The sequence below is a fragment of the Balaenoptera musculus genome, chromosome 11 (assembly GCF_009873245.2).
Source record: "Balaenoptera musculus isolate JJ_BM4_2016_0621 chromosome 11, mBalMus1.pri.v3, whole genome shotgun sequence".
Taxonomy (NCBI): Eukaryota; Metazoa; Chordata; class Mammalia; order Artiodactyla; family Balaenopteridae; genus Balaenoptera; species Balaenoptera musculus.
The window spans coordinates 40,510,708-40,649,194 of NC_045795.1; the positions used below are offsets into that span (position 1 = coordinate 40,510,708).

A 138,487-nucleotide genomic window follows, 5' to 3' on the forward strand; every position below is an offset into this window, starting at 1 on the left:
ATGGGCTGCTAGCACCTCTGAGAGTCTGAGATAAGACAAATGAGAGACAGGGGTGGATGGCTGGTGTACAGCCTTTGCAGGCCTCCCCGGGGGCCCTCTGGGGCCGCAGGCCGGTGTTGCCCATCAGCTGTGGATCACTGCCTATCTTGTCCGAGCACCCACTGGAACTAACATCTGGCCCTTCACAACTGAACTCAAGCCAGCAAAGGGGCGGCAGGATCTCGGGTGGGGTGGCCTCCTGCCCGCAGCATTTCACGCTGGTTCGACACAACCCTGGAGCTGAGACAGGCTGCCAGGGCAGCCCCAGGCAGAGCAGGGAAGTGAAAGAGGCCGGTGGGTTTCCAGGACCACATCCCGGTGCCCTCCCCGTTCCCTGTCTGCACGAGCCATCCCCCATTTCGGGGGGGGGCGGGCGCGGGTGGGTTAGGACCACACCACTCTGGGGAGTCTTGGGCACTGTCGACTCTCCAGACCCCTCCTCTGCCCTGCTTCCCTCTCAGGTTGGGCCCATCCTGGTACCACCTGCCTTGGGGCCCTGCTAACTTGATAGATTAATTTGAGTCATCACTTCATGCATCAGTCTTTGCCTTGGGGCTTCATTCAGGAGATGATGTTTGCAAACAAGTCGGAGGGGGCGGGTCAGGGAACCACAGGACATCTCTCAGGTGAGACCACACAGCCTGGCTGAGGGGGAGGGGGAGGCAGAGCCCATGGGCTGGCGTGACACCCAAACAGGAGGTTTCGATGAGGCAGAAACGCTGATTCCCTCACCTGCCCGAACACGATCCACGTGGTGCCAGCATCCAGGCACCACCCAAGGAAACGTATGTCTGAGGAGACACTAGAAAGGGCCCAGAACTGGGACCCTCAAGCCCTCAGATGCCAAGGGCAGGGAGCTGAAGTCAGGTTTGGGATGGGAAAGGGTCCCTCGAAGGACCTCAGGCTGTGCGGGCATCTTGTTTCACCAGAAAAGAAAAGTAATATCGGCCAACCCTTAGTGTTCACTCAGTGCCAGGCACACTGGAAGCAGTTTCCATGACTGACTCGTTTAATCCTGACAACAGTCCTCTGAGGAAGGTACTTCTATCATCCCCATTTCACAGGTGAGCAAACTGAGGCACAGAGAGGTTACCCAACTTGCCTCAGGCCACACAGCTAGTGAGGCAGAGCCAGAATTCAAGTTTAGCTCCCAAGTGTGGGCTCTCAGCCCCCCAGGCCGGCTCCACCAGTGACTATCACTGAAGAGACAACTCCTCAGATGCCAGTGCTCAGGGGTCACCCAGCCCAACGTGGGAGGGGATGTGACTTGCCCAGGGTCACTCAGCTAGTGACCTCAGGTCAGGGGAACTTGAACACCCACAAAGCTGCCACAGGGGTCTCCTTTTTCTTTCTGGTGGGAAAGAAAGGGCTGTTCCTGATGTGGTCGCCGCATGCCCCGGAGCCCACCCTCTTCCTTCTCACTCCCTGCACGGTGATGGCAGCGGACTGCTGGGCAGGCACGTCGTTCCCAAAGGCAGCCTCCCTGTGCCAGGAGCTCAGCCTGGACCCTTTGCTGGGTTCCTTGGGCATGACAGCGTCTTGAGACTGTGTCCCTCTGCCTCCCAGTCTGCCCATCGGCTTTGGGTGAGTGAGGACATACTCCTAGGTCAAGTTGGTAGTGGATGAGCCAGATTCATATTACAGACAGCAGCAAATAAATGTTCTCATGAGCTTAAAAATAAATACATGACAGAATATTCACGGAAGCTGCTCGGCCAAATCGAAATTGCTGAGATGCTCTGGGCACGTCAGCCAAGGCAGTGAGAACTCATGTCTGCCCAGCTGACATGGTCACAATGGAGGTGCTTGGGGGGCTGGTGAGCAGGCAAACAGGGCCGGGGTCCCCCACTCTCCTGGCCAGGCAGGGGCAGCAGAGTGTTGGGAGCCCGTGGGCGGCCAAGTCCCCATGGACACCCAAGGCAAGCTGGAGGCCAGGCTGGAGCCAACAAGGCTCTTGACTAAAAGAACAATCCAAGCCCCAAGGAGTCTGGATTCAACTGACTTGCTGCTCTTGTCAAGGGCAGGCAACCTGAGATTGTTTGCAAGGCCGCTATGTGCTATGGTCCCAGATTTCAGAGGGAAGGGCTGGGCTGAGCCAAGAATGTGTGAGAGAGGGAGGAAGACAGACCTACGGAGACACAGAGCCAGGGAGAGGCACGCAGGGAGACAGAGCGGGAAGGCAGAGACATGGAGTCTGGCTGGGTAGCTCTGACAATATGAGAAATAGAAAAGACTTTTGGATGTTATTGGTTTGGAGTTATTTGCACCTCTGCTTGCGTCCATCTATTTAGACACTCAGCACGGATGAGATGAGACAAGAGCTGGAACCTGGAGAAGCAGGTGAAGGTCACATTTCTTGTCCCTCCAGGGAGGCCTCCTGGGCCCAGGGCTCCCCAGGACCGTGGTTTCTGGCAGGCCTGTCACCTTCGCCTCACAAGTGGGAAAGGCCAGGCAGTTGCCGGATGGTAACTTGAACTTAACGAGATCCAAAAGGGCCTTGCCTTTGGCCAGCACCCCTTCCTGCCTCCCCAGGAGCCAGGAGGCTCCAAGCCCCCCAAGGACAAGCACAGAGGCCAGCCAGCTCCCCCTCTTCTCACACCTGGAGGGTAGGCTCTGGGGCCTGTGGGTGGTTCCCAGGTCAGTCCTCCTCCCTGGAACAAGCACAGCGACCCTCCCACCAAGAAGTCAAGGCTGGAAATGTAACACCGTATCCTTGGGCTTCTTGGCGCTTCCGGCCCTCGGCACTGACGGCCCTCTCACGAGGTGGTGGCATCGTAGCCTCTCCGTTCGTTCCTGTGGAACAGAATGACCAGAACAAATGTGACTGGGGACACAGCAGGAGTGTGCCTCATCCACACACGGGTAAACATAGTGTGATGACACAGGAGCCTCCCGATTAAGTCCCAGGCTCAGTGTGACAGCCTGTTCTGTCTCCCATATTCACGGCTGGCGTGGCCTTCATCCCTTACCAACTGTGTGACCTTGGATGAGTTATCAATCTCTCTGAGCCTCAGTGACCACAGTCAAGTGCCTTGCAGGCTTAGTGATCAACAAAATGCACATAATGCTGGCACACAGTAGATGTGAAAGACCAGGGAGTGGTTATTACTACCGTACTTGTGTCCCTGACCTGCCATCAGCCCCCTGCTCTCATGAGCAGGACAGCCCTGGTGGGCTCGGTCTAGGGATGCAGGCTACTGTCCAGGTGAACTACAGAATGCCAGGTTCAAGTGCGCTGTTATGGTTACTATCATGATTACTTCACGGGACGCTGGGGCCTGGGATGAGCTAAGGAAAAGCAGAGTTTTTTTAAGGAACTGGAGGGAACCGAAGGTCACGCTCAGGCTGCAGAATTAGGGCACTGGGAACCTGAAATGACAGGCCTGGCCCAGGGAGACCACTGAGCTAGGCACAGATGGGCCTGGAGCATGACGCGCTGAATTATAGAGCAGCCCTGAAAATGAGTGTCTGCTCTGAGCAGCCCAGGAGGGCCGGGCAGGGCCGCACGAGGGGAAATCAGCTGCCTTGGCTGCTGGTTCAGCAGAAATGACCACTTAAACTCTGAGAAGGTGACCAAGTGGCCAGGGGAGGAAAGCAACACCTGGGAGGATGTGACCACAGACAACCCTCCCATCTGTCAGGGTCCCAGCGGAAAATGAGCAGTACATGCCAAGGGAGTTAAATAAAGAGAATTTTTCAAGGGACTATTCACAGAATTGACACAGGATTAAGGAAACAACTGCGGAGACTTCCCTGGCGGTCCAGGAATTAGGATTCCATGCTTCCACTGCAGGGGGCACAGGTTCGGTCCCTGGTTGGGGAACTAAGATCCCACATGCCATGCAGCGCTGAAAAAAAAAAAAAAAAGGAAATAACTGGGGATGGTTAGGTAACCAGGGGGCAGCAAGACTGGAAGTCTGTAACCACCCGCAGGCCTGAAGGGCCGAGGTGAGGGCACGGCGGAGCTGAGCAAGAGGGAGGCTGCAGAGAAACACAGCCACGGCAGAGCCACGCCGCAGCAGGGAGGGAACAAGTGGGATAAAGCCCCAACCTTTCTCCTCCCCTCCCCCCATCTCCAGCCAGCGTCCCTCATTGGCCCAACTGTCAGGCAAAGGAGCCACTGGTGCATGCCAGAGTCAGCCCCCAGGCACAGGATGGATGGAGAATGGGTTGGTAGGAGAAGGAGCAAAGAGAGGGTCCTCACGGCATCAGCTGCAGGAAGAACAGGGAACAAAGGACTCTGTAGAGATCCGGTTCTCTCAAAAACATTTGTGTGGCCGTCTCCTGGGCCACGACCATGAGTATCTTCCACCTTCACCAGAACTCTGGCGAGGCTGGGCACCCACAGAGGGAGGGCTGGACCCTGCCACCAGAGCGAGAAGTCCAAAGAACACCACAGAGCCATTAACGTACAGGCCAGAGCCAATGACCTGACCTGGTCGATGTTCTAAAGGAGAAGCTCAGCTAGCACATGGGCTCAGTGGGTGTCCTCACATCCTTCGCTATCACAGCCAGCGACTGGAGTAGGATGTCATGCCTGGATTACAAACACCGGTGGTTAGGAGGTACCATTGGAGAAATCTCACACGCCTTCTCTTTTCTATCAAAGAACCACATTCTGTCCATAATCTTCACGTAATGTGCGTCTAACCAAAGGCAATGGCGAACGTCAGTGTGAAAGCCAGGGATGGGGGGAGGATGAATGAAGGGGCAACCCGAGCACCAGGAGGCTGTTAGAGGAAGGCTTCCTGGAAGAAGCTGCTCAGATACAGGTTAACAGAGGGGAGAGCCAGGGTGTCGAAGGAGGCAGAGGATAAGGGGCAGTAATGAGAGGAGCCCCCGACTTCCCTCACTGCCACTCAGAGGCAGGGGCCCTCTTTGCAGAGGACCAGCTCAGATGCCCCCAGGTTGGGCCCGGGTGGGGTGCTGCGGGGTGCCTGGGTGGTGTGCTCGCGCACAGAGGAGTGGGGATGTGAGGACGAAATGTACGCAGCTGCTTTGTTTCAAGCATGAAGGGGCAGGGAGAGGTGACGAAGCAGAAGCTGTGCCAACATTCGTACGAGGCCATTTTCTGCAGGCTCCGCAGCTCTGGGCTCATTCTGGAACAGGATCGGGTTCAGGCCAGTCCCCGTAGCTCTTCCTTGAGAGACGAGTTGGGGAAGGGGGGCGGTTGACCACTGCCATTAAACTATAGTTCAAAAGGACATCACACTGCCTCCACTCCGTAAATGTCATCTGCTTTCTCCACCCCTCCCCTTCTGCAGGCACCATCACCGTGCACCTCCAGAAAGACAGCCGAGGCCATCTCAGCCTGGTTGCCAACCCACTGAAGGAGAGCCGGGGGCCCTTCAAGGTCTCCACGCAGTCGGCGGCCGTGGCCATATGGCAGACCCTCCAGCAGACCACCAGCGGCGGCGGTGCCCTCCCCCTCCCCCAGTGGCAGCACACCCAGCGGGCACACTCACTCAAGGAGAGGTGAGGGCCACTTGGCAGGATGACAGAACCCGGGCAGCACGTCCCTAGCAGGGACCAGCACCGCTCCCACCCGTGCCCAGGCCGATGGCTCCCCATTAGGGCCAGAACCAAGAAAAGGAGAAATTCAGATGAAGGCTCTGTCTAGAATAAGCCACGTGACCAAAAAAAAAAAAAAAAAGGAATGCATTTTCTTTGGTGCCACTTCTAGAGGGAGGATTTCAATGCATTTCATCTCGGAAGTGGATGCACACGCCGAGTCCTATACAGAGCAGACATTCGGTGTATATTTGTTTCATTAAATACCTGTTTCACTGAGACCATGAGGTGTCTCTGGAGGGGGAAAAGGTGCAGAGCAGAAACCCCAGAATAGTCGACATAAAGGAAAAGTGTGGCTAATGCCTCTCTTAAATCATCTTCCTTAGCGGTCGAGACGGGACGAGGAGAGAGGTCAATTGCAGGGCTCCGTGGGACCCTGGAGACTCAGGCGGCTCAGGACGCCCAAGGTCCTTGGAGAGTTCTCAGATTAGCTGACCTTTCTCAGATGAAAAGGATCCCTGGGGATTTTTTAAACACTTATGGGAAACAAAAGGGAGCTAATACAATGAAAGTACCTCCCTTCCCCAAGGATCTTATTAAGCCTCCTGGCTTGGCGTCAGGAAGCGGTGCATATTATCTCCATGTTACAGACGGGGAAGCCAAGATGCAGAGGGCAGGAGAGGGTGGACCAAGGACCTATGATTCTTCCCCCCATGGCATCTGAAGCCACAGTAACAGCCTAACCCCCAGCCTTCTGATTCCAGGCAGGGTCGCCACCTCTATACTGTGTTGCCTCCATAGGGAGGTAATGACCCAGGTCATTTACAAGTGAATTTAAACCGCCTCAGCCCCCTGAGGAGGTGACATGCTCCGGCGAGTTATTCCGGCGGACTTTAGAGAGACCCCTGCGAGGCCTGCAGCGTGGCCTGATCTGGTGCCCCAGGGCCTGAGCAGGGCCGGCAGGGCACTCTGAGGTCCTGCAGGCATCCTGAGAGTAGCCAGGGAGAGTCCACATCAGGGTCCAGCCAGGAGAGCCCAGTCAGTCACAGGGGCCCTGACTGTCGTGTGCTCCCCTCGCCCGCAGCCCAGCCACAGCGCTCCTGAGGTCCGAGCTCCACCTCAAGGCCCACGTCCCCTCCCTGGTGGAGGATGTGAAAGGGAACCAGACAGAGAGGAGAAGCTTTAACCCGTGGGGCCTGCACTGCCACCAGGCCCACCTGAGCCGCCTGTGCACTGAGTACCCTGAGAACAAGAGGCACCGTATCCTTGCCCATGACCCGCCCGCCTGCCCAGCCGCCACTGTGCACGGTGCTGTCAGGGGCTCGGGGTGGTGAAGGGGGTGATAGACAGAGACGTTTGGGGGCAGGGCCAAGGGAGGTGTGGGTAGGGAGAGAGAGCCTGATGTGAGGGAGAGTGGGAGGCACAAGCCCTCCAACCTGGGACCTAGGAGAAAGCAGATCTCTCCAAAAGAAAAACCAGAGGCTGGGGAAGGAGGACTGGGGGAAAAGCTGAACAGAGTGCCCCTGTTTGGGCCACTGGCTGTGTCTCTGCCACCTGGGCAGTGGGGATGGGCAGGGCTGGGGTCTCTGTGGGCAGATAGGAAAGATGACTGCCACGCTGGGTGGGGGTAGGGGTGCGGGTTCAAAGGGTGGGAGGGTCCCTGCACCCAACCTCCCTTTTACACCTCCCACAAACTCAGAGAGCAAATTCAGGCTTGAAATGCCCCTCTTTTGTCACCTCTGGCTCCTTCCTGCAAACGCAAACCGGTGGCTGGTTTCTCTGTATTTACTAAGCCACATCTGCAACCCTCATCCGTAAGAAGCTTTTGCAGGATAATTACTCCGCTGAAATTAATATTCCTGCAACTCATCTCCGAAGCTAACATCAACCCACTTCTCCCAAAAGGTATTGGCCCATTCAGTGACTCGAGGTTTTAGCATTATGATTTTTCTGCCATAAAATGTAAATTGGGCATGGCCTGCCAGGGATTTCACTCCTGCATTTAAATTACAACCTCAGAGCAAAAAGGAAAAGAAAAAGAAGCTCACATCCTCATCAACTCCCCCTAAATGAATGGACTTATGAAAGCAGCCTGCAAAGTTAATACCTTGAAATCTTCATAGCAACTGACAGGCTGGTCTGTAATGAAAGAAATGGGAGTGAAGGGATGGGGCTCAGAGGAGGGAATCTCCAGCCAGCTTCAGAGGCCTGCTAACCGCCTCCTGTGGGGCAGTGGCCTTTATGTCCTCAGAAGCCTTCCTTAAAGTAGCATGACCAGGGTTCCTGCTGCTGGAAAACGTCGTGTCACAGTACAAGCATCCCTGCATCTTAGACCTGAAGATGGGGACCCGGCAGCACGGGGACGATGCGTCGGAGGAGAAGAAGGCCCGCCACATGAGGAAGTGTGCACGGAGCACCTCGGCCTGCCTGGGCGCGCGCATCTGCGGCATGCAGGTAGGTGGGGGACATCTGCGGGGCTGGGCATTCTGGCATGTCCGCTAGGGAAAAGGACGTCTCCCATCCAGATGCTGCTGCCCCCCGCAGGACCCTTCACTTTGTGGGAGCAACAGAGACGGCGGCCAAGCACCTCTTTCACCAAGAAAACGCATATCCTGGTCTAGGACACACTGGGTTTTTTCAAGAGCGCCTTTCAGGATAGTGATATCAAAACCCCACCATTTTGGGGGAATGTAAATTGGTGCAGCCACTCTGGAAAACAGTATGGAGGTTCCTCAAAAAACTGAAAATAGAATTGCCATATGAAAAAAAAAAAAGAATTGCTATATGATCCAGCAATCCCACTCCTGGGCATATATCCGGACAAAACTGTAATTCAAAAAGATACATGCACCCCTATGTGCATAGCAGCACTATTTACAATAGCCAAGACATGGAAAGAACCTAAATGTCCATCGACAGATGAGTGGATAAAGAAGATGTGGTATATATATATATACAGTGGAATACTACGCAGCCATAATGAGTGAAATAATGCCATTTGCAGCAACACAGATGGACCTAGAGATTATCATACTAAGTGAAGTAAGTCAGACAGAGAAAGACAAATACCATATGATATCACTTATATGTGGAATCTAAAATATGACACAAATGAACTTCTATGAAACAGAAACAGACTCACATAGAGAACACACTGTGGTTGCCAAGGGGGAGGGGGTGGGGGGAGGGATATATTGGGAGTTTGGGATGAGCAGATGCAAACTATTATACATAGGATGGATAAACAACAAGGTCCTACTGTATAGCACAGGGAACTATAGTCAATAACCTGTGATAAACGATAATGGAAAAGAATATATATAACTGAATCCCTTTGCTGTACAGAAGAAATTAACACAACATTGTAAATCAACTGTATATCAATAAAATTTAAGAAACCACCATTTTTAAACTCATCTCAGGGTCTCTGGCAGTTGGAACTTTCCACGTGACCACGTTGGTCCTGCCCATGTTGAGAGCAGACCTTTGATGACAGTGTGTGAGCAGGTCTGGGAGAAAACTGAGAGAAAGCTTCTCTGTGTGCTCCGTTGGTTTCTCGTTCTCTTGAACCATGAAGCTGAACCCTCTCCTTCTCAGATGCTGGCAGGCAATCTGCTCTTTGAATCCTTATTAGCCATTCCCTGTTCTTTCTCTGCCTTTTCTGCTTCTGCTTGCTACCTCTTCTCGTTAACAAAGTGGGAAGGTCGTAACCTGCAAAGCCCAGTAAAGGAATGGTTAATTTTTTATTGCCCCGACTCCACACTTCATTTTTGCTGTTCTGATGTGGTTTATAGCCAGGGCTGCAGGAGAACAGGAGGAAATAAACTTTCTCCAGTGGTTCACTCTTAGAGTCTATCTACTCAAAGCAAAACCAGACACGGATCTGACGGTAATCGTTATCGCTTTCCTTAATTGAAACTGCCACCCCTTGAAGCTGGAAGTTGAGTCTATAAATGTGTGGCACAGATGTCCCTAGGAAGGCTTGGAATGCAGTCCTCAAGAGAATGGAGTGTGACAATTTGTGGAGTACATGGAATCTCTCTCTGGACCTCAAACCTTATGAAATTGATCTGATTTATTTAGAAAGAGATGCCTGTCCTGGGCTTAGGACGGCTAATTGTAGCAGCTGATCTCCAGCCCTCCAAAGGCAACACCAAGTCTATGGTATCTTTCTGATTTTTTTTTTCAATTCCTGTTTTCTGTAAACATATCATGTAATCTGAAGGCAGGGAAGACCTGAGAAACTGTCTTGGTCAGGTACGGGCAGCCCTTCCCAGGTGTGCCAGGCAGAGGTGTGCCAACTCACCCTCTGGCCATGCCAGCCACTGACCTCCGTTCAGCCTCTGCCTGCCTCTGCCATCTAAATGAAATGGGAGCGGCTGCCACTGTCTCCCCCATCAGCATCTCTCCTCCATCTGCTCCCTTCCGGTGGCCAAGACATGACAGGGGAGGGGAGAAGAGCTGATGCTAAGGAGAGGAGGCGCCAGCCCCACAGAGCTGCTGTGAACCTTCCCTGCTCCATCCAGGCTCCCCTCAACCTCACTGGCTGCTTGAAAACTCCATCCACACCTGATCTAGCCTGTCTTTTCATCTCCAAACAATTCACCCCACTCTACCCCCAGAGCCATTACGGGTTTCTTAGAATCTGCAGAGAAAGGACTTCATAAACTTTGTTGGGGGAAATTTTAATCTACTTGGCTTTCCAAAGCCATTGGCTGTGATTTCAGATTCCCACTAAAGCTTTCTCGCTTGGGTTTGCTAATATTTAAAGAGGGCCAGAAGCCAGGGTTTAAATCATGGTTTGGAGGTTGACATTGGAAATTCACAAGAAAGGAGATCCAAACCTTTTCCTGGTGGGCGGAGGGTCACCTTCATAGGATGAAGGATCTTTAGACCTTAGATTCCTATTAAACGCTTGCACAGAAAGCATTTTAAAATGTAAAAGTTACACTGGTGCTTGATGAAAGATCATCTTGCCAGTCATTGCAGCCATTCTTGCCCTGCATCTCTAGAAATCTGTTTATATATTAGGTAGCTTGTGATGCTGCCACTGTAGCAGATGTGATTCTTGTTGTTTGCAATTCTTCACATTTTCTATCTTCTTTTTAATGCAAGGTTTATCAAACTGATAAGAAGCACTTTCTCTTCAAAGACAAGTACTATGGAAGAAAACTCTCAGTGGAGGGCTTCAGACAAGCGCTTTATCAGTTCCTGCACGATGGGACCCGGTTCCGGACGGAGCTGCTAGAGCCCATCCAGCGCCAGCTCCGGGCCCTCCTCTCAGTCATTAGGAGCCAGAGTTCATACCGGTTCTACTCCAGCTCTCTCCTCATCATATATGATGGGCAGGAGACTCTGCAGACGCCCCACGGCAGCAATGTCGTCAAAGTTGACATCCGGATGATCGACTTTGCTCACACAACCTACAAAGGCTCCTGGAATGAACACACCACCTACGATGGACCAGATCCAGGCTATATCTTTGGTCTGGAAAACCTCATCCAGATCTTTCAGGATATTCAAGAAGGAGAATGAGACTTGTTGGGCCCATCCAGATTTTTCTGGAGGATAGCTCTCCAAAGGGGCCTGTTGGTAGCTAGGGTAGTCTACACGTCCCTGAGATGTGTCTGTAATAATTATATCTACATTCAAAAGCCATCTCTATACATGGCAGGCTATACTAACAGCTGCTAAGGAAACCAGCTCTGGAGGTGATTCACATACCCTGGCATCTTGCACTCATGCCAGTCATCGTAAGCTGCACAGCAGGATGAAATGGTGCCTTTCTGGAGTAAAGGGTGGGGTGCAGAGGAGTTAGAGGCCAGCATTACAGTGAGATTCTGGAGTATTTGCATTTAAAGATGCTTTCTTGTTGTCATGCTGCAGTCTCACAAGCTGTAAGGCAAAAAAACAAAACAAAACAAAAAAACCTTACTTGAGGAAGTCTGGAAGAATGAATTCCCTGGTTATCGTTTTTCTGCTCACATGGGCTGCGGCTCCCAGGGCAGACAGAGCTAACGAATGTCTCTTACCTTCCTCAGAGGCACTGTTGGTGGGGCTGGGTGAACTGGGACAGATCTGCCCATCTCACCAGCTTTGTCCCCAGGTTCTGAATGGACAAGGACAATCCCAGACACAGTACTGGCAAACCAAGACCCCAGCTTCCCCATTTTGGCCCGTGGAGAGGCGGGTCCTATGGGAAGTGATGACTTTGTCAGATTCTGACCATGAAATGCAGCTTCCGGTGGGGGTGAACTGCGCATAAGGAAGATGTGAACTTCTACTCTCCGCTTTCTATTTATTTATTTAGGGGGTGGGGTGGAGGAGTCAGAAGAGAGGAGCCTGGGGGACCCAGGAAACCAGGCAATGTTTACGAGATGGGTGGACAAGTGTAAATACGGAACTGAGAGCAAACGGTTCTAATTAATTCCTTCTTCTGCAGTGTGGAAACCTATTATAATGCCCTCGAGTCAAGCACTGAGATACATTACCCAATTAGGGAAATAAATTTGTTAATAAAATTGCTGAGGTTACCAGTGATTATTTGGTGTGCATTATTACCCTTTCTGTTTGTTGATTCTGATCATCATACTGTATGGTAATTCCAATTTATGGGTGATTAAAGTATACACAGCAAGAACACTTCACTGATCTCCTGCAATCCTTCAGGGAACCTGGGTGAGAAATGGTGGCTAATAAAATATCTACGTGTATCACAAGGCAAGCACCAGACCTGAGAAGTAAGTGGTCCTTTCACGTGAACCTTATACAGTGCAAAATGAAACCATTTTTATATTCTCATAGCTAATTACCATTAACTTTCAAAAATCTGCACCAAAAAAAAAAAAATCCACACCAATAGAAGGAAAGAGTGCCTGACAATAAAAACACTTGGTTTAATTTTAGTTTACATTATATGGATTTCCAAGCAAGGTAACTTGCCTACTCATGTTTGGCCGAGGTAAAGATGTGACTGATTTGCATGCCCTGTGTCCATGGTGGAGAATTGAGTCAAAGCACACTGAGTGGCAAAAGGAAGTCAGCCGAAAACAAAATATTTGCTAATGACGAAAGGGAGCCCGATATACTGCTTTTTCTGGGCCACTTCCTTGCTTGAGAACCTGGTACCACATCAACCAAGTCCAAAGCTCCCTGGCTGAGCTTCTGATTTCTGTCCCCATTCTCTGCCTTTTGTACTGTGGGAGCTGCCTGAGGCTGAGGGGAATGTCAGCTGGAATCTAAGTCTTTTAGGACTGGCCACCCATGTGGCTAACCATGTTGCAACTGCTCTCCATGACTGGCTCCTTCTTCCTGCCGATGTGATGACCCGCTACCCCTTTACCCCACGGTGCCCTTCACGGGCGGCCTTCTTCCTCCTCTGCAAATCTTCTGAGGCTCAGCCCAAATGATTCTCTCCTCCTCCGGAAGATGTCACCAACAATAGTGCAGTTTGTTGCAAGGGACAAAGTTGGCTACCGTTTTAGACTGTTCTTCCTAGACTCCTGAACTCAGAGGGGCAACTGTGGTCTGGAAGCTTGTGCGAGGCTTTGCAGATTCAGCAACTTGGCTGAATGGGTCCACCCAAGTATTGCAGATCTGGGTAGAGGGAGAAGAACAGAAAGATTCAGAGAGAAGAGAAGGTGATGGGTGTGTATGTGTCTGTTCTCCAATCTGAGTTTACTGAGAAATGGCAAAAGGGTGAGGGAGCCCCAGGTATCCAGCAATCGGCAAGCCCATCCCTGTCCTGCTCAGCTGTTCTCTGCTGATCTCTTTGCTAAGTGCTATGGATGATCCAGCTCCTGGGAGCTTAGATTCTAGTTGAGGAGGCAAGAAAAACACAAATGAACTGACCACAAACCACACAGTACATACCCAGTGATACAGCGGATTAATCCACATGGTACAGATGATCAATCCTGTAATAAAGTTGAACAGGTTTGCGGAGAGCTGAGTCATCACGGAAACTTGGAGGAGGTGAGACTTCATCTGGGCCATGAAAGGTGACAAGAGTGGGAAGGGGCTGGGGCATTGGTGAGGGGTGGGGAGTGGAAGGAGGGAAAAATCCAGCAGGCTCGTGAGTCTGTTGACAGACCAGCCCAGTCAGAGTGGGGGTTTTGTGGCTGGGAGTAGAAGTGAGCAGAAAGATGGAGTGAGCCCAGATGGTGGAGACCCTTGGAAATCTGGCCAAGTATCTCATTCATTTGTTCACGATTTCATTCATCTGTCCTTCCTTCCCTCCATTCATCCACCCAACAGATATTTTCCGAGTGCCTGGTACATGCCTCACAGTGCCAGGGCCTTATAGGAAACCAGGAAGTGTGAGGATTGTGATGTTATCCTTAAGAACCTTATGACTTAATGAGAGAGTAAAGACCCTTATGTGAAAATATCACAGGTGCTTCAACAGGGGATGGGGGCCGTTTGCTTAACAGTGCAGAGGGCTACGCAGGAGAGCAGAGGCAGTGAGGACTCCCTGCCACATGGGGTGATCACAGAGGTGAAGCTGAGCCTTGAAAGGGAGACAGGTCTGAAAGGTGATCAAGAAGGGCGGGTGTTCCAGGAAAAGGATCAACAACCACAGGAACGGGGAATCAAGCATTCTGCTCAGGGCACAGTGAGTGGCCTGTGTTGACCACAGAAGGATGATGTACGGGGCACCGAGGGAGATTAAGATGGAAATGGAGAAACCCCAGAATGTGAGAGTTAGAAAGGGCCTCTGAACCTTCTGCCTCTACTGCTAGCTCTCACACAGGTAGTAGTCAGAGGAGGATAACTATTTGCAGACAATCTCCAAATATCAGTGGCTTCACATTTCAGTCCACTTGGGTTGGCAGAGAGCCTCTGCTCCACACAGTCATCCAGGGATCCAGGATCCTTCCATCCTGTGACACCACCATCTTCAACCACAGTCCTGAAATTTAGACAGCATGGAGAAGGCAGCCCTCACATCCCATCCTGTGGCCCTACCCAGATGGAGTGGGGGGGCTGAGATTACTTTAATTGTGTGCACAGGATGAGGAAATGGGTTTGATGAGAACCTAGTCTGTCTCTACTGTAACCTCTTTCTCCATGAACCTCACGTCAAATTGATACCTGACTTATGGGGGGAGAAACAGAGACATAAAGAGCAAGTGGGGGAGCCTGCGCACAGCAACGAAGAGCAGCCCCTGCTTGCTGCCACTAGAGAAAGCCCGCACGCAGCAAAGAAGACCCAATGCAGCCATAAATAAATAAATAAATTTATAAAAAAATACGTGGGGAATGGAAATAAAGACAAAAATAAACAAATGGGACCTAATTAAATTTAAAGGCTTTTTCACAGCAAAGGAAACCGTAAACAAAATGAAAAGACAACCTATGGACTGGAAGAAAATATTTGCAAACAACGTGATTGACGATGGACTAATTTCCAAAATATACAAACAGCTCATACAGCTTAATATCAAAAAACAAACAACCCAATCAAAAAATGGGCAGAAGACTTATATAGACATTTCTCCAAAGAAAACATACAGATGGCCAACAAGCACATGAAAAGATGCTCAATATCACTAATTATTAGAGAAATGCAAATCAAAACAACAATGAAGTATCACCTCACACAGGTCAGAATGGCCATCATTAAAAACTCTGCAAATATAGAACAAAAAATCTTAAAATTTGTATGGAGGCACAAAAAACCCTGAATAGCCAAAGCAATCTGGAGAAAGAAAAATGGAGCTGGAGGTATCAGGCACCCTGACTTCAGACTATACTACAAAGCTACAGTCATCAAAACAGTATGGTACTGACACAAAAACAGAAATATAGATCAATGGAACAGGAGAGAAAGCCCAGAAATAAACCCATGCACCTATGGTCACCTAATCTACGACAAAGGAGGCAAGACTATACAATGGAGGAAAGACAGTCTCTCCAATAAATGGTGCTGGGAAAACTGGACAGCTACATGTAAAAAAATGAAATAAGATCATTCTTTAACACCATACACAAAAAAAACCTCAAAATGGATTAAAGACCTAAATGTGAGACTGGACGCTATAAAACTCCTAGAGGAAAACATAGGCAGAACACTCTCTGACATAAATCGCAGCAATATCTTTTTCGATTTGTCTCCCAGAGTAATGGAAATAAAAACAAAAATAAACAAATGGGACCTAATTAAACTCAAAAGTTTTTGCACAGCAAAGGAAACCATAAACAAAACAAAAAGACAACCCACAGAATGGAAGAAAATATTTGTAAATGATGCGACTGACAAGGGATTAATCTCCCAAATTTACAAACAGCTCATGTGGCTCAATATAAAAAAAAAAACGAAACAGCTCAGTAAAAAAACGGGCAGAAGACATAAATAGACATTTCTCCAAAGAATACATCCAGATGGACAAGAGGCACATGAAAAGATGCTCAACATTGCTAATTATTAGAGAAATGCAATTCAAAACTACAATAAGATATCACTTCACACCAGTCAAAATGGCTATTATCAAAAAATCTACAAATAATAAATGCCAAAGAGGGTGTGGAGAAAAGGGAACCCTCCTACAGTGTTGCTGGGAATGTAAATTGGTAAGCCGCTATGGAGAACAGTACGGAGGTTCCTTAAAAAACTAAAAATAGAATTACCATATGACCCAGCAATCCCACTACTGGGCATACACCCAGAGAAAACCATAATTCAAAAAGACACATGCACCCCAATGTTCATTGCAGCACTATTTACAATAGCCAGGTCATGGAAGCAACCTAAATGCCCATTGACAGATGAATGGATAAGGAAGATGTGGCACATATATACAATGGAATATTACTCAGCCGTAAAAAGAAACGAAATTGAATTATTTGTAGTGAGGTGGATGGACCTAGAGACTGTCATACAGAGTGAAGTAAGTCAGAAAGAGAAAAACAAATACCATATGCTAACACATATATATGGAATCTAAGAAAAAAAAATGGTTCTGAAGAACCTAGGGGCAGGACAGGAATAAAGACGCAGACGTAGAGAATGGACTTGAGGACACAGGGAGGGGGAAGGGTAAGCTGGGACGAAGTGAGAGAGTGGCATGGACATATATACACTACCAAATGTAAAATAGACAGCTAGTGGGAAGCAGTCGCATAGCACAGGGAGATCAGCTCGGTGCTTTGTGACCACCTAGAGGGGTGGGATAGGGAGGGTGGGAGGCAGGGAGACGCAAGGGGGAAGAGATATGGGGATACATGTATATGTATAGCTGATTCACATTGTTATAAAGCAGAAACTAACACACCATTGTAAAGCAATTATACTCCAATAAAGATGTTAAAAAATAAAAAGATAACCAACAAGGACCTACTGTATAGCACAGGGAACACTGCTCAATATCCTGTAATAACCTAAATGGGAAAAGAATTTGAAAAAGAATTGATACATGTACATGTATAACTGAATCACTCTGCTGTACACCTGAAACTAACACAACATTGTTAATCAACTATGCTCCAATACAAAATAAAATAAAAAGATAAAAAAAAAAAAAAAAAAAAAAAAGAGCAAGTGGGGGGCATGTGGGGTTAGCAGGAGACTGGCAGCGCCAGAACTGCGGGTTCTGACCCAGATCCTCCCCCAGGCCGTGTCCTCACACAATGAGTGTGCCCAGAGTGCTGGCAGATTGGCTTAGCCTCTCCCCAAACTCAGTTTCCTCATCTGTCCCACGGGACCTCTGACTCGGTCCTCAAGACAGATGATGGGGAGGAGCAGCTGCTCCTGACCCCCCCCCCCCACCGGCTGGGGTGCAGGGACAAGGGCAGCCTGGGAGACAGTCAGCCAGCCCCACCTCTGTCCCTCTGGAGTCCCCTGTGTGATTGAAGAGGAAGCTCAAAAGCAGCGTGTTATTACAGCTTTTCCATAATGCAATGTCATCAGGAAGGCCTGGGCCTCTGGGCAGCACCCTGGCAGCCCCATCACTCTTCCCAGCTGCACGGAGCATTTTAGACCATGCTGGAAAGGGAAGGAAGCAGTCTAATAAAACACATGGCAAGGCAAGACCACTCTCAGCAGCTCTTCAGAATGATCTAAACTTTGGACTTTTGATTTAAATCTGCATCCCCTGTGGCCAAAACATAAAACAGAAGATGAGGGAAAGAACAAAAATGAAAATGTGAGTGCCAAGAATCAGAGGGGAGGGAGGGAGGGAGGAAAGCAGCTCTGGGATGACACCAAGTCAGGCGCCGGCCAGACAGGCTGACTTGCACCCAGGTTGGCTCCTTTCCATTAGGCATTGCTCAGAACCCCTCCCTTTTGTCACTAAGCTGCCCTGAGATGGGACAGGAAGTTTGAGAGCTCATCCTAGAACAAAATCCAGAAATCTACCGCCCCCGATTTGCCCTTCACCTTTCTCCCTCACACCTCTAAAGAGGGGGTGGGAATGTTCATTGCAGCTCTATTTACAATGGCTAAGACATGGAAGCAACCTAAGTGTCCATCGACAGATGAATAGATAAAGAAGATGTGGCACATATATACAATGCAATATTACTCAGCCATAAAAAGAAACGAAATTGAGTTATTTGTAGTGAGGTGGATGGACCTAGAGTCTGTCATACAGAGTGAAGTAAGTCAGAAAGAGAAAAACAAATACCGTATGCTAACGCATATATATGGAATCTAAAAAAAAAATGGTTCTGAAGAACCTAGTGGCAGGACAGGAATAAAGACGCAGACATAGGGACTTCCCTGGTGGCGCAGTGGTTAAGAATCCGCCTGCTAATGCGGGGGACACGGGTTCGAGCCCTGGTCCGGGAAGATCCCACATGCCGCGGAGCAACTAAGCCCGTGTGCCACAACTACTGAGCCTGTGCTCTAGAGCCCGCGAGCCACAACTACTGAAGCCTGCATGCCTAGAGCCCGTGCTCCGCAACAAGAGAAGCCACTGCAATGAGAAGCCCTCGCACCACAACGAAGAGTATACCCCGCTCTCTGCAACTAGAGAAAGCCTGTGAGCAGCAACAAAGAACCAACACGGCCATAATTTAATTAATTAATTAATCAATTTTTTTAAAAAGACGCAGACATAGAGAATGGACTTGAGGACACGGGGAGGGGGAAGGGTAAGCTGGGACGAAGTGAAAGAGTGGCATGGACTTATATACACTACCAAATGTAAAATAGATAGCTAGTGGGAAGCAGCCGCATAGCACAGGGAGATCAGCTTAGTGCTTTGTGACCACCTAGAGGGGTGGGATAGGGAGGGTGGGAGGGAGACGCAAGAGGAAGGAGATGTGGGGATGTATGTATATGTATCACTGATTCACTTTGTTATAAAGCAGAAACTAACACACCATTGTAAAGCAGTTATACTCCAATAAAGATTAAAAAAAAAAAAAAAGAAGGGGTGGGGACAGGTAGGCTGGGAGACCTCCGTTTATTCTAACGTCCTTTCTCTTCAGATTCCTTTGGTGAGAGATGACTGTTTGCCAGGGCCTGTTGTCAGATAGTGACTAGTGCTTGGAGGGAAAGGGGGACCAAAACTGATAGGGCTGCTACTTTGAACGGGGACCAGGGAAAGCCTCTCTGAGGTGGCATTGAGTAGAGAGCAGAGTGAAGGCGGGGAGGCAGGTCCCTGGGGCAGATGACAAGATATCTCAACAGAGCTGAGAGGCCTGGATGTATTAGGCTGAAATTTAAGACCCCAGCATCTCCCAGCACACCTCCAACACGTACGTATTTTGAAAAAAAGCTCACCTCCAGAAAAAGGCAGCAATCTGCTTCCAGCGTGACCCTTCCAGGGGCATTAAATGACTAGGTCCTCCAGTGCAAGTCCGGACCCACTTTTAATGGTAACATATCTGGGTACTGCAGCCAATCATTTCCTCCAGTTGAAGAAGCTGAAAGAAGAAAAATCAGGCAATCGTGCCCCACAATACAGCTAAGTATTTAATTTGTTTTTAATGTTTACATTATTAACAGCAGCATTACAAAATGATATTTTTACTTTCAAGCGATTTAAATGTGCGATTCGGTGTTTCAATGACTGGGATCATTATAACTTGAAAAACTGAAGCAGCGCTCCCTCCCTCCCCTCTCCTCCCCCGATGGTGCCTGGTTTCTATAAAGAGCTAGTAGGGCTCCATAAAGCCCAAATACCCATCCTAAATGGATCGGGAGGTACAGCCCCGCTGGGGTTTTTCAAGGAGCCAGGGGAGGCTGCATTCAGTGTGGAATGAGCGACAGTCAGCAGGTGGGTGTTAACATGGTCATCAACTCCCTGCGGGGCTGGCACTGCCAAGCCACATTCCAGGCAACGCCTATTAATGTGCACAGAATGGTGCCCGGTGACTGACAAGCCAGTGAGCCCAGACTCTGGCTCCAATCACCCACAGGCATGGGGGGGCGTGAGTGACAAGGTAAAACAAGGCCAGAGAGGCCCCCAGTGCCCCCTGGGAAAATACAGAAACATACCATGCATGCAGTTCACAACGATAATGCTGCACAGAGGCCTGAAGAGGCATCTGATGGAGGGGTAAGTGCACAGGCTCTGGAGTCAGTCAGCTGGGATCCAGGTCCAGGCTCTGCCACTTACCCACCCGGTGACCTCGGCAAGCCCTTGTCCTTTCTGTGCCTCAGTTTCCAACTCTGTAAAATGGGGATAAAAGTGGTACTTTTCTCTGAGATCCATTGTGAGGACCAAATGAGTCAATAGGGAGGCCTTTAGAACAGTGCCAGGCACACAGCAAACACTCAGTACGTGTCAATTTATCATTATAATTCCCATTTTAAGATGATGAGGTGAGGCTCAGAGTGATTAAATAGCCCACCCAAGTTTGGCTGCTCCAAAGGCCTTTGCCTTTGCTGCCCCTCTACCTGGAAGTCGCTTTTGCCCCTCGTGTGACTCAGGTCTCTCTCAAACACAAGCCCCTCCAGGCCACCCAGACCCCACCCCCACCCCAGTCACTGTGGATGTAGCACCCTGACTTGACCCCTCCCTGGCACTTATCACATCTGAAATTACCTTGTTCATTTACTAAAGGACTGAATACGTATAAAGCATTATATTATTGTTATTGTTATGGTATGTTTGCTTGGTTGTTGTCTGTTTCCTCCCACTTAAATGTAAAACCCATGGGATCAGGGCCCTCATCTGTTTTGTCCACCACATGGAAGGAGCTCAGGGCTGGCTTCGTGGGTTTGTGATCTGAAGGCACCACCCTCCCACCCCACCCCCGGGTTAATACTCTGCTGTTACTGTCTTGAAATTTTTCATAATTTTTTAATAAGGAGCTTCACATTTTCATTTTTCATTGGGCCCCCACAAATTGTATAGATAGTCCTAGATGAATGAATGAATGAATGAGCGAGTCCACATTCCAACCCAGGTCTATCAGCCTCCACAGCCTCACTACTGAACCATCAAGTCATACAAGCCTGCAGTGGGGTGAAGAGAGGTGGGTACTGAACCAGGGCAACCACAGGCTGATCCAGAAGGTGCTGTGCTGGGGAAATGAGAGCCTTAGACAGAGGCACTGTTTCGGGTTTCCCCTGCTCCACTTGTTCTTCTCAACCTCTCCTTGTGCTTGTGCTTGTGCCTCAAGTTAGGTGAAAGCCATGTTACTCTTTCTCTTGTTGAAGACAGAGGGACCTCTGTCCCTGCCTCCCAAGACACCTGTTGGCCAGCCAGGTGCTCTTCAAAGCCACAGCTGTGATGGGGCCTCAGGCAGAATGACAAGGCCTCGGGGCACCCAGCACAGCCCTAGGTGCCTGGAGCTTGATACTGATAGTAAATAGATATAACCCTCCTCTTTGGGCCTCGGGACAGCCATCAAACATATGTGGTTATAAATATGTTACCTAGTCCAAGCTCACTGCACGACAGGACAATAAATCGAGAGACGAGTTGTTGGGGCATGGAACAGTGACTTTATTCGGAAAGCCCTCAGACTGAGAAGATCGTGAAGTGGTGTCGCAAAGAACCACCTTCCCAGAGTTTGAATTCAGGCTGCTTTTACACTAAAATGGGTGTGGTTGGTTGCTGCAAACTTCTTGGTGCCGGAATCCTTTGTTCTTGCAGCTGTCCATATAGGTCCAGTCGTAATGTTCCTGTAAACCTCCAACAAGACAAATGGTATTCTCTGTTCTGCAACTTTTTATCTCTGTATGAATGGAAAGTGTTATACCTTTAAAGGTCAGAGCCTTGAGAATGGGCTATCCTGTATATCTCAGGCTATAGGCAACACTCTTGTAGCAAAAGCAATAGATACACAGGTTAAAGTAAAAGAAACAGATCCAATATGGACTCAGATTTGTTCTTCCCTATTACAAATACAGCTGTGGTGAGAGTGGAGCAGGTAGGTACTGTTGGGCTGGCAATGCGTTGGGGGTGCCCTTGAGCGCCTCATTTTCCACTCCCCCTGAACTCACCTCAAGTGGGCATCACACACCTTGGGTCCCCAAAGGTTCTCATTCATAGGTCTTTACCCTTAAGGACTTCAGACAGTTCAGAGCTGTTCCCTGTTAAAACCACCCACTGATTTTTCCTCCTCCCTCTTCAGCTCTCCCATTCTGCCCCAGGCCTGGCTCTTGCTATGGAAGGAATGTCCCTCCATTCCCACTTATCCAAACTCTAACCATCCTCAAGGCCCAGCCCAAAGGCTATCTCCTTTGGAAGCAATCCCTGATCTTCCTCCTCTTAATCTCCTGAACAGCTAGAAGTACTAGTTCTTTCTCCAAACTCCTAGTATTCCCTAACACTTCAATTAAAGCCCTTGTCACTTTTAACTTTGTGTTTTGGTTATGTGTTCACTTCCTGACTCAGGGCAGGAGTCTCCTGGACTTATGAATTAGGCAAGGTGAGAAGGAAGAGGTTTGCGGTAAGCCAAGTGTGTGCACAGGATGGTCCTGGCTAAATTCAGGCAGTAAAGATGCAAAAGGGGGCTGAGGCTTTCTTAAGGAAAATCTGGAAGGTGGGGGTATCTTTTGAAAAGAAAAATCAGAACATCCCACACGATATGCAGCTGGAGATGTAGAAGAGAAGGCTTGGTAAGACAAGTTTTTCCAGACTGAATCAACCCAGATGACGTTGCTCAAGCAGGGAAAAGTAGCTGGCTTGGGGAGGGGGCGCTCAAAAGGATACTGATAGAAGCTGAGGAAAGGACAGAGCTGAGGAGCACTAAAGAAGGAATTGTGGCAGATCACCAAATGGTAGCGACAGGTACAGGACTGTGAGAAAGGGGAGGGGGGCTGCGAACCACGTGTGCATGCTACGTGATTAAGTTCAAACACATCTTCATCGAATAACCACTTGTATTTACATGCAAATGTATTCGCTTATGCAATTAGCAGAGGTCTCAGAGGAGAGTTTTTTAGTCTGGAGCTTATGCAGTCACTGAAAAAGAGAAGGAAGCTATCCCCGGTGTACTCCACGCCTGACTTGCTCCTGGGAACCGGGTTGGTTCCAGGAAGACGAAGACTGAATTAGCTGGCCCGGCAAAGACAGGGGAGCAGCGGCCCCTCCCGGAAAGCGGCAAAGTGCCGGCCAAGTGGCGCAGGCTCACTCCTCCCTCCCACCCCACCTCTTCGGGAAGCCGTTGATGCTTAGTGCGCAAGCTCCATCTGTTACCGCCGACTCCTCCCTCAGGGGCGGAGACAAGCAGGGCCTAAGATGGCGGCTAGCCGCTACAGGCGTTTTCTTAAACTCTGTGAGGAATGGCCAGTGGACGAGACCAAAAGAGGCCGGGACTTGGGCGCTTATCTGCGGCAGCGGGTAGCGCAGGCCTTTCGGGAGGGAGAGAACACCCAGGTGACCAGACTGTGGGGTCCGCCTGCGGCGGGGAGGCGGTTGGGGCGAGGGGAGGAAAGAAGGAGGCAGGGCGGGGCCCACGAGCGGCCTGGCGGCGGGGCCCCGCGCATGCGCGCGCCTTTCCTCCCTGGCCGCGCGTACCTGGGGACCCTCTTAACGCCCAGGGAAACTGCGGAGAGCGGTGATCCTATCTTCTACTCAGTACTTTCACCTGGCTGCACGTTGGAGGTTCCCGAGGAGCTTTTTAAAAATCTAGATACCTGGGACCATTCGACCTTGTTGAATCAGAATCTCGGGGGGGTGAGGCCTTGGCCTCAGTGTTTTTAAAACTCTCGATGATTCAGGGTGCAGCCAGGGTTGAGTCCCACACCAGTCCTAGGTGGTGACAGTCATAGGCTTATTGCTCCCCTGACACGATGCCATTACCTCGAAGTGTTGTGCAGTGTTTGAGCTGATGCCCAAGGACCTATGCAGGGTCCCCACTAAGCCTTGGTGTGCTTCCTGGGCCCTTGTAAGCCCGTGCGGCAGGTTTGAGTCCTCACCCCGTGCCCATGTGTGTGAGTAGTAGACCTGTGTTCTTGCTCTCCTCCAGGTTGGTGCTGCATTTCTGGGATTTGTTCATTCATACAGCACATACTTATGGAAAACCCACCATGTGCCAGGAACTGTTCCAGGTGCTGGGGAGACAGTAGTTAATTAGATGAGGTCCTGCCCACATGAAATTTAAGTTTACGTCCTAGTTCAGGACACAGTAAGCAAGTAGACACACATAGGGCAGTCCAGAGAAGTACTATGATGGATATGAAATAGAGTACCATGGTAAAAGGGTAATATTAGTTATGATAGATAAAGCCTTACTGAGGAGGTGACACATAGATGAGACCTAAGGGAAGACGATGAGCCAACAATGAACACTTGGTGTTCTTTCAGGCAGTGCATTGGTCCTGAGGCAGGAAGCAGAAAGAAAGCGCAAGTGGCTGAAGGGTAGTGAGTGAAATGCCGTTTTCTAAGAGTTGAGTCAGGGGAGGACAGGAGTCAGGCACGGTAGGGTTTTCTAGGCAGACTCTGTTTAGGGGTTGGATTTTATCATAAGACCAGTGAGAAGCCTCTGGGGAGGTTTAGTCAGGGGGCTGATGTGACCTAGTTTACTCTTTTTTTTAAAGATCACTCTGGTTGTACCAGTGAATGGATTATAGGGAGGCAAGAATAGAAACAGTCACTCTGGTAGCCCAGGCAGGAAAAGGTGGTGGCTTGGATGAAGATGGCAGCACAGGAGATCGAAGTGGCCAGATTGGGGTTGCAATGTGAAGGTTGCATCAACAGGACTTGCTGACGTATTGGATATAGGGTAAAGGGAAAGAGGAACCAAGGATAACACCTAGATTGTTTTGGCCTGAGCAACTCGGTGCAAGGTGGTGCCGTTTACTGAGATGGGGAAGACGAGATGAGGAACAGGTGAGGCGTGGGAAGAACATCTTTAGTTTGGTGTTCAGACATGTTAAACTTGAGATGCAAAGTGGATTTACTTCCAAGTGGAAATGTCAAAGTAGACAGTGGGATATTTGAGCCTGGGGCTCAGGCAAGAGGTCAGACACATGAGATGTGACACATACACACACAGCCTGAAGAAATGACTTTTGCGAAATTTGGCCACAACCTGTCAAAGCAGGAACATGGCTTTTTGGCAACTTAGCCCAACCCAGACCCAAGCCAGCGCACCTAATGGAGCAAGAACATCATGCCCAGTGGCATCATCGAAACCAAGTGCTGACTGGGTGGTGGGCATGGACGGAGTGTCTGGCTCAGGGCTTTGTTGGGGGGTTTGGGGTGTCACACAACACTGAGGGCCCTCACACTTCTTACAGTGGTCTTCACTGGCCCGTAGTATAAAGATCTTGAAGGCAAGAGTCATAGTCCCAACTCTGCAAATCCCATAGCCCATAGACTTTCTAGGGCTATGCTCCCTTCATATTTTCAGTGTGAGCTTCCTGAGAATAGAGACGGTGCTATTTTTATCTTTCTCCCCACAGTGTCTAGCATAGTTCCTGGCACATAAAAGACACTCAGTAAATGTCTGAATGAATGGGTAAATAAATGATTGGTTATGGCTCATGAGACAAAAATCATTTGAATATAGTTGCAGATGTAGCAGAACTAGATGGAGAGAAGTATTGAAGAGTGAGAAGGGAATATTTCTGTGCCCTGAGTGGTGAGAATTAATTTGTGAGCTTACTCTGTGTGGGGAAGTGCAGGAACTACAGAAGAGAGACATAACCTGGTCCTTATCACCAAGGAGCTTACAGTTGGACAGACACGTGACTTGCTTTAATGAAATTCGGATGGTGAAACCAGCCAGCAGAGAAGCTGACAGAGGCTAGATCCTTGGGGAGGTGACAGTATGACATTCACCTACTTGACTGTTAGTGCAAGAGGAGCCAGAAAAGGAGGGTAGAGCTTTCTCTTTTGGAGTTGTCATCCTTTGTCGTCACCTAGGGAGATAGTTCTGATGAGTAGAAGGCGCACACGAATTTGAGTCATGGCTGCAGATGCAAGTCATGGCTCGGTTGATGGTTCCAGAGCAGCTGATGAATGCATCCCTGGTAGAGTGAACCAGTGCATCATGATGGCAGCAGGCACATGACTCAGGACCACTGTTGTGGTACCTCATCCTGATGTCACCCAAGAATGCACCTGGGCTTATTAGTAAATCTTGGTGGTAATTTTTAGAAGGAGCAGTCCCTTGCTGGAATTGAGAACAGCGCTGTGAGTCACTCCCACTCACACCCCCGGATCATTTATAAAGAACTTGAGAAAGAAAGGTGGTTCATAAAGCTGGCAGCCAGGGGCAGGCACTCGACCCGGTTAACTGATTGGTGTGGAACTCCCCCTCGGATATGCCATGTGCTAGAAGGACAGGACTAGAGGGGGAGGCAGCTCTCCGCCGCGTGTTTGTTCCTGTAGAGGAGAGGAGCAGGCAGTCCTGCTCCCAGCCTTGTGGCTTCCTGCATCTGAACAATAACGCTGAACGCATGCATGGCACACTTGCATGTGTGGTCTCATTTAGTCTATTCCTTAGTGCAGCTGAGTTGAGGTCACCATCACTGTTCCCATTTTACAGGTGAAGAAACAAAATCTGAAAAGAAAAACAACTTATTCCGGGTTCCCCAGGAGTTAAATGGCAAGCCAAGTGAGCATTGTCTTCTTTGTGCCTGAACTATCCTCAGCTCCCATTCCTCCCAAGTTATTTCTTCTTGTTAGAAAGGCCTCTTGTTCCGTGAACTTCAAGCCCTCCCTTCCCCTCACTTCCTGCTCAAGACCTCTTTGGACCATGGACAGTTTTGGCAAAGAGTTAAACATCCCTCTGTTTACCCACCTGCTTTTCTTTGGCCCAGCCCCTACCTCCCCAGTGTGGATGGGGAGAAAGATGGTCCTCAGGTGGGACACCAGCACAGAAAAGCCAGAACCACTAGAAAGCAAATTAATCATTCAGACTTGAAACCAGGGTACAAAAATAACTGCCTCCATTTATTCCACCACAGATTGCCCTTTGGGGAGTCTCACAGTCCACTCCACCCTAAACCCACCAAGAGGGAGGTGGGAAGCAGAAACACACTTAACACCTCTTACACCCTCTATCCTATTGTGCAGTTTTTTAAAGCTAATGTTTATGGATTTTGCCCCCTTTCAATTCAGTTTCCCTAAGAGAACGCGTGTTCCCTGCAGCCCCAAGAGCTTAATAAAAGAATCACAAAATGGGAGAAGGTGGCAAAACAACAGTAATTGTTGACTTAAGTACAGGGGAAGGTGCAAACTCTTCTAATGAGTTCATTAGATGCACAGGCAGCTTCCTAAAAGGTCCCTGGCAGCACCCACTTATCCAGCACGGGGCACAGCTCTGAGGAGCCACCCAGGAAGGGGCTCGCCCACCAGGGAGTTCTTGTATTAAATACCCAGGTTGAAATAATATCGGCCCCATTTGAAAGGAGTTGAACTTTGTCTTGGATTGGCAGTAATGTAGGTGATACATCCAACTCCTCAGAGGGGAATTCAAAGGTTTTTTGTGATTCTGTTTTCTCAGTCATCCCGTCAGGGCCTGGTCTGTGGCTTAGTGTGGCGGGGTGTAGCCCTGTGTGTGTTGGCAGTGGTGATGCCATCCAGCATTACCCACCCCCGTGTGTGGGTCCTCTGAAGTCCAGTTTTTGAGGAAGGGCCTGAGAACAGATTATGCGATTTTTAGTTGTAATATTGAGCCCACTGCAAAACAGCCGTTGTAAGGAGAATCACGTCAGAGAGGGAATGCAGGCATCTCCATCTCTTTTTCTCCCCCAGTTCCGGATGGAGCTGGAGGGAGTTAAGGTAGTGTTTAGACCAAGGCATGGCAGTTTTCTAGGCATGTTTAGAGATGTAGGTGCTCCTCCTGGAGGGCTAGATTATCCAACACTTTCAGTGGGTCAGCACTTAGAGATCTTTGGGTCTGCCTGTTGCCTCCTGGACTAATGCAGCTTTGTGAGGCCTTCACTGTTGTCTAATCCAGCCTATGTCCCGCCCCCTCACCACACCCCAGCGTGTGCCCCGGCCCCAATGAGGGCTTCTTCTCATTGCCTCCCAAATTGGTCATAATGTAAATGGTTCTTTTTTTTTTTTTTAAATATATTTGATTTACAGTGTTGTGTTAGTTTCAGGTGTACAACAAAGTGATTCAGTTATATTGGCCAAAAAGTTCATTCAGGTTTTTCCGTAAGATGTTACCTGTTACCCCCTATATACTATATATAAACTATATATGTATATACTATACATATGTTCTTTTTCAGATTCTTTTCCATTATAAGTTATTACAAAATACTGAATATAGTTCCCTGTGCTATATAGTAGGTCCTTGTTGTTTATCTATTTTATGTATAGTAGTGTGTATCTGTTAATCCCAAATTCCTAATTTATCCCTCCCCTGCCTCCCCTTTGGTAACCATAAGATTGTTTTCTATGTAGGTGAGTCTGTTTCTGTTTTGTAAATAAGTTCATTTGTATCATTTTTTAGATTCCACAAATAAGTGATATGATATTTGTCTTTCTCTGACTTATTCACTTAGTATGATAATCTCCAAGTCTGTCCATGTTGCTGCAAATGGCATTACATCATTCTTTTTTATGGCTGAGTAATATTCCATTGTATCTGTGTACCACATCTTCTTTATCCATTCATCTGTCGACAGGCATTTGGGTTGCTTCCATGTCTTGGCTATTGTAAATAGTGCTGCTATGAACATTGGGGTGCATGTATCTTTTCTAATTAGAGTTCTAGTCTTTTCCAGATATGTGCCCCAGAGTGGGATTGCTTGATCATATGGCAACTCTATTTTTAGTGTTTTAAGGAACCTCCCTGCTGTTCTCCATAGTGGCTGTACCAATTTACATTCCCACCAGCAGTGTAGGAAGGTTCCCTTTTCTCCACACCCTCTCCAGCATTTGTTATTTGTAGACTTTTTGATGATGGCCATTCTGACTGGTGTGAGGTGACACCTCATTGTAGTTTCGATTTGCATTTCTCTAATAATTAGCGATGTTGAGCATCTTTTCATGTGCCTATTGGCCATCTGTATTTCTTCTTTGGAGAAATGTCTGTTTAGGTCTTCTGCCCATTTTTCGATTGGGTTGTTGGTTTTTTTTGTTGTTGAGGTATATGAGCTGTTTGTATATTTTGGAAATTAAACCCTTGTCAGTTGCATTGTTTGCGAATATTTTCTCCCAGTCCTTAGGTTGTCTTTTTGTTTTGTTTATGGTTTCCTTTGCTGTGCAAAAGCTTCTAAGTTTGATTAGGTCCCATTTGTTTATTTTTTCTTTCATTTCTTTTGCCTTGGGAGACTGACCTAAGAAAACATTTGTATGATTTATGTCAGAATGTTTTGCCTGTGTTCTCTCTTCTAGGAGTTTATAGTGTCATGTCTTATACTTAAGTCTTTAAGCCATTTTGAGTTTATTTTTGTGTATGATGTGGGGAGTGTTCTAACTTCATTGATTTACATGAGGCTGTCCAGCTTTCCCAACACCACTTGCTGAAGAGAATGTCTTTTCTCCATTGTATATTCTTCCACCTTTGTCGAAGAGTAATTGACTGTAGGTGTGTGGGTTTATTTCTGGGCTCTCTATTCTGTTTCATTTCATGTCTGTTTTTGTGCCAGTACCATGCTATTTTGTTTACTGTAGCTTTGTAGTATTGTCTGAAGTCAGGGAGGGGTATGCCTCCAGCTTTGTTCTTTTTCCCTTTGGAATTCTGGGTCTTTTATGGTTCCATATAAATTTTAGGATTATTTATTCTAGTTCTGTGAAAAGTGTCATGGTTAATTTGATAGGGATCACGTTAAATCTGTAGATTGCTTTGGATAATATGGCCAATTTAACAATTTTAATTCTTCCAATGCAAGAGCATGGGATATCTTTCCATTTCTTTGAATCATCTTCAGTTTCCTATATCAGTGTTTTATAGTTCTCAGCATATAAGTCTTTTACCTCCTTGGTCAAGTTTATTCCTAGGTGGTTTTATTTTATATATATATTTTTTGGTGTGATTTTGAAAGGGATTTTTTTAACTTTCTCTTTCTGATATAGAGAAATGCAACTGATTTCTTTATGTTAATCTTGTATCCTGCTACCTTGCTGAATTCATTTATCTTCTCTTAAAGTTTTTGTGTTGAGTGTTTAGGGTTTTCTGTATAGAGTATCATGTCATCTGCATATAATGACAATTTTTACCTCTTCCTTTCTAATTTGGATACCTTTTATTTCTTTTTCTTGTCTGATTGCTGTGACTAGGACTTGCAATATTATGCTGAATAGAAGTGGTAAGAGTAGGCATCCTTGTTTCATTCCAGATTTTAGTGGGAAGGCTTTCAGCTTTTCACTGTTGAGTATTACATTGGCTGTGGTTTTGTCATAAAGAGCTTTGATTATGTTGAGATATGTTTCCTCTGTACCCACTTTGGTGAGAGTTTTTATCATGAATGGATGTTGAATTTTATCAAATGCTTTTTCTGCATCTGTTGAGATGATCATGTGGTTTTTGTCTTTTCCTTTGTTTATGTGGTGTGTCATACTGATTGATTTGCATATGTTGAGCCATCCTTGTTAACTTGGGATGAATCCAACCTGATCATGGTGTATGATCCTTTTTATATGTTGTTGGATTTGGTTTGCTAGTATTTTATTGAGAATTTTTACATCTATATCAATCAAAGATATTGGCCTGTGATTTTCTTTTTTGGTGGTGTCTTTGTCTGGTTTTGGTATCAGGGTGATGGTGGCTTCATAGAATGACTTTGGGAGTGTTCCCTCCTCTTCAGTCTTTTGAAGAAGAGTTTGAGAAGGATCAGTTTAAGTTCTTTGTATGTTTGGTAGAATTCCCTAGTGAAGCCATCTGGTCCTGGACTTTTGTTTGCAGGGAGTTTTTTTTTTTATTACAGATTCTGTTTCACTTCTAGTGATCAGTCTGTTCAAATTATCTATTTCTTCTTGGCAATTCCCTGGCGGTCCAGTGGTTAGGACTCGGCACTTTCACTGCCATGGCCCGGGTTCAATCCCTGATCAGGGAACTAAGATCCCGTGAGCCATGCAGCGTGGCCAAAAAACCCCCAAATTATCTATTTCTTCTTGATTCAATTTTGGTGGGCTGTATGTTTCTAGAAACTTGTCCATTTCTTCTGGATTGTCCAGTTTGTTGGCTTATAATTGTTCATAGTATTCTCTTATGGCTTCTTGTATTTCTGTGGTATCAGTTGTTATTTCTCCTCTTTCATTTCTTATTTTATTTGGGTTCCCTCTTTTTTCTTCTTGGTGAGCCTAGCCAGAGGTTTGTTGATTTTGTTTATTCTTTCAAAGAGCCAGCTCTTGGTTTTATTGATTTTTTTTCTATTTTTTTTTTAATCTCTATCTTATTTATTTCCTCTCTAATCTTTACTATTTCCTTCCTTCTGCTGACTTTAGGTTTTGTTTGTTCTTCTTTTTCTAATTCTTTTAAGTGGTAGGTTGGGTTGTTTATTTGAGATTTTTCTTGTTTTTTTGAGGAAGGCCTGTATTATTATGAACTTCCCTCTAAGAAATGCTTTTTGCTGCATCCCATAGATTTTATATGGTTGTATTTTCATTGTCATTTGTCTCAAGGTATTTTTTAATTTCCTCTTTGAATTTGTCATTGACCAATTGGTATTTTAATGACGTGTTGTTTAGTCTCTGTGTAATCGGTTTTTTTTCTCGTTTCTCTTTCTGTGGTTTACTTCTAGTTTCACGCCATTATGGTCAGAAAATATGCTTGAAATAATTTCTATCCTCTTAAATTTATCAAGGCTTGTTTTGTGTCCTAATATGTCGTCTACCCTAGAAAATGTGCTATGTGCACTTGAAAAGAATGTATATTCTGGTTTCTTTGGATGTAGTGTCCTGAAAATATCAAATTAAGTCTAACTGTTCTCTTGTGTCATTTAGGATCTCTGTTGCTATTGATTTTCTGTTTGGAAGATCTGCCCATTGATGTCAGTGGGGTGTTAAAATCTCCTACTTTTATTTTATTCCCATCAATTTCTCCCTTTATGTCTGTTAGTATTTGTCTTATGTATTTAGGTGCTCCTATAACATATATTGGGTTCATATATGTTAATGAGTGTAATATCCTCTTCTTGCATCAATCATTTTGTCATTATGTAGCATCCCTCTTTATTTATGGCCTTTGTTTTGGGTTTTGGTTTTTTTTAAAATAAATTTATTTATTTATTTATTTTTGGCTGCGTTGGGTCTTCATTGCTGCACGTGGGCTTTCTCTAGTTGCAGCGAGCGGGAGCTACTCTTCATTGTGGTGTGCGGGCTTCTCATTTCGGTGGCTTTTCTTGTTGCGTAGCACGGTTCTGGGCACGCTGGCTTCAGTAGTTGTAGCACACGGGCTCAGTAGTTGTGCTTCTTGGGCTCTAGAGTGCAGGCTCAGTAGTTGCAGCTCATGGGCTTAGTTGCTCTGTAGCATGTGGGATCTTCCTGGACCAGGGTTCAAACCCGTGTCCCCTGCATTGGCAGGCAGATTCTTAACCACTGTGCCACCAGGGAAGTCCCTATGGCCTTTGTTTTAAAGTCTATTTTGTCTGATATGATATTGTGACCCCCCCCCACTTCTTGTGATTTGTGTTTGCATGAAATATCTTTTTCCATCCCCTCATTTTCAATCTGTGGGTGTCCTTCGCCCAAAAGTGGGTCTTTTGTAGGCAGCGTGTTGTAGGCTCTTGTTTTATTATCCAATCTGCCATTCTGTGTCTTTTGGTCAGAGCATTTAGTCCATTGACATTTAAGGTAATTATTGACAGGTATGTATTTATTGCCATTTTAAATCTGGTTTTCCAGTTGATTTTGTATCTCTTCTTTGTTCCTTTCTTTTTGTTTTTCCTTTTGTGGTTTGATGGTTTTCATTTGTATTACACTTGAGTTCTCTTCTTTTTGTTTTTTTGTGAATCTGTTGTATGTTTTTGATTTGTGGTTACCCTGGTTTTCAAGTATGTTAACGCATTACTGTATCTGCTTGCTTTAAACTGGTAGTCATATAAGCTTAAACACATTCCAAAAAATCTACATTTTCTTACTCCCCTCTCCCAAGTAAGAACAATATGATTCTGATGTCCTATTTTACATTTTCATGTTTATCCTTTTGCCATTCATTGTAGTTATAATTGCTTCCACAAATTTTTTTTGATTTTTCTTTTTTAAATGTATGTTCTGGTTTATTTAAGTGATCTACAATCCTTTCATATATTTGCTTTTCCTATTGTGATTTTCCCTTTCCTATAGATTCTTGCTTCTTTTCTATTTAGAGAAGACCTTTCAATATTCTTTTTAGGTTAGATCTAGTATTGCTGTATTCTTTTAGTTTTTGCTTGTGTGAGAAATTCATTATCTCTCCTTCTATTATAAATGATAATCTTGCTGGGTAGAGTATCCTAGGTTGCAGTTTTCTCCCTTTCAGGACTTTGAATATATCTTGCTACTCCCTTCTGGCCTGCAAAGTTTCTATAGAGAAATCAGCTGATAGCCTTATGGGGGTTCCCTTGTAACTTACACTTTGTTTTTCTCTTGCTGCCTTTAAAATCCTCTCTGTATCTTTAACTTTTGCCATTTTAATTATGATATGTCTTGGTGTAGGTCTGTTTGGGTTCATCTTGTTTGGGACCCTCTGTGCTTCCTGTACCTCGATATCTGTTTCCTTCTTTAGGTTTGGGAAATTTTCAGCCATAATTTCTTTAAATACATTTTCGATCCCCTTTTCTCTTTCTTCTTCTGGGATCCCTGTTATGCCTAGATTGGCACGCTTTGTGTCCCATAGGTCTTTTATGTTGCTTTCATTTTTTTTTTTCATTTGTCTTTTTGTCTGCCATTCTGATTGGGTGCTTTCCATTATTTTGTCTTCCAGATCACTTATTCATTCTGCATTATTTAGTTTTCTATATATTGCCTTTAGCTCAGTTTTCATCTTGGCAATTAAGTTGTCTGATTTTGATTGCCTCCTCTTTATAGTTCCTAGTTACAGTGATCTGCATTTCTGTCGATAGCTTTTCTTAGCTCCTTCAGCATTTTTGTTACCTTCTTTTTGAACTCAGGGTCTGGGAGACTGGAGGGGTCTGTTTCATTGTTTGTTCTTATAGGGGATTTCTCTTGTTCTTATAATTGGGAGTGGTTCCTCTGCTTTTTCATTTTACTTATATTACTCTGACTCTATGAATTTAGGGGAAACAGTTATCTACTGTGGTCATGAAGGGCTGTTTTTATGTGGAAACACCCCTGTGTAGCCTGTGTGAGTCTAATATTGTTGGTGCAAAGGCTGTTTTTGGTATGGATGCCTGCCATGTCTTTCCTCAGGGTGTGCTGGCCCTTCTCCCCTTGATAGGGGGTGTGATTGGTGTTGTGGTGACCAGAGCCTGCACTGGATGTTGGGCAGGGCCTCCTCTTTGCTCTGTGGTTGTCACAGCCCTATCAGGGGCAGGGTCTGCTCCCCAGTTGTTGAAGTAGAAGCCCCCAGATCCGATCCTAAACTGTGGTGTGAGGTAGGTGGGACTGGAGCGCTCCCACTGGGAAAGGAGCTGCTGTGTATTCCTCCCCAGGAGTTGTCTACCTGGACGTGCGCTCTGTAACATCTCCTGTCACCTGGTGTGCATGCTCAAAAAGTACACTGTTGTTGACACTGCCCTCGGCCCCACCTCTGCTGTGGGAATACCAGTAATCAGCTCAGATATCAGCCCTGCTTCTGCGTGTGCATGCCCACAAAGTTTGTTGTTGCTGGCACTAGACCTGCCTCAGCTAGGGGAGTGCCAGTAATCAGCTCAGATGTCCTGTAGAAGCTGCCGCTGGCATAAATTTGCTGAAGTCACGCACCCGCCAGGAATCGGTTCAGATTTCAGCCCTACCTCTGCGTGTTGGCAACCCACTGGCGCTTGCGTGCTCCCAGAGCTCATAATGGTGGAGCCGTGCCCGCCGTGAGCACCCAGAAAATGAGGCCGCTGTGGTGGGGTCACGCCCCCCGCTTCACACGCACGTTGACAGTAGACCCGGGCTCCATCCTGCACACAGCACCCCCAGCCTCGCCCCGGACCACACTCCAGGCCCTTCAGGCTGTCTCTGCGCAGCCAGAGTGAGTCCTCAAGCCCGAGTTCCAGCCCCCAGCCGCTCCGCACACCAGCAGGCATGTGTCTTGGGCTGGGAAGTGCAGCAAGGTAGCGTGGACTGTCTGTGCTGGTCTCCCTCTGTCCTGCCTGCCACAGGCCGGCTGCTGTGCTCTCCTCTGAGGCTCCCTATCTGTCCCAGTGGACCTCCCAGTCGGTGAAGGGGGTTCCCAGGGTAAAGGAACCTTTCCCCTTTGAAAGCTCCCTCCCGGGGCACAGGTCCCGTCCTGATTCCTGCTTTTTTTTTTTTCCTTCATCCTATCCAGTTATGTGGTGATCTTTCTTGCAGCTTTGGTTGTATGAGATCTTCTGCCAGTGTTCAGTGGGTATTCTGTGAGAATTTTTCAACATGTAGATGTGTCTTTCATGTATTTGTGGGAGGACGTGAGCTCCACATCCTTCTATTCTGCCACCTTGATCTCTGCTCCCAGGTTCTTAACCTTTGAGAACCTAGTGCACTGTGGACCAAAGCCCAGACACAGAGCTTGTCAAGAATCTGGTGGCTTCCCAGGCCTTGAAGCACTCCTTGGCGCGGCTTAAGACCCTGCCTGCCTGGACCATCCTTGTCCCCCTGCCTTTTCATGCCTCTTCCTCCCAGTCCCTCCTCTGATCCCCATTCTGCCCAGCTCTGAAGTCTACACTCCTCAAAGTGAGGGACTCTGACTCCCCATCACTCTGTGAACTGTCACTGCAGTGAAACGCAAACCTTCCCTGTAAGGGAACCACACCTGCCATGTGAGCCAGGCCTGGTAGCTAGCTCCTGCTTCTGATCTCCTGTAACTCTTGGCACTCAGTTACACTCTGTCCTGGTCATTTTTTATTTTTAATGTGTGTGTCTCTTGTCTCAGCTTGATTGCCAACTTCTCTGGAGCCGAGGCTGGATCTTTATGTCCCCTCACAGCTGCCTAGCAGAGCTCTCTACATAGTAGATGCTCAAGAAATAGATTTTCAGTTGAATTCAAGGGAATAGACTCCCATAATGGAGTGAACTCATTTCGGAAGTTCATTACCAAGTCATGAAAACCTTTTCTCATAGATCCTCCTGGACTGAATCCAGCTCTACCTTAATTAGCAAAGCAATTTGCAACACTTTCCCAAAAGTGCTTATGCATCCCTTTGTGTGACTGGAATAGGGGCCGCTGTACCAATTGCTGTCACCACCCAATATTCAATTTTGAAAATCAAAATCAGTGCCTGCGGCAGTGATGTAGATTTGTATGTATAAAAATTTAATATGGTAAAGAGAAATTTACTGACAACTGAGCGGGGGAAATGCAAAAGGAGCAAAAATAGAGCCATAAAGGACACTTTGTCACTTGAACATCTATTTTATTCACATTTAGGGAGCAGAGCTGAATTTTTCATAATATCCCACTGCTGCCTTTTTCAAACCCAGCTTTGCTATTAGTCCTAAAATGTCCGTAATCTCATTAGGTGTGAATGCAAAATCAGGTAGTTTAAAGCTTGTATATAAGAATATTTCTAAAAGTGCACAGTACACTTCATCGGGAAAACTGTGTATTTCAAAATTCAGTGATGCTTGCACTGGAGTCTGTGAATAAAGTGTAGGATGTAGGTATGTGGTGAGGCTTCCAGAATTAGACAAGTATTTCTATTGATGTACTTTTAAGTAGTAAATAAGACTATTTTGTAATTGCTGAGCTTGGATTGGGTGTGACTAGGAACCCAGAATTGGCCTTGGCTCCATCTCTGCTTAGGCAGTAATAACTTGGCTTGAAGTTGCCGTACCTCAAACTCTCATCACCTCCACTGAGCTACTTTTACAGCCTCGTACAGACACCTTCTGACCTCAGATGAGAAATTGGGTGACAAGGTCATTTTTTGGTGATTGGTTATTTATAGGTGCTTCTCAGATTATTCTTTGAGGCTCCAGGCTTTATGGAAAGTATCTGGGAGACTGTCTCTTTAATACTGAAGGACTTCTGCGAGGTTCAGGGAACACAGAGGGTCACTTTGATTTTTGAGCAATGCTCTGTGACCCCATCCTCTCTCTCTCTGTCCCTCCCCTCTGCCCTACTTCTCTGTCAGAGGTGGGAAAAGCTGGGCAGGAAGGAAACACCCTGCTCGCCCCACTGAGGGTACAGACGGAGGTGGCTGAACAGCCCTCCGGCCAACTCTCACTGTTAGATTTGGAGGAAAGGCAGTAGGGGACTCCTTTTGGCAGCATCTCTGAGGGTGAGGATCTGGTGGGAGCGCAGGTCTGGTGAGGACGCGATGTGTTGGTGGTCTGCCAGCAGTGAGGGAGCCCGGGAGAGAGGCGCTGGGTAGAGTCAGTGCTGTGAATGCCTTTCTTAATTAAGAGCTGGGTTGGGAGGGTGGTCGGTGGTGGTGGGAGGGGAAGGTTGGGTTGCACGGCCATCAGGTGGAGGACAGGTGCTGCAGACAGCCACTCGCTCAGCGGAGACCAAGGGTCAGTGCGTGATCCCCGCCAAGCTGATCATGAAACGCTTGGGGCCCACTGAGAGCCATCAATCTCAGGGCCGGAGGTCCAGTCAGGGACAGAGTGAAGCTTCGGTGATTTTCCATCCCTTCATCACTTCCACCTCTAGCCATACCCTGCAGTCACACCAGCAGCACCGATCCGCTGATGTGTCCTAATTGCTGTACCCTGGGCGTGTGCATGAGCTGGTCCTGTGCCTGGAGAGCCCCCACGTCCTACTGGTAACTTCCGCCCCCCCTCGCCGTGACCCTCGGCAGGGCTTCCTTGGCTCCGCTGATGGTGTCAGGGGCCCTCCACGCACCCCTCATTCCGCTGTCACCGGGATCGTCCTGAAGTCTTCTTTCGCCTTGTAGTTAGTGCAGTAAAGGCCTGTGTTTACTATAACTGTTTACTACTAATAGTAACCAAGACTAATCCCTCACATTCGTCAGTGTTCCTGGCCCTGAATTCAGAGCAGTCCAGGCGTTACCTTACTTATCCTCACATCGCCCTCAGAAATAGGGACAATTATTATCTTTTCTTTTAAAAGAAAAGTTAAGTTGGCCAGTATGTTTCAAAAATGTCAATGCTGGGAAGACAAAGAAAGGCCAAGGAGGTGTCCCGGTGGCAAGGAGAAAGAAACGTGACAGGTAGTGCAGGAGGCGATCCTGGGCCTAAAGGACTGTTTTTTTCTGTAAAGAGTTTTACTGAGACAATTGACAGAGTTGGAATATGGACGATGGAACAGATAGAAGTGTTGTATCAATGTTAAATGTCCTGAATTTGGTCATGGAACTGTGGTTATATGAGAGAATGTCATTGTTCTTAGGAAACATACTGAAATATTATGTATATATAGATATAGAGAATGATAAAGGAAAAGTGGGAAATTTTTTTTTTAAGTGTCGGGGGCAGAGGGAGATGGAGTGATTTGCCCGATACCCCTTAGCTGGTAAGGGATGAGATCCAAATGCAGGCAGTTGGACTCCACAGCTCCCCACAGCTATGCACACCTGCTCTGACATGGGCCGGGCACACTCTAGGTTCTCCTAAATTTATAAGCAAACACATCTGTACAGGTATGAAGAGGGCAAGCAAATGATGAAATGCACAATTATCTTTTGATAATCTACATAATATTCTTTAAAAGTTTGGCTGGTGTTACCCTCTTCTTCCTTTTGCATCTTGTGCATTCTGTTCGTCTGTTGTCTGGTTAGCTCTTAGTTTTGCGTGCCCTGCTGAAGACAGAACATTCAAAACGCTTTCCCCCAAAGTGTATGCTGCAGAATTCTGTTCCAGCTGGACTTTCCCTGGAAGTGCCACCCGATGGGGAGTCAGACTCATGTGTTAATATCCGTTCTTCTTTTTCAGCCTTTAGCCCCAGTGCACTCAAATAATGCCTTTGATCATTAGTCAACAAACACTGGCTGCCTCCTCAGCCCATCACCTTTTCTCTTCTGATGTGGCTACCTGGGCGTTCTCATGATGGGTGGCCTGAACCTGGGGATGGATTGAGTAGAACTCAATGACAGGATTGTCTTTTTTGTTTGCTGTAAAGTGGGGACCTTATTTGACATGCACACGGAGGCAGAAGTGGAGCTGCCTATTAAAATGCTTAACTACTGATTTATTTATGCTCTGCCTTCTTCGAGAAAGGATTTAAGTTGGAAAAATCCATCATTTGAATTCTGGGAAAAAACATTGAAGAGAAAGTTTCATTCTGGGGAGCTTTCAGAATTCTTGGCAGAATAATGTAAGGAACTGTAGCTAAATAATGGCAAAGGCAGAAGGAAGGGAAAACTTTTTAAGAGGTATGAGAGGGAAAAACCCACCTCTCATCTGCATGTTGCCCGCGTTCCCTGGAATTTCCAGCAGGGCCATCCGGAGTATTGCTTTCTTTCCCCCTTTCTATTTGCAAGGCTTCCTAACAGGACCTAACTGGATTCTCCCTCGTGGTTCTCCTCAGTTCACCTGTTTCATCCTAAAATACTTTCTTCATGTTTCTTTCCTTGTAAAATTCAACAGCTCCCCACTTACCACAGATGAAAGCTCAGATTTTTTTTTTTTTTTTGCCTTTCATAAAAGAATCTTTATTTAATACATTTCATATTGAAGGTTTAACTCAAAAAGCTCTTTCTTTTTCTCCCACCCAGGCTCTTTTACCTGCATGTTCAGGCCCTCAGCCAGATGGTCTGGTGTGAGGCATAGGTATAGCATCCCTGCCTCCTCTGCCCATGCGACCACCCCCACCAGGAAGGCCCTCTCCACTCTCCCCAGTTCCTGTGCATCCTTCAGAAACCAGCTTAGTCTCACTTCCATGATCCGCTGACCTCCTCTGACTTCTTGTGGCCCACACTGCCCCTAGCACTCCTGGAGTGTTGTGTTTTTACCGCAGTGCCTCCCACCGCGGTGGCTTGCTGGTTCACAAGTCACAGGTGTTCAGCAAATGTTTGTTTGCCAGTTGAGTTTTCCTGCAGGTTGGGGAGCTGCTGAGGTGGAGACATTATTCCAAAAAGGTGATTTCTGACAGTGGGACCTGTGGTCAGAGAAGCCAGCTCTGAGCTGCAGGCCTGCTTCCTGTCCTTCCTGGAGGCATACAGTGCAAGACCTGTTTTGGGGGCAGGGCTCATTTGCTCACTTTCTTGGAGGTTTTGTTTTTCAGGTTTCAGAGCCTGAGGCCTGTGATCAGATGTGCGAGAGCTTAGCACGGCTCCATGCAAACTACTACAAACTCAAGGTGAGTGGGCCACAGTCTTTTGTGTCGTCCCCAGCCCTCTGACTGGAGATGACCAATAAGAGTGAGTGAAATCTGATTATACGATGTTCTGTAAAGAACTGTGGTTTTGCTACTTTCAAATGTAACCAGTAATTTCAACCAAGCCAACTAAGGCACCTAGTAGAGGCTTTTAGGTCACCTAAATGAAAGCCGTTTTTAATTTTGAAGAAAAACCATGTGTTTTATATGCCAGTGGGTGCTTCCGGGTGTGTCTGACAACTCTTGGATCTCACACATATTTTCCCACCCCCTCTGACGGAACTGGTCTTCCCCACACTCTGGTGATAAAGATGGGGTGACTGGGAAAGTCCTGTCAGACAAAGCTGGACCTCTCCTCGGCCCTGACATGATTGCTGTCAAATTCCGTTTAGTGTTATTTCCCCAGGCTTGAAAAATGTGCTCAGTAACCACAGATTTACATGGCCAAATGCCTAGTCTGTATGAAGAGGGGATTTCTTCTAAATCCTCGCTGCTCAAGGTGTGGTCCGTGAGCAGCAGCATGGGCACCACCCAGGGCTGGTTAGAAATGCAGAATCATAGGCCCCACCCAGGCTCCCGAGGCCCAGCCTGCATTTTCCAGAGGGTTCAGGTGCATGTTCAAGTCAGAGCCGCCTCTCCAGACCGGACTGGTTTGGCCTCCAGGTGGCGTTGCGCTTCTCCTTCTGGCCTCCAGACACCCATGGCCTGTGAACTGCAGTTAGAGCGTGGCTTCTCTCCAGGATCATCCAGTCCAGGGTTGTGCTGCAGAACTAATCTTCTCTCCCCTCCCTCTCTCTTCCCCTCTGCCCCGTGTGACCAGTACCCTCGCCCCAGAGACACAAACTTCAGTGGTCTGTCCCTGGAAGAATACAAACTGATCCTGTCCACAGGTATGGAAAGCACAGCTGCTCCCCTTTCTGGTTGGTTTGCAAATGAGTCTTTGTGTTTGAGCGGCCAAGGGGAATTGTCTAATAAGACAGTTTTGCTTGATGGAAAGTCTTGTGGAATAGCCCACAGGAAATTCTGAAGCTACAGGGCTCATGCTTTTTTGGCTACAGAACATGGAGAAGGTCAAAGGCATTATTTAAAAAAAGCAAATCCATCTTTAGAGCTTTTAAATTCAAGGCTGGGCAGCAGGGAACAGGGGAATATGTATTTGCCAAATGGAAGTAGTTGAAATCAGGATGGAAGGAAAATAATTTTATCTTTATGGTCCTAAGGGGGCTTTATAAACACAAGGGTTTTAATTAAAACAAAAAGCCATTCAATAGACTTGTATGGGGATATCCGTCTAAGAGTTATCTGACCCAGGGGATGTGGTCTGTGGGTTAGATATGGGTTTAACTAGGTGTGTTTTGGAGTCCTTGATAGACCCTGATTAACAAGAAAGGAAAAACCCTGCCTAGCCCAGCCCCTCCTTACTTCCCCATCTCCATTGTCACTGAAGGGGGACGGGGGGGTGGTGGCAGGGGGAGCCTGGGTTGAAACAGGCAGGTTCTGGAAAATTAACTATTTTTATTGCCAAGGATACCACATATAAAAATAGGCTAACCTTTTCTGGGAGGGCATGGCCCTGAAACATTGCCTCCTGGTACTCTAGAAATTTCTCTTTCCTATTCCTCTGGCAGCCTTCAGCAACTAAGGTTTGAGGATTTAGGCTTCCAGAAAACTCTTAACCTTCTGAACAGATTAAAACCTGGTGGTGTCATCTGCTATTGTGTGTTGACTCTGATACTATTTTTATATTTACTCTCTGGAAAACCGGGGTAGAGATATTTTGGCCAGGCAGAATCACTTTATTGGCAATTTTTTTTTTTTTTTTTTTTTTAATAAATTTATTTATTTATTTTTGGGTGTGTTGGGTCTTCGTTTCTGTGCGAGGGCCTTCTCCAGTTGTGGCAAGCGGGGGCCACTCTTCATCGCGGTGCGCGGGCCTCTCACTATCACGGCCTCTCCCGTTGTGGAGCACAGGCTCCAGACGCGCAGGCTCAGCAGCTGTGGCTCACGGGCCTAGCTGCTCCGCGGCATGCGGGATCCTCCCAGACCAGGGCTCGAACCCGTGTCCCCTGCATTGGCAGGCAGACTCTCAACCACTGCGCCACCAGGGAAGCCCGGCAATTTTTTAAAAAGTGTGTGTGTGTTGTGTGTACACACCCACATACACATATATATAAACAAATGGTACCCCCATGTCCCTGGGCCCGTGTAATTACCAGCATCGATGCACAGTGTCATTGTGAGGACCCGGAAGAGTTTGAGCAAAGTTTGAACTTGAAATTAGAATGGAAAGAAGTTCCAGAGGCTCAGCCTCTGCCTCTTTGTTAACTCTCGGGATGCCTGAGTTCGGAGAGAACGGGCCATAGCCAAGGAGGGGGAGATGTATGACTCCCCACCACTGGCCTGTGCTGCAGCTTGTCCTGGCTGGGAGTTCAGCCTTAGGAAATTAGCTGATAATTTGCTTTCACAGCAAGCCTCTTATTTTTGTTGTGACTCTGTGGAATAAGCTTACTGAGTGTTTCCTCTGACAGGGCAGGACACCTTGCAGTGTTTGTCATGAGGATTTGAGGGCCTGGCAAGTCTGAAATGTGGCTGCAGTCTAGGTCCCGAGTGTGTCCATCCTGGCTTGGGGTCCCGGGAGTCTCTGAAGGAGGCCTCGGCGTGTCAGTGGACAGGGAGCCCTCGGCGTCCCGTTTTGTGCCCCACGAAGGAACCTGGACTTCTGGAAAAGTCCCAGGGTGGAATCCTGGCCGGAGTACAGTGCGTGTCCTAATTTAGTCAAGAGCCCACTGACAGTAAATGTTAATAGATGATGTAAGTTACCTTTTTGTTCAGAAAAGCTATTCTTTTTCTCCAGAAGTTTTATTAAGAGATGAAAATCCAGGCTATGAAATTTAAATAATGTGAAAATCTAAACTTAAAATACAAGTAAAATTAGGTATCATAGAACTTTAGCCCTGGAGAGACTTTAGACCAGTGGTTCTCAACCCGGGAGCGATTTTGTCCCCCAGGGACCTGTGGCAATGTCTGGATACCATTTTAGTTGTCACAGCTTGGGGGGGAAAGGGCAGTTTGCTACTGACATCTAGTGGGTAGAGGCCAAGATGCTGCTGCAGTGCCAGGTCAGCCCCACAACAAAGAATTATCTGGCCCCAAATGTCGCTGGGGCTGAGACTGAGAAACCCTGCCTTGGTTCCTTTAGAGGGGAGGGGGGAGGGGTGGATGTATGTTTTTAAACAGAGGCCCCACTGGCTCCCACCAGCTCCTGCTGCCTTCACACCTGTGAAGATGGCTACGTTTTCTTGAGTGTGGGCCAGGTGCCAGGTACGTCACCTCCATTATTTCCTTTAAAATTCACAACTTTTGAGGCAGGTGTTTTGATCTCCACTTTGCAGATGAGGAACCCGAGGCTCAGAGGGTTAACTGATTGCTTGAGGGGACCCAGTGTGGAAATGTTGGGCAGGGATGGGGGCCTATGTCCAGCTCCCTCCAGGGTGCCTGCTCAACTCCATAGCGTGGGGTGGACCCAAGTGTCTGGGGTCAAATCCCAGCTCCACCACTTCCTAGCCGTGTAGCCTGCTCAAGTTCCTTAACCTCACTCTGCCTCAAGTTTCCACATCTGTAAAATGGAGACGGTAAGGTCTGTGTGGCTCAGGCCAAGTTTTGAGATAAGCCTCTGGGCCTGTGGGTTGTGTAGCTGATGCTACAGTGGCTTTTCTTTGCTCATGTGGAGCAGAGCAGAGAGGGCCCTGCTTAGATGCTGAATGATGATTGGATGTGAACAGAGGCCACTGTAAGGACGGTCTCTGGTACACAAGTGCTCATCCATACTTGCATTTATTTGTCTGTTACCCTGCCTGATTTGCTTATCAGAAGTTGGGGCCACACTTCCCTTTCTTAGGAACATACTGTGAAAAGCGAGACATGCCTGTGTGGCGAAAGCCCTGTGGGGCCAACCTGTGTAATCATTTTAGACTTCAGCCTTTTTTTGTTGTCTTCTCCTTTTGCAGATACCTTGGAAGAGTTTAAGGAGATGAATAAAGGCATGTGGAAGAAACTGCAAGAGAAGTTTGCCCCCAGGGATCCCGAGGAGAAGCATAAGGCCTGGGCTCGGGCCTTATCACGCCTACATACCTAAGCGTAAAGTCGTGTACGTTGCCATTATCAATAAAATGCCCTGATTTCCCTGTCCTTGTAGTTCAGGAATCTCATCTGGCCTTCACAAGAAAGGAAGCCCTTGTTGCTCTAAAGAAAGCTCTGGCCTGAGGAGGGACGCCAGTTGAGCATCCGCCCGCCCACCAGTCAGGCTAGGATGTCCTCCAGGAGAGGAAGTGTGGGTCTCCGTCTGGGCCTGAGAAGGGAAGGTGACGGGGCCTCTGGGCAAGGTGCTTCCTGCACGGCCACAGGAGCCCCACCTGCCAACAGAGGTCTGTCTGGCTCCTGGCAAGATTCACAGGCTCCCTTTTGTTGTAGGAGCTCCTGGGAGAGAGCCAAAAATAGCGGTCAGTACTGAAGAAGACGTCCTGTTGCAAACAGAAAGCAGCAGGAGGTGTATGACAGAGGGATGAGAAAAGCCTGCTTGGCCCTCCTCCCCACTGACTCAGAAGGCCAGAGCTCAGTCCTCTACCCCTGACCTTGCAGAAAAGCCATGTTCCAAGTTGGCTTAAGGGGCAGAGTAGAGCTACCAACAGGCCAGGCAGGGCCTCGGCTTGAGTCGGCTTCAGCACTCGGGGCAGGTTCTATGGGAGGCCACATGGCAGGCCCCCTACCCTGGCCGGGGACACACACAGGGTCACCTTATTACTCCACGGAACCTTAGCTCTTACCAGTAGGCGTTTACATTCCCTACTTCAGGTTTCTTGTCAAGAAGAGAGCTGAGAGAAGGGGTAGGGCAGGGCCAACAGCACCCCTTGTTGGGAAGAAGTGGAAGTGGGTTCTTAACCTCATTGTACCTGGACTCCTCACTGTGTTTTGAAGTGCATAAAATAAAATTCATAGGATTATGATAGAAACCAGTTATCCCGTAGTACAGTTCTGTCCCGGAATCGCTGCAAGACAGGATGGCATTCAGCATCTCCCAAGAGCCCAAGGTTAGGCCAGCAGGCAGGGCTCGTATTCTGTCCTCTGCCAGCGCCACGTTGCCACCCACCCCAGCCCCTGGGGAGCACGGGAGCCAGCCTCCCTTTCTAATGGACTAGATTTATTAATTTATTTAAGGTAATTAACATATTAGTTCTCGGGCCAAAGGATTTGTAAAACATTACACCGAAAGGAGAAAACACAAGCAGTCAAAACCAGCCCCTGTTAACACGCCCCGGCCCTGTCACCTGGGCGTGTGACTCTTCCCCAGGAGGCCCAGGAGGAGGCAGGTCTCAGGACCAAGCCTATGGTCACCAGTCCAGCCGGGGCCGTGCGGAGGGGGTGGCATGGACTCGGACACTGTGGTCTACGCACTGTACACGGCAGTTCTGAGGCACAGGGGGGCCGCACGGCCCTGGCCAGGGCTGAGCCTGGCACCGTGAATAAGTTAAATAACAAAAACAAAGCCCTAAAATCACTAGCGACAGCATCACCGCGCCCCTCCAGAGGTGGCAGTAACCAAAATGTAGTGCTTGGAATAAAAAGGAGACCCCACTCCTAATCACCCACCAGGAGGAATACAAAGGCACATCAGTCATTGCTTTAAGGGACAAAGCAATAGTCCTTTAAGAGGACTTAGGCATTAAGGTAAGCCGAGTCCCACTGAGTTTCTGAGGTTTTTTTTAAGAGCTTGGTCTGGGCAGGACTGTCAGCTCTAGTTTCCCCTCTAGGCTGGTCAGAGTCTACGCTCGCCTGGGGCGGGGTCTGGCAGAGGTGGAGCTGGGGGTTGGGTGGGCACCTGGCCTTGAGGGGCGGTGTTCCCACTCTCAGCTCTCCAGTGTCGCATGTGGCCTGACGGGCCTTCCATGGCTCCACTCAGCGGCTCATGCAGTTCTGGACATCCACGAAGCCCAGGCGTTGCCTGCGTTTCCGCTGCTCTGTCATCTAGATTTAAACAGATGCCGTCAGGTTGGATCAGGCCGCCCAGAGCCCACCCTCCCCCCAGCTGCGGTTCAGCCCTGGCGGCAGGCCGAGGCGCCCCCAGGGTGTAGCAGGGATGTCAGCCCCAAACCCTTGTCCTCAGCGCGTCACAAACCACTGATTTGGTGCAGCTGGGAAAGCACCCCACCTAAAAGAGGGGCTGCCGATTTCATTTAGTCACTGCCAGATGGAGCGGAGGATGCTCTGGGCAAGAGGGGCTCTTTCTTGAGAAGCGGAAAGAGGCCTTACCCTCCCCGTCACCAGTCAACGCCGGAGGGGGACTCGCTAGAGCAAGGGAGGCCCCACACCAGCACGAGGTTCCGCTCAGCCCTGCCTTTCTGGGGTACGAGGATAGGGGCCACGACCCCGTCTAGCTTTCCACAGAGGGGAAAAGAACAGGAACCAGCAGGAAAGGGGGCAGGGGGAGCGTGAAGGCCCCAACACCCTCCCCCACACCACCAGGCAGGCCCTGAGGCTGCCGGTGTGCTGCCAGGACAGGGCTAGGGGCACACCTGCTCCTTGAGCTCGTTGAGCTGGGCAGTGAGGTGGGACACCAGCTTCATGGTGGAGTTGAGCTTGTCCTGAAGAATCCGGATCTCGTTCTGCTCCCCCTCCCCCTCGTTGCTCACCAGTGACATGGCCCGCATCCGGGGGAACCAGTCCAGGTTCTTGTTCTGAAAAACATCACCAGTGGGGTGAGCGAGCTTGGGTCCAGCCTAGGAAGGCCTTGTTTAGAAAAGCAGTTGTGTGGGGGGAGCCTGCTACCACACCCTTGGCCAGATTACTCCCCAGGGATGTGTCATGGGAAAATCTGAATTGACCTGGGTCCTCCCCAGGGCCAGAGTGAGCTGGCAGTGACCCTGAGCGGGCGAGGAGGCCACAGCACTGAGGCCAATTTCCGTTAGCCTGAGTCTCCCACTGGTACCAACACCACCTGTTTACTCTCCTAACAAACACCCTGCGAGCGGTGGAAGGCAGGCCTCTGCACCCAGACCCTGCCTCTCCTCCCTCCCTTCCTTCCTTCCTTCCTCCCGCCCAGACAGCACGCCCCACACCCCAGGAAGATGCGCGTCAGACACATGGTGCGTTGAGGGAGCAGGGCTCTGCTGAGGGTGGCTGGCATCTGACACATGAGGCAAAGCCACGTTTCCCGGGACAGAGGCAGAGCGGGAGGGGACACCGAGCAGCTTTCTGGTTCCTTGTGGCTCTGAATTCTCAGATCAACAGGTAATACCTGCACTCAAAGACCAATCCAAATACAGACTCAAAAGACATATAGATCCCCCTCCCCACCTGTCTTTCCCTTTAGGCTGCATTTTCTCTAATGTGCAATAATCTAAAGATGCACTACGTCTGATGGGACTGATGGGCATCCTTTACCCTAAATGCTCCCAGACTTTTATTACTCACTGCCTGCACTCCCTTCGCTCCTGCATTGGAGTGATGGTTGATTTATCCTAAGTTTGACAGTTTAAAGTTCATCCAGGCGCCCTCTTGGCCTGCGACCACCCAGGCTTCAGAAAGCTGCCCTCCCTCTCGCCCAGCTAGAAAAGGCCCCTCAGAAAGGGCCACTGAGCAGCCGCCACAAGCAGGGCCGCCTCGCATCAGGCACCCACGGGCCCCGGACACCACGCGCGTCCTCTGGGGGCTCTTTTCCGGAGGCCCCCCCTGCAGCACAGCAGCTGGCGGGGCTCCCGAGTAGCGAGGTCGGCTCCAGCTGTTCCTTGTCCCCTGCTGCCTCTTAACAAGTGTCCACAGCTGTCCTGACCCCCCCCCTCCAGGGCCCACACCTTGATCATCTGGGCCACGTAGCTCTCGGGCCCTGTGTAGTCCGTCTTGTTCTTCACACGGACCAGCACAATGAAGTACAGGTAGTTCCACATGTTGTGCTCGAACTTGATGTGCTCCTCAAATGACACCGTCTTGTTGTCAAACTTGTCCCTCTCCAGACCTGCGGAGGCAGGAGGTGGGGGTGAGGGTACACCCCCTCCCCCGCCTCCAAGAGACCCGGTGGGCAGGCACAGCCTCCCGATGCAGTGGGGACATTGTTCTTGGGCTGAAAGTTCTGATGAATGCAGGCGACAGCCCACTCTGGGCTCTTTAGGTCACTTCTATTTAAAGCAGCGGTCACACAGCCATGGAGCCCCCGCCCTGCCGCAGCACAGAGGGGACCATGGGAGCAGACGCCAGGATCCCGGGGGCTGGGGAGCCGGAAAAGCTTGGATGAGGGTCCTGTCCTACAGGGGCCCACCTGCTTCTTTGCCTGCAGTGGCTGTGAGGGGACCTGCACTTCATACCTAGGGGGTGGGGAGAAAGGCCCTGGACTGAGACCAGAGGTTTGAGGCCACTGACCAGGCTCGTTCCTCATCTGAGACCCAGAGAGTTTAAAGGGAGGATTTCTGAGGCCCTTTCCCACTCCCTTCTATGACTCCAAGTTCGGGCAGGGTCCTGTTCTCCCCGGTTCTGGGATGAGCGAACAGCCACCAAGCCGTCGGCCCCAGGGCAGGGCTCCCCAGCGGCCACAGGAATCTGGGAAGGGCCAGACTGAGGCCGACGACGGCCACGGCCTCCTCAGGCAGGAGCCCAGCCTCACCACAGATGAAGCACGTGGTCTTGAGAATTTCTTCCTTCTTCTGCTTCTCACTGCGCAAGTCGGCAAAGGTGTCGATAATCACCCCAAAGATGAGGTTCAGCACGATGATGATGACAATGAAGAAGAACAGGAGGTCATAGACCACGCGGGCCGGGAAGAGAGACTCCTACGGGGGGGCAAGGCAGGGAGGCTGGGGTCAGCAGCCCCCATCTGAAGGGAATAAGGGCCTCTGGCTCCCAGGGCACTGAAGATGGCAGAGAGGACCCAGCCTCACCGCACAGAACGAGAATCACAATCAGAGGCCCTGAGTGTGGATGAGGACTCAGCGGCCGGGAAGAGGCCCTCGAGGAGTCTGGCGTGGGGAGCCAGGCCTGCGGGCATGGCCCGCCCCTGACTGCTGGTTAGGGGAAGAGCAGCTCTGAACTCCTCTGCCTGCCCTCAGGACACCTGGTCTCACTCGTTCTAGAAACCCTCTGGCCAAGGAGCAGCTTCTCGCCCTTGTGCCACTAGGGACAGGCTGACATTCTGAGAACGTGGGGCTGCCCGAGCCAAACCCTGAGGCCTCCTTATGGAGCCAGCCGGCTTCCCCACCCTGCCTACCCTGGCTGCGGGCCAGGGCTCTGCCTCTCAGATGAAGCCGCTGTGGCCGGGGACCCGCCCGCTGTCTGACTCACGGCTTCCCTAGCCTGGGAAAGCCGGGTGCCAAGGTCTTTCCTCAGAGCATCTGCAGTGAGCTGGTGGGGATGCCTGGGTAGACAGGGGCCTGGATAGCTCAGCTACACCGTAACCGCACGGGACTGGGCGGGACAGCGGGGAGAAGGGGACGCAAAGGTGCAGGGACTCGCAACCCTGAAGATGGAGGGAGGCCAAGCTGCTCTGCCGGCCATGACCTGAGGGCTGGGCTGGGCCCCCGTGGACTGGGGAGGGGGCAGGGGGCACTCACGTCCTTGGAGGGCTTGCGGAGAATGTCACCCACACCACCACCATTGCGCAGCCCGTGGTTCATGACGGTGACGATGCACATGAGCAGGGTGTCACAGGCCCGCTCCGTGCTGTCCAGCTCCTCATCCTCTGCAAGCAGAGCACGTGCTTAGCCCCGGGCCAGGCCACCTGCCTCTGCCCCCACCGCACCTGACTCCCAGGACGCACTGCCCTCACCTGCCAGGACCTCGGGCACCACGACCCCTGAGACACAGTCCATGTTGTCCCCACTGCATGTGTCCACAAATGTGGCAGCTCCATGTGGCATCCCCAGGGGGCTGGCTGGAGGGGACAGGATCAAAATCAGGAGGTCCAAGGACTGTCCTCATCATCTCCCCAGCTCTGGCCCCAACATCACATCCTCCAGGAAGCCTGCCCTGATCCTACCAGTTCCCCACTGCCTGGCTACAGTGAAGGGTCTCCATGTACCTGCCCCCGCCGGGCTGTGCTCCAAGGGCCGGGAGGGGGGTCTGCACCCCTAGCCCTGGCGCACCGGCAGCTCCCACAAGTACCGAGTTTAACATGAACCACGGGGTCTTCAAACAAGAGCGACCCAAGGTGCTCCCACTCCCTCAGTCTGTCCAGGGAAGAGGGAGGCAGTGAGCTAGACCCCCACCCAGAACTCAAGAGGAGAAACTGAGGCAGGGGGCCTGATGGGATAAGCACTTCCAGGCCCTGGTCCCGACTCCAGCCACTTGTGCAGGCCCCTCATCCCCACACGCCTGCCCAGGAGAGGCACCCCCAGACCTCTGGAGTGGTTGCCGGGCAGCCGGTCGACCTCGAGAATGAAGTCATCCTTGAGGAAGAGGAAGCCAACAATGGAGAAGAGGTAGACCAGGATGAGGGCCAGTAGGGCGGTGAGCAGGATGGAGCGGCCGTTGCGGGTCACACTCTTGATGACATTGAACAGTGTCTCTTCGCGGTAGATGAGGTCAAAGAGCTGCAGGACAGAGATGGGGCCGCCGCTGGACCCACGGGCTACCTGCCTACCAGTGGTTCCCCCCGCCTCCCCCAGCGGCGTCTGCTCTTGGGCAGGAGGAACCAGGCTGGCAGGCCTGTTGGGGCCGTCGTCTCCAAGGAACCTGGAGTTCCAAGGCCCAGGAAACGGAGAGGTCCAGGGGAAGGCTAGAGGGTGGAATGGGCAGCGCATACCACACGCAGCAGGAGAAGGATGGCCAACACTTACAGTGTGCTTGCTACGTGCCAGGACACACTCTACACAACTGTTGTGTGTTAGCTCACTTCATCCTCACAATTATTCTAGAGGGCAGGTGCCTTTAATTATCCTCATTTTACAGATGAGGAAACTGAAGCACGGGCAGTTAAGAAACCTGCCCAAAGTTACACAGCTAGGAGGGGCCACACTGGGAATGCAAACCCAGATGGTCTGGCTCAAGAGTCCAGGCTTGGACCCCCACTGTACAGGGGAGATGGGGCCATGAGTAGATATCAGGGCCTTGAAGGCCAGGCTGGGGTCCAGCGGAGGAGGACACTGGAAATCCACTCCTCCCAGCCCAGCAGCAAGAGGCCTGGGGCTGGGGAACTGTTAGCAACTGGCAGGAAGCCCCAGCTGCCTGCCCCTGCCCCTGCCCAGCCCCACCCAGGCCTCACCAGGATGCTGTAGAAGAGCTCATGGGCAAAGAGGCCCAGGACACTCGTCAGGATGTAGCCGACGTGGTACAGGAACTCCATGTCCATGACCATGGCCTTATAGCCCCGGATGAAGGTGCCACGGTTGCCCACGAAGCTCACCACGAACACGATCTTGTTGGTCAGCTGTGGGCAAGTGCAGGGCATGGGGGTCAGTGCCCTACTACCCACCCTGAATCTCCACCCCTGTTGCCAGGCCCAGCCGGTGCCTAGAGCCGAGGCGAAGGCTGGGTCTTCAGGGGAGTGGATCTGAGCTGGTCCTGCTCAGCCTGGCAAACACAGCCTTAATGAAAGTGCTTCTTGAAATGCATCTGGGCTTCTGGGACTAGAATAGAGGAGAAGCCCCTTGGGTCCCCAGCTCCAGGAAGAAAGTGAGATGCAGATAAAGGAGAACGGGTCAGAGAAGACCGTCCTTAGCCTTTATGGTGACTAGGTAAGTTAGGAAAAGGCACCCCCCACGTGCTCGAGACACTTTATTTCTACCTGTCAGGAAACTGTCATAACACATAAACCTTTGATGTCCTCAATGTGCCTTCGGGCAGCGCACAACTCACACTGGGAACCCAGCAGCCCTGACGCTGGTGCTCCAAAGCGGCTCCTGGCTGGCTGGCTCTGAGTGCCTGCTGCCCCGAGTTGTCCAGGGGAAAGAGGAGACACAGAGTGGTCCCAACCTCGGGTCTATAATGAGCTTGGGGTCCCAACACAGGGGCCAGGAGGAAAGGGCAGAGCAGCAGGACAGCTTCAGGTCCAGCTGCGTGACAAGCCCAGGAGGGGTTGGGGGTGGGCGGTGGGGGTCCTCTGGCACTCACGTTGAGGGCACCCAGGATGTTGAGCGTGGGCCCAATGCCCAGGTAGTAGATGGAGCGCAGGATGAGCGCCACGATGAGGGGGCGGATGCTATAGCGCTTGGTGAACAGGGCCGCGATGGAGAAGCAGATGAGGATCCAGAACAGCAGCGAGATGAGGGGGGAGCCCAGCACACCTGGGGGCCAGGGAGCAGGGATAGGGCGGCTTGCTCAAGCCCACCCACCCAACAGACCCCAAGAAGCTACCCCTTTCTGGGAGCCTTCCCTGTAAGTTCCTGCTCACCTGGCTGTAGGGCCCTGCCCATCACACCTGCATCTGGAGGCCTAAGGTAGGAGGTCCTCTCCATCTGCTGCTACCGTTAACTGGTCTCTGCCTTGTATGTGTGTGTGCTGTCTCCAGAGGTCAAGGACCCTATCCATTCCCGTGATGAGGTGCAGAACCCAGAGGCCAGTGAAGGGGGTGCTTCTCCCCACTCTGCATCCAGTCCCCTCAGAGCCTGGCCAGCTCACATCAGAGGAGGGAGCATGGAAGGCTCAGGGCCGCCACCTGCCAGCCCTGCGTCCTCACCTGTGGATGCGCCCTCCACGTAGGGGTAGAAGAAGGCGATGATGATGTTGATAAAAACCGCCAGGTTGAAGGAGATGCTGCCCCACAGGGTCATGCGGCGGGAGAACCAGTAGATGAGTGGCATGCCTGGGGGAGGAGGTGGCGGGGCCAGGGTAAGGGGGGGGCCCCTGATTAACACCACCTGCCCACCCCATACCAGGCCGCAGAGCCTGCACATGCTCCAGGCCCCACTTCAGGAGGAAAACGTGATCAGAGCCCTCCTTGGGGCAGGGGTGGGACCCCCACCAGTAGGCGAGGGAGGCATCTGGGGCATCAGTGAGCAGCTCCAGCCCCCACCCCCGCCCTCCTGCCGGCCCGCGGGGTCCTCACTGCGGAGCTTGCGCTGCCACTCCATCTCGTTGTGCAGGAAGGAGGACTGGTCGAAGAAGTCGCTCACTTTGCTGCCCTGCTCGTCCTGCTCGGTGGTGGTGAAGAGCCGGTGCTTGGTCTCCTCCGTCAGGAACTGGCAGATGCCGGGCACCGGGAACACGATCTGCTCCATGCTGCGGTCCTGCCGCACGATCTGGACGCACACGGGCACCTGGTCACATCTGAGCCGTGGTCCCCGAGGCCCCAGCCCTCACTCGCGGCCCCCAGCTGTTCTTGGGTCCCACCTCTATCTGAGACGTGTGGTTCTCATAGTAGGCCAGGGGGTCCTCCTCCTCCTCCTGTGCCGGTGCTGAGGACTTGAGCATCTGCGACAGCTGCTTGTTGTTGAGGCTGAGCTGGAGGCGGGGGGGGATGCCGAGGTCAGGCCCGCCCCCACCTCCATGCTGGGGCCCAGCTCTGAACTACACCCCACTGAGTGACCCCCAGCTAGACCAGACCCAGCCCCAAAGTGGGAGACAATCCTATAGGACAGTCAGCACCCTCCACAGTCCTGCCCAGGTGCACCCCTAGGTCCTGCTCCAGGCTTCCAGACGCCCCAGACCCACACCGCAGCCTTGCTCCCACTCCTCTGTCCCGGTTACATCCCTGGCCACCAAACCGGCTCCCACCGGTCCTCAGCCCCGCCCCCCAATTCTGAGCTCGCTCTTTGCTCAGGTTCAAGCCAAGGCCTTGGGCCACAGGTCTGCCCTAAGTTCCTGGCCCCGCCCCCAGCCTCATCCCAGATTCCAGCCAGGATCTGAGGTCTCAGCTCTGCCCTCAGCCCCGCCCCCGAGTCATAGCCATGTCCTCCAACTCCTAGCCGCACCCCCAATACCATCCCATCCAATCTCCCGCCCAGCCCCGCCCCACGCCCAGCCCCATCCTCTGGGCCCCCACCATGGAAGAGATGCCCTCGGCCTCCTCCTCTTGGATGCGCTTCACGGGCTTCAGCAGGTGTTGCAGCTGCTTGTTGTGCCTGGAGAGCTGAGTGAGATGGCAGCGCAGAGTCACTGGGTCGGGGTCGCCGGTGGGGGCGTGGCCGCTAGGGCGGGGCCGTGGGGTGGGGCCGGTACCTGCAGCGCCAGGATGTAGATATTGTGGCCCACTTCACGTGGGCTCACGTCCGAGTTCTCACGCTCCTCCTCCTGCAGGTAGGCCTTCTTGATGACGTCCACCTGCCGGGGCAGGGGCTGCTGAATGCCCTCTTCCTGGGGCGTAGGGCAGGCTGGGCTCTGATCCCCAGCCCCGCACATCCCACCTGGTCCGCCTCCCCACCTGACCGCCAGCCCAGCCTCACCAGCTCCTGGGGCCGCAGGCTGATGAGGATGCGCTCGGCGTTTTCACTGTCGTGCCGGCTCTCCATCAGAGCCAGGAGCAGCTTGGAGGCGTTGTCCTGGGGGAGAGGAGGCAGGGACAGGCCACAGTCTGAGGGCCCCCGCCACCCCCTGCACTGACTACTCCGTAACAGCCTCTCTTGGCCCGTAAGTCCCGTGGTCTTCTTGTTCCCCACTTACCCCCAGGGCTTGCTGTGAGCAGGGTGCTGCGTATCCAGTCCACCCACAGGCCACCTTCCCCCACCCTGTGCACCCCCCAGACAGCACACACGGACACAGCAGGCCCTCGGATAAACCCAGAACATGTCTGCTTCTAGAGCAAGTGTACATCCAACACGTTTGCTCACACAAGCACTTGTGTGTACAAACATGCACACATCACACACCTGCACGTCACCCATGATTGCACACGTGATGCCCACACCGCACACACACACACAATGCTAACATCACACACACCAGCATGTACACTCAACACACGCATCACATGCACACCCACGCATGCTCACGTGGGCTGCCAAGGGCCCCACCTTGAGTTGCAGCACCAGGTCCATACGGTACTTGCACAGGGGACTGATGTCATTGAGAATCAGCGCGGTGATGATGTCTATGCCATTGGACTCGTGTGTCACGATGCAGGTCTGGCGGGAGGCAGGGGTGGGGGGTGACACGGGGCCTGGGCCCCCTCAGAATCGTGGCAGCTCCAGGGGCCTCGGTCTGTCTCCTGCCCGGCCTGCTCCATCCTCCCCCATGTCCACGCTGCCATGCGCCGCTCCGACAGCTCACCTGGTTCTCGTGGCAGGGGCCCTGGCAATACTCGGTGAGGGTCTCAAGGGTCTGGATGACGAGGCCCACGTTGTCCTCGTTGATGTAGAGCCCCAGCAGCCCCAGACCGCCCGTGGTGCTGCCGCACATGATGTCCAGGAACTGCAGAGTCTCGCACACCAGGTTGTAGTTGGTCTTGTTGTTCTGGCAGCGCAGGAAGTTCTGAAGAGCACAGGAGGGGGGGGCGTGGCACCGCTGCAGCAGGGAGGGAGGGGCCCGCCTGGGGACCGGGATGCTGCAGGCTGCAGGGGTGGGGGCCTTGCTGGCCTCAGAGCAGTGGTGCCCAGGCCGGATGCAGGGCACGGAGTATGGGCGGGGTCGGGAGGTGGGGCAGGGCCGGGGAGGCGGGGCAGGTGTCGGGAGGCAGGGCCGGGAACGGGGAGGCGGGGTCAGGTGGGGCAGGGCCTCACCTGCAGGTCCCGGTTGTGGTTCTCGCACAGCAGCTGCAGAAAGCGCAGGATGGGCTGCATGATGAGCACGGACGTGCCCATCTCGTTGCTCTGCACGCGCTCGCCCACCTCGTGCCCCTGGCGCAGGCTGGGGCCCAGCGAATAGCGGGATGAGGAGCTGGGCATCCAGAAGGAGGCCATGCGGCCTGCAGGGTGAGGCCTGGTTAGGCTGGGGCTGCTGGGAGCAGCCAGACCCTCACCCTCACCCTCCGTTCCCACCCTCAGTCCCCAGCCTGCCCACCTTGCCTTGTGCCCACGTCCTCATCCCTGGGGCCCGTGACCCCACTCATCCTGCACCCTCTGAGCCTGACCTTTGGCAGTGGGGTCTGCTGGCTCCCGGCCCTCACGTGGCTGGCTGCCCAGGTCGCTCATGTTGACGGCCACCGTGGACTTGGTCTCCTGCTGGGCCCGCTTCATGCGGTCGTGCAGGACCTTGAAGAAGCGCTCTGACTTCTTGTCGCTCGTCATCAGGTTGTAGAAGGATTTCTGCAGGTGGACAGTGAGACAGGGGGGGCAGCCTCAGCACCAGGTCTGGCTCTAAGCAGCCCTCGGCGAGACCCGGGTGGCTCCATCCTGTGCTGCAGGGACAAGGTGACGGAGACAGAGACGCCCCTGTGCCCTGCGCCTAAGGCTGGGGTGGGGGGCAGTCAGGACCAGCAGAGGTGGAGGAGGAAGGGCCAGTGACGGTGATGCTGGAGGCCTGCAGTAGCTTCCTACCCACCTACATCTGCCCTTGACCTTCCGTCAGTTCCCCACACAGCAGCTAGAGGGGTCTCTCTGAAGTCTAAGTCACGTCCCTCCTCTGCTCAAAACCCTGAATCTTCCCCAGGGGCAGGCCTGGGCCCACAGTGCCCACGAGGCCACGTGATGACCTGCCACCTCCCTGACCCCAGCTTCTACCACTCACCCCTCCTCCACCCCCTCCAGCCACATCAGCCACTTCCCCTTCACGGCCTTCTGCTGCCGGCTCTGCCCCGTGCGCCCTGTCCCACCTTTCCACGTGCTCACTTCCGGGTCCTCGTTCAAACGGTCCCCTCTCAGGGGCCTTCCCCATCACTCCTTCTAAGATACCCCTGGCCCAGAACTCCTGAAGCCCCCTGCCTGAATTATCACCATCCAGCATGCTCTCCGTATTACGTAGGGATTGCAGTTAGGGACGGTTGTCCCCACTAGGATACGAGTACCAAGAGAACATGGGTTTTGTCTCTTTCCTTCACTGCTGAATCCTTAGCGCCTAGAACACTGCCAGGCACATAGAAGGCACTCACTAAATGCAGACTTACGGGAAGAATGAATGAATGAATAAATAAATGAATGGAGATAAAATAATCAGAGAGGGCTTTTGGAGACAGTAGGCCTTTACTTGGACACCAAAAGCTGAGGATGTGGAAGAGGAGGGAAGGAGACCTGAGCAGAGGCTGAGAGGCAAGAATGGTGGACTAATAGGGGGCGGGATGATGGGCAACAGGCCCAGGCCCGGCTGGAGCAGGGCGGGGGTGCGGGATAGAAAAGGGCCACGTGACACGGGGGCAGATACGGGAGGCAGAGCCTCCCACGAGTAGCCGGACTCGCACTGGCCGCCGGCACCCAGCCCCGCAGCCCCACCCCCGTGGCCTGGGGACTGGCACACTGTCCCCCTCCTGAGCAGGGGGCACCACCCAAGGAGGTGAGCCCCCCGCAGCCCCGCCCCCCTCCACACCTGGATCTCGGTATTGCCACCATCCAGCAGGCGGATGGCCAGGCCAATGCTCTCCTGGAAGATCTTCTCGTTCTTGGTGCTGGTGATGAGGTCACACACCAGCTTGGTGGCCCCCTCCTTGTCCAGCCGGCACTGGGTGGCTGCGATCGCTGACCAGTCTTGATCCAGGCCTGGAGTGGGCAAACTCGCTTAAGGGGGAGCAGGTGAGGGAGGGGAAGGAAGGGCCCAGAGCGAATGGGCCTCCCGGAGGCAAAGCAGGGGAGACGCGGTACTGACCGGTGCCCATGGGGTCTGGAAGGTCCCCCCGCGAGCTGGACTTCCGGTTCTGGAGGTAGTTTTGCAGCAGCATTTTGCGCAGCTGGTTGCCCTGCAGGGAAGGGAGCAAGGCCTACAGTGGCCCATTTCACCCTCTACCCCCCCAGCCCAGCGGTCCTGGTCCTGAGCCCCTGGACCTCGTGGTCAAGCCCGCCCGGCATCCAGCCCACCTGGGCACTCACCCGGTCCCCGTACTTGGTCTTCTTAAGCAGCATTTGCTGCAGCGTCCTCAGCACCTTGACGCACAGCTTCTCCTCCGACTCCATGAGGTCCTTGGTGTGCTGGATCAGCCTGGCCGGCGGGGAAGGAGGGCACACTTGGGGCGGCCCCCTCCCCCCTCCAGCTGCTGTCCCTGACCACGGCCCTCTGACCCCATGGGCTTTCCCCGTCCTGGGCCGCTGTGCCCCTGCCGCCCCCATGCCCCGGTCCCGCATCCCACTCACTTGGACAGGAAGCCTCCACTCTCACAGCGCTGGTGGGCCTCACTGCCCTCCAGGAAGAGCAACTCGGGCCAGTGCAGGACGTCCACCAGTACGGACAGCTCGGCCTGCACTAGGGGCTTCAGCCGCTCCTCCAGGGCCGTGATGATGTCCTGGGGTGGGTGGCGTGGGGAGGGCAGGGTCACCGCTGGGCGAGGTGCAGGCCACCCAGGCCCAAGGGATGACCAGGGCGTGACTGCCGTTCCCCCCACCCCAACGCCAAGGCGCCCCACGGATTGGCCTGTGCCTGCCTGAGGGGCCCTGGGCCCACGGAGCCACCCCGGACAGAGCGTGATGTCTGTCTGCTCAGAGCCCCTGGGCATACCCTGGCTTTCCTCCCAGCCCCTTCTCTAGCTCTGTGTGACCTTGGGCAAACCCTTTGCCCCCTCTGGGCCTCGATTTTCTGCCACATGGGGATAGTAACTCACAACACCCTCTCTAGAGGCCAATGAGACAGTGGACAGAGTGTGTTCTCTAAACACGAAGGTGCTGTTGGGAGCGAGGGATGTACCGGCCCCCTTCACGAGCACCAACCCTGGAATGGTGCCCCTCAGTCCCCTGCCCCTAGCAGCCCCCAGGAGTGGACGAGCTGACCAGCCCCTTCCCGGGGAGCGTGGGCAGCACAGGGAGGGACACTCCCCAGCCCCATGCCCACCTGCAGCTTCTCAATGATGTTCTTGTAGTCCCACTGGTTGGGGGTGGGCGTGACGCGGGGGAAGGCCCGCGGGGCCGTCTTGTAGTTGGAGACGTTCCACTGGGCGGCAACTGCACAGCTGGCACCACTGCTGAGCAGCGAGCTGATGTGGGCATCCAGGTCCATGGGCAGCGAGATGGCCCGGCCCTTGGCTGAGGGGAGAGGGGACGGGGCGCTGGTGGGGGGTGAGGGCTCAGCCAGAGGGGCCAGGCTCAGGGGCTGTCACACTGGGGGACAGGGCCTGGGGTGCAGGGGCCCCCACCCTGGCCCCCACTTGAACTGAGGTGCCCTCTTCCCTTTTTAGGGTAAAAAGAGGGAATTTTTGCCTCTTCGTTTCCACCCTGGCTCCACTCTGACCCCTCCCCCCTCCACTCTCCCGCCTCCCCTCTCCCCTTCCCTAACTCTCCCTAACAATCTACAGCCTCCCTCCTGCCTGAGACCATTTGTAAGCCCAAGAAACTCTGCTCGGGGGGGATGTCACCCAGCACTCTCCTCCGGGGAACTGACTCAGAGGAGAAAACAGCCTTTCTCAATTGCCAAGACGCCACTTAGACACCAAGAAGGACTTACTGAGCATCACCTAGGAGCAGCTGACGGGCGAGCTTCGGGATAAGGTGTTTACTGTGAGGGCGGGCATCCCCGGGGAGGAGAGAGAAGGGGAGGGGAGGGGCTGGCCAACGCCCCGGCACACTCACCCACCATGGCGAGGGTCCGGATGCAGGCCTCCACGGAACCCTTGTGCTGCTGCTGCAGCCACGGACACTCAAGCAGCCGTGTGGTGGACTGCAGCAGCTGCACCACGATCGTCTGGTGTGTCTGCAAGAGGCAACGCGACTGCTGCAGCCCGGTCCACATTCCACCCTGGGCGGCCCCAGGCCGGTGACCAGAGCCTACTGGGTCTGGGTGTGGGCGGAGGGATAAGGCCTCCAATAGCTACCACGGGCTTTTGTGCCAGTTGGAAAAAGGCACCCCCTTTCCTCTCAGCAGTGCACAACCTGTGCAACTATACATGGCAGCCCTGTGAGAACTCCCCGAGGCCCAGGCCTGGGGCTTATAACCCTATTGCTGACCCTTTTCTTCCTTTAAAAAAATTTCAAATAAATTAATATTGTGGAAAGCGGATATATTTACATGGTACAAAAACCAAAAGGTTATAAGAAAGAATACTTCAAGGAGTCTTGGGACTTCCCTGGTGGTCCAGTGGTAAAGAATCTGCCTTACAATGCAGGGGACGCAGGTTCGATCCCTGGTCAGGGAACTAAAATCCCACGTGCTTCAGGACAACTAAGCCCGCGTGCCACAACTACTGAGCTCGTGTGCCTCAACCAGAGACTGCGTGCCACAAATTACAGAGCCCACGTGCTCTGGAACCTGCACGCCACAACTAGAGAAGGGAAAACCTGCATGCCACAACTAGAGAGAAGGCTACGCGCCACCACGAAAAATCCCACACGCCTCAAAGAAGATCCCGAGTGCTGCAACTAAGACCCAACACAGCCAAAAAATAAATAAATAAATAAATAAATAAAATCTTTTAAGAAAGAAAGAAGTCTTGACCCCGTCACCCCCATTCTCCCATGCTCTACCCTGTGGCTAATGAGAGGTGGGGAAAGCTGATACACATCACCAGAGTCCCAAAGGGGTCCCAGGGCCCAAACACATATGTGTCAAAACAAGCCCATCCTGGCTGGGAGGGTGGGACCCAGTATTTTTTCGCTCAGAAGCACTATCCCCGCTCCACCCTCAGTCCCTCTACCTATAGGCAGCCCTTTGACTGGTTTCTTGTGTGTCCTTCCAGTGTTTCTTTATGAATTAGGTGGTGTAGCAGGGTCCTTCCTCAAGGAAACATGGGTCTCTTCCTTTCAAGGGGCTCTGGGCTGTGACCTTGCTCGAGTCTGGGAATTTGGGGATTGAGGGGCTGTGACTCTCAGGGATTCAAGTCCAACACCTGTTCACAGCCTAGAGCTCTTCTGCCTCTACGGATAAGAAAGGCTTTAAGAAGACTGTCTACCTCTTTCAGTTCTAGGGACACCATGACCAACTAGCCAACACTGATGATTCTGTGCATCAGATTCTCCTGCTTCGGCTCTGCCATCCACTGCAGTAATCGTCACACTTTGTCTTCAGTGCATAAGGGCTGCCAGGTGTCCCCGGCCACCCTGGGACCCATCGTACCAAGTGAATTTAGGAATTCCTGTTCTATGGTAATTTCCACTGTAATTCCCGACCCACTGAAACTGTGACATAATAAACGTTTGCGGTTTTAAACTGCTATATTTGGGGATAATTTGCTACACAGCATTGATAACTAATACACGTTTATATTCTTCTGTTGTATCTTTATAAGCTACAAGCAAATATGAATATATATATTCTGACTCCCGCCCACCCCCGCCCGCACAGAAGCCGCCAGCAGCTGGAGCTCACCTGCAGGGAGGTGCTGTTCTCAGAGAACGGGGAGCTGAAGAAGGCGTTGATGGTGTCTAGCACGACGGTCAGCACATACTTCTCCAGGGTGGGGTCAGACAGGCGCTTCTCACGCTTACTGCAGACCTGGGGTAGGAGAGACTGATGCCTGGGGGCCCCTCCACTCCCACCCCCTGGAAGGCCGCTGCCCCCCCGCCATGGTCTGCCTGCCTGCCCACACCCCGACAGGCACGGACCCGAGCCATGTCCAGGGTGAAGTTCTCAAAGAGTGTCCAGATGTGGTTGCTGGTATAGATCTCCTTCATCTCCACCTCCGTGTCCACGTAGCAGTGGTTCACAAAGTTCACGTAGGCCATTTTCACCTGGGCAGGCGGGGCCGGGAGGTCAGGGCACGAGCCGGGTCTCCCTCTCTGCGCTTCCCTGATTCCTCCCGACCCTCCCCTTGCTTCTCTGCCCGAGTCCCCATCACCTCCCCACCTCCCAAGCCCTGTCCACTTCCCCCACTTTCCCTCCCTCCCTCCCCCTGCCCCACCCAGCAGGGCTGAGGGCCTGGCTCCCCACCCCCGCACCCTCCCCCAGCCCCCGGGATCCCCATGTGCACAAAGGCCCCACCTCGGTGATGCAGTCCTCGTGCGTCACCACAGACACCACATCCTCCAGGGGCAGCAGGGACGTGCACTTGATCTCGGTGTACACGTTCTTGCCCTCGGCGCAGGCGGCCAGCAGGTCCACCAGGGAAATGTGGTACATGAGGGGGCTGTGGTCCTCCACGCCGTCCCGGGCAGTCTTCATCATGTCCAGCAGGTGGGCCAGCGAGGCCTTGTCATTGTAGAACACGACCACGTCGTCACCTGCGTTGGTCAGCTGTGGGTGGGAAGGGGGCACATCAGACCCCCTCAGTCCAGCAGGCTCGGGCCCCAGCCCTCTCCTGTGCTTCCCAGGGGGAGACTGGGACTCTGGGACTCTGACTCCAGCCCTCACCCGACACTCAGGAAAACCCTCCCCTGCTTGAGTTTTTGGGGTTCCCTGGCCCTTGGGGCCCCAGGCTGATGTCTCAGGCCCTCTGCTGTTAGCTAGGACACCGAACCCCAGACTCAGGAAGTCCCCCCTCCTCTAAGGAAAAAAATCCCACTTGGGCTTGTCTCAGAGGCGCCTCCTCCAGGAAGTCCTTTGTAATCCCACCCTCTCTCTCCACTGTGCTCCCATAGCTGTAATTTAAACCCTTGAGGAGCATACACTGCATCCCTCTGGTGTCGGCGATTAGGTTAGTCACGGTAATATAATAATAGCAATTAATAATTAACACTGCACAGCACTTCCAGACACGACGTCTCATTGATAAGTCCCTCATTTCACTTGAGTGTTTGCTCCTTTCTCTCCCTGCTCCTCCCCACCCTGTGAGATGCTCCAGAGCAGAGAACATGTCTGTTCCAGATTCAGATTCAGCCCTTCACCCCTTCGCTTGTTCACTGAGTACCTACTATGTGCCAGACCCTGGGGCCCTAGCAATGAGCACAAAAGCTGTGATCCCTGTCCCCCCGGGCACACTGCCCTCGGAGCTTTCATTTGACTGATTTCCTCCAGGGCTACATGGTCCTTGGTACATAGCAGGTGCCTCATGATTTGTAGATAGACGACAATAAATGATAAATGAAGAAATGAGTGTTTGAGTTCTCTCAGACCCGTTATCTGAGTTCTACAAGGCACCTAATTTCTCCTGGGCCTTGCTTGAGTCCTGTTAGGCCGCAGCCCAAGTTCTGCTAGACCAGCCTCTGTATCCTCAGTTCTCCCCCAAGTCCCCTCCACAGCCCAGCACCCCAGGGCCCCTCTATGACCCACTGTCTGACTCCTCCAAGTCTGGGTCCCGCCTGCCCGCTGCCCGAGTTCCCCAAGCACCCCTCGGCCGCCCTCACCTCGGTCATGATCATGTCCTGGCACTTCTTGACGTACTTGCCCTCGGCCTTGATGACGGTGTGCAGGAAGTCCAGGTACTGCACATGGCGCCCGTGGGTGGCCAGCAGATGCACGAAGTGCTGCAACACGGGCTCGCCGATCTCGGAGCACAGCTGATAGTTGTTCAGGAAGATGTGCTGCATGGTCTCCGCCTCCAGCAGCTGCAGGCGGGCAGGGCGTCCATCAGAGAGGGGGATCGCGCAGCCCCGCCCTGCCCCGGAGCCCCGCGCCCCGTGCCCTCACCCCTGGCGTGAGGAAGAGGTGCAGGTGCTTGTGCAGCAGGGCCTGGTTGCCGGTGTTCCCAGCACAGAACTTCTGCAGGAACTGGTGTGTGTAGCGCAGGATCTCCATCATCTTGGCATCGCCCTGGACGCAGACAGGAGGGGAGAGGGTGCCGGGGCCACCACAGGGTGAAGGCCAGGCCGGGTCTGGGGCCAGAGCGCAGACGGGTGTGGGGGTGGGTCAGGGCTCAGGATTGGGACCCCAAGGTGGCCAGGTTCAAGGTGGGTCAGGATATGGAAATGTGTGAGGGACTGAGGGTCAGAGGCTGAGATGAGGCCGGAGTCGGGGAGCAAGGCTAACGGGTCAGGGTCAGGTGAACACTGAGGGGGTGTCAGGGTCAAGAGTGGGTTGAAGCTGGAGAAATATCAAGATCAAGATCAGTCAAGGGGAGGGGTCCATGGTTGAGATGAGGCTATGTCTGGAGGTAGGGGCCAGGGTGGGCTTGGGGACAGTCAGGGTGAGGCTAGGGTATAGAATCAAAGTCATGGGCCAAGGAGAGACTGGAGTCAAATTAGGGTTAACATAGGTCAGGGTAAGGAAGTTGAGGGTCAAAGGTTAAAATGATGTTGAGAGTATAAGGATTAGACCAGAGAGGGAAACAGAAGCTGGGGTCAGAGTCAAGAATCAGGGTGAGACTGGAGTCAATTCAAGGTCAAAGTGGATTAGGATGAGGGGGTGGAAGGTCAAAGGTCAAGATGACACTAAGATTGGATTCAGGGGTCAAGGTATGTGGGGCAGGCCAAGGTAAAAGGTCAGGGAGAGGCCGGGTTAGGTCAGCATCAGGGGTTAGTGTGTGGCTTGGGTTGGGTCAGGGTTCAGGGTGAAGCTGCCCTGGGGAGTCAGAGGTCAGAAGTCGGGTGTCACCTTGTCATAGGGGATCTGCAGCAGGTCCAGCATGACCTTGTGGGCATCCATGTTCTTGAGCAGCCGCTGCTGTTTCTTCCTCATCTGCTCCCCGACGCCACACATCTTGTTCAGCCGCTCCAGGATCTGGGGGAGGGGAGGGTGAGCCCAGGACCCCTTCCCACTTCCTCAAGCTTCCCTTCTGCCCGACCCACCCCTCAGCCGACCACAGCCAAGCCCCAGCTCACACCAGGGACAGGAAGAGGGAAGGAGGCCACGGCCGCTGAATCAGATCCCTGCAGCAAGGCAGGAAAGAACTAAAAGCCCGATTCCACCCATCAAAGTCAACAGAACAACATGACTGTGAAATGGAATTTCATTAAGTTCCTTCAGCTTTAAAATAATTCCATCTGGACCTTGGCAGAGTCGTTTTCAACACTCAAGGAAAGCTGGAGGATATCTTCCAAGGCGGCGGGGAGTGGAGGCGGCAGAGGCCGGCCCGCAGACCCACGCCCGAGGACCCGGCCACTCACGCCCTTGACGATCTGGTAGTTCTCACTGCTCTTCTCCCCAGGCGGGTGCAGAAAGCCCTCCTCGTCCGTGGGCCGCTGGGGGCACAGGGAGCGGGGTCAGCCAGGCCCAGCCCTCGCGGGGGCCCTGCCCCCACTCCCGCACCCCGCGCACCTCCTTCTTGTCTTTGGCGGCGCCTGCCTCCACCTCCTCGCCCTTGCTGCTGCCCTTCTTGTCCACCCACAGCTCCGACTTCTCCACCATGGTCCGCAGCCGGTCCAGCTCCGACTTGATCACCTTGTAGTTCTCCACGTCCTGGGCTGAGATCAGCAGCTGCACCTGAAGGTCAAGGACAGGCGTGCCTGGTGAGAGAGCACCCCCAAGTCCACTGCCTCATAGAGACTCCCGGCGCTGCACTATCCCGGCCTCTCTGCTCCTGGCATCTCCACTCTACAACTGCTCCTCTCCACTGAGCCAGATCCTACTCAGAGTTTATGGCTCTGTTCTAAGTCCACTGCTTCCAGGAAGCCTTCCCTGATGGCCACAGACTTCCCTGCACCCCCGGTCATGAGCTGCGTCATCATCTGGCTTCAGTTATTCACTGACTCGTGTCACGCGCTGCTGTGGCCTGTTAGTTGTTCACGCAAAACCTGAACAGGGCAGGGCAAGGCATACTGACATCACTGAATGCTGGGAACTGAACCCTGACTCCGATCCCACCTTACCCGCTCTGAGTCAGTGGGTAAGGGAAGAAAGCTAAAGCCCCCTGGGCCTCAATTTCTCCCACCTGTAAAACAGGAATGAGAGTAGAAACCACGCTGTCGGGGCTGCTTGGAGAATTCCATGAATGCAAGCCCAGTGCTCAGTGCCTGATACACGGCGCTCACTCATTAAATACCACTCCCCTCTCACAGGGAGCGGTCGAGACCACACGACATCACAGTAACAAAGCCAGTCCCCTTGGTGAAGGCTGAATGCGCGCTAGGCATGATTCAAAGCACTTATTAGCAAAGGTGCACGTGATAGAGTGTGCAATCTGTAAAGTGCTGTCCACCTCCTAAGACATGACAGGCCTGGAGCCAGGCTGAGAGGAGATTGAGGTGGCCAAGACGTAGCTCCCCCTTTAAGGAGCTCGGCAAGGCCAAACACCCGAGGGAGGCATCTCGAGCTGCCCCCGGGCTGTGAGCTGCTCCGTCCTTGCATCCCCGCCTAGCGTCCAGTCTGTGGCCCGCCTGCTCGGTGCCCGCTGGCTCCCGAGAAGCCGCCTCGGGCCTTCCTCCTGCTCCCCAAGGGCCGGGCGCTCTGGCAGGGGAGCCAGCACCTGCTCGAAGGTGTGCATGGCCTCCTGGCGCTGGCTGAAGTGCTTGAAGAGCAGCTGCAGGGCCCCGGAGACCAAGGGCGCGTAGTCGTGCATGGTGAGGTGGATGAGCACGCGCAGGAGCATGCGGCCACCCTCGTCGTCCACCTCCAGCATGCTGCTCGTCCTCCTGTCGGGGGGGTGGGGCGGGGAGGAGGGTGATGGGGGGCATGGTCGGCGCCTTCCTGGGGCCCAGGGGACAAGCAGGCTCCCCGCCACCCATTAGGTAGCCGTGGTGCCCCATGTCACGCTGGCTAAAAATATTGATGTTTCCTCCTCACTTTGCAAACAGCTGCCACCCTGAGCACCCCAGGGATCCATGTGTCCCCTGAGGTCCCACACAACACCCCTCGATTAAGCAGCTGAGGCAGGGACTCTTCACAGGGGACCCACAGACACCCCCAAGGGATTCGTGGCTAGAGGCTGGGGCTGTAAACAGAGGTGGGGGGAAACCTCCATCTTTCTTTTCACCAACCTCTCACCAAAACGTAGCGTTTCCTTCAGTGAGAAAAAATTAGTGGTATCTGTGACTTTGTCACCAATAAAAAATCACAGATGTTTTCCCATCACCTAAGAGTTGCTATAGAAATTGCAAAATATCGTTTACAGTCATCACGACTTCAAAGTAATGGTACTGATTACACCCCAGGCACAGATTGTTATTTAATGTGCTAACAGAGAGGCACACATATATAACTGTCACTTCAAATTTGTTTTCTCCAGTATTTTGATAACTGCATCTCAATGCCATTGGTTTCCTTTGTAACTTTGTGTGCACTATTTTATGAATTTAAAAACGCCATTCTGGGAATTCCCTGGTAGTCCAGTGGTTAGGACTCGGCGCTTTCACTGCCGTGGGCCCGGATTCAATCCCTGGTCGGAAAATTAGGATCCCGCACGGCGCAGCCAAAAATTAAAAAAAATAAAAAATAAAAACGCCATTCTGAGAAGGGAGCCAAAGCCTTCACCAGATGCCAAAGGAATGGCACAGAAATAGTTAAGATCCCCCAGCTCCTGGGGTGACCCTCCCCACCCTGCTCCAGCCCTTTGAAGAGCAGGCTGCCCTCCCCGCTGTGGGACACAGGGACATCCCTCCAGCTGCCTGCCCAAGTTCTGACACACAAAGGCACAACTGCCCTGAGGGGAGGCAGGGCGATGACTAGGATGACAGTGGGGCCCAAGTGGTCCCGATATCACTGGGCCTGGGCAGGCAAGGGAGGGTCAGAGCGCAAAGCCAGGGCACCCCCGCCCCAGAGCCTGGTAAGGGTCTGCAGGAGGATTAACCAAGGGGGGAAGGGTCTCAAGCCTGTGTTGGCATCACCCACCCAACCCCATCCACAACCCCCAGCCTCAACCCTGGCCTCACCCCACTCCAAACATGGCCTCCGCCTGCTCCCCGATGCGGTCCAGGTTCATGTTGGCGGCTGTGGGGAGCAAGAGGGGGCAGATGAAGGCAAGTGGCTGGTCCATGTACAGGAGAGATGGGGAGCACTGGGGAGAGGGAGCAGGGAGACACTCAAACCACCCCCTTCCCCACACTGGCTGGTTGGCAGCCCTTCTGCCTGCCTCTTCTGGCGGCAGAGGTGGAACCAACCAGGGCAGGGACCAGAGCAGCCACCCTGCCCTGCCGGGGCGAGCAGAGTTCTGGGCTGGGGGTGCTGGTCTGGCTCAGCCTCTGACCAACTGTGGCCTTGGGCAAGTCCCTGCCCCCCTATGGGCCTCAGTTTCCCCATTTAGGAAATGGAGGGGATGACCCCTGCCCCGTGCCCTCATTGGGGCAATTAAATGAGACAATGGAGAGGAAAGGCCCTTGCAGACTGGGAAACGGGGGCAGGGCTGGGGAGCTGACCCGAAGTGACCCCAGGCCGCAGCCCACTGCTCTGTACCACTGGGCGAGTCACACAGCCTTGGCATGAAGTCAGGGTGAAGGGAGGGGTGGGGGCTCACTGGCGGAGTCGAAGGCCGGGGCTGTGCCATCAGCCCCGTTGTCCTGCATGGGAAACACCTCCACAAACTCCTTCTTGAAGACGGACAGCAGGTATGAGATGCGGTAATCCAGGCGGACGTTGAGGATGAACTGGAGAAGGAGGAGAGGATGGGGTGAGGACCGGTCTGAGGTCAGGAGGCCAGTCTCGCTCTAGGAAGAGTGAGGGGCCACCCCGAATGAGTTCCAGCACTCAGGAGGCTCAGCATGGATGCTCAGGACCCTATGGGACAACACAACCAACAACCTCAAGACTCCTCTCCCCAGGCAAGGCATGCTGGTGCAGCCACCGTGGAAAACAGTACGGAGGTTCCTCAGAAAACTAAAAATAGAGCTGCCGTATGATCCAGCAATCCCACTCCTGGCATATTATCTGGACAAAAATATAATTCAAAAAGACACATGTACCCCTATGTTCATAGCAGTACTATTCACAACAGCCAAGACACGGAAACAACCTAAATGGCCATTGACAGAGGAATGGATAATGAAGATGTGGTACATATACACAATGGAATATAAGTCAGCCATTAAAAAGAACGAAATAATGCCATTTGCAGCAACATGGATGGACCTGGAGATTATCATACTAAGTGAAGTAAGTCAAACAGAGAAAGACAAATACCATACAATATTACTTATATGTGGAATCTAAAATACAACACAAATGAACCTACCTATGAAACAGAAGCACACTCACAGACATAGAGAACAGACTTGTGGTTGCCAAGGGAAAGGGGGGTGTGCGGGAGGGAAGGATTGGGAGTTTGGGATGAGCAGACATAAACTATTATACACAGGATGGATAAACAACAAGGTCCTACTGTTTAGCACAGGGAACTATATTCAATACCCTGTGAAAAACCATAATAGAAAAGAATATTTAAAAAGAATGTGTATATATGTATAACTGAATCACCTGCTGTACAGCAGGAATCTAACACAATGTTGTAAATCAACTATACTTCAATAAAAATAAATAAATAAATAAATAAAGACTCCTCTTCCCAGGGAGGTCCAGGGCGCCCTCTCCCCAGCTCCTGCCTCATTGATGGTGGATGGTACCTCCTCTCAGAATGAGGCAGAGACCCCCCTCGCAGCCCACTCAGTCCCTCTTTCCCGGGCTGGACGCTGACAGGGATGGGAAGGCAGCTCCCCAGGTCCAAAGGCCGACTCTCGTCCTTCTATCCCGCTCTGCCAAACAGACTCTGGGGTTCCTGGGAGTAGGAGGGAACCAAGGACTATGGGGGAGCAGGAGAGGTCACAGCGGGGTGGGGGGTGAGGACACAGGGTTTGCAGACACCCTTGACTGGCCTCTATCCTCTGTCCTCATGGGGCACAGAGCCGCCGGCCACACCCAGGACTCAGATCTGGAAGCCCCCGGCCCCCAGAATGAGTTAGAAGTCCCCTCTTCTGACTCCCCTAAACAGACCCTGCCCAGACTGGATCCCCAGGGACATCACTGCATTACCCTTCCCATCCTCTGGTGGAAGCACAGCAAAAGCAAGGGTCCTTATCCCTTCTCAGGACCCTATAAAGCCCCTTCCCCAAGTGCTGCTGAGGAGTCTCAGACCCAGAAGACACCCAGAAGAAGGATGACTGTGTCCACCCCACCAGGAAACAAGCTCTCAAATCTCTAGCTCTGCTTCAAAATCTGTGTGACTGCAGAAAAGTCCCCTTCCCCCTTTCCCTCCCCTCGTCTGTACAATGAGGAGACAGCACACACCAGAACCACTAGGAGGGCTTGTTACTGCACAGACAACAGGCCCCACCTCCAGTGTCTCTGATCCATAAGTCCCAGGCGGGGCCCAAGAACCTGCATGTCTAAGTTCCCAGGTGAGGCTGACGCTGCTGGTCGGAGGACCACACTTTGAGACCCACTGGGCTAGACAGCTCATTGTGGAGCCTCCCAGCACTAGATACTATGATCTGAGGGGGGTTCACCTCACCAACCTCCCCATACCTGCCCCCCGTTCTCCTGCCCTGTTCCTAACACCTCCTGCCACGCTCCTGGCCCAGCCACCTGCAAGATTTCCAGGATCTTCAGTTTGGTCTCCATCACCACAATGTCCTCATTCTCCTCAAACTTGCTTCTGTCCAGCGGCTCAGGGGCACCGGCGCCGGCAGGCAGGCTGGGGGCGCCAAAGACAGACTGCTTGCGGTTCAGCACCATGGTGGACATCATGTGCCCCACTCCCTGGATGGACCGCCGCACGTTCTTGCCTGCAGAGCCGGGAGCAGGAGGGGGTCACAGAGGACACACAGCAGGGGCACCTGGTCTGACTCTGTCTCTCTCAGCTGCAGGGCAAAGCCACCCTAAGGAAGGGGCAGGGCTAACCCAGGAAGACTTCCTGGGGGAGGTGAGCTTTCAGCCAAAGCTGGGAAAAGAAGGGAGGGCCAGGACAAAGGTGAACTGTGTGGGGAGATCAGTGAGAATTCTCATGTGGGAAATCACGAGAGCTGCTACAGAGCACGGGGGACTCAGGGGACACTGTGTGGAGAGCACTAAAGGCCAGGGGTCAGCCTCCGTGCACTTTTTGTTTGGATGAGTTTATGCCACCAGGGGGTGTCTCTGACGGCTGGGCTGCTTCCTCTTGATAGCAGGGTGTGTTCCCCCATCTGACTGGGAGCTCCCCCGCAGGGCCTCATTATCTCCCTCAAGACCAGGCTATGTAGGAAGGCAACTCGCCCAGACCCCAGGGTCTCCACAGTGCCTGGGCAGGGGGCTTCTCTGGTCCAGCCGAGGCTGGAGGAGACTGGGGCCTAAGACACTCACTGGCAGAAGAGCCAGGAGGCAGGATGCACAGGAGGGTCAATGGGAGAGGTAAGAGGAGACAGAAATGCTAGGGTGGGTAGCGGATGGCCCGGCGGAGCAAAGCCTCACCGCCTGGGTCCTCATAGACTTGCAGCATGGCCGGGGGGGCCTGCACGCAGTCGATGATGCCCAGCAGAGTGCGTGTGAGCCGCAGCAGCTCGCTGAAGCTGTAGAAGCCAAAGTAGATGAGGTTGTGCGCCAGGCTGACCACCTGCGGAGAGGGGGTGGGGGCAGAGGTGAGTGTGGGCGGGGCCAAAGCATGGTGGGTGGGGCTCATGAAGGGCGTGATCTTGTGGGTGGGGCCAGCCCAGGGAGTATAATGAGGGACAGATTCCTCTGGAAAGGCTCTAGGATGTCAGGGCTGCATGGGCACGGAACCAAGGGTCCCAGACAAGAGCAGCCTGACCCCAGAGAGTTACCGAGGAAGACAGGCCTGCAGAGGAGGCTACTGTGGGGAGGACAGGGCAGAAATGCAAGAAGTGGCGGGTGGCTCCTGCCAGGGGCCCGTGACCCAGCCCTGGGCTGATGTGGTGAGTGGACGAGGGGGAGGCAGCCCTCTCCGGGGCGTCAGGAGAGAAGCCTCCCTCCCAGCAGTCTATGAGGTCTCCCTGCAGTGGCGGGGGCACTGAGGGAAGTGAGGTCGTATATCCCACACCCTACCCTGGGGAGTGACCAAGACCCAGGAGGGAGCAAGCCATCGCCCTGCTGAGCCCCAGCCCACCTCGAAGGTGAGCTTGTTCTTCTCCTCATTGGCAAAGGGCACGGCCTCGCTGACCACATTGTTGAGGTAGTCCTCCACGAACTCCATGGTGCTAGCAAACTTGTTCTTCTTGTCATCTCGGGAAGCGTTGAGGTTGGAATCATAGCTGGGGGTGGAGGCGGCGAGGCATGAGGGTCCCCCGAGATCCTCCCCCCTCCAGCCGAACCCTGCCCACCCTCCTCCACCCAGCTCACTCCTTGATGGTGATAGCCGTGGGGATCTCAGTCCAGAGGCGGGCGAACTTGACGGGCGTGACCAGTTCCTGGGGGTCACGGTCCACGTGCACATGCAGCATCAGGTGGCAGAAGGAGGCACGCAGGTCAAAGGGCAGCATCTCGTCCGCCATGCACAGGAAGATCAGGTCGACGCCCAGCTGCTGAGAGATCTCATCGATGGCCAGGTACTGCCGGTCCAGGCACATGCGGGCAAAGAGCTTCAGCTGGTACCTGCGGGGCAGGGAGGACGGTGAGGACATGGCAGGTGGGCTCGCAAGGGCTGCTGGCACAGGCCTGGGCCTGCTGAGGACTTGAGAAAGTGGCAAAGGGACTTAGGTTAAACCACGCACCAGCCACCGTAACAGGACACAATTCTGAGCAAGACAAGTGGATGGAAACACAGTCTGGGATTGAGTAAGAACAAATCTCCCCTCCTTGCTAAGGAGGAAGGTGCTTCTGGCTCAGCCAGGACAGGTCTTCATGGGAAGAGGGATGGCATAGAGAAAGGCTGGGAGGGGGAAGGGAGGAGAGTTCGGTAAGAGGAACCCTGCTCGGGCAGGGGGTTGAGGGCAAGACTGGGAGACAGAGGAGGGGAGGGTGCAAGACCAGGGTGGAAGAGCTACAGAAATGAAGGCTGTAGGAAGCCTTTGTTCTGCACCGAGTCATGCCCTCTGCCTCCTCCTCGGAGCCCTGCATTACCTACCCCAGGCTCCATGGCCAGGCAGCCTGGATTTGGATCATGGCTCCCTGCTTACAGCTGTGTCACCTTAGGCAAGTTCCTTTACCGCTCTGTGCCTGTCTCCCCAACTTTATAATGCGAGTAATGATAGTCTCTACTTCACAGGGTTGTCATGAGGCTGAAATGAGTGATTGGGTGAAAGTGTTTTGACCAGTGCCCAGGAGACAGTGAGCCTTTGATGAGTGTTATCTAGTGTTCTTCTTTTTTAAATATGTATGTATGGAGACAGGTGTGGGTTTCTTTCAGGCCTCGTCACTGTGCTGAGCCTGGCCTCAGGCCACCCAGTGCTCCTCGGGCCGCCCAGTCACCCGTCACTTAGCCTCCCAGGTGAAGGCGGAGGCAGGAGTCCCCTCGAAGCTGCTGGGGCTCGTCCCGGGGCAGGGCCTGGCGAGGGCCCCTGGGAGGACCACGAGGCACCTGTAGTAGCTGAGCACGTTCTCATCGTGGGCGTTGCCGGCCCGGGCCTCCTGGGCCAGCTGCCTGATGCTCTTCTCGTGGTGCTCGTTGTTCTTGTCGGTCCACATGAGCCACACTTCCTCCTCTGAGTACTCGATGCTCAGGTACTCGAGGGACTGCGCCATCTCCTTCACGGGCCGAAGCCTGCAGACCGACGGAACCCATCACAGGGAGCGGGGCCCAGAGCCCTCCCCGAGCACCCCCGGCCACACAGACCTCCCCTCCCAGAGCTGGGCTGAGGGCCAGTCAGGCTCCCAGGCTGCCTCCCCTGTGGGACCCACCTCCAGCCTGCGACCCCAGACGGACCATGAGCTTCTGGAAGGCAGGGGCCTCGGCTCACTCTCCTCTGTACCCCCATCCCCTCCCCCACACAGTGCCGGGCACCGAGCTGGCCACACAGCAGGTACTGGGTATCTGCAGAGAGCCTGCAGGTTCTAGCGTGAACCCAGACAGGGCCCCAGCTCTAAGGCAGCGGGGGGGCCGGGCAGGGTGGAGCCCCGGGGGGGACGTGAGCTGCGGGTAGGAAACAGTGCAGCCGGCTCACTCGGTCTGGATGAGAATGTCACTGTTCTTGGGGTCCAGCACACACTTGCAGATGAGCTCCTGGGTGACGGGGATGGCGATGTGGTTGGACACACACAGGTCAGAGAGGTAGTCCAGGAACCTGGAGTGGTGACAGCAGGGGTGGGGGTGAGGGACTCAGGGGTGGCCCCCCAGTGGGGACAAAGCCCACCCTCCTCCTTCCCCAGCTGGCAGCACCAGCTCCCCGGCACTTGGAGTTTGCTGCTCCTGCTTCCTTCTCAAAGCCTGTAGACAGGGATATGGACTCCCGGCTCCCTGGGGAGGGATGACCCACAGTCATCACCCTGGGGCTAGATGGGAGTCCAGGGGGTCAGAGGAAAGGAGACACAGGAAGGAGTGATATTCAAAATATTTAACTGGTCCAGTGCAGGCACTGACTTGGCCTCTGGAGAAGGGTCTGGGGGCCTCCTACTCTACCAGGAGTCAACCCCCTTGTTGCTAGGTTGGGCCAAATATGGGAGGGGACCTAGGGAGGGGCTGGAGGGGCCAGGGCCTCAGAGAGGTGGCAGTTTATCAACAAGTGCAGAAGGATTTCAATATTTAACAGCCAGCACCAGCAGCTTTCTTCCCCAGGCAGCAGTGAGAGGGGGGAGGGGTGTGCTATGGCAGGGGAGGGGGGCCCACCTGGGCTCCCGGTTCTTCCGCACCAGGCTGACGAAGGTCTCCACCTCCGTCTTGGTAATGTGCTTCTCCAGGAGCTTGCGGTTGTTGTGCAGCAGGGCTGTGATGGTGTCTTCAGCCAGGATGTCGTAGCCAATCTGGGACTGCATCATCCCGAACTGCTTGGCGATGTGCTCCTGGGGGGTGGCCAGGCTGGGGGTCACAGGGAGCCCAGCTCTGCTCCAGAACACCGCTCCCAGGGCCCCAGACAAGGACCCGACACCGGCAGGGGACCCCAACCCTAGGAAGCTAAGGGGTCCAGGAGAGGATGCCAGCTCCGAGTAGAGGGTAGTTTTATGTAACATAGTTATTTAGCTCACCATCCATCTCCCTACCAGAGTGAAACCCCCACGAGGGAGGGACCCTGTCTGTTTGGCAGGGCCAGCTACATGATTGGTGGGGCCCGGTGAAAATGAAATAGCAGGACTCTTCCCAGAAATAAGCCCACACACCTACAGTCAATTACTCTTCGACAAAGGAGGCAAGAATGTACAATGGGAAAAAGAAGTCTCTTCAGCAAGTGGTGTTGGGAAAGTTGGACAGTGCACATAAATCAATGAAGTTAGAACACACCCTCTCACCATACACAAAAATAAACTCAAAATGGCTTAAAGACTTAAATATAAGACATGACACCATAAAACTCCTGGAAGAGATCATAGGCAAAACATTCTCTGACATAAATCATACCAATGTTTTCTTAGGTCAGTCTCCCAAGGCAAAAGAAATAAAAACAAAAATAAACAAATGGGACCTAATCAAACTTAAAGCTTTTGCACAGCAAAGGAAACCATAAACAAAATGAAAAGACAACCTACAGAATGGGAGAAAATATTTGCAAATGATGCGACCAACAAGGGCTTAATTTCCAAAATACACAAACAGCTCATACAACTCAACAACAAAAAAACCAACAACCCAATCAAAAAATGGGCAGAACACCTAAATAGACATTTCTCCAAAGAAGAAATACAGATGGCCAATAGGCACATGAAAAGATGCTCAACATCACTAATTATTAGAGAAATGCAAATCAAAACTACAATGAGGTACCACCTCACACCAGTCATAATGGCCATCATTAAAAAGTCTACAAATAACAAATGCTGGAGAGGGTGTGGAGAAAAGGGAACCCTCCTACACTGTTGGTGGGAATGTAAGTTGGTGCAGCCACTATGGAGAACAGTATGGAGGTTCCTCAGAAAACTAAAAATAGAATTACCATATGATCCAGCAATCCCACTCCTAGGCATATATCCAGACAAAACTATAATTCAAAAAGATATGCTGGGCTTCCCTGGTGGCACAGTGGTTGAGAATCTGCCTGCCAATGCAGGGGACACTGGTTCAAGCCCTGGTCCGGGAAGATCCCACATGCCGCGGAGCAACTAGGCCCGTGAGCCACAGCTACTGAGCCTGCGCGTCTGGAGCCCCTGCTCCGCAACAAGAGAGGCCGCGATAGTGAGAGGCCCGTGCACCATGATGAAGAGCGGCCCCCACTTGCCACAACTAGAGAAAGCCCTCGCACAGAAACGAAGACCCAACACAGCCATAAATAAATTAATTAATTAATTAGTTAATTAATTAAAAAAAAAAAGATACGTTCACCCCTATGTTCACAGCAGCACTATTTACAATAGCCAAGACATGGAAACAACCTAAAAGTCCATCAACAGATGAATGGATAAAGAAGATGTGGTATATATATGCAATGGAATACTACTCAGCCATAAAAAAGAACGAAATAATGTCATTTGCAGCAACATGGGTGCAACTAGAGATTATCATACTAAGTCAGAAAGAGAAAGACAAATACCATATGATATCACTTATATGTGGAATCTAAAATATGACACAAATGAACTTATCCATGAAACAGAAACAGACTCATGGACATAGAGAACAGACTGGTGGTTGCCAAGGGGGAGGGGGTTGGGGGAGGGACGGAGTGGGAGGTTGGGGTTAGCAGATGTAAGCTTTTATATATAGAATGCATAAACAACAAGGTCCTACTGTACAGCACAGAGAACTATATTCAATATCCTATGATAGGACTGCCCTGGTGGAAGAGTGGTTAAGAACCTGCCTGCCAATGCAGGGGACATGGGTTCGAGCCCTGGTCCGGGAAGATCCCACATGCCGTGGAGCAACTAAGCCCACATGCCATAACTACTGAAGCCTGCGCGCCTAGAACCCGTGCTCTACAACAAGAGAAGCCACCTCGATGAGAAGCCTGCGCACTGCAACGAAGAGTAGACCCCGCTCGCCGCAACTAGAGAAAGCCTGCGCGCAGCAACGAAGACCTAATGCAGCCAAAAATAAATAAATAAATAAATTTATTAAAAAAAAAAAAAATCCTATGATAAACCATAATGGAAAAGACTATTAAAGAAAGAATGTATATATATGTATAACTGAATCACTTTGCTGTACAGTAGAAATTCATACAACATTGTAAATCAACTATATTTCAATAAATAAATAAATAAACTAGAGGTAATATTTAAAAAAAAAAAAGAAATAGCAGGACCCTTGTTCAAAAATTAAGAATTTCAAGACAGCCACAGTGGAGCGTTAAACCCAGCACGAGGCCCCTCTAAGGATGGAGCCAGGTTGTGTGCTGTGAGGACAGCCCTACTATCTGGTTTGGTTCCCTGCAGCATCCTCATCCTTGGGGCCTGAGACGGCGCTTGGCACACCACGGGTGCGCCTTGGTGAACACGTGCTGAGTGAATGAGAGCAGGAGTGAGGGAGGGAGCGAGCCGGCCAGCAGGTGAAGGGGCAGCGGTCCACGGCGGCGGGCAGCCCACCTGGTTCTTGCGGTAGTCCTCCTGGGAATGGCGCAGCACGCGGTAGCACAGGCGAAACATGTGCTGGTAGGGGGCGTTCTTCTGGTCCGACAGCTCCTCCAGCCGCACCAGGGGGCCCTCACCCCCCTTGTCACGGAACGGGGTCTTCAGAATGCCAAAGATCTAGGGAAGCAGGGAGAGTCAGGAGGGATCCCCACATCTGCCCGCACCCCTAATTGTCCCAGGAATCCTAAGCCCCAAGCTGACCCTGCCTGGAAGCCACCCTGACATTAACCCTGAGCTGATTCTAAGCTAGACCATGACCCCCGCCCACCCCTTACTCACTCCCCTCTCCTGGCTGGAATCCCAACGCTGGCCTCAGCCCGTCCCTCCCCAATGTGAGTTCTAATCCCAACTCAGATCTTGGGCCTGGCTCAGCCTCTGGGGGAAGAGCTGAGGGTCACTGCAGCTCAGGGGTCTGAGGCTAAGAGAAAAGGCAGGCCAGGCCCATGTGGCCAGAGCTTAAGAGACCAGACACAGGCCTGACTTGTCCAAAAGGATGGATGTGGGGATGTAGGGTTACATAAAGCCAGGCTGGCAAAGTGGTAACAAGTGAATTCAGGCAGTGTTCGTTGTACTATTCTTTCAATACTTTCTCAACGTTTGAAAATTTTCATAATAAAAATTTAGAAAAAAATTTTTTTAAAAAAGCACAAGTTTGGGCTTCCCTGGTGGTGCAGTGGTTAAGAATCCGCCCGCCAATGCAGGGGACATGGGTTCGAGCCCTGGTCTGGAAAGATCCCACGTGCCGCGGAGCAGCTAAGCCCGTGCACCACAAACGCCAAGCCTGCGTTCTAGAGCCTGCGAGCCACAACTACTAAGCCTGCGTGCCACAACTACTGAAGCCCACGTGCCTAGAGCCCATGCTCCGCAGCAAGGGAAGCCACTGCAATGGGAAGCCACTGCAATGAGCCCCCGCTCGCCGCAACTAGACAAAGCCCATGCGCAGCAACAAAGACCCAACACAGCCAAAGATAAATAAATAAAATAAATAAATTTATTAAAAAAAAAAAAAAGCTCAAGTTCTCAGCCTGATATCTGAGTGCAAATCCTGGCCCTGTTTTTTCCTAGCTGTGGATTCCCAGTCAAGTTACTCGAACCTCGACGTGCCTCAGTTTCCTCATGGGTAACATGGGGATAATGATTAATAAATAAGCTCTCCCCAGGTTGGGAGGATCAAATGAGTCGATTCATGTAACGCACATAGGGCAGTGCCTGGTACATGGTAAGAGCACAATAAATATTGCGGGTGTTGTGTTTTTTTTAAAGAGGTGATAAGATCAACCATACCTCCATTTTTAAAAAATAATAATAATTTTTTTTTAATTTTTAAAAAGAATTGATGAGAAACATCAGGGAGACTGCAGCTCAGCTGGAGATGGGAAAAGGCAAGCTCACGTTCACAAGACGTCCTGTTCCCAAAATTAAAAAAAAAAAAGCAGGAGTGGACTTCCCTGGCAGTCCAGCGGTTGGGACTCTGTGCTTCCAATGCGGGGGGCACAGGTTCAATCCCTGGTCAGGGAACTAAGATCCCACATGCCGCGCGGCAAAAAAAAAAAAAAAGGTGTCCTGTTCCCTGATCACTGGCCTTTCCCCGAGGCCCGCCCACCCCCCATGCATGTGCATGGCCACCTGTTTGAGGATGTTCTGCTCTCTCATCAGCTTCTGCCGCTCCCGGTTGGGCTTGGTAACCATGATGTCCAGCACGTTCTGCCCATTGTTGGGGACGTCACTGACGAAGAACACCAGGTCCTCCAGCAGCTGGATAACAAATCTTCACGAAGGGATGCCAGGGGTGACGAGTGTGAGGTGCCGACCCTGGGCACCTCCCAGGACCCCCGTCACATGCCCCCCTGGGGCAACCAGCCCTTCCGCACATGCCGGCCCTGCTGTCACAGCACAGAGCCCATCATCTGCCTTCCATTTCTCTCCCAGCTTCACCCCGAACTGCTTTCCAAACACACCCCTCACCCCACCCACCCTGGATCCAAAGTGCCCTCTAGACAAAGAATCTCAGGATACTCCGATCTGGAAAGAACCAATAGGGCACAGGCAGGGTGTTTGATGTGAAGGGCTCTTCATTTCCATCCACCACTTCCTAGCTGTGTGACCTTGGGCAAGTCTCTTAACCTCTCTGAGCCTCAATCCCACCATCAGTAAAACAGGGGTAATGATGGCTCCATCACAAGGCTAGTTCTTGGAGTATGTGAGCAGTGAGGCTGGGGCCCAAGGTCAGCCAGGGCCCCGCAAGGACCAGTCCCCACCTCTGTCACCCTGCCCCACCCAGCCTATCCAGATTCTGCTTGTGACTCCTTTGTTTGTGAAACACAGGCCCCAGGAGGACAAGGGCTCTCAGGAAACCTCTGCAACCCTGCCCCTGAGGCCCACCTGCGGTCATTCTGGCTGATGAAGCCCTCGTTGAGTTTCTCCACGGCGCTGGCCAGCATGGAGCTGGCGTCGTTGGCAAAGTCCAGGTCTCGGATCTCGGACACAGGAACCGACACGATGGCGAAGGCCTCCTTGTCCTCCTTGGTGGGGCATGTGCCCAGCTGCAAGGACAGAGGTCAGCAGGGCACTCAGGGACCAGCCTGGGCCCCAGCCCAGCCCCCTAGCCCCGATGGGCCCACACCATGAGCCGGATGGGCCGCTCCTCCTCGACATCAATGGGCACGTTGGTGCTCTGGATCCACGTGTTGGTGCAGAGATGCCGCAGCCGGACATACGAGTTCCTGCAGGCAGGGGGGCGGACAGAGCAGGGGGAGTGCGCCACGGAGCGCGACCCGGCAGTCTGCCGGCTCTAACCCCTGGCGGCTTCCCATCTTCCACCTGCCTCCACACCCAGCAGCCGTGGGACAGGGGCACGGGTCCCCTCCAGGTGAGGAGCCTGAGCCAGAGAAGAGAGACCAGCAACACGGCCCCCAGGCCCTGTACTAACTGCTGCGCTTTCCCAGGCCCACATGCCTTGCCCGCTCTCCCCAGAACCAAGCTCTGAAAGCCCAGGCTTAATTACAAGCTCAGGACCCAAATTCATTGGGACAAATGAGGCTATTTAAACTATCCCATTTACTGTCAACATGCATGCGTTTCATGGTGGAAATACTCATGTCTTTGATTATGAAATACAATTAACATTCAGAAATGAAAAATCATCAGAATCTCCAAATACATCTGGCCCCGAGTTTCCGATAAGGGATCGTGGGCCTACAGTAACTCAATTAATTCTCCCATCAGCCCTGCTGACGGGCAACTTGATAGTCTCACTTCACAGATGAGGAAGTTGGGGCAAAGTGACAGAATCAGCTGCCCGAGATCAGCCAGCCAGTCAATGCTAAAGCCTGTTTGACACCCAGGAAGTTTCTTGATGTTACATTTTAGAATCTCGGGGTTGGGGGGGTCTTAAAAGTCAGGAGGTCCAGCCGTCGCACCCAATGCACCCTGGACAAGCTGTCATGCCGCCTGTGCCTGAGCCCCAGGCCGACTGGCTTTAAAGAACACTGGAGCAAAAGCATTTTGATAAAGAACTAGCACAAGGCGGCACCCAAGGTGCAGGGCCCAGGGCCGGGCACATGGCAAGCATTCAGTGGTGGTGAGCTGCCTACAGGCCTCAGAGCTGCATCCCCAGAGGGGCAATTCATGGCAGGTCCTGAGGCCAAAGGACCTCAGGAGGACAGAGGAGTGGGGGGCGCAGGGAGTCCAGGTGCCAGCCTGGGCACCCCCGCCGGCGCCCAGGCACACGGCGCCTACCTACCGGGGCACAAAGGAGTCGGTTTTCTGCAGCGTGGTGGGATCCAGCTCGAAAAGGGAAGCAATGTCGTTGCCATGGGGCACAGCAACCAGGCGGTATTTGATCTTCTCCCCAGCGTTCCGGCGACCTGCGCGGCCCTGGGCACCCTGTGGTGAGGACCCCAACTCAGGCAGGAGCCCCTCCCTCCTCTCAGGCCCCCTGAAACCACCCAGGATCCCACCTGAGAGGCCGTCTCCCTCCAGCCCACCTCCCAGGGTTTCATGGCCTCCCCGGCCCCACCCCCGCCCACCCCAGAGCCGTGCACAGTCACTCTTCCTGGCCCTGGAACCCTCCTTTGGTCCTCACCGTTCCCGTTGCCTTGGGATCAGAGGCGTCACCCTTGTAGCTGGGGTTCTCCTGCTCAGAGATACAAGATAGGGGGGCTATCCACATGACCACCACTCCAAAATACAGGCTACATATGGCCCTGGGTTGGGGCAGGCAAGAACCCCCCCCACCTCCCAAGGGTGCCCATCCCAGCCCCAAAACTCATGCTACTCCTTGTTGACATGGAGGAGGCACCAACAAGAGCCCCAGGCCCTGCCCTTCATGGCCCCTCTCCAAAGACCCACAGATGGACGGGGACACACACACATGAATGCCCCAATATACACAAGCCTGTGCATTACGGACAGACATGGATGTGGAATGTAAGTTCCACAAGGGCTGCGAGTCATGCTCACTGCTGTATCCTCAGCGCCTAGAATAGCTCCTGGCACATAGTAGGAGACACAGTCATATTTGTGAGACTTATTCATAGTCATGCACGTCTTTGATAATATTTGTTAAGTAGAGGCATGAGTGCAGAGAAGCCAGTGTCCACAGACACATGTATCTCTGTGCAGACGTGTGCCAGGCACACATGCTCGTGCACACACGGCCAGAGCTCCCAGGATGCCCTCTGCCTCCCCACTCACCTCAGCAGCCAGGTAGTTGCCCGTGGCCAGGTGCTTGAAGCGGTACAGGCCGTTCCAGTGGCCAGCTCCTCCACGGCAGGGGTCATGGTGGACCACCTGGCAGGTGCAGGGGTGTGAGGCAGGAAGGAGGGGCTGGCTGGGGAGGGGGAGGCATGGTGGGGAGGGGCACCGCAGGCCTGGAGAGCTCTGGTTGGATGACTCTGGGACCCTCTCTGGCCCCTTGGCTGCAGAGGAGCTCAGAGGAGAGACGAATGGGGGTGGACCTCCCACCCTAGAGGGGGAGGAGGAGCGGGGGAAGCCCAGGGCTGGAGAGGAGGGCTGGGGCCCAGGCACCGGAAGCAGGGAACTGACCTCCACCTCCCAGAGGGCATTGGAGCTGGTGGCCGAGGTGGCGGACTGGCGCAGCGTGGTGCGCAGGAACACCTGCAGCTTGCCCTTGTACTCATCGCACGTCAGGAACTTCTCCTGCTCCGCGTGGAACAGCCGCACCACGTCTCCCTGCATGCGGCGGGGCGTGGGCTCAGGGCGGACAAGGACCCTCCCGGGGGAGGAGCCCACCTGTCTCAGATGCTGGCGCAGCTCCTTCTAGAGCCAGCAAGCTGAGGGTGGGGTGCATACCTAGCCCTTATGTCCCACAGGCCCTGACCCGACAGCCTCGCATCCTTGCCCAAGAGGGCACAGGGCAAAGGGCAGGGGGCCTGGCCTGGAACCATGGAGAGGTGTCAGGGAGGGCACAGGGTGCTCAAAGAATCTGGGCCCACCCCACGGTGGGGGGATGGGGACCCACAGTCCACTGCCACCCCCTTAGCAAAACAGCAAAGTGAGAGCAGCCAGGACTGGGAGAGGATGGACGGGGGGGGTTGTGAGGCCAGAGACAAGAGAAGGGGAGGAGCGGCTGGGGCCACTGGGTAGGGCCCTGTGGGGGTGGAGGGAGGCCGGATGGGGGTGCAGAGCCAGAGAAGGGGCAGCATGGAGGGGAGGGCCAGACAGGGAGCAGAGCTGGGTGCTCAGAAGGTGGGGGCAGGCAGGCAGCGGGACCTGTGGGGGTGGGGCGGGGCTGTTTCCGGGGAGCTCCCAGTCCTTACCCCTTTCAACACCTCCTCCAGGTGGTCTCGGAACTGCATAAACAAGTTGATCTTCCAGCTGGTGTTGCAGTTCACAGAGTTGACCTGGGGAAGCGCACCAAGACCCGTGAGGCCGGGCAGACCCCCAGCCGCTGGGGAGTGGGCCGGTGGTTAAGACCCGAAGGGAGTGAGGGGAGGCCGGCCCAGCCCCCATTAGAGCACAAGGGGGTGTCTTCTCCCAACCAGGGCCCCCAGACCCCAGCCCAGCTGCCCTGGGGCCGCCACCCAGTGGGGTGAAGAATGTGGGCAGACACTGGGAGACAGGCAGGGAGCAGGGAGGCCCACCCAGCCTCTCCAGCTGTAGACAGGACTTGGGGGAGGGGGTACGTGGACACCCATCTGCTGCCGGGCTGGCCTTGTTACCAAGCAGGGTCCTTGGACTCTAATCAACGGAAATTAATAAGAGTCCAGATGAAAAATTCAGGCAAGGCTTTAGCAGGACTCCTACTTCAGCACTAGGGAGGGAAAACAAGTCACAGGTGGCCCTGCTCACTCTTCTTATATGGGGGTGGGGGGTGGATTCATGGGTGGGGCCGGAGGGGTGACTTAGGTGGCCTGCCCACCCCCTTGGTGGTGCCCTGCGCAGGGACCATGCACAGTACCCTGCTTTTGCTCCCAGCACCTCGGAAGTGGCAGTTGGTTTTTGGCATTTTTGTATCTTATTGTTCATCGTTGCCCTGACTGTGCATGGGTGCAGGTAGGTTTAGTCCCTTACAGTTTCTTTGTATTTTGTTGCTCGGGAGACATTTGTCCAGGTGCAAGCACTCCCGTGAAGGGCCCCAGACCCCAGCCTATCTCAGCCCAGCGCCCCGCTCACCTCCTTGCAGCCAGCATTGTCGCCGAGCTCATAGTTGCTGGCATGCAGAGGCTGCCCAGCGTTGACAGGGTTCAGGATCACCTTGTCCCCCACAACCACCTATGGGGACAGACGGAGCAGAGTGAGGGTGGGGAAGGCCGGGCCCCCAGGCTTCCCTCTGGCCAGTCTGCCCCCTAAGAAACGGGCATGAGCTCATGCAGCCCCCACACCAAAGACCCTGGAGAAGCCCCCCTGGCGCTGTGGCCTGCGCCTTCCAGCAGGCCCCTCCCCCCAGCCCCGTCCTCACATTGTCCCCGTTGCTCCGCAGCTTCCAGAAGGGCTGGATGAAGAGCCAGGAGCCCTCGTTGCCCGTGGCATCCAGTGTCACCCGCATGGCGTTCTTCTCCAGCAGGGCCGGCAGCCGCTTGTTCACGGTCAGGTACTTGTTACTTTTCATGTGCAGGAGCTGCGAGGCAGCGGGGGGCCAAGTAGTGGGGGGGGGGGGGTGAGGTCACCCCAGGAGGCCAGCCCATCAGAAAGGGGGGCACTGGGGGGCACACTGGACCCTGGGACACACAGACCGAGACTAACATGGCCACACGCACAATCACACACCCAGTCCAGCACCCGGGTGATCACACAAAGAGCTAGCGCTGTTCTAAACACCCTACGAGTATTAGCTCGAGGAACCTTACAGCAACCAGAGGGAAGTACTATCACTGGCCTGATTGTCTAGTTGGGGAAACAGAGGCCCAGGGAAGTGAAGTAACTTGCCCAGGTCACAGAGCCAAGATGTGAACCCGGACCTCGGGGCTCCAGAATCTGTGCTGGTGGCCACAGTGCTGAACACACACCCGTGCACACAGCCATTCAGGCCACACAGCAACGGGCACACGTAGAGGCAGACGCGCAGTCACAGAGACAGTCCCGGGCTGGGTGGTGCCATGGCACTGGCACCCCTCACCCCCACACCTGCCCCGGCGTCACACCTGGATCACACTGCCGTACTTCACGACGTCCCCGTGCACCTTCTTGTTCTCTGTGTCATTCTGTTTCTGCTCCATCTGGGCCGCATGCTGCACAGACACACACAGAGGTGGAGGGCGGGCCCAGAAGCCTGCTCCTGGAGGGACACATCTTCCCACCACCCCCACACACGCAGGTCCTGGCACTGCACCCAGAGTGACCCTCCTGAGGCCATCTGGCCTGCTCCTCCTGCTACCAACGAGAGAATGAGGCTCAGAGTGTGTACAGCACGCAGCCCGCGGCACCAGATCCCTCCCCTCGGGCCCCTCCTCGCCACCTCCCTCTAGAGGGGGCAGCCAGCAGGCCTGTGAGCCCCCTACGCCCCAACATCCCCAGCAGATAACCTAAGGTTGTGCCTCACTCCCCTGCCTCACCAGACTCCTGGTGCTCCAACAGGGGACCCCTGGCCCAGCCCAGACGCCAGCAGGTGTGCTTGGCGCCATTTCCTCCTCCCCCTCCACCCTCACTCCTCTGTGACCCTCCCTCCCCAAACTGTGTGTGCTCCTAGCCCACTGCCTCCAGGGAGCCTTCCCTGATGAGCCACGTCCAACTCTGACAGATCCAACCCTGATGCCTCCAGGATTTGGTTTGCATCCCACTGAGGACACCTTTTTAGGTTCTTCTGTCCCATTAGACTGGAAGCCGCCCGAGGATACACTGTGCCTCCTCCATCAGATTGGGGGGTCCTGGAGGTGGGGGCTCTGTCTCCTCCATCAGGAGCAGTGGCCCCTCTGCCCCTTTCATCTCCTCAGTCCCATTATCCGGGCCTCATGCCGGAGGCTGGTGGGAGGATGGCTGCTGGGGAGCCATGCCCGGTACCACGTGACATTCCACAAACCTACAGTCTACGGCTGTGTGACCACGTGTGGTTCTGAGTGTCTGCGCACGCGTGAATGCCCTACGCCCAGCCAGATCCACAGCTCAGCCTGGGCCTGTGGCAGCAGCAGGAAGCAGCTGTGACGGCCCCCAGCCCAGGATGAGAGATGGCCTTATTTATAACAGAGCTCAGCAGCCCACACCCAGGCCCCGCTTTCCAGCCCAGTTCACAGCTGGGGGGTAGGGCCCACCCTTTCCCCATTTCCCACCACCTCCCCAGAGAAGGGGATATCGGGAAGCAAGGTCTGCCTGATGCGGGGCAGGGCCCCAGGCCCGGGGGAGGGTCTCAGAAGCAGGCTGCGACGTTGCTGACCACAGCCAAGCCTCCCACTCTCTTTTCCATGGGGATTGGGCCGGACGCCCTGAGCTCTGTCCAGAGAGAACCGCCCAGGATGTAAACTGAGAGGCCTGAGAGCAACCCCAGGCCCTCACACCACACACCAAGGTCGGCCAGAGACCCAGGGACCGTCTAAGCCCCACTGCCAACTCGTAGGATGACCACAATGGCCCAGTCCCCTTGAAGGGCCCCAGGCTCCAACTCTATAAAATGAGGGGAGAGGTTAAGACTAGTTCTTAAATCAGGTTCGCTGGAGCCACTGTCTCTAGGAGCCCCTGGTAACTCCATGTACAGCTGCACAGTTCGTTCACTGCACTGTGGTGTCCAGCTGAAGGCCTGGCTGGCAGCTGAAGTGCAGTCCACGGTTCACTGAGCCATGCGCCCTGGGACAGGGCACACACCTGCGCACGCACACACCTGTGCACACACACCTGCGCGCACACACCTGTAACTTCTGCAGCAACACCACGTCGGCAATCTTCTCCTTGTCCTGCTTGGTCTGCTTGGCCTTCCAGTACTGCTTCTGGGCCGAGTAGCGGTTCATGGGACACACCTTGAAAAGGCAGTCTGAGGAGGGAGGGCAAAAGGAGGGAGCTCGGTTCATGCGGGGCTCAGGGGAAAACCCCGGCCTGCAGCCCTGCCCGCAAAGCCCACCTCTGCTCTCCTCACCCCTCTCCACCCCGCCGCCCTTCTTGGGTAGAGAGGCAGTGGTCAGAAGACCCCCGTGGAACTCGGAGCATCCTGGATTGTGCTGAGCAGAATGGAGGGGCCCAGAAGCAGGTCTGAGAGTGGGATCTCACCTGGGAGGCAGACGCGTGCCCTCTTGCCCACGGGAGATTGATTTATCAGAGGCCCTTGGGCCACCACCCCATGCCCTGTCTGTGTCCAGGTTTTGTGGACATTGGCAGCTGACCGTTCACATCAGCATCCTTCTCTGGCCCACCCCCATCTTGCCCACAGATGCCTGGGAAGTTACATTCCCCCCACCCCCCAAGGGGTGTCCTCCATCCACTGGCAGGAGGAGGGGACCGTCTGCAGTGGTCCCTGTGGGATCAGCCTGAGGCCTCTCTTCCCCTGAAACCACCTCCTTGCTCGGCTCCCTCACACTCCTCCTGGGACCCCTCCTCAATAATTCTCCCGTTGTAGACTCTGCTTCTAGGGAACTCAACCTAAGAGAGCGCCAATCAAAATTCCAAAAACAGGTTCTTTATTACTTGATTTTTATTCTGGACACAGATAAAGCATCAATGATTTTCATAAGCCCAAACTCCAGAAAGGATGTCAGATTTTTCTACTTCTGGAAAGGAGGCATGAGTTCGAAAATCCTATTCTAAAGTGTGATGTGAAGGGATAGAGGATTCTGGGTCCTGGTGAAATGCTGGCACGGGGACTGGGCCTGACGATAGCATGAGCTGTGCTGGGAGGCAGTGAGCTCCCCGTCACAGGAGAGAATCCCAGGAGGGCACAGGGCTTAGGGCTCACAGCCTCTAAGACCCCTCCCAGGCCACAGTGCCTCCACAATCAGCAGTGCTCCCGCAGCAGAAACACAGGAAGACGGTTGTGCTGGGAACCTGGACAGGGGCCCCTGGGGGAGCAGATCACAGAGACAGGGCCCTGCCTCATGCTTCCTTTATATATATGTCACATAATGCTTGTTGATCCCACTCCTGGGTTTATATCAGGAGAAAACTCTAATTTGAAAAGATATATGCACCCCAGTGTTCACAGCAGCACTATTTACAATAGCCAGGACATGGAAGCAATCTAAATGTCCATCAACAGATGAATGGATAAAGAAGATGTGGTATATATACACAATGGAATATTACTCAGCCATAAAAAAGAATGAAATAATGCCGTTTGAAGCAACATCGATGGACCTAGAGATTATCATATTAAGTGAAGTAAGTCAGAGAGAGGAAGACAAATACCATATGATATCACTTACATATGGAATCTTAAAAAATGACATAAATGAACTTACAAAACAGAAAGAGACTCACAGACACAGAAAACAAACTTACGGTTACCAAAGGGGATGGGGGGGGGGGTTGGGGGGAGAGATAAATTAGGAGTTTGGGATTAACATATACACACTACTATATATAAAATAGATAAATAGAAGCTGCCACCTCAGAAGGAAGTGATCACATCAGATGAGCTCACGGCCCATCTTGGAGACAGCCTTCTGTCCATCAAGCCCCAGGAGAAGTCAGAAGGACTTCAGCTTAATTTTCAGCAGAATGTGGACAATGCAATGGCAGTGCTGCCTAAACTGGCCACAGGTCTGGATGTCAATTTCTATTCACAGGTGTCTCTGGTTTTGAGTATACACCTGAGTGCAGTGTCTTTGACCTACTAGGCATACCTCTGTACCATGGCTGGCTTGTTGATCCACGGAGTCCTGAGGCTGTGAGTGCAGTTGGGAAACTGAGTTACAACCAACTGGTAGAGAAGATCATCACCTGCAAGCACTCCAGTGACACTGACCTCGTGACAGAAAGCCTGACTGCAGAGCAGTTCCTGGAGACCACCGCCGCACAGCTGACCTACCATGGTCTGTGTGAGCTAACAACAGCTGCCAAGGAGGGCAAACTTAGCGTCTTTTTCCGGAGCAACCACTTTTAGCACTATGACTAAGCACAAGGGTCATTTGTACCTACTGGTCACCGACCAGGGCTTTCTTCAGGAGGAGCAAGTGGTGTGGGAGAGCCTGCACAACGTGGACGGAGACAACTGTTTCTGTGACTCTGACTTTCACCTAAGTCACTCCCTGGGCAAGGGACCTGGAGAAGGTGGGAGTGGCTCCCCAGAAAAGCAGCAGCAGGTGGACCAGGACTACCTGATTGCCTTGTCCCTGCAGCAGCAGCAGCCGTCGCGAGGCACACTGGGTCTTAGCGACCTGGAGCTGGCCCAGCAACTTCAGCAAGAGGCGTACCAACAGCACCAAGCAGCCCAGCCCGCGTCAGCACGGGCCCTGTCACCGCAGGGGAGAGGAGCTGCATTTGGACGCCCAGCTGCCGAGCGTCGGCAAAGGCCAAAGCAAGAGTCCGACCGTGTCCTCCTGTAGCCCCGCTCAGTGCCGGGCTGCCTTGCCTCCGCTTTCAGAGGCTGGGGCTATTTTGCTTGCTCCCCAGCTCAACTTGAGATATGCAGGGTAACTTATTTATGGAATGTTGGGGATCAGGGCAGGCAGTAAATGCCAAGGTCAGACTTGGTGACGTCTTTGCCCTCACGTGCTGCCTCCTCTTCCTCCCAACCATCCCGGGCAACATTGGGGTTGGTGGGGTGAGGATTTCTGATTCCCAACTCCCTTTCCCCAGAATAGTCACATTAATATACAGACTCAGGCTCCAGGGTGAGGTCCCTGTCTAGAACACATCTCCCCTACTTTCTGCTCCTGCAGGCCCACCCGTATCCAGCCATCTGTTTGTTTCAGGGTTTAATTTGGGTTTCTATCTCCATTATTTGTAATGCCTTCCTAGGGGTTTGGAAATAAAACTTCTTTCCTGAGAAAAAAATAAAAAATAAAAAATAAAATAGATAAATAACAAGGACCTACTGTATAGCACAGGGAACTATATTCAATATCTTGTAATAACCTATAATGGAAAAGAATCTGAAAAAGAATATACACACACACACACACACACACACACACGCATGCACGCACATTATGTATAACTGAATCACTGTGCTGTATACCTGGAACTAACACAACATTGTAAATTAACTATACTTCAATTTTTAAAAATGGTTTAAAAAAAAGAAGAGAAACATGAGTCAAAAAAAAAATGCTTGTTGAATGAATAAATGATCTGAGCCCTCTAAAGTGTTTGTGGCCCACCCCTATGAGCAATGCACATCTCCATGCTTTTACTCTGCTGTGCTCTTTGCCCAAAGGCGGCCCTGTCCAAAACCCAAGAGGGGCCAGAACCTTCCTTCTCAACAAACTGTGGGGCAGAAGGGCAGAGAGGAGAGAGGGTGAAAGGGTAGCCAGGAGACCGGGCCCGCGCAGGACCAGCAGCAGCAAAGGCCAAGAGAAAAGTCTGGGTCCAGGGGGGTGTCCTACCATAAGGACTGTGTGTGCTGGGGGGAATGCACCTGTGGGTGTGGGGGCACAGGGCTGGTGAGGCTTTAGACAAGAGGATATTCCTTTATTAAAGTCAGTTGACATTCCCCGAAACTAAGGTATGCAATACTCCAAAACTCACTACCACTGCATAGAATCATCCGGGGTGGGGGGAGATTTAAAAAATACAAACTCTCAGCTCCCCCATAGATCTTGGTAGGGGGCAAGGCCTGCAGATATGCATCGTGAAAGGCACACCCCACCCCCACCCCCGATCCCAAATGGTTCTGCTGCCCAACCAAGGTTGCAAAGCACTAGCAGGGGATTCGAGACAAGAACAGAGCACAGGGAATAAAGTTATCCAGCCACAATTACACATAAACTCTGTATAAATCATGTAAACATCTGTTTCTAATCTTTAACATTTAGACTCAACTTATAGAACACCGAAGACTCCATTGTGGTTACAGAAAAGAATGCAAAGCTTATTCAGTCTTGATGTAAAACTAAAAGGGCGCATGGTTGGTGGAAGGCAGACGTGAGGCAGAGCACTGCAGGAGTTGACAGGATGAGAAATTAAGGTGTGACTATGATACCTGGGTTAATAAAGGTGATGATGGAGAATCTACAACAGCGACAGCGTGCTGCTGGGGGCAGGGGGAGGGGAGAAAGTGGAGGGATGGGCCGAGAGAGAAAGTCTCCTGGAATAAGCAAAACCTGGGGTAGCAAGCAGAAGAAACGATGAAAAGAGTGAATGGCTTTGCTTTCTCTTATTACACTGTTGGACAAGGCACAAGACAAAAGATCAGAGCCACAGATGCCCCCTCCCTTGGACACAGCAATCTCCCCACGGGTCCTTCATTCCAAGAGCACAGCTGCATTTGTACAAAATGACAAGGGACAAGGGTCTTCACCGCACTGTCGGGAATGATAAAGATTAGAAACAGCCCACGTGCCCATCAGAGGGGACTGGTTAAATAAATTACGATGGAGCCACATGAAGGACAGCTATGGAGCTGTGGGGGGGCGGGGTCAGAAACCCTGACACAGGCTGCAATCCGGGTAAACCTTGAAGCCATTATGCTAAGTGACATAAGCCAAAAAGGACAAATAAGGTACGATTCTGCTCATGTGAGGTACTTAAGACTAGTCGGATTCATATAGACGGAAAGTCAGACAGTGGTTGGGGTGAGGGATGGGTTGGGAGTGGGGAGTTATTATTTAATGGATATAGAGCTTCGGTTTTACATGAGGAAAAGCAGTTCTGTGGATGGACGGCGGTGATGGCTGATGAGACTGTGGCTGATGCCACTGACCTGTACACTTAAAAGTGGTTAAGATGGTAAACTTCACGTGGCTATTCACCACAGTTGAAAAAAAATATATTTGAAGTGCTTAAAACTATGTAAACCATAGGAACACTGTTTTCACAGTTGTCCAGGATATGGACAAAAATGAGTTTTTAAATGAAAAAAAGAGAGAGAAAGAGAGTTCAAGATATCTATATACTAATATGGAAAGATCTCCAGTAGGATCTATCCACAGTAAGACTCATAAAGTAAAAACAGCAAAGAATAGAACAGTGCATATAGAATGCTATCCCAGTGTAAGAAAATCGGGGAAGCCTGAACATATGTTTGCAGTTGCATTAAGGACCACAAGGATGCGTAAGAAACTAAAGAAAGTGGTTACCTGGAGGGACAACAGTGGAGATGGGAGAGGGCCGTGGGAGCAGATTCTCGATGGATGTTTGCACAACGTTTTGAGGTGTAACCGGATGAATAAACTACCTAGTCGGATTCTCTCATAGGGTTGTCCCTGGAGACAGGGACAGGAGGTGAGTGAGGGTGGGATGGGATGCTCCCATCTGGATCCTAGAGCCTGTATGTGTATTACTTTTATAAAAAGGAAAAAGAAAAGATGAAGAACAAGATTTTAAGTGGCCCATAAACATATGAAAAGATGTCTCACTAGTAGTCAGAGGAATGCAAAGTAAAACCACAGTGAGATGGCATTTCACACCCAGCGGGCTGGAAGACATTTAAGTGGGACAAAACCAAGTGTAGCCAGGATAGAGGTGCAGCAAGGGCACCCCCACCCCATGCACCCACAGTCTGGCAGGGGTGAACGGGGGCGAGGGGTGGGGGTGAACACTCACAGCCCCCATGGAAGGCGGCAGGGCCGTTCCTAGCAAGACGGGAGAGATGCCTCTCACCCAGGTCACCCTCCCTTGGAACACACGCAAGAAACTCTTGCCCGCAAGCCCAGGGAGACATACGTGTACAGGGTGCTCACTGCAGCATTGCTGGCAATCGCCAAAAACTGCAAATGAGATAAACGTCCATCGACAGGGGAACCAATAAAAGGACTGCAGTTTACTCACTCAGTGGAATATTACATAGCAATTAAACAGATGAACTAGAGCCACGTGGGTCAATACAGATAAGTCTCAGAAACAGTGCAGAGGACTTCCCTGGTGGCGCAGTGGTTAAGAATCTGCCTGCCAGTGCAGGGGACACGGGTTCGAGCCCTGGCCCGGGAAGATCCCACATGCCGTGGAGCAACTAAGCCCACGCGCCACAACTACTGAGCCTGTGCTCTAGAGCCCGTGAGCCACAAAATGCTGAGACCATGTGCCACAACTACTGAAGCCCACGTGCCCAGAGACCGTGCTCCGCAACAAGAGAAGCCACCGATGGTACAGAAGGCTACCTTCAACATACAGCGTTGGAAAAATGGAAAAGAATACCCTATATAATTCATCATAGAAATATCTCTACGTATTAAAGCAAAAGCATAAAAATAGGCCCCTGAATGAGGCATACCGATTTCTGAGAGTGTCTGCCTCTGCGGACGGGGAAGAGAAAGAGGTCAGGGGAAGACACAGGGGGCTTTGGCTACATGCATAAGATGCTATCTCTTTAAAAATGAAAAAGACCTGAAATAAACACAGGAAAAAGGATTTGAGAGAGCTCAGTAGTGGGTGCATGGGTGTGTGTTATCTTTCTCCTTAATTTTTCATTTTAGTAGTTGAAGTGGATCTTAATAAAAGTAACAATAAACCGGGCTTAGAAGATGGGCAGGTAGAGCAGAGGCATGAGGCTGGGGGCGGAGGGCACCCAGGGTGCAAGCACAGGGAGGTCCCCTCATCAGCCCCCTCCCCGGCACCTGCTGCCCACTATGTGGGTAAGTGACTGCTACACATTTCGTGGGGTCGCCTTAGCCGGGGGTGTGAGCACTGAGCTTCCCAGGTGGACGGGGAGGTGCGTCCTTCTGCAATGGGTCTCCCGCACCCATGCTGTGGGAGGGGACCTGCCCAGACCCGGCCCGGCCAGGAGAGCAGGACTCTGAGCAGCCATAACCCAAGACCCCTACAACAAAGCGGAGGTCAGGGAGGCTGCGCTGGCGTGGGGTGCCCTACACATTGGGGCACTGGCAGCCTGGGCCTCCCAGGGCCCTGCAAACTCTGGAAAAAATTCCCTGAACATGTCGGGGCTTGGGATGGCCTTGGAAGGTGCAGGAGCTGAAACCACAAACAGGGAGCTAATCAGAGGCTGATGGAGGCAGGGCCGGGGCTTCACGGGCTTGGCCGACCCAGCCTGGGGGCCTCCGGGGTCAGCAGGTGAAGGAGGCGCGAGCTGTGCGGGGAGAGAGGGAGACACCACAGTTCCCAGCCAAGGCCGGGCCCACCCCAGGGTGGCCTCAGGACACCCTGGCCATCACTGATGAGCTCCCACCAAGTTCTAAAATGCCTGCCATGGTCCCCACGCCCTTGCTGGGACCTCCCTCCAGGGCGGGGCTGTTTGCAGGAGAAACATGGAACAATGAGAACCAGGACTCCAGGGTTGGAGGCCAAGCTCAACCTTTCTCTTCTCTGGGCTTCAACCTCAAAGCTGAAGAGGTTGGAGTCTGTGTCTCTTGTCCCAGGTTCTCACGCGCCAACTTACTCGCCAGCCAAGGGGCTGCACAGAGACCTGGCTCTGTCCCAGAAGGTGGGCTCTTCTCAGGTCCACATTGGGCCACAGGGGGTCCAGAGGGGCCTCTGCCCGCCTCACCAAGACACCCAGGCCAGGCCAGGAGCAGGGTGGGTGGGGAGGAGGCTGGAGGCTGAGCCCCTCTGGCATCTCCCGGAGCTGGTGGGGCCCAGCACAGCCTCGGGGACCACGGAACAGCCCCCGACGCTGGGGTGGGCCCTGCTCACGGGCTTTGGGAAAATAAAGAGGAAGAGAAAGGAGGGAGTGGGAGGAGGACAAGAAGTCAAAGGAGCACTTGTTCTGCTAAGTAGCTGTTTTGTTGTCAAAAATTGGCCCCAAACTCTGTCTACCGGAACTCGAGGGCAAATATTCCTCTGCCACACCCACCTCCCTGTCACCACCGATCACGCCACACAGCTGACTGCACACACCGAGACACACCACCCACCTCCTCCTTTCAGCCCCGGTCCCCTCCCTGCCCTGGCACAGCCCAGCCTCGGGACCTCAACCACTCTCTTCCGTTCTAAGTTCTTCCCAAGAATTCACCCAAAACCCTCAGCTAGAGCAGAAATCAAAGCTCTCCTATTTCTGGCTCCGGGAAGGTGCCAGAGCTGTACCTCCAAGCAGGCAGCCCACACGACCACCCCAAACCCCCATCTTTACCCAGAGCATGGCTAATAAATATGAGGAAAAGCAGCGGGCCTGGTGTGGCTAGAGGGAACAAGGGAGGGGCCAGGGGTAAGGGATGAGGTGAGAGGCAGTGCGGCCAGATGGGGCAGGACAGAGGGGTCTGCGGTGGTGAGGAAGGTCCAGTGCCAGAGGCGGGCCCCACAGAGCCAGGCACGTCCTGACCTAAGACCCCACTCAGAGGCACACGATGGAAGCAGAACAGTAGATGTGGGGCCCCCCTGCAGCCTGGGAGGAGCCCTTCTATCTCCTCCACACTCCGACAGATAGGCAAGGCCCCCAGCAGACAGAGAGCGCCAAGGATGCCACAGGACTGTCTTGAATCCCACTCCCCTCCCTCAACCGCATCCCGCTCGAGGACAATCCCAGCTGATCTCTCCCCAGAGGAGCAGCCACATGGGCAGCCGAGGTGGCACGGCCTGGCGTGTTCCTGCCTGCTCCCAACCTGCCCACCACGCCCAGGCTCCGTCTGCCTGTCTGTCTCAGCCTCACAAGTAATCACCACAATGACACCTTCCCCTGTGGGGCGCAGTGACAGCAGGATATCATTTCATCCTCACGAGGGCCCCTGGGCCTGTGGGGCGGGGCTGAGGAGCCCACTGACCTCGGAGGACACAGAGAGGGAAGGCACTTGCCCGGGGACCATGGGGTCCAACCCCCTCACCATGCGGCACAGAGAAGGGCTCTCACCCTGGGCCTCCTAACACCTGAGGAGATTCTCTTTTCCTCCCCTGTTCCCTCAGAAAACGCCCAGTCACACAGACAAAGAAAGCCTTGTGGGTGGTGGGGAGGTCTGGGGAGAACGGGCCCCCAGCCAGAAGTGGGTGTGCCCCTGAGAAGTGGGGTGTGGCCCCCGGAAAATGAAGGCAGAGGCCATCCTGCCAAGATGGCATCGTTCAAGCTGATGGGGGTTCCACAGACAGCAGTGCGAGGGGGCTGTGGGCGGCACATTGCCTAACCCGCCCACTGGGCCCCTGGGTTGAATAGGTTCTGTCCGAGGTCCAGGACTCAGCAGCCAGGAGAGGGAGGGGAGTTAGTGGGGGGAGCAGAGGTCTCACCTCGGAACTTCTTAGGAGGGTTGTCCAGGTCCCCAGCCGCGGGCTCCACGACACAGCGGTCATCCACCAACCTGGAGGACAAGGCGGCTGGGTCAGCAGAAAGAAGACACCCACCTCCCCAGGCGTCCCTCCCTCAGGGCAGGGGGTTCCAGGGCACCAGGGAGGTCTCCAAAGAAACCTCTCAAGGGATGGAGTGGGAGGCTGGGGTTCGAAGATATAAGCTTTTATATATAGAATGGATAAACAACAAGGTCCTACTGTATAGCACAGAGAACTATATTTAGTATCCTGTGATAAACCATAATGGAAAAGAATATGAAAAAAGAAAGAATGTATATATATGTATAACTGAATCATTTTTCTGTACAGCACAAATTAACATAACATTGTAAATCAACTATACTTCAATTAAAAAAACAGAACAAAAAACAAAGAAACTTCTCCATCACTGACAACCCCCTGCCATCAGGTCATCCCCTTTCCTGGCACCACTGTTAAAAGGCGAGGTCTCCTGGGTGGGGATGGGGGAGACCCCACAAAAAGCTCAGAGACACACCCAGCCCACCCCCGACCCCCCAGCTGGAGCTGTCCCATGGGGATCTGCTGCCAGTCTGGGCTGTCACACACTGCGGATATAACTCCTGTCATAGCCCTGAGACCCTGCCCAGATCTGAAAAGGCAGCAGGTGATGGAGGAGGACGAGAGAAGGGGACCGAGAGACAGAGACACAGAGAGGAAGGGAGAGACAGAAAAGACAGTCAGAAAGATAAACAGGATAAGAAACAGAAGCAGAGAGAGACTAGAGACAGACGAACAGATGAGAGAAGCTTATGAGACACCAAACTACGGGGACAGGCCTCCAGGTCTCAAAGACAGGACAGTGAACCTTGCACCTTCCCGACCTCAGTCAGGTCCATTTCATACTCTCTGCTTTGGTCACCCTTGGGCTTGAAATTCCTCCCTTCCAGCCATGGCTGAGGTTAATCCTGAGTCTCTGGAGGACACCCACTCATCCATCCATCCACCCATTCCTGCATTTAACATTCTTCAATGCCACCCCAGCCTCTAGGACAAAGTGATGATGATGACCCACCATTTCAGGGGCCAACTCTATCTCAGCACTTCACAACCACTTCCTCTGAATTCTCACCAACTTCCCCCAAGGGGCTAGTCATGAGCACCATTTTACAGAGGAGGAAACTGGGTTTGAACATTAAATAATTTGTCTGAAGCCACAGAGCTAATTCCAAAGCCTCCTTCGGCGCCTCTCCTCCTTGGATTGGCCAACAAGGCCTTTTGTGATCTGACCTCCACCCACTCCCTAGCTAGCCTCACAGCCTCCTTGCCCCAGCTGTGCTAAACCTCCGGTTGATCCCAAGGTCCCTGGAGCTCTCATCTCTACAGAGGTGGTCCCAGCAGCATGGGGGGGGGTGTTTGCTGTGGGGGACCTCTCTGTGACAGGGAGGGGAGGGGAGAGGGCAGCTTGCTGTGAGGACTCACTTGGTCCCCTTCCCCGTCCCCAGACTCTAGCTCAGTCCTTAGCCCTCTCCCCTTCTCCATCAGCACTGACCCTTGGTCATCTCGGCCACAAGCATGGGTTCAAAGCACCACTTATACATTCACTGATGACTCCCACCTCCACCTCTGCCATCCCTCTTCCCCCAAACTCCAGATTCGTAGATCTAACTGCGCATTCCACATCTCCCCTTGGATGTCCACAGGCATCGCAAACTCAGCACGTTACAAGCTGAGCTCCTGCTCTTCTTGAAGTCCTCCCCATCTCAGCTGATCCATCCTCCCAATTGCTTAGGCCAAAAACCTTGGATCTATCCTTGGTCCTCTCTTCCACTCGCCCTTCAAACCTAATCTGTGAGGAAACCCTGTGGGCTTTATCTTCAAAATATGTATGGAATCTGACTTTAAAATATGACACAAATGAACCTATCTAAGAAACAAAAACAGACTCACAGATATAGATAACAGACATGGTTGCCAGTGGAGGGGATGGAGGAGGGATGGACTGGGAGTTTGGGATTAGCAGATGCAAACTAGTATATATAGGATGGATAAACAACAAGGTCCTACTGTATAGCACAGGGAACTATATTCAATATCCTGTAATAAACCATAATGGAAAAAAATAGGAAAAAGAATATATATATATAACTGAGTCACTTTATTGTGCAGCAGAAATTAACACAACATTGTAAATCAACTATACTTCAATAAAATTTTTTAAAATATATACATATGGTGGGACTTTCCTAGTGGCCCAGTGGTAAAGAGTCCGCCTTACAATGCAGGGGACGCGGACTCGATCCCTGGTCAGGGAACTCAGATCCCACATGCCGCGGGGCAACTAAGCCTGCATGCCACAACTACTGAGCTTGCGCGCCTCAACTAGAGAGCCTGTGTGCGACAAACTACAGAGCCCACGAGCCCTGGAGCCTCCACGCCACAACTAGATAGGAGCCCGCACGCCACAACGAGGAGCCCGTGTGCCGCAGCTAGGACCCGATGCAGCCAAAAATTAATTAATTAATTAATTAATTAATTAATTAAGTTTTAAAATTAAAAAAAATATATATGTATGGAATCTGACCTCTTTTCATCATGCTGCCACCACCACCCTGTCCAGGCCCCCACCAGCTCTCACCTGGATGTAACTGCCTCCCCATTAGTCTCCTGGCCCCCCCCTCTCATCTCCCTACAGCCTGTTCCCCACTTAGCAGAAAAGGGATCCCTTTAAAAGGTCAGTCAAATCAGGGCAGCTCTCTGCTCAGAACCCTCCAGAACCACCCATCTCAGAGAACCACCCACCCAAGAACTCACAATGGCCTGAAAGACCCCACATGATCTTACCACCTTACCTCTCAGACCTCATCTCCTCCCCCAGCCCCTGGCCCACTCTGCTCCAGCCCACAGCCCTCCTCCAGGCTCCTCAAACATTCCAGGAGATTTGACCCTGGCTTCTCCCTCTGCCTGGAACTCTCTGCCCCAGACACCCTCCTGACTCCCTCTCTCACCTCCTTCAGATCTCACCTCAAATGACCCATTCCCATGGACACCCTCCCTCCCTATCCTTTTAAAAACTGTAAACTGTTCTCTCCCACACTTCTCATCTTCCTCCCTGTTCTCCATATCACCACCCAGCCTGCTACATATTTTATTTATTTTGGTTCCTATCCCCCCCAACCTGAGATGGAAGATTCATGAGGACAGGGATGTGTCTGTTCCGCTTCCTCCTGTATCCTCAGCATCTGGACCACCTGCCTGGCGCAGAGCGGGCACACACGACATACATATTGAGTCAATTAATCATTTTACTAGCTGCTGTGGGAAGTCCACAAGAAGCAAAAGATAAGGTCCCTAAGAGAGTTTAAAATCTCATCGGGAAGACAAGTCACATACTCAGAATGAGTTCATGATATAAGGAATATGCATTGGTGCCAATCTGTGGATTTCACCCAGGGAAGGGAGAGGTCAGAGCTTGGCCAATCAGACAAGGTGTGAAAGAAGAGGCAGAAGCTGTGCAAAACCTTGAATAATTCACAGAATTTCCTGTAAGAGATTAGTGAATCAGATTAGCTGGTTGTCTCTTGGCAAAGCCCTGAGGGGAGGAAACACAGGATAGGTAAGTTTTGGTAGGGGAGGGGAGGAAGCCTCGGCCACGGCCTGGCACCTGGCACTGCTAGGGGTGCTGGACAGCCATAGGGCATCATGGAAGTTGGTGCAACTGAGGAGAGGATGGCGTAGTCCCCACAGCCGCCATCTTGACCAGTGCACAAGGCCCTGTGTAGGCCACCTCCCCAGAGACTCCCTGTCTGAGGAAAACCCATCCTCACCCCGGAACCCTCCATCCCTCCCCTGGGTCACAAGTGCAGGAAAAAGACATGCAAAAGTGGATGCCTGGCGTGCTTTTCCTAATCCCCCTGGCACAAATCTGCCTGGTCATTATGTGGATGTCCTTCTGTCCCCGCCCACTCTGGCACAGCTTCTGAAACCCTGCTGTCTCCAACTCAGCCCCTCCCCAGTGCCCAGTGGTTTACAAAGCAGGGCACTGCTTTGGGAGCTCAAGCTGAAGCCACTTAGAAAAGGGGAGGGACTGGTCAGGAGGGGAGCATGCCCTCCAGGGGGGGAATTTCAAGCAAGGTTGGGAAGGAAACATCCCAGACCTGCAGCCAAGAGGGGACAGGAATGGTAAGAACAGAGAAGCAAGCCACGTGGACGGTTAAAAAAAAAAAAAAAAAAGGCAGGGGGCTCCCGCAAGGTATCAGGAAAACAAGGTCAGGAAGATGGGACTTTCAGAACTTCCTCCTGGATCCAACATTCCACCCCCTCCCTCCTCCAAGTGTGGGTTCTGGATGAGCAAAATCAACATCCCTGGGAACGTTCTGTACCCCTCCCCTGCAACCTCTAAGGGATGGCACCTCGCCCTCCCCATCATTTCATTTCCTAGCTGTAGCTTAGGGCAGGCCTCCACCAAGTCCACAGGCAAAGAAGGCAGCCAGCAGCAGGATGTTTTAAAGAGTCCCAAAATGTCCCCAAGCGCCCCCTCACAAGCCTCCCCTCCATTCCTCTGAACCTACTCCTTAGGACTGAGGCATCCCAAGAAGGTGCTATTAGGCGGGAGGGGATGGGAGGAGTGTCCCATGAAGCCATTAACAGATGAGCAGGAAAGCCCTTATCAGACGGGCTGCAAGGGCTGGGACAGCAGACAGGTAAGTTTTGATGGAGGAGGAGCCTCAGAGGGCGCGGCCGGGCCTTCTGTCCCTCTGGGTAGACGGAGCGGCAGTGAGGTGGTCGCCGAGCGCCCCGCCCCCGCCCCTCCGAAACCCCGCCCCGGCCCGCCGAGACCCAGCTGACGCGCGGAGGCCGCAGCGCGCTTTCTGCCCGCCCGGGCCCCGCCCCCGCCGAGAAGCGAAACTCGCCTCCCAGTGTGTGGCCGTCGCCCCAGCCGCGTCGCGGAGGGGATGCGAACGCGGCCTCGCCCCGGCCTGCCTGCAAGCCGCCGCCAAGACTCTGGGCCTGGGCCAGGAGCGCCCGGGGGCGATGGGAGGCGGGCGCGAGGGACGGGGCGCGGGACGAGCCACCAGCGCCCGCGCTTTCCTCCCCCGCCGCCCGGGAGCCCGCGGAAGGCGGCTCCGGAGGACCCCTCCCCACCTGGTGGCACCTACATCCCGGGCAGTAGCTCCCCCATTCTCCCTCTTGGTGAAGGTATCTGTGTGGATTGGTGTCCGGCTTGCGATGCGCACCTGGCGCTGTAACCAGAGCCGGGTTCTCCTGGGAGAAGTTGCCGCGTCGCTTCACTGTCCCCCTCCCCTCCTGAGCGCGTCCATCTCCGCCCAAGGTCCAGGGAAGGGCCTACTCCCGCGCCCCGCCAGCCCCCTGATCTCGCTGTCCCCCCCTCCACGCCTCTGCACACGCAGAAACCCCCTCCGAGTCCTGCCATCTTCAACGCCGCGCTTAGGCTCCTGAAGAGCTCCCAGCCCGTTTCCACCACATGAGGCATCGCCCCTTAACTAAAGGCACCCCAGCCAAGATCATCTTAGAAAAACCGACGCTCCGCTGTGCAGAACACTTAATTTATAAATTACACCCGATACCTCATTCCATTCTTACCACAGTCCACTGTGATGTTCACTGAGTTAAAGGGACCACCTGGGCCACACAGCTGGTCAGTTGACGGCACCTATACAATCTAGGTCTCCATCCGTTCAACAAAATCTTACTGCAAAGGGATTATGTGCTGGGTATGGTCCCCACCCTCTGGAAGCTCACGTCCACCATGCTGTGTGCTGTGAGGACAGGAGCCACGTCCTTCACCTGTGCAAACCACCCCCCAACCCCCACCCCCCCAGCCCAGTGGACACTCAGGAGCCCTGAGGACAGTCTGCTGTAAGCCTTCCATCCATTGGGTGACACAAGATGAGTTTGAGCCTGCACTGTGCAGGGCCCAATAGGGCACCAGTAGAGTGGGCAAGGGGAGGGGGTAGTACGGGTAGGGAGGGTCGGGCAGGAAGCCTGTGGGCAGGCCTGCCCTGGACCCTCTGAGCAGGAGCTGGTGGATATCTCTGCTCTAGAAGGATGTGGAGAAGGGCGCTGTCCCTGAAATGCCCCTGGGGTCTGCACCCCAAGACCTTGGTCTGAAGGAAGAGGGAAAGGCACATGCATCCAGGGGCCTGGCTGGCCCCATTCTGACCAGGGTGGACTTTGAGATCCAGGTGGGAGCCATGGAAAAGGCAGTGGGGTGGGTCAGTGCTGTCCGGAAAGATTAGATAAATAGGAGGAAGAAGGGAGCTAGAAGTGGGGCAAGTGACTATCAGAGGAGCAGCCAAGGGAGGAGGACACCAGACTGGGGAAATCCCAAAGGGTCCCCAGACAGCCCCTCCCTGATCTAGCCTGGAAAGGAGGGTGGAGGGGGAAACTGATGAGCTCAGGTCACACAACAAGTTAAAGAACAGCCAGTTCCAGACCCCAGATCTCCTGACTCCCAGCCCAGGGCACTGGCCACCACCCCACAGATCTAGGCTAGACCCACAGAAGGCCACGCCCAAAGCAGGCACTGTCAGAACACTGGGACTGGCTGGTGGAGGATGGGGGCCTTGGATTCCCCCTCCCCAAATAACCAAAGTCACAACCACTAGGTGAGGGTGGGGAGAAATGTTGGGAGAGGAACCCAGGTTCACTCGCTGGGATCACTGGCCCGTCGGAGAAGAGAACTTCACTTCTGCATCCCTGCAAAAACATCCATATACTTGACCTCTACAGGTCTTTCTTTGCCAAGGATCCACTTTGAGTCACCGAAGGGACCAGTATATGGAATTTAAAACAAGCATGGCTCATCCCTTCAGAGAGCTTAAGTCTAGGAAGGACAGTAAGCCACACACTCAGGGAACCCCCCAAGAGCCTCTCCAGTGAGGAAGAGAGGCAGCAAAAGTGACTAAACTTGGCCTGACAGAAATAAGGGCCCCTGGCCAGGGCGCAAGCCTTCGGGGCACTGCCTCTGCCCGCAGGCCTGGGTTTCTGGCTCTCAGGACTGGGTGGGCTCTGGCGAGTCCTGGGGTCTCTGTTAGGCCAAGGAGAAGAGGGATGGGGAGAAGGAGACACAAGAGAGAACTGAGAAAAGGCCCAGAAGAGGGGCAACCCTGGGCCACCCAGCCCACCCTTCCCTCACAGGTCGGCCTTGCCCTGCCCAGGCCTCTCTCTTGCTCTCCATCCGGGGACTGGGCTCTCAGCCCTGCAAACCTGACAGAGTAACTGAGGCTGGAGGAGCCTTAGCAGGGCAGCCCTGAAGCCCAGGCCACCCTCCTCCACACCCCTGCAGGGCTCTCTGGGAAACAGAGAAGCAAAGCAACCCTGATGACTCCAGAAAGTGAGACAAGTCTACAGCCTCCCCCTTATGGGGTGGGGAAGAAAGAGGTGGGGGCTGGGCGTTGCTTTAGATTAAAGGCGACTTAAGAGGCATAAGAATCAAATTAACACGTGGACCTTGAGTAGATCCTAATTTAAAGAAACCAGCGGTCAAGGCTAGACTGAGAACAATAGAGTGTATTGGACTATGGATTGGGCATCAGACGCTATTAGGAAATTACTAATTGGTATGATAACAGCACTGTGGTTACACAGGAACATAGCCTATTTCCTGTAAAATGAAGGATGTAGAGGTGAAAAAAATGCATGTAATCTACCATAAAATACTTCAGCAAAAAAGAAACATAGCAAATATGGCAAAATGTAAACAATGATTAAGTCTAGGTGGTGGGTATGTGGGTGTTCTAAATGGTTCTATTTTTTTTTTTTTTTTTTGGGCATACCACGTGGAACGCGGGATCTTAGTTCCCTGACCAAGGATCGAACCCGTGCCCCCTGCATTGGGAATGTGGAGTCTTAACCACTGGACCACCAGGGAAGTCCCTCTCTCTACTTTTATAAATTATATATATGCCTCTGGTTGGTGGTAAGGGGTCAAAGGGACAGCACAGGCCAGAGCTGTAAACACTCGGTGAAGTCCGTTTATCGTCAGCAGCAGCATCTCTGAGACACAGACTTAACTCTCCCTCGCATGACCTCTATCACCCCTGTCACCCATTTCTAGACTCGGACCCCGGAGAGCCGGCTCTCCTGCAGGCTGGAAGAAGCGGGTGATGGCTGGCTGGCTGAGTGATGGGAGAGGGATTTGTGAACCAAATATGCACAGCTGCCCCTGGGCTAAGATTTATGTTCACTGTCTCTCCTGGCTCTGCCCACCTGCCAGCCAAACAAATATGTACCTTTACACACCACTGTGATCATTTTACTCCCCCACTCAATCCCCTGCAAGGAGTCCCTACTGTCTGTCTCCTCAGGTGGGAAGCCCTCTGCAGTGTGTCCTCCCCACCCCCCAGCCCACACCCCAGGCGCACTGTGCTGTCAGCTCCCAGTCTCGTCTCTGCCCTGGTGTGAAGAGTCCTGCAGCCTCCTCTCCGGTGGCACGCGGGACTCCTGCTGGCTTACGGCCCCCACCTCCACCCCCAGCAAATCGCTTAGCCCCACTAAGCCAGGGGTCCTCCCTGCAGCAGGCTGGCTACAGGCACAACTGCTGGGAACCATTACCACTACTGGGCGTGACCCGCGTGACGCACTTCGGGGAGCTCAGAGCTGACATTCAGAGGCCTGTGATGAACTTACTGGAGATTTGGGCTCTGCTCTCCTCCCCCTTTCCCAGGCCTCCTTCCCACCTCCCTCACAGCCCCCACTTCCAGGCAGGAGCCCCCCAGCTCCACATGGGGTGAAGTGTGGCGAGCAGGCCTCGGGGTAGACTGCAGGAGATGTGTGCTCAGGGGTAACTGAAACCCAGACACCTGCCCGTAAACTGACAGCAGAAAGCTCCTGTGACCCCACCCTAAAATCCAGCACAGCACCCCACCTCCAGCCCAAGCCTCCACCCCACAGCCCCACTGGGCCAAGTCAGGGAGCGGAGGGGAGGGGAAGGGAGAGGAGGGGAAGGGACATGGGGTCAGGAACGCAGGGCAGGACAGAGTGTGAGCAAGTGGCTACAGCAGGATTCTTTAAGGCCTAGGAGCTGCATGCAGCCTGGGTCCCTGGAGTCCCTCAGTGGGACCTTGGGGCTGATCCTGTCCTCAGGCAACCCACACACCACCCCTCTGTCTACTTCACCCCCTCCCCACTGCAGCCGCCACGCCCAACCTGGCCCAACCTCGAGGGCAGGGGCTGGTATTACTCCCCACACCCCTAGCACAACACTCTCAAACTCGTGACGTGAAGTGGGCCAGACCCCCAGGGCGCAGGGTCCCCGTTTCCACCTCCTCCGCCACCAGAGTAATGTGCAGAGTTAGAGCCAGCAAGGTAAAAGCTGTGCCTTGGGAGTTCCCTTGTGGTCCAGAGGTAAGGACTCTGAGCTCTCACTGCTGAGGGCCCAGATTCAAACCATGGTCAGGGAACGATCCCAAAAGCCACGCAGCCACGTGCCGCGGCAGGAAAAATAAATAAAGATGTGCCTTCCCTTTGATCTCAGAATTCCACTTCTGGGAATCTATCCTGAGAGGATAACTGGACAAGTGTTCGGGCATGTATGGACTAGGATGTTCAGGGCAGATTGTTTGGAACAGCAAAAAATTTAGAGACCAGCTGAATGCCCAATACTAGAGTTGCTTAAGTAAATGAAGGTACATCATACCGGGGGATGCTCTGTGGCCACAACAGTCGTAGGCTGGCACGCATGGGAAAATACAGTTTAATGTATTCCCCCCGAAAAGACAGGATACAAAGCCAGATGTGCAATGTGATATTGTTTTGTAAATCTTTATTTGCGTGCATAAAAGGCTAGAAAGTCCATATAGAGGCTGTCAATATAATCACAGTGGTATTACAGATAATTTTTATTTTAGTTTTTCAAGTTTTCTCCATGGAGCATATATTATTTTTTAATCAGGAAAAAAATATGTATGGGAATTTCCTGGCGGTCCAGTGGTTAGGACTCGGAGCTTTCATTGCCGGGGCCTGGGTTCAATCCCTGGTCAGGGAACTAAGATCCCAAAAGTCACAGGGCATGGCCAAAAAAATTTTTTCATTTAAAAAAGAAAAAAGGGGCTTCCCTGGTGGCGCAGTGGTTGAGAATCTGCCTGCCAATGCAGGGGACACGGGTTCGAGCCCTGGTCTGGGAAGATCCCACATGCCGCGGAGCAACTAGGCCCGTGAGCCACAACTACTGAGCCTGCGCGTCTGGAGCCTGTGCTCCGCAACAAGAGAGGCCGCGATAGTGAGAGGCCCGCGCACCGCGATGAAGAGTGGCCCCCACTTGCCGCAACTAGAGAAAGCCCTCGCACAGAAATGAAGACCCAACACAGCCATAAATAAATAAATAAATAAATGTTTAAAAAAGAAAAAAGAGGGACTTCCCTGGTGGCGCAGCGGTTAAGAATCTGCCTGCCATTGCAAGGGACGTGGGTTCGATCCCTTGTCCGGGAAGATCCCACATGCCGCGGAGCAACTAAGCCCGTGCGCCACAACGACTGAGCCTGCGCTCTAGAGCCCAGGAGCCACAACTACTGAGCCCACGTGCCACACCTACTGAAGCCCGCGTGCCTAGAGCCCATGCTCTGCAACAAGAGAAGCCACCGCAGTGAGAAGCCCGCGCGCTGCAACAAAGAGTAGCCCCCGCTCGCCGCAACTAGAGAAAGCCCACACGCAGCAACGAAGACCCAACGCAGCCAAAAATAAAATAAATTAACTAATTAATTTAAAAAAAAGAATGTTATGTGAATAAAATCATATAGTGTGTAACCTTTTTAAAAAAAAAAAAAAAAAAAAGAAAAAAATATACATTTTCCAAAAAAACATGAGTTGTATGGATTGGCCTAGTGGAGGCTGAGACCCTGCCTTGGGGCACAGGACAGGGGTAAGTCCAACATCTCATTCCAGTGAAGTCACCATTAAGTGAAAGCCAACGGCAGGTCTGAAATCTGCCCGTGGAATGTCGTCTGCACGGGAGGGGCAGCGCCCCCTCCTGGAATCACATGAGCCTCAGGGCCTTAAGGAACAAAGGGCCCTTAAAGACCATCTCTCCCAGCTCTCCGCTGTACAGACTGGAACAGGCTGGACTCTGTCTTGGTTACCACTGATTCCCCAGTGACTAGAACAGTGCCTGGCACATAGTAGGTGCTCATTAGATGTTTGTTGAATGACTTAATGAAGTCTGATGAAGGCTAAGAGATGGGCTCTCTGGACCAAGGGGCAGGCAGACCCAACAGCTAGGCTTCCTCACAGCCTGTCAGCCTGAGAGGGCCCTGAGAAGGGACCCCCCGCACCCCACGTACACATTAGAAGCACTGGGGAGCTTTAAAAATCCAAACCTCAGACGCCCACCCCTAGAAATGTTAATACAGTTGGTCTGACATGGGACATGGGAGCTGGAATTTTTTTTAAAGACCCACAGGAAGATTCTCGGGTGCAAACAGAGCACCTTAGAGGACAACCAGGCTGATAGAAACAGACTCTGAGAGGGAGGGCCTTGCCAAAATCACCCATCCAGTTAGTGACAAAGCAGGTCCTGACCCTGGGGACCTGGGACTTCCTCCACGTTTTCTGGGTCCTGACCTCCAATGCCCACCCTCCTGGGGAAGAAGATCCGGCTGGAAGATAGACACGGAATCCCAACGTCACTTCTGACCCTACTCCCTGTGATCACCCAGCCCTGGGTGACACAGGTCCAGAGGCCCTGAGAGCCCCCAAATGGTGCTCCAAGGCCCAGCCATGTGCAGGCAGAGGCAATCTGACAAATCTTGGGAGCTCAACTGCAAGACCCAGTTCACCTGCACTCCCCAGCTTACCCCAGTGGTCTCGGGGCCGCCCCTCTGGGCACTCAAAAGAGACCTTCTAGGAACTGGACATGAGAACCTGAGGGGCCTACCCTGCACACAGGGCCAGTTCCCCACAGCCACTGGCCGGGAGCCATAGTAAATCCTTCACCTGAAGTGGCCCTGACCTGCCGCTGCAGCCCTGGCCTCTGCTGCCTCCCACCCAGAGCGAGGGACAAGGCAGTGTCCCTGGCCATGCTCTCCTCCCAAGAACAGGTGTGGGCCTGCTTTCCCTTCCCGGCTGAGGTCTCAACCTGCTCCAGGATCCACTCCCCAGACCCCTCCCATCCTCCCAACCCAGAGTTAATGTACAATCTTCACCGGGAGCTCTAATTACGCAGGCAGCTCTAATTGGCCTCCTCCACTTGGCTCTGCAGAGCCTGGCTGGAATCTGAAGCTGCCCCAGACTCCCTCCTCCACCAATGTCCCCCATCCTTTCCACCCCCCAGCTGAGCCAGTCCCACTGTCCACCAACGTTGCCCCTGTCCTCATCAAATTCATTTTCTCCAGCCCTTACTGGGCACCTCTTGGGCACCGAGCATTGCGATCGCCTGGGAACTCAGTCAAATCAGCCTCCAGGGTTCGCAGACATGGGCACCAACAGCCAGGATGAAGGCAAAGGGGACCAGAGCTGAGGATGGAGGCAGAAAGATTCCGGTGAGGCTGGAGCAGAGAGAGACTCACATAGAGCAATGCTTCTCTTTAAAGCTCCAAATCCCCTGGGGCTCAAAATGCAGATTCTGATTCAGTAGGACAGGCAGGGGTGTGAGATTCTGTATTTTCTAACAAGCTTCTTGGTGATGCTGATGCTGCTGGATCAAGGACTACACTTTGAGTAGCGATGCCTTATGGTGTTTAGAAACCATTCCTTCACTGAGTCTAGTTCTGAGAAGGTGCCCAGCACAGTGCCTGAGTGGATGAATGGGGTAATTAATCAGTCAATCCTGGCAAAGCTCCCAGTGTTAGAGGGCCCTACAGAGAAACCTTCAACTAATTGTAAAACAACACAATTAACACCCGAGAGGAATGTGTATAAAGCAGTGCGAAGCACAGGGGAAAAGGGGTTAATTCTGCTGGGGTGGGGGAGGGGGGTTGGAGCTCACAAAGGAGGCCACTCTGTACCAGGTCTGAGAGGGTGGGTCAGATTTACTCAGGTGGAGACTGGCTAAAGGGCAGGGGCAACAGGAGCAAAGGTAAAGAGACCGAGACCGCAAGAGCGCACCAGACCGCAAGAGCGTGGGGAAGGTTCCAGGCATCCCAATCCAGGTGGTGCACCTGGAGTGTCAGGGTCGTGAAGGGGGTGGTGAAAAAAAAAAAATAGAAAGTGAAGTTGGGGCCAGCACATGTCAGTGCTAGAAGGCCAGGCTGGGAGGGTGGGAGTGCCAGGAGGGTGGGCGTGTACCGGCGGGAAATTGGGAGCTCCTGGAGATGTTTGCACTGGGAAGCGGCCCCTGGAGTAGAAGGGCTCTGGGCGGTCACCAGGCCCTGCCTCAGAATCAAACTGGACTGTAGGAAGCAGCTTCCTGGGGCAGGAAGGGCCAGGGCGGGAGGGAGCTGTGCTAGAAAGCAATAGAGGGAATCCCTAGTGAGGGCATGAGGCCTGTGTGGTCGGCCTTGGTTCTGTTAGATCCTCCCAGGTGCTAAAAAAGCCCCCACAGTGTGCTCAGCCCTGAGCCTGGCACTCAGAGCAACAGAGAAGATGGTCATTTCCCAAAAGCCCCCAGCATTGTTCAGACACCAGGAAGGGGGCCACCGTCTGCCCCTGCATCCCCCACGTCCCCACAGTCTCTTCTCCTTCCCTCAGCGCTATCAGACGTGTTTACTATGTGCTGGGAATGCAGCTCACCCCCATCCTCTGGTAAACTGAGCAAAACAAGTCAGATGTATCGGGGAGGGGACGCAGGGCTGGGGAGTCCACATCTGAATGGGGAGGGGAATGAGAAGGCCTGGAGGGTGCTGAGATAAGGAGCGCAGGTATTCTGGAATTCCAAGTCAGCATCCATTCCCCGGTGGCTAAGCCAGCCCTCCAACGCTCCCGATCTTTCCCACAGGACTAAAGCTAAACTCCCAACAAGACACCAAGAGAGCCAGGTGACGCCCACCTCCCCAGCTCAGGGTGAGCCAGCCCTGGGCTCAGAGTGTCAAGGCTGTCCTCCAAAGCCCCCAGGGAGGGGGCACCTTGCAGCTGGTTGGCATCCAGATGAGGGTAGGGTCAGCAGAAGAGGGTGGGTTTACCCTAAAATAAAACGGCTGGGTGGGGTGGGGAAGATGAGACCATTTAACACAAGTCCCCAGACCGAAAATGTGACAAAGGTAACAGGCCCTGCCCTGAGGCTGGAGAGGTGGAGAAATCACTCTTACCCCCCATCGCCACCGACTCACTCAACTGCTCTCTGAAGATAAAACCCATTCGCTCTAATTCTTGCCCTGCCCTATGCCAGCTTCAGGCCTGGCTCTCTCCAGGGACTTGAATTGATTCCTTGCTTATCCAGACCCTGGGGGGTGGCGGCCAGAATTAATTAATGTTGGTAAAGCGCTCCAGAGATCCTGGGACCAGGGACCCAGAGGCGCCAGATGAGCTACTCAGGAAATTGACAGGGAGAGGCGGGGAGAAGGGGGCAGCCGGCAGGAACCTGGGACGCCTGGAAGGGGAGGGCTGCGAAGACACTCTTAGTGATGGGGGCGGGGGGGGGGGGCGCAGGACAGGAGAGAGCTAGGAGGAAAAGGTGCGACCCTTCAAAGGTGCGACAGGTCTGTTACTAGAGGACTCCGGGCTGAGCCTGCCCACCCCCCCACGGCTCCGCCCCACCCCAGAGTCGGTCACTTCCAGGCCCGGATGCCTTTCCCCAACTAACGCCCCAGCCACCCACCTGCCCCCGCACAGGGACCACCTGCAGAGGAAGTCTCGGCCTCCCCGCCCCTTCTGAAGAAGGGCGAGAGCGCCAGGGTGGAGGCTTCGCGAAGGGGGGCGCCTCCTGACAACTCCGGCTGGGCGCCCGACTTTACCTGGGCAAACATTTCACTTCCTTTCTCTGAAAGAAGGAGGCGAGCCGTTCCCCCGCTCCTTAAAGCTGGGGACGTCCAGGTCCTCTGTCGGCGGGAGGCAGCAGGACGCACGCAACTAGCACCAGGGCCCACCGCGCCCCCGCCCCCGCCCACGCGAACTCGGCTCACTCACCCCAGAGTGCTGATGAAGCCATTGACGGAGCCCTCGGCGTACAGGGAGACGATGTCCCCGATGTGGAGGAAGCTGGACATCTCGCTCATGGCTGCGGCCCTCCGGGGAGCCTGGGCGGTGGGGGCGCCCAGGGGCGCGCGGCCAGGCTAGGTACAGAGGGCGGAGATGACCGGGGAGGCCAAGAGGGGCGCGCCCCCACCTCGGAGCCGGGCGCTCGGCGCGGCCGGGGCGGGCTAGCAGCCCCCGGGGCGGAAGGCTGCGCGGCGCGGCCCGGGAGCCGGTGGTGGCGTCCGGGTGAGGAGGTGCCCGCGTCTCGGCTCACCCGCCGCCCGCCCGGCCCGGCCCGCGCGTACCTGCAGCGTAGCAGAGCAGGAAGTCTGGGGCCGCCACACACACATGTAAATCTCGCCCGGGAGGCGGAGAAGCCACACCCCGCCCCCACCCCTCACCCGGCTGCGGCCCGCCCGCCGGCACCCACGTGCGCCGGCCCTCCTCCCGCGCCCCTAGCGCGTCCCGGCCCGGTCTCCCGGACGCCGAGCCGGCCTCCTGCCCCGCGCGATTCCGAGGGGTCTCGGGGCCCCAGCGGGCTCGCGGGACAGGTTTTCAGTTCCGGCGAGTCCCCAGCCAGACTCGCGGAACCGCCATCCCCAGGAGGCCCAGCCGTAGCTGGGGCTCTCCGCCCTCGAGGTTCCCCGAACTATCTACTCCTCGGCCCTCGGGTCGCCGAGAGCCGTGCAGCAGCCCGCGGAAGGGGGAGTCCAACGACCCCGCGGGCGCTACCTTGAGCCGCGCGCGGAGGACGTGCCTCCGAGCGCCCAGGCCGCGGTCGCCCTGCGGCCACCGCGCCGTCTCCGCGCCCAGCTGAGAGCCGTCTCGCGCCGAGAGGCGCGCTCATTCCTTCGCAGCGCAAATCGAGATTCATTTTTCTCAACGTGAAAAGCCTTTTCATTGCACAACAGAAAGTGCTCGGGCTTGGAGGGGAAATGAAGCAATGGGGTGGGTTTTGTTTTTTTCTCTCCGCATTCCTGTGTACAAAGAGATCCAACTTCCGAATCAGTTCAGCCGCTCCCTCTCCAGGAGTTGGCTCCAAAACTCCCGGCTTCTTCTTTCTTTTCTTTTAAGGGGGGGAGGGGGGCAGGAGTGAAAACTACCTTCGCTAGTTAATTGCGCACCCGAGCGCCAACAAGGACAAGGCCAGTGCCGGCCCCCTGTGAGTGACCCGCTGCGGTGTCGCCGCTGAGCTCTTGCTCACGAAGTCCTGCCCTCAAACGCACGTCCCCAGCTCGCCTACTTTCTGTTCTGTTCCCGGGTGCTTGGGTGTTTGCTTCCTAGTCCTTTATTTTTGCTTCTGGGATAAAGTGCTCACTACCACCCCCATTCATCACGTTTACTCCCTTCCGACCCCCCACCCCACCCCACCCTGACTTCCTGGGAAGGGGGAGGCTTGTCCCTGGGAGAAAGGGAGGAGGGGACTGAGGACTGAAGCAGGAAGGAGAAAGACCCGGGGAGGGGTGAAGCAGCGAAGAGCAGAGAGACAGCTGCTGACACGCAGGGGGAGGAAGAGAAGAGCCCCTGGGTCTGTGGCCTTTTCACAAAGACCCCTAGAATGTGGGAGAGGAGGACACCTCCGGGATTGCTGAGTTCAGTGTCTTACAGTCTTTTCACCAGGATCCACAGTAGCAAATAAGTTTTACATCAGACCAGTCGGCACCTTCATCTATATATAAGCAAAACAATAGTTTCACAAAACAATACTTACCCTTATGACCTGTGATTGCACTCTGATATTTTCTGTTCTATTTGTGTTTTGGTTTGTTTTTTAATACTGATTGTGAACCACTAAATTGCTCCAAATGGGCTGCAAATTGCAGTTGGAAAAACCTCACCCAGGCCACTCTGCCAAAAAGAGATGAGCAAAGCCCAGAGAAGGATGAACCAGACCTCTAGGTCATGCAGCCGGTTCATGGCAACTGGAGCCAGAAGCCCAGCCCTTTGACCCCCAGCTCCTGACTTCAGCCCAGTACTCTCTCTCCACTGCCTTACACTGCACTGGAGCCTCAGCTGTCCATCCCTGGATCCCAGCTGGGAAGGGCCAGCCACTGGAACAGCTTCACTTGCTCCCAGAAGTCAGGCCTCCACGGCATTTCCTGCGGACAGAAGGGGAATATATGCATTTGTTCCATAAGCATTTATCAAGGGCCTACTATGTGCCGGTTTCTGCTGGGCGCCAGGCTCTGATCAAGCCACTGGCCTCAACCCAATTGACTTTCCCCTTCCCCAGACAGTGATGACGAAGAGAAATGTGCTGGAAACACCCCTCCAGTGGCTTCACTCTGCACACGTGCCTTCCTTGCCCCAGCCATATCCAGGAGTCCATGTCCTTCCTCTCCTAAGATTCAAATGGATGGGGACTTCCCTGGTGGCACAGTGGTTAAGAATCCGCCCGCCAATGCAGGGGACACAGGTTCGAGCCCTGGTCCGGGAAGATCCCACATGCCGCGGAGCAACTAGGCCCGTGCGCCACAACTACTGAGCCTGAGCTCTGGAGCCCGTGAGCCACAACTACTGAGCCCCCATGCCACAACTACTGAAGCCCACGCACCTAGAGTCCGTGCTCCGCAACAAGAGAAGCCACCGCAATGAGAAGCCCGCGCACCGCAACAAAGAGTAGCCCCAGCTCACCGCAAGTAGAGAAAGCCCAGGCGCAGCAACAAAGACCCAACGCAGCCAAAAATAATAATTAAAAAAAAAAAAGATTTAAATGGATGGTTCCATAACTCAGCCAAGGTCTTACAGCCAGGAAGTGGAGGTCAGGCCTATGTTGCCAAAAGCACATGCTGCTGGTTCTCCCTCCACCCCCAGATCGGGAGTGCTCTGAGCCTCTGCCCCTCCACCAACCAGAAGGACTCAGAGGAGGGGAACAGAACTGTCATCCAACTGAGAAACCCTGGTAGGGATGCCCCTGGCAGCCTCCTACCACACACACTGCTTCTGTGTATTCCTCTGAACCACGACATCCATGCTGTGTTCCCAGAGGAGCCACTCCTGGGCTCTAGACCCCTGGTCACCTGCCTCTGCAAAATCAATTCCACTGTAAGTGCTTTTCTGTATCTGGGTTCTGAGTTAGAGTTTGTTTAAAGAAAGGTTCAGTTGGTCAAAAAAATCATGATAAAATTTAAGAAACTGATGATACAGCTCCAGTGAGTTCACTGTCCTGCTCCCCTGCTTGAAACCTTCCTGCATTTCCTCATCACCCACAGAATCAAGCCTACAGGCCTTAGCTCAACACACCAGACCCTGTCTGTCCCCACCCCTCCCCACTCCGGCACCCTCGGCAGACACAAAGGTCACTCCTCAAGAACCATGCTGTGGGGCTTCCCTGGTGGCGCAGTGGTTGAGAATCTGCCTGCCAATGCAGGGGACACGGGTTCGAGCCCTGGTCTGGGAAGATCCCACATGCCACGGAGCAACTAGGCCCGTGAGCCACAACTACTGAGCCTGCGCGTCTAGAGCTTGTGCTCTGCGACAAGAGAGGCCGCGACAGTGAGAGGCCCGCGCACCACGATGAAGAGTGGCCCCCGCTCGCCGCAACTAGAGAAAGCCCTCGCACAGAAACAAAGACCCAACACAGCCATAAATTAATTAATTAATTAATTAATTTTAAAAAAAATTAAGAACTGTTAAAAAAAAAGTATTAAAAAAAAAAAAACGTGCTGTGAACTGCGCAGGCTATGACTCTCATAGGCCTGTGTTAGAGGCTCAGCTCTGCCATTTTTCCAGAGGCAATTCTCTCAGCCTCCATTTCCATCTGTTAAAGCCCTCTGTTTGCTTGTCTGTTAAATGGGGAGAATATTATACCAACATGTGGGGGAAGTGGGATAAAGCCATCAGCACAGCATCCCCCAGTTAAGAAGAACTGAGTATGTTCAACCTCATTTCCCTAGGACCACGTCCAGTCTCACCTCTGTAGCCGGGCTGCTGGGGTTCCCTCCATCACCCCCCTCTTTCTGTTCCCATGGTCAGAATAAAGTCTCCTTCCCTGATGTCCTGGAGCAGCAATCTTTTAAGTCTTATTATGAAATACTTTTAGAAATACTATTAAATTTAAAATAATATATCAAAAATATAGTGAGCGCCCTGTACCTTTCCTCCAACTTTGTCAAATCTTAATATTTGGCAAAATTTGGTTCCAGTATATATATTTTTAAACTAAACCTTAAAAATTCAGTTAAAAAGTGAAAAAAAATTCATTTGAAGTTCCTTATGGATGCCTCCCAACTACACTTTCCTCCAGGAAGAACCACTGTCCTGATTTATGCTTGTACCAGGTACAGATGTATCCATAAACAATGTACCCTATCACTCTTCAGGTTTTTTACCTTTTATATAAATAGTATCACCCCGTGTGTATCCTTTGGTACTTGGAGCAGAGGTGTGACAGTCCACTTCCTGACCACATCACAATTTGTTTACCTATTTGGTCGGTGACCATGAAAGCCCTATCTAGGTTTTGGCTATTACAACTACCTTGCAGTGAACATTCTTGTCTCCTTGTGCAAACACATGAGTGTCTCTAGGGCAGAGTGTTCCAAACTATGGACTCAGATGTATTCGTGGGTCATGAAATCAAGTGAGTAGGTAAAGCAAAAATCAGCATTTTTTAAAATTAATTAATTAATTAATTTTTGGCTGCATTGGGTCTTTTGTTTTTTTTGGCTGCGTTGGGTCTTTGTTGCTGCGCCCAGGCTTTCTCTAGTTGTGGCGAGTGGGGGCTACTCTTCGTTGCGGTGTGCGGGCTTCTCATTGTGGTGGCTTCTCTTGTTGCAGAGCACGGGCTCTAGGCATGCGGGCCTCAGTAGTTGTGGCTCATGGGCTCCAGAGCTCAGGCTCAGTAGTTGTGGCGCACCAGATTAGTTGCTCCGCGGCATGTGGGATCTTCCCGAGCCAGGTCTTGAACCCGTGTCCCCTGCATTGGCAGGCGGATGCTTAACCACTGCGCCACCAGGGAAGCCCCAAGATCAGCAATTTTTAAAACTCAAAATTGATTAGAGGGACTTCCCTGGCAGTCCAGTGGTTTTTCCCTGTGTGCAAAATAAAAAATTGATTAGAAAATAATGTGCATCACATGTCACTGGAGTCACCATTAGGGTGAAAGATGTGTGTGGCACATTCTGGATCACAGTTCATGCTTATTGAGGACACCTGTCCAAAAGTTTGAAAAACTCTACTCCAGAGTGAGAACTTAGAAAGTGGACTTGCTGGATCACAGGGAAGGTGCATGGTCAACTTCCTAGGAATCGCCAAATTATGCTCCAAAGTGGCCCTTCTAAGTCACCCTCTCACCGGCCACTTTAAGTATGCCCACTGAGCCATGCCCTCACCAACACTTGCTAGTGTCAGGCTTTTTAGCCTGGAATTTCTCTGTATCCCCAGTATCAGAGAACATATCATGAGCCATCTTGAATTGTAATGATCTCTCTCCTTTTTGGCCTCCCCTTCTAGACCATGAATTCCTGGATGGAGGAGGCTGTGTCCATTTCACTTTGTGTCTCCAGACCAGGCCGGACATATCATAAGTGCTCACTAAATCTGAGTGTAATTGAACTGTCAAGGAGCAGGAAGATGGGGAAAGTATATAAATTATACCAGGGGATAAAGGGAGACTGTGGGAGTCTCAGCTTGGGGTATCGGACACCTGGGTCCCCAGGTGGGAGGTGGGAGCTTCCAGGGGTGCTCTAAGCAGTTGGAAAGGAGAACCGATGGGCCGCACCCCTCCTGAGTGGCTTGAGTAGGATGCTCTTAAGCTGGGGCCAAGTTCAGGCCCAGGAAGGAGGCCACCACCATCCTCATGGCAACTGGTTCAGGCCCCAACCTCCATGACTGGGTACCCCCAGCATCCCCTCCCAAGGGGGGGCCTCTTCTAGAGGGAAAACAGAGGGGATGGGACACTCTGGTCAGAAATTCCAAACTCAGGATTCCCAGGGAGCCAGTGACTGCAGGGGCCCCCAGGAGGGGGAACTGAGGGGCAGGGGCTGGATTGTGGGGAAAATTCCTTTTCACTGTATCTCTTTTTTCAACTTTTGAATTTTGGACTATGTGGATGTTTAACCTATAACCAAAACTAAAGAGATTCAAAGTCTCACTCCCCAAGCTCCAAGTGCCCGCAGGAAGACCTACAGGAAACCCACCCCTATTCTCCATCCAACCCAGACCTGAGGGGTCAAGGGGGATGGTGCTCAGACCCTCCCCCTGGAATCAGAGGGAACTTTGTGTGTGTTGGGGGCAGGGGCGATAAAACAACTGGGGGGGGGCTGCCAGCTCTGAATCCTAGGCCCCCTTCACCAGCATGCTCCCCTGCCTCCCCACCACCACACCTGCCTTCTGGAGACTTCTCCCCAGCTCTGCTGTGTGACTTTGCAGAGGGTACAGACCTCTCTGGGTCTCCGGTTCCTTCTTGTAACCAGAGTTCACATCACCTTCCCAGATTTCACCCTTGGCACTGACTGTTCTTTGAGCTCTTTCTGGCCCTCCCTGTCTGGGATTGGGAGGGGCAGGAACGCCACCTCCATGCTAGCTGTGTCATCTCATGGTTTGGGGCAGATAACAGGGAGTTCGCAGGGCTTCCTCGGCCCCTTGCTCCTGATGTGGCAGCAGGGCCAGGAGGGGAGGGGTGGATTCAGGCCAGAAGGGCGATTCAGTGCTGCAGCCACCCTGCCCGCTGCCGGGGTTCCCAGAGAATTCCTTCCCCATGCCATAAGCTGCCCTGGGCGGGCACCTCAGCCCCCAGCAAGCACTCAGCCACAGCCAGGGCTGTCGGCCCCGCCAGCCTGCACTCCCACTCCCATACACACACACACACACACACACACACACACACACAGTCACCCTCCCAGGGAGTCTGAAAGGAGACAGAACTTGTTCTGTTGGCCTTCCCCCCACCCCACCTCCCAGTCATCAATGCCATATCTATTTATTTCAGACACTCGCTGACCACTGACCACATGCAAGGGCCTGGAGAGGAAACGGACCGGAGGAATGTAGCCAGCTAACCTGAACACGTGGTCCCGGCCTGGTGAAGAAAGAGATCAAAGAATCTGCTGCTGCCCTTCCCACTGGTCGCAGAAGAAAGAGTGATCCCCTCCCACTGCTAATTTTGGCCTCTTAAGAGGGAAACCTCCTGGTTCTGGAGTCCTGAATCCAAGGGGCCCGACCCCAGGTCTTTCCTCTTCCTCTGCGCAGAGGTGTCGGCTGGCAGGTAAGGTGACCCCATCCTGGGCACCTTCACAAACAGTGAAAAGCAGAAGTCCTGGAGCAAGACCACGGAGTGCAGGCTCCAAGCGCTCTATAGAGAAGCTGCCCCGCCTCTCTGGGCCTCAGTGTCCTTGTGTGTAAAATAAGAATAGAGAGCTGTGTTGGTGAGATCGTGGCAGGAAACTGGCAACGCATTCTCAGTGGGTGATTAAAGGGAGGTTAATGAATGGATGGAATTGCAGAGGTGTGGGCGGGGCTAAGGGCCCCAGCCAGGGGTGATGCAGTGCCTGGAGCTAGGAACTGCAGAGAGCTGTTACAACCAGTCCAGTCCCAAAAAGGAGCCAATGGAGCAAACACCAAACCTCTCTCCCATCCTGCCCTCCAGTCTCTTTCCAGTGCTTCCCATTGGCTCAGAGGACAAGGGAGCCTGGGTAATTCAGGCCATAGAGGTCAGCCTCCCAGGACACAGAGCAAGCACAGAAGAGCGGACAGTGGATCCGGCAGGGTGAATGGAGAATATCTAACATAAGTAACTACTTTGTAAAACATTTAGCTCGAGCAGCAAATATTCTCTATAACTGTCTTCGTTGGCATAGTCCTCAGGGTTCTCAATAAAGAGAAGTGCTTGTAGATCTAAAGCAGTGACAATCTAATAATGGAATTTTGTTTTATAGGATGACCAAGGAGGGGACATTTATGAGACAGAAGATTTTATCGAGATTTCCACAAAGCTGACCTCTGAGTCCCCTCCCCAATAGAGTAATCAGCTATTGAGTACCCACTGGCCAGAAGGAGGAAGTACAGGGGGCTGGGCTGGCCTGCATGTGCCTTCCCCACACCCCCCACACCCCCCATTCTAAGTCAGAGTTGAACAGTGGTGGAGGTTCCAGTGGAGGCTGTCTGATTACAATTCCCAGTCGCCCTCTGAGGTTACCCCCATCCTGATGCCCAGGTCAGGATCTTGGCAGGAGCCCTGGAGAAGAGGGAGGCCTCTGGCAATTCTGTCTCTTTCCACCCTCAGGAGGGGGACCCTGCCCCGTGAGGGGAAGCTGCACAGGCCTCTACACCTCACCTGCCAACAAGGGAGGCAGGTTTGGAGGAGGGGGAACATCAGCATGGTGATCCTGTTGAGAAAGAGGACCAGAACGAAAACCTCCCCGGGGCCAGGGCCAGGCAGGAGCAGCCTTTGTCTGGCAGGAGACGAACAGGATGATGTCAAGTCCACCTGGGCTGGGCCCTGGGCTCCAGCTGCGCCCCACGCCCACCTTGGCAGGACTGAGGCCTGCAAGCCTGGGCTGCCCGGCCACAGCTTGGAATGGCTGAGGGTTTCACCCAGCAGACAGGACCTGCTCCTACACCAGGTTTGCCAGCCTTTGTTTCTGGATCATTCAGAAGGAAGGGATTCGTGCAGAGAGGGGTGTGCCATGCCCTTCGGAGGGGGTAGGGAGGGGTCATGGTCAAGGCACTCCACTCTAGGGGGAGAGGGAGAGAAAGGCCTGCTGTTTGCCCGGGAGCTGAACAGACACTGGGGCCCTTGTCCTGGGGCAGTGGGGGAGGCTGCTGGCCAGATGCAGAGCAGTGGGGGAGGGGGGGAGGGATTCCAGGGCCCAGCTATCAACCTCTTCCTCCCACACCCCCACCCAGCTCCCTGGCCTGCCGGGCAAGAAGACAGGAGACTTACTGAGACCTGGTAAAGCCCAGCCCCCATTACCACCCAGACACAGAACCTCCGAAGGCAGCCCTGGTGCTGAGCAAGGTACTGCCTTCCTGAGGCCCGGATGCTGCAGAAACCCACTGAGCCTGGGCCCTCGAAGCTGGGCAGGCTTCTCTCTGGAAGGGGCTCTCCTGGTTGACCGTGAACAAACCCGGCCTCAGACCTTCAGGGCAGCGTTCTGGTGAAGAGGGCTGCATCCGGCCACCTGACAAACACTGATGGAATCTGTGCTGTGTGCGGGGCCCTTTACAGGGCAGGAGGGCAAGGGCTCCCCTGCCCCAGCAGACCCTTGACCAACAGGGGTTGGGCCCAGCTGAACCAACCTCAGCAGCTCCCTCCTCTGGCTGGCACTGCTGTTGTTCTAGGCCCTCTTTCTAAGCGTAGCCACTCCCAGGAGTTGCCCCCAGCTCATCAGCCGGCCCTCAGTACTTTCCCAGGGTTGGCTGGGGGAGCAGAGAGGAAGGCCCCCCAAGGCTAGGCGCCTGGAACAGGAACCCCAAAGGGAAACGGTAGCAACCACTCACTGCCGACACCTGGTTCCCACCCCTAGGTGGCGCTCTGGCTGCATTAGTGCACCCAGCCTGCCCTCAGCCCTGTCCCCATTTTATTACTGAGGGGGAAACGGAGGCTCACAGGGCTGAGGGTCTAGACAATCAAACAGCTAACGGATGAGGAAGGGAAATTCTTTTACCTAACAGGTCGGTGAAGGTTGTATGGCTACAAAGGTGTCTCCATTTTGCAGGTAAAGAAAGCTCAGGGAGGTGAAGGGACTTGCACAATGTCACACAGCCAATAAGTGACATGAGGTGGGACTCAAACTCAGGCCTGCCTGACCCCAGAGCCTGTGTCTTCCTCTTCACCCTGCCGAAGGGTCACAGACAGGGAACCTGGGAGGGGAATTTGTTCACTCAGGAGTTATGCCCGGCAGAGGACTGTTCCTTTGCCCTCGCAGACCCTGCCCCGAATTCCTCCTTGGTGGTGGCCGGGGGGACCCTCTCAGCTGGCACAGGGACCCCACCAAGGCCTGTGCCTCCAGCCTCCACCTCCGGCTGCCACCTAGTTCTTTCCTGACTCCACCTTCCAGTGGGGCCTGGCCTGGCTCCCTCCATCCTGAGCCAGGTGGGCCTCCTTGCCCAGGACAGGTTGCCTCTGGGCACCACAGTCTGTGGTCCACGCACAGGCTGCACCTGCCCTGATTCCGGCAGATTCCAGCGCCAACTACCACGATTCATTAGCTCCCCCTTTGTCCCGACAGACAAAATGCACAGCAGGAGGGAAATTGGTTCGACAGCAGGGAGGACCTCCAGGTTGTCAGGGATGGGAGATTCGGGGATTGGGTGCCAGAGGAGGTGGGGCTCTTTAAAAGAGGAATATGCTAGGCTGCCTGAGTGAGAATCCAAATTCAAGCGTTCCAGACAAATTAACTTCCTTTGGCTCCTCCAGCTTCCTCCCCTCGAGGCCCAAGCGCTGGGAGTGGGAGCTGGAAGGTTGCCTCCAGAACCTGTTCAGACCTGCAACCAGGACCACACCCACAATGCACACTGGTCCCATTCAGAGGCAGTAGGAATTAGCACTTACTAAACACTTACTATGGTCCCTTTATGTCTCTATCAGCTCATGTAATCTTCTAATAGCCCGAAGAGGGCTACGGTCATTATGGTCATTATGTCCACTTGACAGAAAAGGAAACCGAGGCCCAAGGCCTTTTCCAGGACTCTCCATCTTCCCAATGTCTGTTCGTCCTTCAAGGCTCAGCTTAAATGCCCCCCTTTGTGCCAAGGACCTCTGCCCTCTGCGGGGCTGTCCACGCACAAGAACCAAGGCTAATCGGAGCCCAGGCTCTCCAGGCCGACCTGCCACTTCCTAGTTCTTGACCGTGAACAAACGACTTCCCTAAACCTGTTTCCTTATATGTCAAATGGGGATAATAAAGCACCAGCCACAGAGGATGGTGGTGAGCGTTCAACAAGATAACACACATTGTGCCCTGTAACCAGACCCTGGCACAGAGGGGGTGCTTAACAGAGGCAGGTTTTCACTGCTGGTTTTATTATGTACACTTTCTTATTGGCACCTCGCCATCCTAACTCTGTTGATTTCACCTCTCAGGCCCGATTGTAAGTTCACTGAGGACTCATCTCAACATCTCTGTCTTGCTTTGGGTTCCCCAGGATGCAGACCCTGAGTTCAGGGACACATACCTGAATGGAGGTGACCAAAGTGAACTCCAGTTAGAGGGTTGGAGAAGTGAGGCCGGGAAGGGACAGATGCCAGTCACGGAGGTATTGTCTACCAGTTCCCACTGTGGAGCCCAGTCCCTCTGGGGAGCTCGGGGAGCCGGGTCCGTCTCTGATGTACCCTTCTCACCCCGTCAACCTCAAACCCCAGCCATGTCCCAGGCCCCAGCTTTCTGCAGCTCTGAGCCCTGGTGACGGGCTATCGTGTGCTCATCCAGCTCCGGCCTTGTTCAGCTAACAGATTGGGGCAGGAGTCCAGGCCTTGGAGACAGGGGTTCCAGGGGCTGAGAGCAGAGCCTGGTTGAGGGCCAGCATGGGCACAAAGATGGGCACCAGGGACACCCTGGTCCTGGCTAAACAAGAGGGACCGACCAGGGTGGAGGTGCCGCCCAGAGGCTCATCTGTCAGATGCTTGGCTGGTCACTGCAGGGTAAGTCAAGCGCTTCCTCGGGAGAGGGTGGGAAGCCTGCCTCAGCTCCCACTTTGCATTCTCAGAGCCCAGGCCGCCATCTCTGAGGGCTTTGAGTCCAGACCAGGAGGGGTTCAGCCTGAGAGACAAGGTGGGAAGAGAACTAAGAGAAGAATTGGGAAAGGTCTGGGGACAATGTTCTGATTACTATTGCTACCTAACAAATTTTCCAAAGCCTAGTTGTGTGAAACAACAGCCATTTCATTTTACTCACAGTTTCGTGGGTCAGGAATTCGGAAGGGCCTGGCTAGGTGGTTGCTGCTGGGGGTCTGTCGTGTGATTGCTGTGGGGGTCAGACGCTGGCTGGGGCTGGAGTCATCTGAAGACGCAACTGAGCTGTACGTGCACGATGGCTGCTCCCTGCGCGGCCGGCAGGTGGTGCTGTCATGGCGGGGGGGGTGGAGCTCAGCTGTGGCTGTGGATGAGACCGACTCCATGCGGCCTCCGACTTCTTACATGGGGGCTGGTTTATCCCAGAGCAAGTGTCCTGTGTGGCCTTTTCTAACGTAGCCTCTGCAGTCATATAGCATCACTCCCACAGTACTTTACGACGGAGGCAGTCATAGCCCTCCAAGATCCAAGGGGAGAATGACACAGATCCCTTTTCCCTGGGGATGTTGGGCCCATGTTTTAAAACTAGCACAGGTGGACTTACCTGGTGGCACAGTGGTTAAAAATCCGCCTGCCAATGCAGGGGACACCGGTTCGAGCCCTGGTCCGGGAAGATCCCACATGCCAGGAAGCAACAAAGCCCGTGTGCCACAACTACTGAGCCTGCGCTCTGGAGACTGCGAGCCGCAACTACTGAGCCCGCGTGCCACAACTACTGAAGCCCACGCACCCTAGGGCCCGTGCTCTGCAACAAGAGAAGCCACCGCAATGAGAAGCCCACACACCGCAATGAAGAGTAGCCCCCGCTCGCCACAACTAGAGAAAGCCCGTGCTCAGCAATGAAGACCCAACGCAGCCAAAAATAAATAAATAAATATATTAAAATTAATTAATTAATTAATTTAAAAGTTTGCTAAGAAAAAAAAAACTAGCACAGGTGACATCTCAGAACAGGTCTCTCTCCCTGTACTACCTGGGATCTCACAGGTTACAGGCCCTGGGGGACACCAAGAGACCTCAAGCCAGCACCCATCTTACAGATTCAAAGACTTGGACCCCAAGAATGTAGAGCCTGGCCCTCAGCACCTGCCTCGGTCCCATCTTGGCCGCCTGTGACAGTGAAGTCCAGGGAGCCCTCAGGCCCTGAGGCCCAGGGTGGGTCAGCAACCTAGAGAGGTGTGTGGGGGGCATGGGTACATGTGCCCGAGGGGTATTTGAGTGTGTGCGTGTGTGTGCAAGGACTCACGCATGTGGCTGGATGTGGGAGGGTTACCCTACCCCCTAGAAGATACTGTGCTCCGTCACCAAACTCCCCTCCCTGAGGACCCAATTTGTGCAGGGATGGGAAAGTTGAGGCAGGACCACGGGGAGGAAAGGGGGAGGGAGGGGCTGAGCAAGAAGGAGGCCCTGGGCTGCGAGGGGCTGGGAGTCTGGTTCTGGGGTCTCAGGTTCAGGGCTCTCAAGAAGCTGGTGACAGTCAATCATCAGAAACCATTGACAGCTTCCCTTTGGCACCATCAACCATAGAAACACCTGCAGAGATGGGGGGAGGGGGGCTTGAGGGGATCAGGGAAGTAGGATAAACCCATCATCTCCAGCTCCTCCCTGAGTCAAGAAGTAAAATATCCCTTCAGCACCCCACCTGTCCCCACTGTCCCCAGGGCAAAGTGCCCAAGGCAGGCCAGCGCCCCACATGTGGCAGCCTGTTACCCAGTCTCTGCCATTCCTCAGCCATCCCCACCAGGAACCTTTGTTCACAGCTGTGCTCCCAACAGGCTCGCAAGAGAGATTTGTTGAATGAATGAGAATGAGGAGCGGGTGCGAGCTTGGGGTTGGTGGTGGGCAGGGGTCTGCCCGGCCGCTGCCCTTGCTCCTCTGCTGGGCCTCTGGGCAGGGCGGCTGCTGCAGCGGCCCCGTGCCCACTCCAGAGGCCCACCCAGGCCCTCAGGCACTTCCTAAGCAGCAGGACATGGCCTGCCCTGAGTGCCCCTGGAAGGAGGCAGCTTATCAGAGGGGAAAGCGCACTTCGTTCAGGCCTGGTCATCTAGCCGGACTGGGGGTGGTGTGTTCAGGGCGTGGCAGGTAGAGCACGGCACTGCCTGCAGGAGGATCCCAGCGAGTAGATGGGGGTGGAAGGCCTGGGGAGGGCAGATGAACACAGCTCCGTGCCCCAGACTGTGCCAGGACCTCGGCCTTTCCAGAGGTCCACTTGGGCCCTCCCTTTCCCTCCACAATTCTACATTCTCTCCATTCCCTTCCTACCTCTCCGAGTCCTGGTGGGGCTTTTTATTCACTCTGTTCATTCACTTAAGTAATGTTTAAGGGTATTTGGAAGGTACTAGTAAGGTCCTAGGCCCTGGGGACACAGCAGCAAACAAAACAGGCAACAGTGCCTGCCCTCGTGAGGCTCATGTTCCAGTTGAGAGACCATAAGCACATAAACAAACAAAATACATGATGTGTTAGATGATGAAAGTGCTCTTAAGAAAAATAAAGCAGGGGGGGGAAGGAGAGAGCCAGTTGGAACAGAGAGGTTTTTTGTTTTTTTTACATAGGGTGGTTAAGAAATATCCCCCAAGAAGGTGACAGCTGACAGCTAAGGAAAGACCTCAAGGACGTGAGGAAGGGAGTCATGTAAATTCCTAGGGGCAGAGAAACAACACAGAGGGAACAGCAAGTGCCAAGGCCCTGAGGCAGGAGTAGACTGAGTGTGTGCAAGGAACAGCAAAGAGGCCAGCGTGGCCAGAGCACACAGAGAAAGAAGCAGGGCAGCAGGAGATGGGGTTGGAGATGCAAAAGGACCGGGTGGTGAGGGGCCTTGTCAGCCCTTGGAAGGACTTGGCTCTTACTTGGGCGATGGGGATTCAGTGCAGGGCTTTAAACGGAGGATTTTTGTTTTATTTTTATTATTATTATTTTTTAACTGTCTAGTTGTTTTTTTTAAACTATTTGGTTTTCTTTTTTTAAGGATTTATGTTTTAATATAACAGTAGTCTCATGTTACCTAGTGCTTAATACGTATCGGTCACTTCTCTAAACACTGAACATGTATTAACCCATTTAATCTTCCTAATAATCTTTACTAAAGATGAGGAAACATACTAGGGAGGTCTCTACCCACGAGATGCTAGTAGGACCCCACCCCAAGTTGTGACAAACCAAAAATGTCTCCAGACATTGCCAAATGTCTCCTGGCAGACATAATTGCCCCGGTTGAGAAGCACTGCCCAAGTGTCCTCCTGTTCACCCCATCTGCCACTGTCCCAGCTCAGGCTTACTCATCTCTCTCACTACAACAATTGTGACAGCCTCCTAATTGGCCCCCTGCCCCCTCCACTCCCCCCTCCACTGTATATCTTATCATGCTACTCCCCCCAGCTTTATAGCCTTCTATGGCTCCCACTGCCCTGAGGATAAATGCCAAGCCATTGAGGTTGCCAGACATGGCCCTATGTAATCTAGCCCCTACCACTCCAGCTCTGTCCCTGAGCCCCCTCCTCCCACCTCCCCTCCCTTGCTCGTTCAGTCTGGCACCTTGGACACTGCAGACATGGGGACAAGCCCCCCCAGGGCCTGCCTTCATAACGTGTCTGTCCAGGCTAGAGAGCAGGAAAACACATGGATCCCATTAGTCCCATAGCCAGGGAGCTGTGAGGACTCCAGGAGAAGAGGAGGTGCCAGAGCTGAGCTGTACAGGATAGGCAGGGGTACGGGGGTAGCAGGGAAGACCTGGGGGGACAGCAGCTTTGAAGGCTTGGGAAGCTGTGGCTGTGATTTGGGGCCCCAGCAAAGGCACTAGAGTGCAAGTTTACAGAGGGATGGATGGCAGGGAGCGAAGGTCTTTTTTTTTTTTTTAATTTTTATTTATTTATTTATTTATTTTTGCCTGAGTTGGGTCTTTGTTTCTGTGCGAGGTCTTTCTCTAGTTGCAGCGAGCGGGGGCCACTCTTCATCACGGTGCGCGGGCCTCTCGCTATCGCGGCCTCTCTTGTTGCGGAGCACAGGCTCCAGACACGCAGGCTCAGCAGTTGTGGCTCATGGGCCCTGTTGCTCCGCGGCATGTGGGATCCTCCCAGACCAGGGCTCGAACTCGCATCCCCCGCACAGGCAGGCTGACTCTCAACCACTGTGCCACCAGGGAAGCCCCTTTTTTTTTTTTTTTTTTTTTTTTTTTTTTTTAAGATTTATTGATTGATTGATTGATTGCTATGTTGGGTCTTCGTTTCTGTGCTAGGGCTTTCTCTAGTTGCGGTGAGCGGGGGCCACTCTTCATCACGGTGCGCGGGCCTCTCACTATCGCGGCCTCTCTTGTTGCGGAGCACAGGCTCCAGACGCGCAGGCTCAGTAGTTGTGGCTCACGGGTCCAGTTGCTCCGTGGCATGTGGGATCCTCCCAGCCCAGGGCTCAAACCCGTGTCCCCTGCATTAGCAGGCAGATTCTCAGCCGCTGCGCCACCAGGGAAGCCCCTTTTTTTTTTTTTTTAAATTTATTTTTGCGCCAGGTCTTAGTTGCGACACGCGGGATCTTCGTTGTGGCATACAGGATCTAGTTCCCTGACCTTGGATCGAACTCGTGTTGCACTGGCAGGCGGATTATTTATAAATTTATTTATTATTTATTTATTTTTGGCTGCGTTGGGTCTTTGTTGCTGCGGGTTTCTCTAGTTGCGGCGAGCGGGGGCTACTCTTCGTTGCGGTGTGCAGGCTTCTCATTGCAGTGGCTTCTCCTTTCGCGGAGCACGGGCTCTAGGCGCGTGGGCTTCAGTAGTTGTGGCTCACGGGCTCTAGAGCGCAGGCTCAGTAGTTGTGGCACACGGGCTTAGTTGCTCCGTGGCATGTGGGATCTTCCCCGACCAGGGCTCAAACCCGTGTCCCCTGCATTGGCAGGCAAGTCCCTCCTCCTTCCTTCCTGATCTCACCCCGTTACTCCTCCTCCCACTCTATCCTCTAGCTACACAGGTCTCCTTCCTGTTTCTCAAACTCCCCAGACCTTCTCCTGCCTCAGGGCATTTGCACTTCGGCTCTCATGTTCTTCCCCGACATCCCCATGGTTCCTGCCCTCACTTCCTGGTGGTCCATGCTTCCACATGACCTCCTCAGAAAGGCCCTTCCCATCCCATCGCTCTGAAAGAGCATCCCATTAGCCAGCTTCTTCATAGTACCCGTCACTTCCTGATACATTATCTGTTCGCTGTCTATCCTACTAGCAATCATAAGGGCTCAAAAAAGTGAAGGTTTTGTGTGTCTTGTTCACTGCTCTATTTCCCCAGTGTCTAGAACAGAATGTAGTACGTGCTTAATAATTATTCGATCCCTGCCAAACAGCACTTAATTCAGCCCACAAGAGAAGCCTGTGATTCGCCTATTTCAAGCATGTGGAAACTGAGATTCAGAGAGGTCAGGGACCTGCCAGCAGTCACGTGAGCTTGTCAGGCTGGAGCCTCGGCTGCCACCCAGCTGAGTCTTTCCCCTCTGCTCCTCTGCGCTCCAGCTCCTTTCCCACTTGGAAAACAAGACAGGTGGTTCTGCCTTTCCCTCACCCCAGGGATAGGCAAGGCTGACAACCGGTGCCTCTGAACAGGGCCCGAGGTGGCATCGTCCCCAAAGGCTATGCCCAGGAGCCCACAGGGAGGGAGACTCCAGTGTCTCCCCAGGCAGGCAGGCCCGCCTTTGACCCTGCCCACATTTCCCTGGGACCACCCACCCTGCTCCCCTCCCCCCACCACCTACTGCCTTCCTTTCAGCCACCACTGTCCCCCAAATACCCTCAGAATGGATCTGGGGGCTGCTTTTCTCACCTCTATCCCTCCAGAGATACAGTAAGAAAGAGAGAAAAGAAACAGAGACCCACATGTAGCTACCAACAGAGAGAGATGGAGGAAGATGCGGGGGGTGGGGGGATGGGCGGGGTGGAGAGAAACCTGGAGAGGGGCAGAGGCTTGGCAAGTTCTGACCTAACAGCTTGACTTAAACCTGCGGGACTGACGAGGGCCACTGCCAGCCCAACTGGCCCTTTTGAGCAAATGAGAGAGAGGCACCTCTCAGGGTTTCAGAGCCTCCTCACCCTTGAGCCTAGTGCCCTGGTGCAGGGCCCAACCTGCACAGCGGTGCATGGCGCTCCCCCACCCCCGCCACCCACCGGCTGTCTGCACACGCTGGAGGGGAGAAAACTTTAAATGCCACCCAGTCCTCAGGTCGGACCCACAGATGCATCGGCAGTGTTCCCTCGAAGCCTTTCAGAAACGCCTGGCCTCTGTCCACATGTGCACTGAGCCTGCGCCCGGCCCTCTGCACCTGCCCGCCGCGCCTTCCCCGCCCCGGCAGGTCCCTGGGCCACGTCACCCCGGCCTTCACCACTCATGAGTGTCAGGCCAGGCCCATCCACAGAAACCGGCCCAGGACCCTTCGGGGCCGGGGAGAGGCCCTCACACCTGTGCCCACACACAGACCCCACTCCTGTTCCCGCACCGGCAGCCGCGCCTCCCAGCCTCACAGACCTTCCTCCCTGTGGTTCATAGGAACCCTGGGGGAGGGGGGTGGACGATGAGGTGCCATGACCCTCGCTTGACAGAAAGGGAGAGAGAGGAGCAGACAGGTGCCCGCCCCCCCCCACTCCCCAGCAGCCCACTCTCGTGGGGTCCAAGGATGAGATGCTCCCGTCCCTGGCAGCTGAGGTTGCATGGCCTATGCGTGCCCACTTGGCTCACATGAGCAGGCAAGGAGCCTGAGTGCCAGCTGGGCCCAGTCTACCCCGACCCACTGTGGGGCCTGCCTGTGTCCAGGGGCTGCTGGCCGGCCCCACCCAGAAGACAACGGGGGAGAGGGCAGAGCTGTGTCCTGGAGTGCTCTGGGCCCAGGGATCCTCCTCCAGCCTGGGCATGGCTGGCACCAGGTTTGGGGGCCTACCAGGAAGGGGGAAGGCAGAGAGGTACCCCCTCCGTGGGGTCCATGAGGAGTGCTATGTCCACACAGGGAACACCAGGGGTCCACGTGCACCCAGGGAGCCCACAGGCTGCCCTCCAGGGCCCCCACCCTTCCCAACAGCCAACACTCTGAGAGGAAGTAATTAGGGCCCAGGTGAGTCATATGATCACAAGGCTGCCTCCCAGCTGACTCAGGGGGACAGTCCAGATGGGCCCTTCCACGGGCCTCAGCTCAGGGCCTGAGTCAAGGATTCCAGGAGGTGGGGGGCCTGACCAAGAAGCCCAGGAGAAAATAAAGCCCCAGCTCACTTGTGAATCACTAGCCAGTCTTGTCTCCAAGCTTTCCCCTGAGCCCAGGCTGGGGGATGGGAGGAGGTGGGGCTCCCCCCTTCACTGGGCTGGGCGGGGCTGGGGCAGGAGGCCAGGTTGCTGCAGTTTCCCTACCCCCATCTCAAGCACGCCCATCCATCCAACAAACAGCTATTGTTATCAATCATGATAATTATTCAGAGTGGCCGCCATGTTCTGACACTGAACTTCAGCTCTGCACAGGCCTCGGGCTGGACAGTGGGGACCCCATGGAGAAGGCCAGACACGCATCTGTAAATAGCAGTTGTGTTGATAAGAGTTGGGCAGTGTGAGCTCTCTCTCACACGTGTGCTGGGGGCTCAGCTAGGACCAGCACGGGAGGGAAGGAACCAGCGTCCTACCGGGAGCCAGCTAGACCTCCTGGCAAACAGCACCTCCTGGTGTCCAAACTGGGCCTGGCCCTCCCTCCCATTGGATGCCCACCACATCAAGGGGGCAGGGTGTGCCCTGCCACGGCCAGTAACTCAAGCCCATCCTTGCTTCTGGGATTAGATAGGGTTGGGTCTTCTAGATGTCTGGACCTCCCTCCGCCCAGGATCCCCAAAGGCGCTTGGCACTGAGCATGGCCTAGTGGGCCCCAACCAGGGGCAGCAGGATGGAGCCCTGCCCCCCACCCCTGTAGCACCACCTCTCTATCAACCCCAGGGCCCCCTCACCTGCCCCCTAGCCCAGCCCCTGAGGCAGGTCCCCATGGTCCCAAGGCTGCTTTCCTGGCTTTGTCCCCATGACGGCTGGGCAGGAACTTCCTGCTGGAGAATTCCCGGATCCTTCTAGGAGGCTGCAAGCCAGGCCTGGGAACTTAGGAGGGAGGGAAACCAGGGCTGCTCTGACTATGAGGGGCGGGTCTGTGGCAGCAGGGGCTCCCCCAGCGCTCACTCTGTGCCCCAGGTCCTTCCCCACCCCGGGTCAGGTGCACTAAACCTCCCATCCTCCAGCTCAGGTGGAACCCAGGGCTCTGCAGCTGGGGTGGCCTGGCAGCCTGTGGGCTTGGACTAGAACTAGACTGAGAACCTGAGCTTGTTCGTGGGGAGGATGAGGGGCCAGGTCGGCAGACAGACAGGCAAGGAGGCCAAAGTCAAATTGAGTTTTATTAATAACATCACAGGCCTGAGTCTGAAGAGTGGGGACAGTGTGCCGGGCAGGCCCACCCTGCAGACACGTGGACACCATTTATTAAAGACCCCTTGGCCCCAGGGGCTCCTTGAGGTGCCCTAAGAGGAGGCGGATACATCTCTACACGGGCTGCAGGGACCCGGGGCAGGGCAGACTCAGGCCAGCACCAGCTTCACTCTGGAGGCCAGTTTCCCATCTCATCCATTTCCTCAAGGAGCAGGTGCTGGGGGGCGGAAGTGGGTGAAGGAAGATGCCTTTGCATCTTTGGGCTCTCCTCTTCCTGCTCTGTACCCCCAGAACCGTCCCACCTGCCCTCAGAGACAAGCACCCCAAGGCCACCTTTCCAGACCCTCCCCCAGGTGCCCACAGCAGGCCAGGCCCACTAGCCCTGAGCCACCTCCCTCCCATAGAATGGAGGCACCCTTCTCCCTCCAGCTTGAGGGATTCCTAGGAAGCCCCCGGAGCCAGGCACCCCAGCCAAGCCCTCCCCTCCCTCACCTCTATCCTAGACACCACACCAAGGGGGCTCTGCACCCTTCCCTCCAGCCTAGGGTGGTGCTTCCGGTGCCTCAGCGCCCCTCCCCCAGGTCCCCAGCATTCCCCAAAGGCTGGGGGGCAGGTTCCTTCCCCCTCAGCTTGGTGTCTCTGAGGGCAGATAAGGAGAGAGTGGGGGGTGGTAATGAGGACAGAATCCTTGTAACACCCACAGCAGGAAGATATTCCTGAGGCAGCCCTGTCCCCAAGTGAGGACTCAGCTGGTCCTCTACTCCAGAAACTCCCTAGGGGCCCCCAGTGCTGCTCAGGCTACCCCTAGGACTGTGACCCCTGGGGCCGGGGCAGGCCGGCTCAGGGGGTGGTCCTGGAGGGGAGGGGAGAGGGGAGGAGAGCTCCCTTTAGCAGGAAAAGACAAAAGCAGGAGCCCTGCCAGAGCAACCACCTGTGTGGTTTAGGGTGAGGTCCCCCAGAGCACAGAGGGGCGCCCTGACACATAGCCTGCAGGCTCAAGACAATGGGAAGGCTGCCCCTCAGTACCCGGCAGGCAAGTATTTCTGGTATTAATGACCCCCAAGGGGTGAGTCATAATCCCTGACACTGGAGTGCCCTTTGAAGTTGCCGGCTACACACTGGTCAGCTCATTTGATCCTCCAATGGTCCCCTTTTCAGGTAAAGAAACCAAGGCCCACAATCAAAGTCACAGAGCAAGTCATGCCAGATCAGAGACTTCGACTAAAGACTTTGCTCCTTCCTTTTGTAAACTACACACACCATCAGGGGCAGATGTCCACTGAATGAAAGGATGAGCTGATGAATGAGTGGAAATTAACCCAAAAAGGACATTGACACATTTTTCATCAACATATCCATCAATGTGCACTCAGAGAAGCTGGGACAGGCCTAATCTTTAAGGCCAATGTCAAGTAGGGTGGGCTGTAGCTGGTCCTTGGTGTGACCAGGTAGGTAACTCCCCCGCACCTATGTGTGTTTGTGGGAGTTGGTGTGGGTGTGAATGGGAAAGAAAACAGAAAAAGAGCAACATTATGCGAATGACAGATGTGCAGGAAAGCCTTAAAGCCACCTAGACAAGTCCCCTCAATGTAGAGACGAGGAAACTGAGGCGCAGAGAGGGGAAGGGACTTGCCCAAGGCCATACAGCAAGTGAATGGCAGTGAAGTCTTAAAAATGGACTCGGGTCAAGTGAGAGAGAGACTGATGGAGGAGTGTGTGTGCAGGGGTCAGGATCCTGTTCCCAGAGATACCACCACCAAGAAGGAGTTAAGCATTTCCTGCCCAGCATGGCGGCTGGAGCCTGGGCCAGCAGCGGCGGAGAGGGGAGGCCTCCAGCCCCACTCTCCCCAGTGCTCTCAGGCAGAGGGTGGGGGTGGGATGGGCAGGCATACCTGGCCATCTACAATGCCTGCCTCCTCCAGGGTGATCTCTGGCTGGGTCAGCAGCTTCCGGCCCTCGTGGCCACCCATCTTCCAGAGGCGGGACTCCCGTTGCACTACCAGAAGCTTCTTTAACTCCGACTCCACGAAACCTGAGAGCCAGAGAGATGGGCGAGGGACAGGCAGGAGAAGGGTGGACCACCTGCTGGGGATCGAAGGGAGAGGAGGTGGCTCTGGCTCTCCAAACCTCACCCAGCCCTGTGCAGCCCCTGGTCACCCCCAGCTGGGCCCCTTCTCCATCCAGTCCCTGGAGCCAGCCAGACCCCACCTCCCCACTGCCCTGCCTTCCCCAGGACACTCGCTTTCCATGGGTTCCCTCCCACCAGCTTGAGTGTGAGTCTCTTTACTTACCTCCTGGGGACAGCATGCGAGGGGCAGACATCTGCCCTACCCCACCCTGCCCCCTCCAGCCACCAATTCCAGAGCACAGATCTGGAACAACCCAAACTGCCTGGGATCAAGTCCCAGCTCTGCCACTTACGAGCTGTGTGATCGTGGACAAGTTACTTAACCTCTCTGTGCCTCAGTTTCCTCACAGTGAAGTGGAGACTATAACAGGACCTACCTCAGAGTTATAATGCAGTATTTCATGAAAAGTGCTTAGAGGAGGGTTTGGCCCATAGTAATGGCTATGAAAATGTCAACAGTGATTTTATTGGAGTATGTTATTACCACTAAGCCATCTGCTCACCATGTCAGGGCAGCAAGGGGGCTGCAGTGGGAGAGGGGGCCTTCTGGGGTACTGTCACAGCAGCGCACGCACGATGGGAAAACCAGGGATGGAGGTGGCCACTGAAGGAGTTAGAATTCCGGGCTGGGAAAGGGTGGTGCTCAAGGAGCCGCAGTCCCAGTCACAACCCGCCCCCCACCCCTCCACCCTCTGCTGCCTCCCGGGCCCTGAGGGAGGAGGACCCTTGCCAGACCCAGCTCAGCCTCGGGACCAGCCACACACAGCTCCCCCCAGCCCGGGCAGTCATCTTAGGTCCTCTGGTTCCACCTGGTGGTCAGAACTGGTATCGCATCCATGAGCCACTGGCCAAAGTGGGGCTCCTTCTGTGGGGGGGGGGGCTGGCTGGGTGGGGAGGTGGGGGCACCACACTTACCTACTGTATCTGTCGACCTAAAAGTCTTATGCAGCGGCGACTGGAGGGTGACACTGCCTGGGACACAGAGCTTGAGTGAGCTGTCCTCCTCCTCTGTTTCCTCTTCCCCGCCTTTCTCCTCACAGGGCAGGCCTTCCTTGAGAGGGAACTGAGGGTGTGCCCACGACTGAGCAGGTGAGGAGGGCGGGGCCGAGCCTGCAGCCCACACGCCCACAGAGACTCAGAACAGAAAGCAGGAGGGAACAAGGGCTCTCAAGAGGTTCAGGCAGGCGGCTGCCCCCCTGGGCCCCACCCAGGCCTCACCTCGCACTTCCAGCTGGCCCCACAGACCTTGGCCGTGGCCGATTTCTGGAGCTGCTTGTACAAGCTGAGGAGGCGGTTCCAGGGAGTTGCCCCCACCTGGGAGGAGGCCAGCCTGAGGTCTCCTGTGGAGCGGTAGCGGTCACTGCCAGCTCACAGCAACGAGAGGCAGCCCAGGCCCAGGAGGACAGGGCCATCAGGAGGCTGAGCTGAGGGCCAGGTTTCCTTGTTTTCTTTAGCAAACACCTGCTACATGCTGGGCACAGTTCTAGGCACTTCACAGAGAAAATCTCACTCAATCCTTGCTACTGCCCTCTGGGATAGGTACTATTATATTCCCATTTTGCAGATGAGGAAACTGAGACACAGAAAGGTTGAGTGACTTGCCACCATCACACAGCTTGGCCTAGTGGAGCTGGGATTCAAACCCAGGCAGCCCGCCTCTAGCGTCCCCTCAAACTGCCCTGTGTCCGTCCCGGCCCTACACCCCCGGCATGTCCCCCACACCTGTGGCCACCACACTCACCATCAAGCAGATACTCCTCCTCCTCCTCCCTGGTGAAGGTCTCGGGGCTGATATCCAGTGGCCCCATGGCCCTCTGCAAGCATCCTTGCTCCACCGCCAAGGCTTGGGCAAAGTGGCCCCTGATCCCAAAGCATAGTCAGATGGGGGTGGCAGGTGGGGCCCAGAGATGTGGTGAAGGTCCCCTAAACCCCCCAAGGCTCTCCCAGAGGCCCTGCTCAGCTTCCTCTATCCTCCTGCTCCCAACTACTCCCTGCTCGGCCCTCTGGGGTCTTCATCACAGAGGGGATGATCCCTCCCCAAAAGTAGGGTGAGGAGGGGCATGGGGAGCAGAGAGAGAAGTGGGCCCCCTTCCTCACCAGGGGTGGGTGCCAGGTCCAAATGGGAGTGGGAACCAGGAGGGAGAGGTGTGGGCCAGGAGGGAGAGAGTGGGGAGGGAAGGTGGGGGGAGTGGGGCCCAGGAAGGAGCTGGGAAGTAACGGGAGCCCGGCTCACCCCAGAGCATCCCCCTTTCCTTTTGGTGCCTCCATCCACAACCACTCACTTGTGGGAGGACCCCCATCTCTGCCTCACCCCCTCCACACATCTCCAGCCTCCTCTCCACCCCTGACATGTCTGTCCAACCATGCCCACCCAGTCCTCTGTCCACCCAAGGAGTCCATTCCTGGCCCCTCCCCAATTTGGGTCCTCCCATCTCAGGCCCACATCCTTCCCCCTTCTTACATCCAGGCCTCCCCCCAGTTCCTCCATCCCAGGCTCCTTCCCACCATCCACGGCCCAGCCCCTCACCTGTCTGAGGTCCCTGTATCCCCTGCTGCCTCCTCCTCCTCCTCTTCCCTCTCCTCCAACTCAGACAGGTTGCCCAGCACCTCTTGGCTTCCTCTGGGTAGGACTGGCTTCACCTCTACACCCTGAGCCAGAACCCTCAGGACCTCCACGGCGGTGGGGGTCTGGGCCTGTGTGTCCCCCAGCCCCAGCCCCGAGGGATCGGGCTGTGGCAGGGCCACAGAGAGGGTGTAGGGCAGCGTGGCAGGAGGCCTGGACTCCTTCCGCCCTGCTCCTCCCTGGCGATCAGTCATCAAAGGAGTGGCGTCCTGCTCTCGAAAGGGACAAGACTGGCCCCCCAGCAGGGGCTTGTCTGAGCTCTTTGGGCTGCCCTTGCTCCCCACCAGGCTACGGAAGAAGCGGAACATGGAGGAGTGGCCCAAAATTCGGGATCGAGGGCTTGAAGCTGGGGCCTCCATCCTGACAAGGACCCTGACTCAGAGGGAGGGGCCACAGCAGCCACCTCAGGACCAACTGCTTAAGAACAGAAGGAGTTTTCAAATTAAAACCTCCAGTTGGAAACTTCCAGGAGTTCTAGAAGGCAAAGGTGGGGGAGGGGTGGGGGGGAGAAGGTAGGGGGGATTAGTTGGGGGCAGAGAGTACAAGGGGTTCATGAGGCAGGGGAAGGAGGCCCGGGGAGCCAGCCTGAAGGGGGAGGGGGTTGGCGAGGCTCCAGGAGACACCAGGGTGGGGGGCGGGCAGAGGTGGCTGGAGGAACCCCAACTCTGAGAACGGGGTGGAGGCACACAGCTCTCTCCAGGCCTGTCCTTCCCTGGCTGCGGCCGCTTCTGTGCTTGAGAACCATTCATTCCCTAAGACCAGAGAGTCTCTGTCCTCCCTCTTCTCTCTCCTCTCAGTATCCAGCTGGCACATGCCCAGGTGGTAGCACAGATCCACTGTGTTTTCATCTGTTTACCTGCCTATCACATTCGGGATTTTTCTCTCTGGAGACCACTGAGGCTTGGTGCACAGGTCTTAATTGCACGTTGAATCTCAATTTAGTATTATTATTCCTCACGGCACCTACAGACCTGATTATAAACCCAGCTCAGTGACCTTGGGCAAGGTTCCTTAAACCAGCTGAGCCTCAGTTTGTTCAGCTCTAAGATGGGTGTGGTCCACTGCACTTACTTCCAAGGGTTGTTCCAAAGAGGTTTTAAAGTGCCTGGTACACAGTGGCGCTTAAGAAACCTCGCCATCCTGGCTTTTTTATTGACATTGATGGAAGCAGGAGAAAGATCAAGGATGAGGACTGGGAATCAAGGGTGGGAAAAGCAGTGGGGGAGAGGGAGCCACTCTGCCTGGGTGGGAGCCGCTCTCTCCGCCTGGGAGCCCTGTAGGCTGGGGCATCTGCATCCGGCGGCCACAGAGCAACTTCCTCTAGAGGGAGCTGATTGGAGCCGGGAACCGCCGGCACCTCTATGATCGCCGCAGCCTCGCGGGTCCCTAGGGCCGTGCTGGGAGCAGCAGAGGCTGCATCCAGACACCAGGAATTCACTGACGCCCCTTCCTGGGAGCCAGGCCTGGGTACCTGACCCTGGGAGCAGCCACTGGCCCCTCAGGATCTCCAGCCTCTGCCCTACTGAGCCGTCCCGGGCCTGGGCCAGGGTCCGGGCAGGTAAGCCGGGAGGGTCCTGCCCATGCTCCCCACTCTCGGCAGCCCCAGGCCCAGGGTGAGGCAGGAAGCCCGCAGGGAGCCCGGTGGGGAGGGGGAGGCCTCGAGGCTTGTCTGGGCCGCTCCACCAACTCCTGCTCGGGGCCTGATCCGGCCGGGGCTCCCTCTGGCTGCTCCTCAGACAGCTTTCCCTCTTGGCCCGGCCCTGGTGCCAGAGAATCGGGTGCTAAAGAACCAGGTTCTTTAGCAGTCTGGGGGATGGGAGTGGAGGTCAGAGCCAAGGTCAAGGGCAGGGGGAGAACTTTCACAGCACTTCCTGCTGTCCCAGGAGCCCTAAGTCTAGGTCTGCAGCAGGGCTAGGTCTGCATCTCCCCCCCGGGAAACATCCTGGGCCCAGCAAACCCCGCATGTGGGGCACAGTGGACTCTCCCTACCAGGAAGTCAGGCCACTTGGATGGGGGCAGAGGTAGACCGAGGCCGGCATAGGCCTCTGGCCCCGGGGCCGATTCTGAGGCTCCACTTTTTCCCCAGCATTGAGCCCCAGGGGTAGCAGTAGAGGCAGTCGAGATGCAATCGGCATCCTCCAGCCCTGCTGTCCTGGGGGCACTGGGTTTCGGAGACCAAGGGAGAGAGGAAGGTACCTTGTTCAGGAAGAAGCTTCTGGGATGGGGGTGTGCCAGGCAAAGGTCTGTCTTAAGGAGTCTGGGCACCCAGGGGTGGAGGAGGGGAGAGTTGGTCTTCTCCCTGTCCCTGCCCTGAGACAGTGAAGGGGTGGAGAGCACAGGTGGTCCGGACTTACCCCACCCTTC

General features: G+C 53.7%; 6 protein-coding genes across 10 annotated transcripts in view; 4 read left to right on the top strand and 2 right to left on the bottom strand.

Moving 5' to 3' along the window:
* Positions 1-12,090, top strand: part of IP6K3 (inositol hexakisphosphate kinase 3) — a 23,255-nt gene extending 11,165 nt beyond the window's left edge. Inside the window, exons 3-6 of the mRNA XM_036867861.1 lie at positions 5,304-5,514; positions 6,635-6,810; positions 7,829-8,004; positions 10,666-12,090. Of these exons, the coding sequence (XP_036723756.1) occupies positions 5,304-5,514; positions 6,635-6,810; positions 7,829-8,004; positions 10,666-11,085 (983 nt within the window). The 3' untranslated portion in view covers positions 11,086-12,090. The remainder of the gene's footprint in view (positions 1-5,303; positions 5,515-6,634; positions 6,811-7,828; positions 8,005-10,665) is intronic.
* An 11,065-nt stretch (positions 12,091-23,155) lies between these two features.
* Positions 23,156-44,391, top strand: LOC118903135 (ubiquinol-cytochrome-c reductase complex assembly factor 2). The gene is made up of 4 exons (XM_036867862.1): positions 23,156-23,327; positions 40,111-40,185; positions 41,024-41,093; positions 44,211-44,391. Exons 1-4 carry the CDS (start codon positions 23,190-23,192, stop codon positions 44,336-44,338), a joined length of 411 nt encoding a protein of 136 aa, XP_036723757.1. The 5' UTR covers positions 23,156-23,189; the 3' UTR covers positions 44,339-44,391.
* A 114-nt stretch (positions 44,392-44,505) lies between these two features.
* ITPR3 (inositol 1,4,5-trisphosphate receptor type 3) lies at positions 44,506-111,560 on the bottom strand. 4 transcript variants are annotated; one of them, XM_036867858.1, is made up of 59 exons: positions 111,534-111,560; positions 111,181-111,326; positions 96,145-96,215; positions 86,799-86,920; positions 85,104-85,190; positions 84,422-84,580; positions 84,136-84,234; positions 83,280-83,363; positions 82,546-82,692; positions 82,195-82,290; positions 81,584-81,634; positions 81,242-81,384; positions 80,123-80,222; positions 79,882-80,042; positions 79,126-79,267; positions 77,455-77,616; positions 74,609-74,781; positions 73,947-74,066; positions 73,364-73,546; positions 72,187-72,438; positions 71,954-72,098; positions 71,302-71,443; positions 70,441-70,640; positions 68,381-68,510; positions 67,800-67,857; positions 66,398-66,563; positions 65,251-65,415; positions 65,100-65,174; positions 64,588-64,713; positions 63,685-63,807; positions 63,402-63,602; positions 62,101-62,352; positions 61,725-61,850; positions 61,489-61,614; positions 59,757-59,877; positions 59,023-59,213; positions 58,332-58,480; positions 58,071-58,179; positions 57,850-57,961; positions 57,574-57,743; positions 56,186-56,360; positions 55,836-56,020; positions 55,387-55,587; positions 55,131-55,241; positions 54,564-54,659; positions 54,340-54,441; positions 54,164-54,250; positions 53,512-53,622; positions 53,228-53,420; positions 52,859-52,984; positions 52,294-52,466; positions 51,446-51,610; positions 50,582-50,774; positions 50,012-50,116; positions 49,797-49,924; positions 48,854-49,019; positions 48,051-48,211; positions 46,773-46,934; positions 44,506-46,224 (listed from the first exon to the last, which is right to left on the bottom strand). In XM_036867858.1, exons 2-59 carry the CDS (start codon positions 111,267-111,269, stop codon positions 46,156-46,158), a joined length of 8,037 nt encoding a protein of 2,678 aa, XP_036723753.1. In that variant the 5' UTR covers positions 111,270-111,326; positions 111,534-111,560; the 3' UTR covers positions 44,506-46,155. The 4 variants fall into 4 exon arrangements, 3 of the variants coding, with proteins under 3 accessions (XP_036723753.1, XP_036723754.1, XP_036723755.1); XM_036867859.1 differs by lacking the exon at positions 111,534-111,560 and having other exon boundaries at positions 57,850-57,940; positions 111,181-111,277; XM_036867860.1 differs by lacking the exons at positions 84,136-84,234; positions 84,422-84,580; positions 85,104-85,190; ... (2 more) ...; positions 111,181-111,326; positions 111,534-111,560 and adding an exon at positions 83,604-83,666.
* On the top strand, positions 88,476-89,750 carry LOC118903453 (ubiquitin carboxyl-terminal hydrolase MINDY-1-like; the record flags this gene model as incomplete). Its single annotated transcript, XM_036868584.1, is given in 3 exon segments — positions 88,476-88,653; positions 88,656-88,975; positions 88,977-89,750. Coding segments are annotated over 3 exon segments (945 nt in total), but the record flags the coding sequence as incomplete, so codon positions are not given.
* Positions 111,561-131,364: 19,804 nt separating the features above from the next.
* The window catches only part of LOC118904116 (gametogenetin-binding protein 1-like), a 7,126-nt gene continuing 3 nt past the window's right edge, over positions 131,365-138,487 (bottom strand). Inside the window, exons 1-7 of the mRNA XM_036869936.1 lie at positions 138,478-138,487; positions 136,028-136,537; positions 135,242-135,360; positions 134,719-134,840; positions 134,416-134,563; positions 133,265-133,404; positions 131,365-131,589 (exon numbers count right to left, since the gene is read on the bottom strand). The exon at positions 138,478-138,487 is cut by the window's right edge and continues 3 nt beyond it. Coding sequence (XP_036725831.1) covers positions 131,539-131,589; positions 133,265-133,404; positions 134,416-134,563; positions 134,719-134,840; positions 135,242-135,360; positions 136,028-136,482 — 1,035 coding nt within the window. The 5' untranslated portion in view covers positions 136,483-136,537; positions 138,478-138,487 and the 3' untranslated portion in view covers positions 131,365-131,538. The remainder of the gene's footprint in view (positions 131,590-133,264; positions 133,405-134,415; positions 134,564-134,718; positions 134,841-135,241; positions 135,361-136,027; positions 136,538-138,477) is intronic.
* The window catches only part of BAK1 (BCL2 antagonist/killer 1), a 6,547-nt gene continuing 5,491 nt past the window's right edge, over positions 137,432-138,487 (top strand). Inside the window, exon 1 of one of the 2 annotated variants that reach the window (XM_036869937.1) lies at positions 137,432-137,681. The gene's annotated coding sequence lies outside the window, so the exon portion shown is untranslated. The remainder of the gene's footprint in view (positions 137,682-138,487) is intronic. The other variant, XM_036869939.1, reaches the window with a different exon arrangement.

Excerpts from the sequence above, each read along its gene's own strand:
- ITPR3 (XM_036867858.1), bottom strand. The coding sequence starts at position 111,269 with ATGAGCGAGATGTCCAGCTTCCTCCACATCGGGGACATCGTCTCCCTG. Across the intron at positions 82,291-82,545 it reads ATGCCCTCTGGGAGGTGGAG|GTGGTCCACCATGACCCCTG; the intron begins GTCAGTTCCCTG and ends TGCACCTGCCAG. Across the intron at positions 81,635-82,194 it reads GCAACTACCTGGCTGCTGAG|GAGAACCCCAGCTACAAGGG; the intron begins GTGAGTGGGGAG and ends ATCTCTGAGCAG.
- LOC118903135 (XM_036867862.1), top strand. The coding sequence starts at position 23,190 with ATGGCGGCTAGCCGCTACAGGCGTTTTCTTAAACTCTGTGAGGAATGG. Across the intron at positions 23,328-40,110 it reads GGGAGGGAGAGAACACCCAG|GTTTCAGAGCCTGAGGCCTG; the intron begins GTGACCAGACTG and ends TTTGTTTTTCAG. Across the intron at positions 41,094-44,210 it reads CAAACTGATCCTGTCCACAG|ATACCTTGGAAGAGTTTAAG; the intron begins GTATGGAAAGCA and ends CTCCTTTTGCAG.